This window comes from Acomys russatus, chromosome 1 (assembly GCF_903995435.1).
Source record: "Acomys russatus chromosome 1, mAcoRus1.1, whole genome shotgun sequence".
NCBI lineage: Eukaryota > Metazoa > Chordata > Mammalia > Rodentia > Muridae > Acomys > Acomys russatus.
In genome coordinates this window covers 46,334,968-46,479,146 of record NC_067137.1, presented here as the reverse complement: position 1 = coordinate 46,479,146, position 144,179 = coordinate 46,334,968, and the positions used below count along the sequence as shown (strand labels likewise).

Genomic DNA, 144,179 nt, shown 5'->3' with positions numbered 1-144,179 from the left:
CAGCCGAGAAGCTGGGGGTGGGGACAGCCACACTAGTCTGCACAGGGGGACCGGTAAGGGCTGTACAGGCAGTTGGGTGCACAGACAGTAAGAAGCCACATGAGGATCAGGCAGAAGAGGAGAAAACGCGCAGCTCTGAATCATGGCCTCACAGCTCACAGGCTGCCGACTGTTTAAGGCAGGAATGCTCAACCTTTTGACACAGTGATGTGACATTGCCACCTGCAAATGTGCTGGGCTGTATTCAGGAGTAGCCTCGATGCACTCAGACCATGGGCCACAGGTCGGACACATCTGATTTATAGACATTCCCAGTAACGCCATTTGGAGACCAGAGGGACTCTTAATCCGTTCAGACCTGATTTTTATATTCAGGGCCTGACTTTGTCACTTAGTCTTTTGTGTCAGCCACAGGAAGTGGCAGCATTCATCTGCACTCATGTCCTGTTGGGGTCCTGCCCTGCTTCTGCAGAGGATGGTGAGGAAGAACACAATGGGACATGGGAAACTCCAGAGGATGGGGTGGAGGATGGGGATGTAGCCAACGGGGCTCTTGTTCACAGGTAGGCCACACAGGGTTTTCCTTACCCGCAATGGTGCAGAGAGCCTAGCTGTCCATCTCCCCCTTGCCTCTGTAAGACCCAGGACATCCCATCTGCTTACCCCAGTGGTGCTTTCCAATGGCTTCCTTCCTTCCTCCTAGTCTGGGACATGATAAAAGGTGCCCTGCCATATACCAGGAAAATAAAAAAAGAAGAAATCCGATCCCCAGTCAGCAGGCCAATGCACCTAAAATCTCACAAAGAGGAGGGGACTGTGGGAGTGGCAACAGTGCTGAAAAAAAAAAAAAGTCACCTGCTAGAGATCTTGGGTCTCAAATGAGAGCAAGGTGGGGGAAGGGCATCATCTCTGGGGCCAGGAACAGCATCACACACACAAGCACTCGGTGTGGCCTTGCTAATGAACAGCAGAGGAAATCCAGAGTGACAGGAGCTAAAGATGGCTACCTCACCCTGTGCTCATGTGGGAGATGCACTCTGTGTCTTTCTCAGCCACTCCAGTCCAAAGAACCTTCTTTATCACTGCCCCTCAGAACCAGCAACAGCTAGGGCATGCTGTGGCTGCAGGAGGCAAAGGACTTTCACACCCACTTAGCAGGCATATCACCATCAAAAGGACACCTTGAATGTGGCAGGTATTGAAAAGCTATCTGCACTCCATCATCCAAAGGCGTATACCCTTCATGAAAATACTAACAATTCCGACAATGCCAAGAACAAACTGAACAGCAACCTAGAAGATGCTCAAAGGCAGAGGGGGGCATCATCACCGTAGATAGATGCCCCTGAGTTGCTTGGCAACCATCTTTGCTAACACCTTCTTCTAAAAAGGAACAGTTTGTATCAGCTCCTGTGCTTCCCTGGGGCAGTGCTCTGACCACACAGGCCCAAAGCTGGGGCCTTGGAATGAGAAAGGCCATTGCTGATGGGATGTCGTGGGTCTTACAGAGGCAAGGGGGATGGACAGCTAGGCTCTCTGCACCATTCTGCTGAAAGGACACAGTCCTCTGACAGGGCTGGGCTGAGTGAGGCAAGCCAGGTGCCCAGGTACAATGCTTAAGAAGGTCCTTGCCTACAGAAGCCCAGATGAGCACTCTTGAATGTGTCAAAAAAAAAAAAAAGCCTCTGCCTTGCCTCAGTTCCACACTGGTCCAAGAATGAGAGACATCATGGCACTGATTAGAGTGCAGACTGGAATCAGCCAAACTCAGAGTTTGAATCCCAGCTCCCCTGTTTCTCAGCTGAACCATTTGGGTAAATGAGTCAACCCCTCTGAGCCTTGCCGCCCCCTCCCCCAGTTTCTAAAAGTCAGCTAAGAATAGGATTTGCCTCACAGGGTGATCATGAGAACCCAATGACAATGCACACATTTGGCCCAATGTCTGGTACTCAGTCAGTGTCCTGGCCCATTCCTGAAACAATCTTGTCCCCTGGAAATGGCAGCTCAGATAAGACAAAGAAGAGGACCTGAGTATGTGGTAAAATAATAATGATGATGATGATGATGATGATAATAATAATAATAATAATACTACCATAACCACAGCTTACGTTACTGAGTACCTATAGGATGCCAGATAGTATCTCATTTATTTTTACAGCAACTCTGAGAGAACTATTATTCCGTTCTGAAAATGAGGAAATTAAATCTGAAATTAACACACAGCTGGGAAATGGTTGAGTCAAAATTTAAATAATGCTGCATGAAACTCCCAAGGCTGCCATGCCAATGAACTCTCTGTGTGTAGTGAAATATACACAGCATAGCATTAACCACTATAGCCATTTTTAAGTGCACAGTTTGGTGGCTTTAAATACATTCATACTCTCACAGAACCCTCACCACTCCATCTCTGGCCTTTTTAGCCCCTGTACCTGAAACTCTGGACCCACTAAGTGCAAACTTTCCATCTGTCTCCAGCCTCAGCTCCCCTGGTGCACTACTGTCTTCTGTCTACACAAACATTACTCCTCTAGGAGCCTCACAGAAGTGAACTCTGGCAGCACTTGCCCTTTTGAGGACAGCACATTCTCGGTTAGGGGTTGCGGAATGTCAACTGGGAACTGAAACCTAGGCCTTGAGCATATAGCAGATGCTCTGCTACTGAACTGTATCTCCAGTCTTGGTCAATATACTTTTTTAAAAAAAAGAACTGGTCATCACCTTGGTTAAGGGAATGTGTCCCATCCACCTACCTTCTACCCGTACAGTGCCTTCATCTGTCTGCCTAAGCCAGGACCCCGTGACCTCTTAGGCTAGTGGGACAGGGCCACATTGCTCCCTGTTGAGTGTGTCTTTGTACCATCAATGTCTACAAACTCATAATCCACTTTGCAGAAGTCAGGAGAATATCAGTATAGCCACTTCAATGTTCAGATGAGCCTGTCCATTACTTGCCTGTATCATCCAGTACCAGTCTGTTCTGCCTTGCCAAGTATTTAGTTTCCTTCTTTTCATTAAGCACCAGATCCCTTAAAATTGGCAGGTGGAATTGTGAAAAACACACAAACCAAGAAAAACATGAAGATAAAACATCTACGTGAAAACAAATGTTCTAGCCACAGGACCATCCAGCTTTCCTCCAAGGAACTAGGTGATCCACGCTAAGTCCTCAGATTCTTAGGATCCTAAGCCTCAGCCTAGGCCCACTTGCAGAATGGGCCTTCCCAAGTCTCACCATCATCAGTTCCAGTGTCTTAGGGTTCAAAGTGAGGCCCATTTGCCAGAAGTAACCAGTCTGAGCCCTGCCATAGGACACAATGGGGAGCCCATCATTGAAGGACACTAGACTGGGTTACAGAAGACACACACAGAAGTCCGCTCTTGCCATTCATTTCCTATAATAGTTATCAGAGGTCCAAGCCATTGGCTAATGCTCTGTTTCTACGACAGCTATGTTTGGCTGCTAAAGTCCCTGAGTGATAGCTTTCTCTGGATGTGAACACTAGACTGGTGGGGGTATGTGGGGGGGGTCTTCAGATAAAAAGGACCAGGTTTCACAGTGTTGGCTGCTGCCATTGGATGTCCACTCAGAAGAATGTCAGGGATAAAGCCAAACGCCACAAATGAAAGGCCAGCCCAGAGGATAGGAACATAATCTACAGAGACGCACGGAGAAACTGGCCTCTTGAACTTTCTCCCAACAGCTCTGCAACAGAGACAGCGGGCTCCTGGCAGCTGGTAACTGGAGGGGTCAACACGGCTCTACAGTCCTAGATGATGCTGTCAAGCACGTGACATACACATCCGAAGCCTCTGGGAGCCAGGCCTGGCCTTGCCCTCCGCGCTTCCCAATCCTCAGCATGGAGAACTTGAAGCCAGCTGCTCTGTTCTCTTATTGCTCATCCCCATTTCAGGCATACCCCATGGGTAATCAAACTGCAGAGGATGCCAGTTGTGTTTCCAGCCTGACTTTCAATAGAAACTGAAATCTGAATGCTCTGCCAGGATGCTTCTGACATCAGGGGCCACTGAATGATACGTGCCATCATTATGGGGACCCTCCTGTCCCCACAGTGCGGGAGAGGACAGAACAAGGACCCGCACCCCAGTGTTGTCACTGCTGACTACAGACTGAGCCACAGGCTGGAAGGCTTTGGAGGGGTGCCTAGAGAGACCAAGCCCTCTCCCTCAGACCCTTCCACTCAGCCACAGGCATCTGACCTGTGGGGCAGCTGATAAGGCTGACTCACATACAGACTGTAGGCCCAAGGCATAGGACGGTAGCAAAATATCTCTGAGTTTTTCTCTTACTAGTTTCCCGTGTCCTTATCTCTCCAGCGTCACTTTATCCTAGTGACTCTCTACCAGGTGACTCAGCCTCCCTGGGGGACATGTGGTGACATTCTGGTTGTCTACATTTGGAGGTGTAAAAGGCCACGACTGGAAGCCGATGGTCAGAAGGCAGTGCCACACATCTTACAATGTACACAACGGTCCCTGTCACAAAGAAGTGCCTGGCTTTAAATGTCAGCAGTATTACTGGTGGGGAAACGAACATTCCTCTCTGTTCTGCTAGCTTCACTCCAGCAATAAAAACCACCTAACTTCTAGAACATTCCATGTTCACTTGCACTTTGGGCCTTCACATATACTGTTTCCTCTGACTCCACCTTATCCAGCTCCACACAGTGAGAACTTCCATTTATCCATCAGGTTTTAGCCAAAGTCAATTCTCCAGAGAGGGCATAACCTAAATCTGACCCTCCTCCCATGCTCTCCAGCAGCACCCCAGCTTTCTCCTTCAGGACATCCTCACAATCATTATGGCTTTTCTGATGTCTGTAGTTGTTGTCCAGAAGGAAGACTTCTCACGGAAGAGACATGGTGTGTGTCACTACTGTATTGTGCTGTTGGCCCAGAGCTGGCACAGCAGGGTTCTGCATACAAAGGAAACTGAAAAGGCTCGGCACCTACACGCAGGAGACCAATGCCATACACTACACTTACACCCTTATACTAATAGACTATCGGTCGTCCAAGACAGAGAGAAAGAGCAAGATGCTAGCTGGGAGCTGTCACTCATACAGTAGATGGGCTATGAAAGTACCTATGTATTTACTTCAACGCACCCAGGATATCTTTGGAAAGATACTGGTGAGCGAGAGATTTTCCGGTAAAGTATACAATACTCTTGAATTTTGTAACTCAGGGAGTATTTTTTAAAGCAGCTTTTGATGAATTTAAGGTCTACACTTTCAGAGCTAAAGAATAAACAACAACCAAAAAGTCTATCATTCTTACAGAAGATAAAAGCCCGATCTAAGTCAAGCCTTGAAGGGAGTATGTACACAGTTTCCAAGCCTGCACATTCTAGCTTCCGGTTCTGGAAGGAAGGAAAGCCACGTTTCTGGCTCCCCACACAGGATATGGGCAAACGGAACTCCCTGTCAGTATAAAGAACCACTCATTTCCAAACGCTTCTATTTCTCAAAGTAGATGGTCCAGCCGCCCTCTCTCAGCCTCGCTGCCCTCTGCTTGTCAGCTGGGTACCACTATAAATCTTATTTTCCCAACACCTCACTTCTCCTTTTCCTCTTTACCCTGTATCACCTTAGCTGCTCTGCCTCTCCCATCTCTCCTGTCCTTCCATCCAAGTCCGAGACAACAGAGATGCCAATGAAAGGCCAACATGAAAGAATCTTGTTGCTTCCAGCAAGGGGGGCGGGGGGAAGTATAACAGAGAACGAAGCTGAAATTAACAGTGAAAATGGGGTTTATCTGCGTGATCTACAGATGGGGGTCTTCCCATCTCCTGTTAGCATAGAGAACAGAGTTGTCCGTGTAATGATAAAGAAGCTGCAGATAGTTTCCCATAAATCTCTGTGGCTTGTCTCTAGCTTCCCTGGCTTGGGTCATAAGAATATGTCATCTTCCAGGACAGCTGCCATTTTCCCCTCTAAGCTGGTCCTTTTCAGTCCAAGGAGAGCCCGCTCCCACATTTCCTGCTTAGGAGCACTCAGGCCTTTCACAGCGTCCTTTCTCTGGTCCAGCTCACTTTTGTGACTGAAGCAGTTCACACTGACCTCCACCAAACGAAATGCTGGGAACCATAGAACACAGTCGTCTGCCCAAGCCCAAAAGGCCCAGAGAACGTCCTTGGAGGACTTACTTTTCTCCATGATAAAATGAAACAGTGTTATCACTTTAAATATATTTTTGTAGACCTCCGAAGGAAGCCATGGAAAAGGGGAAAAGAAAAACAAAACAAAACTATCCATGCTCAGAAGCCATGAACTGCCTATGAATTTTTTTTTTTTTTTTTTTTTTGCTTTTGACAAAACCTACTTCTTAGCTGTAGCCTATGAAATACGCTATGCCCACAGAAATTGTTTTTAATCGTTAAGCTTTATAAAATTTTAAGACTTTGCTCTAAAATTGAAGTTCTTCATACAGTATGTCTTTTTACCACAGATGACTTAAAAATTCATAGTAATTTAAATAATTCTTAGTTTTGCCATACTAGTTTCAGTGATAAATGATGGTAATAGTCATAATAATAAAAGGGAATGAAAGCAGGCATGCCTTCAACTCTTACTATATGTTAAGCTCTCGTCTCTTATCTCAGTCGCACTTCTTAGCAGCCCTGCTAACTGTTTTATGGTTAAGGTCAGTTCTGAGGCAACCGGACCCCATTCTCTGTCTCCGAGTTGTCTGTTTTGTTTTCTTAAGTTTGGTTGCGATTCTTAGTGATGAGAACATCTTTCCAAACTGAGTGAGACTTTGGCTGGGAAAAAGTCTCCAGGCAACACCTATCAAGCTGGAGGGGAGAACAGCTTGATGTACAGGGTGAGCACAGAAATGTGGCCCACCGTGGAACTTTCTATCAATTAGCACAGTTCTCGTGAACGTTGGACCAGCAAGGTTCCTGAGACCCTCCTCTGAGGAAAGTTATGGCTTCACAGAACAAGCTGAGGCCAAAGAGCTCTTCCTAGGGAGGACACATTTGTGGTGGGGCATTCAATACAGGCCCATACTTGTGCTGGAGTCTGGACTGGACCCCTCTCCTGTGCCTCTCACTTCTGTAAGGTCTAGACTGAGGCCCTCTCCCACTTGTCTGCTCCAGTCTGGACTCAGCCCCTCTCTTCAGCTGGGGTCTAGACTCAGGTCCTGAAGGCCCCAAATCATTCACAACTGTTTCTAGTAAGCAGACTACACAGTGTTTTTATTTGTTTTGTTTTTGTCAGCACAGAGATAAACTTTTTTTAAAAAACTGTGAAAATATACTCTATTATTCTCAATATTTCTGAAGTCTTTTAAGGTGTTTTTGTTTGTTTGTTTTTAAAGTGAGGCGTTTCTGTCTTGTTTAAGTTTCTTTGGAGGAATGTTGTGCAGTGTGATTGCATTTTAAAGGCTGGGCATTCACTAGGGAAGCCTGGGTACAGAGGTCTCAGAAGGATTCTAGAGGGCAGTTAGTCCCAAGCCCCTTCCTTTAAAGCCAGAGGAGAAGCTTAGAGGAGTGAAACTTGCCCTCCCCGGGGCCTAATGGGAAGCTGGCTCCCAGCTCTCCCTGGCTGTGTTGCAGTGAAGCTGGTGGAAGGCAACCTTCGCAAGCCCAGGCCAAACAGGAACTAGCGAGTTTCCAACGCAAATGTCTTTGCTGAATTCTCTGTAACTGTGATTTAAGAGGGAATAAGAGACGCTTCTTTATGGAGACTTCAGAGCATCCAGCTAACAGTTCCTAGTCCACGTAGGTGACAAAGCAAAGCAAAGGAAAGTGAGCGGGGCAGGAGATGCATAGCTACCAGGTTACTCAAAAAGTCTGCTAAGGGCCTGAAGTATCTGCCAAAGCAGTGGGTAGAGAGCCCAGAAGGCAAAATGATTCTTATTTCATATTTCCAGCCTAACTTCTCTCTGTGTGTTCAGCCTAAAACTGACTGCATCACGCTAATGTTCAAAGAAGCATTATTCACAACAGTCAAAAGGTGGAAACGACCCACATAGCCAACGGATGAATAGTACCCAGAGAATGGAACGTGACACCACTTTGAAAAGAAATGTAGCGATATTATCACATGACATGGATGAATCCTGAAAACACTGTGCTAAGAGAAACGAGCTAATCACAAAGGGACAGAGATCGTGTGATTCAATTTACATGAGGAATCTAGAACAGGAACCTTTGTGGAGACAGGAAGAGAATGGAAGTTTGCAGGACTAAGGGGAAAGGGACATGGGAAACCACTGGGACACTGTATATATGAGTTCCTGGCGGAGATGGTGAAAAGGATGGGAAATGAAGAGTGGTGATGGCTGTCAGACTCTGTAAATATGGTCAATACCACTGGGCTATATGCTCGTAAGACCTTAAAGTGACAACTTTTGTTATGCACTTGGTACCACAACAGTATATATATAGCCTGCCATTTCTCGATCTAATCCTAAATTTTTATTCTTTTATTATCAGATTTCTTCTCAAGACCTGCTTCTAGCCAACAGCAGCATGGCCAGGCATGTATGTATTCACAAACAGATGCAGAGTCCCACAAGGGCCACCTTATGTCTTGCACTGACCCCCCCCAACACACACACAAAGAACCTGCACATCCTAAGGCCTCCCACCTGATCACTCCAACAAGGCGGCCCAACGTGACCAACACTCTGACACAGTCTCAGCCCAACCCTTACGCTCTTGTCACAGAATGTGTATCGTTAGACATACTTTTCTCTGTAAGAAATGCTGTGTTCCTATACTAGGGAGACCTCAGGAACGTCGCGTTTTTCACTTGTCACCCAAGGCCACTCCACCAGGCCCACACAAAGAGATTAAGTGTATGTGTGGCTATGTAAACCAACTGCACGGTGCCCTGAACACTGGGCATCCCCCACACAAATCCATTCAATTAGAAGCAAAATCTCTGTACTTTTATAGGACAGAGGGTATAATAAGCAAAAGTCAACATGTGGGGCTTCCGAGGAGAGGAGAGCTTCTCCTTTTCCCTTAAAAGAAGCCATTTCTCATGCCGCAAAGAGAATGTGAGAACAAGAGTGTTCCGACATAGGCACGGGTCAGGAGAATCTGAGTTGTGTAGGTTACGGTGCCAATCCATCACCCAGGCCTTCCAGGTGTCAACCATGGGCATGGCACAGCCTTCAGGCAACTTTAACATGCAGGCTCTTGACCTTCCTCATGGCAGCGATGCTGGTGGCCCCGAGGGCTTAGCTCTCTAAGTGCTTCAAGGCCTCAAGAGAAGCTCTGAAGAGACGCGACCACTGGGGATCCCTTTCCATTGCCAACACACATGGACATTTAGCACAAATAAGCCGCCACTTGTAAGAAGCCCACTTGACACCACTCCCTCGTGCATCCTAAACACACACACCAAGATCACGCTAAGATTCTTAGAGGCAAACATCTTTAGAATAACGTTTTGTTCCCAACGTACTTAATTAGCAGAAAACAGTGTTGGAGAAATGCCTTTGAGTACACATGCATTTTCACCTCCGTGTTACTCTTTCCTGAAGCACAAGTGTTCCTCTAACTGGACAGTCAGGAAGTGATGTGGCACGGAAACCAACAACCTTAGACGTCAATCCGCAAGGCGAGTCCCACCTTTCCAATCAGGTTCCCACCACCTTTGCAGGAAACACCCCCTTTCCCCAGTGGATTACGCCGTAGAGTCAAATGGCTTTTTCTCCACTCACTGTGGACGAGCAAATGCTCCTACAGCAAAGTTATGTCTGAACTTTTTGGACACCTCCCATCAATCCCTTCTGCCCCTCTGCATCCCACCATCAATTCCAGCCAGTTCTGCATACAAGACTCCAGTTAAGGCATCACAATCCAAATGAACCCAATTTTTCTTTAAGCGGAAAGTGGTCTCCAGTGTGGCTCCATTTGGAGCCAGAGGCCAGAGTGACAAATGGTAGGCTTGCAAACAGCAAGGACGTCTGACTGACAATAACTACAAGTATGGTGATACCCAGGACTGGCATTATGGCTTCCCTTGCATGCCTAGATCTGGGATCATCTGTCTATTCAGTGTGATACCCCTTTCAGGTATCATATTTTCATGCTGGGAGGCACAGATTGGGGGGAGGGTGCAGGCTAGGGATCTGCACATTATCAATGCCCCTAGCCCAGGTCACTGCCTACAATCTGTGACCGGACCCAAAATGTCACTGGCAGCCAAGGCTTGCCATGTGCAATGGTTTTTTAGTGAGAGTGGAGACGTAGCTGCTGGAATGACCGACCATGTGGGGCTCATTAAAACTTGCAAATTTAAACACAAGGGAGGCTGGAATGCTTGTGAAGGGAGCCCCGTGCCTCACTCAGGAATTTCAAACCCCACCATCACCATTGGCCAATGGTGCTCCAAGGAGAATGGCAGATACCATCAGGAAGGTTCAGCGCTGGAGTCCACTAAACTTCTGCCTTGAACAGCCTTCTCCCAGCCTGCACACCCCCCCCCCCAGTTGTATTTATACTTCGAAGGAAGTTAACAGTGAACAGTAGTCACCTGGGCGTGCTCAATTTTTGACAAGCCTTAGTCACTCTGTACCCAGCAGAACAATTCACATTATATTCCAAAGCCTGTGAAGACTCTGCCACACAAGCTAACACTAACATGCCAAGAGCTCCACTTACCTTCTTTATTAAGCCTCATAACCTCCCTGCTTTTGCCACCCTCTTTTCCAGCCTCTTCTAAATCTACATCTGCAGATGAAAAAGAAAAGGAAAAAAGAAAATGAGGGAAAAAAAGGGGGAAGACGCCAAAGTCAAGGGGGGAGGGAGAGTGTTTATTGGCAAACAGATCGATATAAATACTGTATCTGAAAATCTTGCAAAAATTGACAATGCAACATTTTCTCCCGAGTCCGGGTTTCCATCTACCTGGCCCAGATAGGTACCAAAAAAAACTATGCAAGCAGCAACAGAGTCGCCTTTTAAACAGACACCACCGTGGGGCTGCGAAAGCCCACCCCGCGGGCTGCCTGCCCCGGAAAGCCAGGCGCAGACAGACAGACAGCCTTGCTGGCAGCCGGGCCTCTCTGTGCTCTGATGGTCTGTGTCTGTGTGTATTTATTTAGAGAGAGAGGGAGAAGCATGGAGGACGCCGGGGGCCACTCTCTCACACACACACTTTTTCCCAGTGGCTCTAGGTGAATGGAAAGGTTACAGGATAATAAAAGGAGGAACAGGCGGTGGGGTTCTTACTGTCGGAGCAGTGTATTTTGGCGGCGTCGATCCAGGAGGACCAGGGTTTGCCCAGAAACGCCTCCGGACTGGGCACTTTGCGGTGCAGTGTCGCCATTGCTGTTCCTTCTTGTTGCTTTTTCCCTGTTCCTTCGGCAGCAGCAGCCGAGAGACACGGGATTCGAGAACGCTCCGACGTCATCTTCGGAACGTTCCGACATTGAGTGTTCTGCGAGGGGGAGGAGGGCGGCGGAGGAGGCGGGAGGCGGGGCGCGCTCGGCCCTGCCCGGCCCCGCTGTGCTGCGCGCGACCACTGGGGGCGCCAGAGAGGAGCCGAGTGCGCGAGGCCGGGAAGAGCGCGGAGCCGGGCTAGCTGAGCGCAGAGCGGAGCCGAAGCTGAGAGCGGCCGGTTCAACCCGGGAGGGTCGCCTCGCGCCAGGACGCTGCGCCCCGCCGCCCAGTCCGGGCAGCAACCCCACAGCTGACGCGAACCCGGGCAGAAGCAAAGGTTCTTTACCTCAGTCACTGCTGGAGGATCTAAAGTTTTGCTCGCTACGCGACCCTTCCTCCCAGAGTCCCAGTCACCCGAGGGATCCCAGGGGCTCAGTGGGGACAAAGTCCGCTGTTTTGCACGACATCATCCCCACCCCCCAAGGCAGAGCGGAGGACTCTGGTGAGTGCACATCCCAGTTACCATCCACTTATCTCTGGAAGCCCTGGAACCCGGTCTCTGGGCAGATGCCTTCAGGAGCTAGAAGCAAAGGGAGAAAAGACATAACTCCGAGAAGCAGGTGAGTCGGGGCTAGGGGAGTAGTAATCCCATTCCCGGATGCGGGGCAGGCAACATTCCAGATTCAGTTTGGCTCTGGTGACCCGGGTGCGTCTGTGCGGTGGTGCGTGTCTCTGCTGGCAGAGCCACCGCAGAGACTTTGCTCCGCTTATTACGGAGCCAGAGCGAGCTCCACGCTCTAGGAAGATGATGCTAAGCCCCTCCCTCAGCGTTTCCTACTGAGCGTGCAGGGCGGCCTGAAGACTTGGCATCCCACCGGAACCTGACTGCCTGGAGTGTGGACACATGGTATTTTGAGACTTCCCTTCTGGCCTTTGGGGCAGGTAACTGAGACCTTATAACACTTTCTGTTAGCTCTTTAAAATTGTTTGCTTGCTAGGAATTCCCTTAACTGTAAAGACACCCTAATCCAACAATCAATAACTTTTCTATTTGCCCATCATCCTTCCATCCTTATCAGTGCTGTCCCCGGGAACTCTTCTACCTCTCTACCTCGAACCTCGCACCGAAGCGTTGCATGATGCTGTATTCTGATGGGGCTGGAACATCCTAGCACCCAGCACCATGTACCTCAAAACGAGCATCAGGATGGGGTGATGAAAGAGCTTCTACAGACTTGTTTTTTCAGCTGTGATGTGTGTGCAAATGAGCCTGTTTATATCAGACACGGTTAAATCTCAGATTTATGGGCTGTTACCTAACTAAGGTGCTATTGGGTAAAAAATTTCTACATTAAATATTTGCTGTTTGAGAAATATTTATCAGACGTCGACATTTTAGACGAGCCAGGCACTATGCTTGTCATTTTTCCATCCAACATTGTTTCTCTTAGACAGGTTGCCCACAGTCAGGGAGACAAGGAGAGCTGTCCTGGCCTTCACAGAGCTGCAGTTGGAGAAGGATGGTGCTTAGCTATACAGGGAAGCTTGTCACATGCACAGTGATACCAGTGTGAAAGTGGTGCACACTTTCATGGCTGGGCCAGTTCCTTGGAGGAAGTGGAAATAAGCTAGGAGTGAGCAGAAATGGAATCTGCTTTGCATATTGGAAATTGGGAAGGCCTTATTGTAAGCCGAGGTCTGGTCTTGCCAGGGAAAGGGGACCGTGCAAAGGCTCTGGCTGAGCGTAAGCATGTGTGGGTGCTGGACGTGGCTTAGCTGTGTAACCAAGCGCCTGTGTCCTACTAGGACCATTGTTGGGAGATGGCTGAAAGCAGCTAGGAGAAAAACAAAGTGTCCCCAAAATCGTTTGTTTTTTGGCTCAAATGAACCCATCTATCTCATCTGTCACTCTTCTTGCTAAATTTCCCCGAGCATCATAATCTGGAGGGGACTTTGCCACATCATTCATTTTTCTCATTCGTTCTCAGCATCTGGAAGGCAAGTGTACCACCCACCTTGCTGGTTCCTGCCCCACTGCCTGGTGATGGATTAAAAAGAAAAGCCCCACCCCCAGCCCCTACCCCCTCCCCCACCCCCACCAGCCATCGGAGGAAGAAAGGAGTTTCAGGCCTTTGCTGACTGATAATCACTAGAGCCTCAGCCATGATCTGGGCATGATGAACACAGGCTCTGTGTTCCTGAATCCCCCTGCTCCTGCCAGAGCCAATGGGCTCCAGTCTCAGGCTCCTGACCACTGTGATGTGCAGAAGACTTCTGTACTCCCTGTGGCTCAAACTCTGTGGATCCCACCCTGTTCCTAAGCACTGTCACTTGCCAGGCCACAGGAGCAGTGGTAGCTCTTCCTTAACCCTTAGCTCACATGGGAAGAAATTGAACATTGATGTGCCTGTACACATTGAAGCCAAGCCAGCCCTCATTATTTAATGTGCTTGGGGGCCTGAGATGAGTGGCATCCCTGGCAGGGTGGGCATGTGACTGAGACCCTGAATCCAGCTGGACCTCGGCTTCTTCATCTGTTGCATGGCCATCAAAGGTGCTGCTCTCTTGGGCTTATTGTATCAGGTGGAAGTCGGGGTGCAGAGCCCTATGCATAAGGCCTGATACATAGTGAGTCATCAGACATGTTTACTGTGATTCAGGCCCCCCCTCTCCTTCCCTCCCTCCCTCCCTCCTCTCTTTTTCTCTCTACTTCTCCCTCCCTGTCTCCCCCTCTCCCTCCCCTTCCCCGTCTCACTGTCTCTCTTGCTCTCTGTTACACTGGTTTTGGTTCTGTGTGTTTTTGTTTTAGTTTGGTTTGGTTTTGAGACGGGGTATCACACTACAGCCCAGGATGGCCTCAAAACTTACTGTGACCTCACGGCAACCTTCCTGCCTCAGCCTTCCACGCAGGCCACCTGTTTCTTTAGTCAGGATACATGAGATGCTGTGAATAGCAACTGGCAGTTGGAAAGAAGCCAGTTCTCTGATGTTCTGATGTGATTGCTTCCAAAAGACACTCTGGAACTTCTATCCCAAACATTACTGTCTGGCAGCACAGGATAGACCTTCCAGCACAGGGTAGACCCCCTGCAGGAGCTCTTCTACTTGGAACAAAGCTGCCTTCACCTCACAGTGACAAGCTCTCCTAATAGAGAGCATAATGGGATCTCTATACATTGCTTTTGTCTTCATGTTTCTTGTCTTTTACAAAAGAAATTTACTGTTGAATCCTTTGGTAGTGAAATGATGGATCGCAGAGATGCCCACTCCATAGCCCCTTGGGCGTTGTCCCTCTGTATTGGTTTTCTTCTCTCTATGACAAAACGCTGACAGCACAACTTAAGGATGGAAGGGGTTGGTGGTGGCTTGAACTCTTGGTCCCCAGTTGGTGGAACTCTGTGGGCAGAATTAGGATATGTGCCCGTGTTTGAGGAGCTGTTTCACTTTGGGGTGGGGGGTCTTTGATGTTTCAGAAGCCCAGCCATTCCCAGTTATAGCTCTCTCTGTCTTGCATTTATATCTCAAGATGTAAGCTCTCAGCTGTTACTTCAATGCCATGCCTGCTGCCAGGCTCCCCACCATGATGGTCATGGACTCACCCTCTAAAACTGTGAGCCCCAAATAAACTCTTTTAGAAGTTGCCTTGGTCTTGATGTCTTATCACAACAATAAAACTGTAACTAAGGCAGGTTTATTGTGGCTCACAGTCTAAGGGAGTACCAGCCTGTCAGGGCAGGAAAGCTGTGGCAACAGAAAAATGAGGCAGCTGGTCACATTAGATGCAAACTCAGGAAGCAGAACCAAGCCAACACTGGTGCTCAGCCGGCTTTGTATTTTTTATGACTGCAGGACTCCATCCAGTCCACGGTGCTGCCCACATTCAGACTGCTTCCTTCCACCTCAGTTAAGCCTAGAGGCTTGTCTCCCTAGATGATCGAGAGTAAAATCAAGTTGGCAATCAAGATGTGCCATCTGCATCTGACCCTCTGTCCCCAGACCTGAGGTCATTTGTCATACCCTTTTCCATACATTTACGGACATGTCTATTATTATAGGTGTAAATGATACTGCTGTCTATGTTTAAAATGTGAATCACTTCATTTTGTGGTCATTTTTTCCTGCGTATTTTTTTTCTTTTCTGTGTATCTGTCTGGGGGTATGCACACGTGCATGTGTGTGAAGGCCAGAGGCCCAAACTACATGTTGTTTCTCAGGAGTTGTCCACATTGTTTTCTAAAGCAGGGTCTCTCGTTGACACGTGGGGCTCACTGATTGGGCTAGGCTCGATGGCCAGTAACCACCCAGGGAATCTGCTCATCTCTGTTATCCCAGTACTGAGACACAAGCACATGCTGCCATACTCAGCTGTTTTAGATGGATTCTAGGACGCTAACTCAGATCCTCACAGACCATTATCAACTGAATCACTTCCCCATACCCACTTATTTCATATATACTGTTACATGATGTTAAATATGGAATGCCTCATCCCTTTTGATGGCTGCATAGTATTCCATATAATGGCCCAGAGTTCCCTTAGCTATTGCCTCACTGATAGACATGTTAGGGTCCTGGTTTTATGAAAGACAGGGTGATTGACACTTTTATTTTTATACATGCTTTGTGGCCACAGGAGAGAGCTTTTCTACCCAGAATTAGAATTGCCAGGTACATGCACTTTCCATTTTAATATCCTTGCCAAGTCATCTTTTAAAGCAGCTGACTAGTCCAGACTCCCTGTAGCGTGTAGCTGTGCCCTTCTCTTTACACCCTTATTAATGCTCAACATTTTCAAAACACTAGCTCCTGGCAATACAAGGGGGAGCGCGTCTTATTTGCTTGCATTTCGCTCATTCTGGGTGTTTTTGAGCATTTTTAATGTGCATTTTATTCTCACTCTTTGAACTGCTGCGTCTGCTGATTTGTTGTTGGCGTTTTGAGGCCCTTGTATTGATTTGAAGGAATTTTCTATGCCTCCCAGACATACAGTACTCCTGCATGCTTGGAAATGGTGCCACTTTTCAGCTTGTCACTTTTCTCCTTTTAATTGTCTTTTCCAAAGTACTTAGATGTTTGGGGCTTCTCCTTGGAGCCTTCTGCTTTGCGTCTTACTTAAACTGCCCATCCTTAAGGCCATGAGTCTCTTTTTATAGTTTCTCTTTGTGCTTGGCAGGCTTTTATTTCGGCTTTAGATACCCAAGTTCTTTTGATGAGAATATAAGACAAAAAGTTTATTTCACCTGGGCCCTTAGGGGGCTGAGGCATCAGGATCGTGGGTTCCAGGCCAGCCTGGGCTACATAATAAACTTGTGTCTCACAAACAAAATTTAAAAGGTTAATTTTTGGCCTCATTGCAGTTCCCTTCAGCACCACATGCTGCAGAGATCCATCACACAGTCACTCATAATTGTGGGATCTGAGCTCTCCTTTCTGTCCCATCTCTTGAGTGACTGTTCCATGCACTGGTCGATGGTGTCCTCACTGCTCCTGGTTGTGCCAGTGGCTTGCCTTCGGAGCATGGACTCAGGGTTTCCTCTATGTATGACAGTGTAGTGGGTGATCTGTGACAGCAGTCATTGTGAAGATGGGCCTTATCAAGGATCTTCTTAGGAAATGCACCTACCCCCCTGTGAATGTGTCCTATGAACACAGTGCAGGGCCACAGTCAACATGAATCTCCTCAAGGATTGTCTCAAGGTGAGTTTCCAAACTAAATATCTATGACCCGGGGGAGATGTGTTATCTTCTAATATCTAAAGGGCCAACTACTGGCTGAGGGGGTGAGCAGAATAAGAGGGTGGGCTGTGGACATGCCTATCAGCCAGAAGGAAGAAGCTGGGGCTAGGGCTGAAGGAGAGAAAGAAGTAGGCCTCAGGCAGTGCTGGGTGTTTGGGCTCTAAGAGGGAACATGAGTAGAGAGACGTAAGTGGGCCTGTGGCTTTGAGTCAGGCCTTCAGCAGCCAGGAGAGAGCCTAATGGGGTAGCTCTGGTGTACAGGGATTTTAACCCAACAATATGGCTACTCTGGCTGGAATTCAGACAAACCCTTAGTATACACCCTTAATCCCAAACAATGAAGGTAAAGTTAGTTTGTAGAAGGAAAAAAATGGTGTTTGAAAGTGATGTCTAATTGAGAGGCAGACAAAGTAACAAGTCTGAGAAACATTTGACAGAATAGGATATGCCCAGGTCTCACAAGAAGAGAGGGGATAAAAGGTCTGAGGAGAGAACCAAAGAGGAAGAAAGGCAATTTTACCAGGACAGTGTACAGAGATGGGTTGGAGAGAGAGAACAAACTAGACGCAAGTGAAAACAGGATGAGCCAGAGAATAAGAAGGTGCCAGAAGATTAGAACATATTGCCAAAGTAAAGATGAGACTAAGCAGAGCAATTTGGTGAGAAGCAGAGAGAAGCTAGTTTGACTCAATCAGCTTGGAGAGGAGTTTTGAGCCAGACAGCTGAGTTGAACCAGCCAGCCAGAGTTCAGAAAAAGATAGAAAGGGTGAGCTTTTTCAGAAGTCTCAGAGGTTGAAAGCATTCTACACCTAGACCAGAGGCTAGAAGCTTCCAGGACTAGGCCTAGGTTAGCAGATGGAGGCAGTAAGCCTCCAAGATGACCATTATATCAGGCAAATAAAAGTTATTTTTGGGTGATTCGCTGTACCCAGTGCCCAGTTAAAAGGCTTTCTGTACTACCATTTCATTTCCTAATTCAAGCTTTTCATGAAAAGTCCTGGCTACAACTATGCCATGGGGCATTAGGAAGGGAGGGAGCACCTAGCAGTCTCTCGCACCAGCCCTGTGCTAAGACAGCACCATCACTGGTGAGAAGAGGCTATGCTGGGATGCCTGAGGCAGCTGCTACCCACTGGGCAGCACCTCCCGACACCTTCCCCTCATGCCTTGCTCCACAGTCTCTCAAGGTGCAGGCCCTGAGCACCAGCAGCAGGATCTTGGGTCTTAGTCACATGACAGGGAAAAGAAGCCTGAAGACTTTACAACCACAAAGCAGAGGGTCAAGTGCAGGTCTCCTGTGGGCAGTGTGTGTCTTGTTCATTCCCTGGATAATGCTAGTGTCAGACATGTTAACCCTCATGTGGGCCATGATTTTTTATTCATGGTCCATCTAGCTGTCTTCTTCCTGGAAGCGCTTGCTACCATATCGAGAGAGTGTTGGGGTGCAGTAACGGGGGGGGGCACATCTTATATTTACACCTAGTAGAAACTAGTGTAAACTGGATAAACAACTTTCTCTGACCTCAAGGCAGTCTCCACAGGCCAAAATGATGGAAGTGATGTGGAGAGCCTAGCGTTGGCGAGTTACTAGCATCGGAGGTGTAAAGAGCCTGGTGTTGGCAAGTTACTAGCATTGGAGGTATGGAGAGCCTGGTGTTGGCTACTTAACTAGTGTCAGGCTTTCTCTGCAATTTCACATAGTGAATGCCTAATCTCAGCAGCAGCTTTGCCGCTGTGAGATACTTTGATCACACCACTACAACTAGGGAGACCTAAACCATTTGCACTGACAGCATTTGAAGATCCAGATGGTGCTGTGTGTTGGAAGGTGCTTGTGGAATTAAAGGGAACATAGCCGTGTCAGCATGGCATCATTTTCTTGCTGTCTAGTTACTTGTAGACTGTCGCTTTCCTACTCCAAATGGAGGGCTGTTCGGTGTTTGCACAATGCTACAGGCAGCTTTTAGCTCCAACTCATGGATGTTGAAGTTGAGTCTACAAGCAAAGTGCCTTCTCATTGTTTTCCTCAACCACCTGCTGTCAAACGCCTGGCCAGTGCTGCTGCAATGCACTGTGCAACTGTGGCTCCTCTTTCCACTAGTTACTCCACGGGCATTGTAGATTTCTCATGACAACCTGCCTGGCATAAGGCAGTGAGGCGGCCTCAGGAAAGTGCAGGCTGTCTACGGCTCACAGTGGACTAGATGGACTAGCAGAAGGAATGGTGTCATTGATGACTGTGCATGAGTCACCAGCTCCATTGGGAGTTTTACACTTTGTGAGAACAGGAGTCACCCTCTCTGTGAGCACAAGTATAGTACAGAGCAGTACCCAGGAAACTGTTTAAGTTGGCGATTTCCCAAGAGCTCTCTTGTGTGCACGAGAGATACAATGCCTTAGGTCATGGAATAATAAGATGGCCTCGGTTTTGATGCTCCTTGATTTGCCCTACACTGGGCTAAGAGGAGACACCGACATACATCAGCTTAATAAATCTGGCAATGAGGAGGGGCAGCATGTGTGGTTTCAATTACAGATTGACCCAGCATTGATCGAACAGTCTGCATTGCCCTGGCAGGGATGGAGCCCAAGGATTGGCAGGGGCTAGACTCTCCTGAGAGGTGGATATTAGACAGTCAATCAGTTGATGAGCTCAGTGTCCTTTTGTGTCCTGGGAGAATCAAATTATGAGTAAAATGTCATTATGAGGTGGGAGTGATGACACCAAGAGGGTTAGCACAGCCTGTCCCAGCTTTTGTTCCTTGTACTTGCACAGCCCTTTCTACACAAACTGTCTCCCACTGTTCTGTTCTCACCTTGTTCTCGCTATCTTCAGCGTGACTCACCTCATGGCATCTTAGGGGAGAAAGACCATAGTGGTTGCTTCCATTAAGAGGGCCTTACTGCACCCTGGTCTACAAAGTGAGTCTAGTATAGCCAAGGCTACACAGAGAAACCCTGTCTTGAAAAACGAAGAAGAGGAAGAAGAAGAAGAAGAAGAAGAAGAAGAAGAAGAAGAAGAAGAAGAAGAAGAAGAAGAAGAAGAAGAAGAAGGCGGCATTATTGACCAACATGGTGAGGCTTGCATGAAATTTCAGCATGCAGGAGTCTGCGACAGAAGGATCACAAGTTCAAGGCCACCCTGGCCTATGGAGCAAGACCTTGTTTTAAATAAAGGAAAACAAAAACAAAAAACAAGAAGACAGCAGTCCATATTTCCTATGTAAGTACTCTGGCATTCAGATACTGATCTTCTAAAGAAATTGTCTCATTGAGTGTCATGACATGTGACCACACCAGTTAGATTGGCCCAGGGTATTTCAGGGATGTAACCACCCCAGTTAGATTGGTCTGGGGGTATCTCAGGGAATAACAACCTCATTTTATAGAACCAGAAAAGTAGGCTGGCTCACCTTGCCTGGTATGTAGAAGTAAGTGACACAGGGGCCTGGTTGGGACAGTGGCTACCCTGGACAGCCAAGGCTTGGGACAGGAGAAATTTGATCTGAACAGGACATGCTGGCTGACATAAATAGTGACATGGTGGCTCAGCACTTCAGATGGGGCAGTGACTACCTTAGCAAAGAGCCTCAGACACAGAAATGGTAGTTACCCAAAAGTGACAGCCCTTAGTGGATAGTAGGCAAGTCCTGGGGGTCATCCACATGGGGTGGGAGAGTTCTATGGGGTCTCAGGACTACAGTCCCACAGTGAAGTCTTGTAACGTAGTCATGTGATGTGGGTAGGAATACAGGGGTTTTAGTCAGACCACCTTCAAGGAGCCAGAGATGAGGCTACACTTGAGTCCTTCTCCTACAAGCAAAAGGACATGGGTTAGAGTTCCAACATCACATGGACCAGATGTGGTGGCACCTGAAGGTCAAGGTGATCCTCAACTACACAGGAGTTTAAGGTCAGCCTGGGATGTATGAGACCCTGTCTCCAAACAAGTATCACTTCTTTTTTTTTTTTTTTTTTTCTTCAGTTTTCTACTTATTCATTTCTTGCATTTGAAGTACTCCTCGATGACATCCTTGGCCTGGCATTCTTTGCCATAGTCTTTTTTGTTTGTTTGTTTGTTTGTTTTTTGAGACAAGGTTTCTTTGTGTAGCCCTGGCTGTCCTGGGCTCCCTTTGTAGACCAGGCTGGCCTAGATCTCCGTGATCCACCTTCCTCTGCCTTCTGAGTGCTGGGATTAAAGGCATGCGCCACCACACCTGGCCAAGTAACACTTCTTTCAAGAAGAAATCATAAACTTAGGGCTATGCTGACCCAGGTAAGAAAAATGGGGTTTTCAAGACTCTCTAACACTCAGTTACAACTGCATGAGAGAGAAACGGAAGCCGGTCATCTTCCACCCACCCCCACCCCTCACCCCCACCACCTCCCATGAAAGCTCCAGCCTTGGGGCATTCCTAGACAGAGAGGAGAAAACAGTCACACAGAGTAAGTGAACAAGTGTCTCAGTTGCCAGAGGCCCACACTGGTCAAACCAACAGCAAAATAACAGCTTCTCCTCGCACAGCCAGAAATATCCCAGGTTAAGTGGTACATTCTAAGGCAGCTCCAGTTCTGAATGGTGTCCTTCAGCTGTTTCATTCATTCTGTGAAAAGGAATGTCCTGGGTGACAAATAGTTGCCAGAATCACATCCCACCTTTTTGAAGTAGTTAGATTTTCCTAAGGAAAAAAATGACCATCAACCAATAAATAAATGTTAGAATTTTGATGTGTTGGTAATGTATTGGTATCCACACGGTATCTCTCTGCGATCTACCTTTCAACTGTGTTTATAGACTTTTAGATCCCCACTGGGCAAAACAAGACGCTTTACTTATTGGGAAATCCATACCCACATATATGGACATGAACATAAACATACCATATAATTGTGTATATTTATATCTATATGCCATCACAGTTAATATAGGTCAATATAATTGCTTTTTCAACAGTCACAGCACAGCATTCCAGTGGCTGATGTACTGTTAAACTATAACATCTTTAATGCCCAATTAAGAGCATTTAGGTTTGAGTTGTCAAATGTGTTAGTTACAGTTTTGCCAGGCAGTGGTGGTGCAGACCTTTAATCCCAACACTTGGGAGACAGAGTCAGGTGGATCTCATGAGTTCAAGGCAAATTTCAGAAAAGCCAGCACTACACAGAGAAACCTTGTCTTGAAAAACAAGCAAATAAACAAACAAAGGTTTTGTGTAGCTAATCTTTTTTAAATATCCCTGATTACTCAATTTGTTTACTTTCCTTTTGAGACAGCCTTAATCTGTAGCCCAAGGTGGCCTGGAATTCACTACATGACCCCAGGCTGGCCTTGAACGTGTGGCAGTCCTCTTGTTGGGATTACAGGCATGAGCCACTATGCTGGGCCCTTTCTGCTTGGTTTTTGGTTTTGTTGTTTTTGCTTTTCCTGTAGAGTTTGTTTGTTTGTTTGTTTGCTGTTGTTTTGAGATAGGGTTTCTCTGTGTAGCCCTGATTGTCTTGGAACTCAATCTGTAGACCAGGCTAACCTTGAGCTCACAGTGGTCCCCTGCTGCCTGTAACTCCCAGAGTGCTGGGATTTAAGGTGCTGTTGGACCCTGGCCCAAAATGTTGGACCATGGGAGTCGAATTCGGGAAGGGGGTCGCCGCGAGAAACCACTCAAGTCACACCAGCTGAGAGGTATAGGTATAGGTAAAATTTATTACTGACACACCAAAGGTCCCAATTGTTGATGTGTCAGGGTCCCTCAGCACTCGGGAGGCAAAGGACCCCGAGTAGCTGTTACAGGCTAGTTTTAAAGACAAAAACCACAAAGCAGGTGGGGTTGCTAATCACTGGAATCCATATTGGATATTAGGACATCTGACCTGGGGGAACTTCTTGTGAGGACATCTGATATCTGTAAATTTGTATGTAACTATTCTGGGAATTAGGGTGGAACTCCTGAGGTTAGCAGTTCTGAGAACTGGGAAAAGCCTCTGGGGTCAGAAGTTTAGGTTTTACAGTTTCTCAGTGCTCTGGTTGTTTCCTAAAGAGACTTTTCTGCAAATGAAATTACCAAATCAAGGGAATATGCATTTAAAAATTTTTAATTGCTAACTTTTGCTGAAGTGTGGCAGAATTCCCATTATCTGGGCTGTATCAATCTTTCTTTTTTGTTGTTGTTGTTGTTGTTGTTTTTGTTTTTGTTTTTGCTTTGTAGTGCTGAGGATTGAACCCAGGGGCCCTACACATTCCAGACAAATGCTCTGCTACTAAGCTGCAACGCCAGCTTTTTCTCTGTGCTTACAGGGTCTCACTTAGTTGCCCAGGATGACCTTCCTCTTATGCAGCCCAAGCAGGACCTAAAACTGTAATTCTCCTGCCTCAGCCTCTCAAACGCTAGGATTACAGGTGTGCATTACTAAGCCTGGCTAGTCATATATTTTGGGAAGTCAAGACAGGGTTTCTCTGTGGAGTCCTCGCTGTCCTGGAACTCAATCCATTGACCAAGCTGGTCTCAAACTCAAGAGATGTAACAAGAATTAATTTAAAAAAAAAAAAAAAAAAAAAAAAATCTATTTAACAAAAATAAAAAAATAAAAAAAAAAAGAGATCCACCTGCCTCTGTCACCGAGTGCTGGATGGAATTGAAGGTGTGCACCACCACCGTGTGGCCCAGTTATACACTTTTTTAAAAGACCACATTTTTAAACAAAAGTAACCTGTGGAATTGTGGGAGTCTTGCCACATCAGTCAAATCCTGGAGCTCCATTTTCCAATGTTACAGCCTGGGCACCATGGCTGGGGGTGGCTTAGTGTTTATCCCCATTTCTGTCAGTCAGTAGATCTCTCTGAAGACGAGCACGCAGAGAAGTCGCATCGTATACATGCTTTTCCTTCACTGAGAGGAAGCCAGCATGGAAGCTAAAGGGGACTAGCTTGTGTAGGTTTTATACAGAATGAATCGTGTTGTCCCATTGACCAGCTTCATAGAGGCTTTGATGTACTCTCAGAACAAAACCTCCAATTCACAAATAGCCTCTGCTCCCCAGTCCAGTGGCATGGCGTCTTTGGGTCTTGTAGCAATGTCTGCACAATGGAGGAGGCTAGGTGGGGCAAATGCTTGCCCAGTTCTAGTACTATGTAGACAGTGCTTTGCCTGCATGTACACCTGCAGGCCAGAAGAGGGCATTAGATCACATTATAAATGGTTGTGAGGCACTATGTGGTTGCTGGGAATTGAACTCAGGACCTTTGGAAGGGCAGGAGGCACTCTTAACCACTGAGCCATCTCTCCAGCCCCGCATGCCCAGTTCTAGCCAGAACCGTTAGAGTCAAACTTGTTTCTGGACTCTGGTGAGCCACCTGTGGGCCTCTAAGACCTCTTCTTTGCTCTCAGAGTTAGACATGGTCATCCTGCTTGCTCCTTGGGCCTCCTTGTCTACACTAGTCCCAGGGAGAGAAGAGAGTCCTCCCCACCTGCAGATCCTTGATAGTATATCCCATTCTATCAGCCCCTGTATTCTGGCATGGGGAGGGAGTAGAGACCTCAACTACCAAGCAGAGCAGGTGTGAAACCCAGGTGTATCAGAGCTGGCCAAACCGCCTCTGTCCTCAGCTTTCAGAGTGTTCCCAGCTGTTAAGGGACAGAGGCTCCAGGACTGGGGTGCAAAATAACCCCTACTAACTTCAGGGAACTCCGGGACTAGGACCAGAGACCAAGATACTCTGTGTGTGGCTGGATGAGGGTTTATGGGGGGCAAGGAAGGCGGATAAGAAGATGCACATGTTCCTGCTAGCAAGGAGCCAGGCTGGGGAGCAAGTGTGGAGACAGGCGGGGCAGAAGGACTCCTGTGCACTGGCCCTCTCTTCTGAAAGATTCTGTTAGAGAGAAACAGACTAATTTCCCTCTCTTTCTCTCCCCCCACCCGCCCCCCTTTCCTATTGGAGTCATGAAAGAGGAAGGAGCAGCTGAGTCTGCTCCAACTCTCAGACAGCAAGAGTGGACTGCGTGTGTGTGCTCTGCACCAGGAGGATGGCCCTGCAAGGTGACCCTGGAAGGTGCTGGCAGCACGCACAGTGGCAACCTCTAATGAGGAGCTTCCTGTGGTTTCTGAGGGGTGAGAGAAATGAAAGCCTGTTACATGGAGGGAACTGGAGCCCTGCAATTTTTTTCTCTCTCTCTTTGAGGTTGGAGCTGGGAGGGAAGGCAGACAGCAGCACCTCCCTGCACACTCAGTCACGAAGTATTTGCCGAGCTCTTCTTTGATGCTGGCCCTGCCAGAGGGGCAAGCAGAATTTCAAAACACATGTCTTCATCCTGCAAAGGGATTTCCAGAGCTGCAAGACATCTCTGGTGGTCTGAAGACATAAGGTGCGATCCGTTAGCCCTACGAACATTGACTGTTGTATCACACAACAAAGTCTTTGCAGAGGTGGTCAAGTCAGGGTGTTACCCTGTGTACCCAGTACAAGGGAGAGGCTGAGGGAGATTTTATAATGGCACATGCATAAGATGTTCCTGGTGATGGGAGCATCTGGCCACCGGCAGAAGCTGCAGAGGCAAGGACCAGCTTCAAACTCTACAAACTGTAGTGAGAGTGTGGCCTTGAATTTGGCCCAATAAAAAAAACAGCTGGACTGCTGACTTCCCAGAACTCCTAGAGAATAAGTTAGTGTTGCTTTGTGCCTCCAGATGCATGGTAGTTTGTTACAATAGCCCCAGGGCCGGCCTCGCAGATGAAGTGGAAGCCTGAGTCTGAAGACAGTTCAGGTAAGTAGAGTCACATTTGTTCCCTTAGGAAATATATATTGAGTGACCATAATGGTCCAGGTACAGAAGCTGTGAACAAGGAAGGTGGTATCCCTGATAACACTGGGATGGGATCAGGGAGCAGGTAGTATATAGAAAGTGTCTTAGTCACTGTTCTATTGTGTGAAGAGACACCATGACCAAGGAAACTCTTATAACAGAAAGCATTTAATTAGGGCTGGCTTACAGTTTAAGATGTTCCAGTCTCATAATCATGGAACATGCGTGGCCCACATGGCACTGAGAGCTGTATCCTGAGTCACAAGTTAGGGGAGAGAGGAGAGAAAGAAAGAGAGGGGTGGAGGGAGGGAGGGAGAGGGAGAGAATGAGCACAAGCCTGGACTTCTGAAACTTCAGAGCCCACTCCCCACCCCCATCCCCTTATGCTCCCCACTCTCCATCCCCTACCCCTACCCCCACCCCCACCCCCTAACCCCAGTGATACGCTTCCTCCAACAGGGCCACGCCTTCTAATCCTAGTTCTTTCAGAAGTCCCACCACCTGGTCCCTAAGCATAAAATATATGAGCCTATGGTGGCCATACCACCACAGAAAATATTACCATGTGACCTTTGTTATAACAAGGCTTTCAATAGAACCTGTAAGGGTGAGGTGGAGCTGAGGGGAAAGAGGACTAGGGAGGGGTGTGGCCTTCTAGGTGGGCTACCCCGAGATCCAAACCCTAAATGTCAAGACAGCCTTACCACCTGGAGAAAGGAAGGAGCAAAGGCCCCGTGGTGGAGTGAACAAGCTGGAGCACACCCCTCTGAGGGAGTGTGGAGAGCCTCTGTCAGGGGGAGGCTGCCGCCACCTGACTTTGTCTGCCTTGGAGCTAACCTGGAAGTAAGCATGGAAGGGTCTCTATCAAGTATGTGCAAGAGAGAAAGTATGTGCAAGGAAGACTATTCGGAATTGAGGTGGGGCCATGATTTGGGCTTTATACTGGGCCAGCAACTTTGGACAAAACACCAATGATGAAATTGACCAGGAACACGGTTATCTTCCTAAGTCAGCAGAGGGAATTCACATTGAGTGTGTTGTTTGTGCGAAGGCCCCCAGAGCTCAACATCGGCAAAAAGTGTGATATGACAAAGCTGTCTGCAAAGGTGAAATGCACCTGTAGCTTCTATCAGGAACAGGGTACACCTCAAAGAGGATGACCAGTACACTGCTTCCAGAGCTGAGACTAGGTAGCAGAGTTTATGGGGGTCATAGAAACAGATAGTTTATTCACTTATTCATTCAATTAATAAATGTTTAATAAGCACCTATTAAGTTCCCAACACCAACTAGGCTTTAGGGAAATACCAGTGAATAGGCTGTAGCAGTCGCTGACTTCACAGGTTTAATATAGTGCTTTCTAATATATTAAAGTTTTTAGATGATGAAATTATTGTTAGTAGCTGGGCGTGGTGGTATACACCTTTGATCCCAGCACTTGGGAGGCAGAGGCAGGCAGATCACTGTGAGTTCAAGGCCAGCCTGGTCTACAAAGCGAGTCCAGGACAGCCAAAGCTAAAACAGAGAAATCTTGTCTTGAAAAAAAAATATTGTTAATAAAAACAGCAAAAATGTCATTATAGAAGTATATAGCTGCTGGGTGGTGGTGGCAAATGCCTTTAATACTAGCACTCAGGAGTCAGAGGCAGGAGTATCTCTCAGTTCAAGGCCAGCCTGGTCGATGGAGCAAGTTCCAGGACAGCCATAGCTACACAAAGAAACCCTGTCTTGAAAAACAAAAACACATTCATTTCTTTTTAAGGACCAAATAATATTCCATGCTATGAATGCAGCATAGTGTAACTGTGGTCTCCTTGGTAGATCTTGTCTGTGCTGTAAACAACCCGCAAAGAAAATAACTCTGCATGTCTTTATATAACCTATTGGTACATTTTTAAAGAAAAATTCATAGAAGTGAAATGTGGGTCAAAGAGGGCTGAGTCTTTTAATAAATATGGTGCCTGAGAGCGGGCATTCCTACAGCCTCAGCAGCACAGGTGTCAGTGGTGGCCATCTGGGCCTGTCTGGTGTCAATGACAACTTGTTATTTAAATGAAACATTTTGACACTAAGCAGCTTCCTGTGACCTAGTCCAGGGTGTTATAAAGTGTGTGCTGTGACCTCATATAGGGTCATTCAGCTAAATTTGAAGTCCTCAAAGACTTCGGCCACAGTAAAAGGTCACTGAATGTACAACAACCAGAAAGTAACTCTAAACCACAGAGCACGGTGCTTCTGGCACTGCCACCAGCTGTTTCACCACTCCCCCTCATGCAGCCTTCATTCTGAACACATGACAGCCGTGCATGACATCACACCATGCTGATGGGCACGGCTAGAAAAAGCTCAGCTCAGATTTGAGCTCTGGTTGCTGTAAATCATACTGTTCACTGTACATGCCAAGTTTTCTGCTCGTATAGACCCATCAGGGTTGAGTTGTAAAAAACAAAGAATATTTTCCTACTGTCATCCCTCAGCACATGGATACGACACTGGCGTTCTTTGACTGTTTTTGTGTTAGAAAGTTTGATTTTAAGAATTGTTGTTTGAGTTGCTGGTTTGACTTTCATAGAAATCATCCAGTGAATTCTGGTGTGGGATTAGGACAGACTCTCTAATTGTTCTGAGGTGGCCCCAGTCATACTCCTGACATTTTGTACTATGCATTTGTGAGAGGCAGCATTCTCAGTATTGACAGTTATAAAATCAAAATATTGACCAACTCTGAAAGACTTTGGAGATGCTGTAGGCTCTGCCATATCAAGTATTCAGCCAATATTTGATTCATTTATGTAAAAATAAGCAAGCACAGTGTGGAATTAATATGCAAATTTGCTTTCATCATTAATAAATAGAAAAATTACATGTATACTAAAGATTTGTCTTAAATAAATGTCTTTATGATTTATTATCCACAAATGTTTCATTTGTATACAGATTTGATAGACCTATATGCTCTGAGTTGTGCTCAGATTTCCTAGGCAAACAGGAATTGTGAGTGTGGAAAACTGAAAAAACTTGGTGCTAATTTGAGGCTGGAACAGCTGAGCTCTGGTGAGGGTGGCCAGGGCATTCCAGGCAATGCAGATAATATGTGCAAAGGCCCTGTGGGAAAGAGAGCCCCACACTGCTGTGGGATCGAGCAGAGAGCAAGGCAGGCATGAGAGGAAAGAGGGCAACGGCTCCCAGCACTTCAGAATTTTATTTCTAGAAAAAGGAGAAGACGGAGAAGGTTACACACAGTCTGACCCAGCAGGCTGGCCTTTCTAACAGACCCTCTGGGGGCTAGGAAGAGGGAAAGATGGATTCAGAGTCAGGGATCTTGGGCAGTCTGGGAAAGAGATGGCAATGGCTGGACCAGAGTCAAGTCTGTCATGGGGAGAGTGGCAAGACTGTGGTTATTAGGCTGCCTGCATGCTTGAGTGGGCAGAAAGCTAGGCAGAGAGGAGCCATCACCCAGACAATGAGGAGGCCCCAGAAGAGTCCGGAGGCTCTGGCCAAGGGCAGAGCTCTGGGAGGGGACTGCTTTGAGACCAGAACTCAGCCCTTGTGCCTATAGCCCCATCTAAAGGGCTCTGGCCAAGGAACTACAACCCCAGCTGCAGCTAGTCACACAGAACAGCAGGTGAGCCATGGCCTTGATGTGGTGTAGTCTGGAAGCCTGTTTGTAAAGCGGACAGCGCCTCACAGAACTGCTTTGTGGATGCTGCTCCAGAGGGGAGGCAGGAAATGAAGTTTAAAGCCAAAGATATGGGAAGGAGGAAGGGGGAAAGAGGGGTTTCCTGGGGCGCTCCTGTGGGGCTGCAGGCCTGGGAGCACTGGGAAGGGCTGACCTGAGTGAATTGGAGTGGAAAGAGCTCAGCTCTCGGTCGACAGAGCCCAGGCGGCTGGTGTTTCCCAGCCCTGGTGCGGGTTAGAGGTGAGCTGGCCCCTCTATGGTTATTCTCTCAGAGGTGCTGCCGTGTTTGTAATATTTACTTCTTGGAACCATTGTGAGAATTAGGGAGTTGCATGAAAATGGAAGAAAATTATCTGCAGCACAAAACCACCCGAGAACAGATGTCCAGAATGAAAGCCGAGAAGAGCCTCTTACCAGGCAGCAAGTAAGAGGCCAAAACACAAAAGGAACAGGCAGAAAACCTGACCTTTTGACAGAAGAGGCATGAACGCAGCAAAGCGTGCGCGCACGTGTGTGTGTGTGTGTGTGTGTGTGTGTGTGTGTGTGTGTGTGTGTGTGTGTGTGTGTGTAGCCTCATTAATGCAGAAAAATACTGAGCAGCTCACCTGTTGCTGCCTGGGCAATGCCCAGCAAAAGAGGCAAAAATAGAGATGAACACATGAACTACAGCTCATCGATGACTTACTAATAACTAACTTATGTATTTCTACGTTAGTTCAATATCCAAAAATTGAAGTGACAGGTAAATAGGATCCATGTTCGTCAGCTTTGTAAAATCTGATGATGTCAATTGGAAGGTGGGCTGTGAGGAGCTAAGTGCTGCTGATGGATAGAGATCTTGAGACTACTGGGCAACACGTCTTCATATCATCTAACAACAGGGGAAAGTGCACATGCTGTGGTGTTAGGACTGGGTGTCTGAGAGGAACATCTCACATACGACAGAATAATCAGTCCTCCCTTTATGGTGGTGGTGGCCTCAAGCTGAAGATAAGGTAGACATCCACTAACTATAGAATGAATAAAGAAGCAGTGATATAGTGTACACCGCATGGAATAGCTACACAGCACTGTGAGAAGGAAGCTATGTAGTTCACTAGTAGACTGCTTGCCTGGAATGTGCTAAGGTTCTGGGTTCAACCCCCAGCAACTCCCAAGAAGACATAGTATCTGAAAGCAAAACTAAGCTATGAAGAATGTAGCTTGTATTTTCCATTGCCTGTTGGGAAAAGCCCAAAGGCAAGAAGGGACTAATGTGAAATCACAGCAGGGCTTCTCAGAGAGGAGAGGGTGGGGACCCACAGTTGCCCTCCCCTAGCAAGATTCCCCAATGCTTGGGATGTTCTGTCTTGACCCTGGAGGTAATTACACACGTTTGCCCTGTGATTGTTCCTTATACCGTGCATTTGTTTTGAACACTTTAATCCAGGAGTATTTTATTTCACAATTTAAACAGGTTTAAAAAGGAGATAGCTAACACTTGTAAAATGCTTGGCACGGTGCCTAGCCCATATTAAGAACTCAACAGATGGCAATTTTATTTACTGTTCTAACTCGGTTGTTAGAGCCGCCTTGTCTCCTAAGCAACCTTCCAGCATCTCCTGGGTGAACGTTGTCTCCATGAAGCCTGGCTTTGAAGCTAGAATCCAGACTCTTGTTTCCCAGGGCGACCCCATGTGCAACCTGCTACTGAAGGTGGGGCTTTCCCGGCGGAAGGTGCGGTGTGTTTTACTGCCTCACACACCCCTCACACACCCCTCACATGTCCCATTAGGGTTTGGCACTGAGCAAAACAAAAACAAAAAAAACAAAACCAAACTGAAATCCTTTCTGTGGTTACGCAATTCCCCAACACTAGATGAACACCATGCATTCTGGGGACAGAGCCAGAGTCCTGCCTGGTGGAGTGTAGAGGTCAAGGTTGAACTCAGTGGCAAGCTGGCGCTAAAGAAAAGGGAGCACTGAGTTGGCTGGGTATGGTGGCACACACGTGCAATCCCAACCCTCAGGAAGTGGAGGCAGGAGGATCAGAAATTTAAGGGGATTCTCAGCTCCCCTCACTTAGCAGCTAGCTTGGGCTACATGAGACCCTGTCTCCAACAAAACAGAACATACAGAAGACAAGCAAGAAAAGACGGAGGCAGGGAGGGAGGGAGGGAGGGAAAAAGAAAGGAAATAAAGGGCACCTGTGAGTCTGAAAGACACACTCAAAAAGCAAGTGAGGTAATAGGCCAGATGAACCCTGGGCTAGCTATGCTTGTCATGTATGTAACCCTGTCTTCAGTCCCACAGACAGGCTAACAGTCACTGACTTTGGGGTGTCCAGAAAGGCCTCTCTTCCTTCCCAGTGCAGTACAAAACCCTTCTCCGTAGCTACTGAACAGCTATCTGATTAGCAGTGCTGTTCGTCACAAGCAGGGCAGCGTGCTGGACAGAGAAGGCTACTGCCATCATTTCGTGTGCCTGCTGGCAGCCACGCTGAGCCACAGAGGCATCGAGGGATGTGCTGCAGCTAACATCACCCTCAAGCGCCAGACCAAGAAGAGAGGGGGTTGGGCCTGGGTAGGGGTAGGTTTTGCTAACAATTTAGGAGTCTCTTAACAATCTGACCCAGGGTGGAATAGGGTGGGGCTGGGGGGTGGGGGTTAGGGAACAGCAAATGAGAGGAAATGCCTTTCAAGATCCTAAAAGAAATCAAAATGGACCATCCATGTCTCTGATCAGGGCTGGCTTTTTTTTTTTTTTTTTTTTTTTTAACTCAAACCTCCAGAATACCAGTCCATACTGATGCACTTGCGCTGTGCAGTTTTCTCTTTTCACATCACCTGTGGGTGCATTGCTAGAGTTCTAGAGCAGGACAGACTCACCCTGTAGGGCTGTTTGCACATAGATGAAAGTTGCCCAGAGCCTCTGATTGGCAACTTAAAAAAGCAAAAAGCAAACACCCTCTGAGCCTCAGAGAGAGAGAGAGAGAGAGAATTTGCATAGGGCTCCCCATCACATTTCTTTAACCTCACTGTACTGACTGATCTTTTCGTGGCAACTTTCCTGCCATGCCTCCGGTGAACAGCTTGTGTGCCGTGTGCAGTGTGTGCAGCACTGGCAATGGCAGTTGGCTGCATTTGGGCACTTTACAGTCTGTCCTCTGTGCTTTGTTTCCAGGGTCTCATAAGCCACTTTGGTCTATCTGTGACTGTCCGGTAGAGATACCTTGCTTCCTTGGTTCAGAGACTCTGTGTGGCCTGCCCCTGGGAATGATGGACATGCTAACTTGGAACAGGCTTCATCCATTAAAGCTTTGCTATGGCTTGGCAAAACTGACTTGGCTGTGGCTCATCGCCTGACCCAGGATGGAAACAGACCATGGCATTTCTCTATGGGAAGAATAACAGCTGGGCTGTATGTTGTGGCTTTGCTGTCTGTCTCTGTCTCTGTCTCTGTCTCTGTCTCTGTCTCTGTCTGTCTGTCTGTCTGTCTGTGTCTCTCTCTCTCTCTCTCTCTCTCTCTCTCTCTGTGTGTGTGTGTGTGTGTGTGTGTGTGTGTGTGTGTTTGTCTTTCTCTCTCCCTTTCTCCCTCCCTTTCTCCTTCTCTCCCTCTCTCCCTCTCATTCTCTCTTGGATTTTTGATCCAGGGTTTCTCTCTATAGCAGTCTTGGCTGTCCTGGGATTTACTTTGTAGACCAGGCTGGGCTCAAACTCACACAGATCTGCCTGCTTCTGCCTCCCAAGAACTCAGACTAAAGGTGTGTGCCACCATGCCCGCCCTCTTACAATCTCTTAATACTTTTAGCTAAATGTGTAGAGGTTATAAATTGTCCCATGTCCAGTGTAATTCAGCATCACATGTACAGGCAGTACTTTGTTTTTGGTTTTTGTGTTTTGTTTTTTTGAGACAAGGTCTCTCTATGTCGCTCTGGCTAGTATGAAAATCAGGCTGGCCTTGAACATATAGAGATTTGCCTGCCTCCACCTCCTAAGTGCTTAGATTAAAGATGTGGGCCAGCACACCTGATCCACATCTGCTTTTGAATAGACTTTTTTGGAGTAGTTTTTGATTCACAGGAAGTACAGTTTGCATATACCCTCTGTTTCTCCAACACATGTAACTTCCCCTGCTATCAATATTCCCCATCAAAGTGGCACGTGTGTCACAAATGAGTGGCTGACACTGACATCACTACCACCCATGTCTATCTATTATTGTAGTAGTTTCACTGCTCTAAGAAGGTTTATTCCTAACTTATTTATCTCTGCTCTCCGCTAACCCCTGAAAAGCCACAGCCTTGGCTTAGCCATTCCAGTGCTTTCCAGCGGTTTCCCTTTTCCCGGAACAACATAAAACTGAAGTCATACACTATGTGTTCTTTTCAAATCTGCTGTTTTTCTCACTTTACTGTGCACTTAAGATTCTTCCATATCATCCTATGGCCTGGCAGCTCATTTTTTCAGTGCTGAGTAATACTCCATTCATCTGGATGTACCACAGTGTTTCTTCTCTTCTCCTGATGAAGGACATCTTGGCTGCTTCCTAGTTTTAGCAAGTCTGAATAAAGCTGCAATAAACATCCACACGCAGGGTTTGTATGGACATAACTTTCCAATCTTTTGGGTAAATACCCAAGGAACATGATTACCGGATCATATGCTAAGAATATATTTAGTTTTGTGAGTCTGCCAAACTGTCTTCCAATGTGGCAGGACCACTTTGCAGTTCCACCAACAGTACAGGAAAGTCCCTGCTTCCTCCTCTTGGCAGCGTTTGGTGCTGCCAGTGTTTCTAGATGTTAGCCACGCTAATGGTTATATGATGGCATCTCCCTGATGCTCTCATTTTCACTCCCAAATGCTGGATGCTCCCTTCATATCTATATCTTCTTTGATGAGGCATCTGTTCATATATTTTGCCCACTTTAAGACTATGTTGCTCATATTCCTATTGGGTTTTAAGAGGGCCTTGTATAGCTTGGATAGCAGTCCCTCATCGGTATGTTTTTTGCCAGCGTAGTCTCCCAGGCTTTGGCTTGTCCCATTTTCCTAAACACACGACAGTGTTCTCTTATATGTGGCAGAGGTTATAAATATATTTAGGAGAGGTGCTTCCTTTTAGGTTACTTTTATTCTCTTGGGAAAATCCTGGTTCCTGGGTGCAGAGGACCTCTAGTGCTTTTTTTATCTGCCATGCACGAAGCTGTTAGGGAGATCATGGGGTTGGCAAACAGTCCAGAGATCTGCCCTACTGGAAGCTGTCTTACTCAGGAAGGGCTTCCAAACAAGCCAGGTTTTCCTGGCCTGTGTGTTGAGACTCTGTCTGCACTGGGAAGACAGGATGCCACTGATGTTCTGAGACTCTCAATGACCGCCACTTACATAATCTCTCAGGATCCATGTTCACTGGTGTCACCTCCATGGCTAAGTGAAGCAACAAATGACTAACCCAAATAAGGTGGACTGTGGAACCAATCATCTCTATTTCACTTGTCTGGCTTGAGTATTTCTAATAGCATGGATGCCTAGGCTGTACAGTTCATGTAGCTTCATGTAAAGTAGCCTTCACTCATGCTGAGTCACATATGGGTGAATGGGCCTGCCACACTGACCTTCCAGAGACGCAGGCAGGGCTATTTCAATGTGTGGGTGAAACAGCAAGCTAGAACCTAGCACAAGCTCAGTCAGACATCTGCAGCTGGGCACACCCAATCCACTGAACCAACAGGTGAGGAGTCTCTGCAAAATGTGATGCCCAGCCTTATGTCTGAGCCGAGCAGCGGAGAAGCAAACATTTCTTAAGACAGGCTCAGCTTTAGCTGACATCCAGACCCTGTGCTCTCAACACCATGCTCAATCTCGTAAGTCATCAAGGTGCCCAGAAGATGCCATTCCTCTGACAGCCAAGAAGTTCTTAGAGACACAGAGTAGGATGAGCGAGGCCATGTCTCCAGCCAGGAAGAATTGCTGGACCACCTGATGGCATTCACTCTTCTTGGTGAGATTTGCCACAAAGGGTCTCCAGAAATGCACTTTCCAGACTTGGCTTCTACCCTGGTGACGCAGGAGTAATGTCTTCTGCCACTTAGTACTGTTGCAAGAGGACTCACATATGTCTGGCACATATTAGGACTCACAGACCGCTGTCTGGCACATATTAGGACTCACAGACCGCTGTCTAGCACATATTAGGACTCACAGACCGCTGTCTGGCACATATTAGGACTCACAGACCACTGTCTAGCACATATTAGGACTCACATACCACTGTCTGGCACATATTAGGACTCATAGACCACTGTCTGGCACATATTAGGACTCAACAAATGCTAGGAACTCAAAACCGCTCATTTTTATCACTCTGGCCATTGGCAGGAGAGCCCAGGTATGCTCTAAATACACTGCTGCCTGCATGGCTTCTACTGGAACTGGGATTCTGTGTTTCCCAGGCCAAACAGCCAGTGGAAGCTAGCTTTAAAGACTGACAGCAAATGTATCAGTTCAAGTCACTGGAAAGTTTTTTACCTATCCCAGCCTTTGCTAGACTCAGCAGCCCCAGGATGTGTTAAAAGACCTGGCTGCTTCTCCACGCCTCTGTTCCCCTGTCTTCCTGCCCCTTCCTTACTGGTCTTTCCCTCCTCCTCCTCAACATCCTCCTTTCTTCCCTTCTTTTACTCTTCTTCCTCCCCTCCCTTTTTGCTCCTCCATCTTTCTCCAGTTGCTGGTTGTATCACCCAACGAGACTGGTTCTGAACTCCTAGACTCAAGCACGCTTCCTGCTTCGGCCTCTCTGGAGCTGAGGCCACAGACAGCATGATGCTCGCTTCAGACCTGTTCTCTTTGCTTCTAAGGTGTGAGCTTTTCCCCAAATCTGGTTTTCCTTATCTGTACAAGATGGTTGTTAACAGAAGTCTTCATCCATCTGTTCCATCTTTTACTATGTGACAGGAAACTCCCTGTGATAACAACCACCACAACATAGAAGTCTGTTTCATCCTCACAAAAGAAAAGCATCAATAGAGAGACGGTCTGGGCCTGGTTCAGTGATGTCACCACTCAGATGTCAAGCTTGATGCTCCATATCTTGGATCATGGCTCTTTTTAAAGGTCACCTCAAGTCCAAATGGCTTCTGGAGCTCCAGTCATTACATCTACATTCTAGACTGGAGGAAGGGTCAGGAGAAAGGCTTGCTGGCTTCTTTCTTCATTTTTAGGGTGACTCACTGTTAGAATCATAGAACATTAGGGGTTTTTTCCTACATCTCATTGACAGGTCCTTAGTCACATAAAATCTTTACAAGAGAGCCTGGGAAAGACTGCATTTTGTGAGACTTACTGTATACATTTAGAAATTCAGGTTTTTAAAAAAATTAACAATTATTCTTATTGCTAAGGAGACAAGGAGAACTAATAATTTCCTGCTGCTCAGAACCACATGCTGCCATTTTCGGGATCAGGGGACAGTGGCAGTCTTTATAGAAATGAAGAAATGTCGCTCCAGAAAAAATGCCCTCTACCTCCTTGGCTAAAACCAAGTTTTTTGTTTTGTTTTGTTTTGTTTTGTTTTTTTGAGTCAGGGTTTCTCTGTGTAGCCTTAGCTGTCTTGGACTCACTTTGTAGACCAGGCTAGCCTTGAACTCACCAAGATCTGGCTGCCTCTGCCTCCCAAGTGCTGGGATTAAAGATGTGCACCACCATGCCTGGCCCTCAAACCAGGTTTTTGTACTGCACCCCTGGACCAATCACTGTAGGCGATGTTGATTGGATGAACACATTAGAGCCTGCATCTGTTTGAATAGTGAAATGGACTCTACTAACTGGTGCCTAGAATATTCAGAGAGTTGGCAGATGATAAAAGGGGACATAGAGTCCCCCTGCCACTGCAGGACCATTTTCCATAAACTAAACAATCCCAGGTTGTTAAACTTTTCATATAAGTCAATTCTAGGTACAGAGTGATAAGCCAGCACGAACTCCAAACCCCTCCAAGCTTTAGTTTCAGGTTTATTGTAGCTACCTATACTTGTACGACGATTAAGACAAGATGTCCGCATGGCTGGCCCTGTGAGTGTTGAGTAGGGGTAAGTAATCAACCCAATACTTCCCCATTCTTGACTCCTGTCTCTGGTCTTCTTTTTCTGTTAGGTTTGCTTCTTTTCCTTGGCCTTAGAATTGACTTCTTGCTCTGTCAACTTCAATTTCTGTCTTTCCCCCTTCTTTTAGAAGTTCCGTTTAGTAAATGCCTCTGAGTCAATTTCTGACTTGCCTCTCTCTTCTGCCAAGGTTTTTTTTTTTTTTTCCCCCAGTGCCCAGTGGCATGAAAATAAGAGAAAAAGACTGGGGAGGGTGTGTAATGGAAGAGAAAATGCAAAAGGCAGGTGGAAGGAAGGCAGGGGCATCCTCTTAGGGGTTCAAGCCTCCAGCCTCCCAGTGCACAAATGAGCTTTTCTGTTGCTCACATGACCGGACAAGAGGAAAATCTACTTTGGCTCAGCCAGTATACAACAGAACTAGTTCATCTGTGTGAAGGTTAGAGTTGAGCTTCAACACATTTGAGTTGGAAAACTCAAGGCTGTAGCTCTCAGCCTAGAGACTAAAGATGCCTCCTGAGCAACATCTAGGGAGGCTTGTGTCCACTGTCAGCCTCCTGGCACACCCTGCCTCAGCAAGGATGAAGGGGCTGGCAGAGTCTGCATTCAGTCTCTCATGCAAAGAGCTACTCATGAAATCCCTCCCGGAAATCAAGGTTCCCCAGGGTGCCCACTTGTCCTGGTAATGGGGTGAGGATAATAGCTCACTTCAGTTGCCAGTCACTCTAAGGACCTTGCATGTATAATAACAATAACACATAGCACTCAATATGGTGATTACTCGGTTTCAGGCGTAGTCAAATTTAGTTTAAACCTAAGAATTTATTTTATTCTCTTGTATGCCTCTGAGCACCAACTATCATCAACAACTATCACTGATCGCTCTAATGCTACAGATGAAAGTCTGGGTTAGAGCTGTTTAAATAACTCGTGGCTGGCAATGTGAGCCTGGTTTCAAGTCAGCTGTTCTCTCTCTCTCTCTCTCTCTCTCTCTCTCTCTCTCTCTCTCTCTCTCTCTCTCTCTCTCCCCCCTCTTTCTCTCAAATGTGTGTATGCTACATGTGTGTGTGTGTGTGCATGTTCCTGTGTGACCCAGTTTTGTTTCCTGTTGCTGTGATAAAAATTCTCTGACAGAACAACCTAGGAGACGGGTTTCGAGAAAAATCCAAGCCTGCAGGGTTTATTTTTAGCTCATGATTCTAGATTGCAGTCTATCATAGTGGGGAGTCACATGAGCCATCAGAGAAAGTGGACAGACAGACATACTCACATGAGTGTCTGGCAACCTTTGTCCTTTTCAGGTAGTGGAGGTCCTAGCCCTGAAGTGGTGCCACCCAGGTTCAGTATGGGCCTTCCCACCTCAATTAACCCACTAAAAAAAAGAAAAAAATCTCTTACAGGCATGCCCACAGTTCAACCCTGTCTAGACAAGTTTTCATTGGGACTCCATTTCTGGATGATTCCATGTTGTATAAAATGGACAGTTACAACTGAGCATCATGAGATGGGACACATACATCCCTTCCAAGGCCAGAAGACAGCCTTGGGGGTCTGTCTTCTGCTTCCACCGTGTTTGGGACAAATTCACGTATTATTTACAGGCTAGCTGGTTCACAAGCTTCCAGCATTCTCCTGTCTCTACCTCCCGTCTCGCCATAGGCCTGCTGGGATGACAGTTGCTGTGTTATGTAGGATCCAAAGACCACATGTTTATGTGGTAAGGGCTTTATCCACTGATCATCTCCTATGTTCTTCACCAGCACACGATGCTCTAGACCAGCTGTTCTCAGCCAGTGGGTTGTGACCCCTTTGGGGATCAAATGACCATTTCACAGGGGTCGCATATCCATATCAGATATCCTACATACCAGACATTGGCATCACAATTCATAACAGTAGCAAAATTACAGTTATGAAGTAGCAACAAAAAACGATCTTATGGTTGGGCATTGCCCCAACATGAGGAACCATGTTAAAGGGCCGCAGTGTTAGGAATGTTAAGCACCACCGCTGTATAGTAAGCTTTAGTGTTGGCAACACACTGCTTTACAAAGAAAGAGACCGAGGCCTGGAGCAGAAAGAGGTGTTATCGTGAGCTCAGGGCCAGACAGGGGAGCTCCAAAGTCTTTGTTTTGCTATGCCATGCTACCTCTGCCAGGGTTACTTCCTCCTCCGGCAAGTCCCCTAAGGACCACACTGGGTGACATAACTAGCCTGTAACAACTCATGGCTTGGCTCAAGAGGGTTCTCCACCTAATCAATCTTGGAGCTGGCTGCTTCTGGGACTTCAGGGTGGGGAGGAGTGGGATTTGTGAGGATGGAGGGGGCAGCTGGTCTCTGCCCCAGCAACAGAAGCCACTTGGAGTTCACTGCCCCCTAGTTTCTTCTTGGTTTTGTCATAAGGCCATTGGTGAAGGTTGACTAGGACCGACTGGCATTGTTGGTTTGAGTATGTATATGTGCATGATGGGCCTAGTGTGTGTGTGTGTGCACATGTCCATGTCTTTAATTGCTCAGGGGCTTCAAGTCTATGTCTGGATTCAAGTCTCCTAGAACTTGTCCAAATACAGGGTACTGTGCTTCACGTCCCCCCCAAATTTCTGATTTAGTAGGTCTTGGGAGAGGCCTGAGAGTGCAACTAGCACGTTCCCAGTTGTGTGGACAGAGATGTTCCAGACCACATGTGGAGGACAGCCTCTGTACTCCAGGGTGCCATTGTTAACTCAAAAAAACACTTTCTCCTCCTTAAGTTTTTTCTTTCTGAAAAGGATCTTCAGGTTTGAGCAAAAAGTGCACAGAAAGAAAAAAAAAAAAAGCCCACGTGCCAACAACCAATAAATAATAGGCAAAGTATAATGTAACTGTGAAATGGAAAAGAGATCTGCAGTGTGGACAATCCTTGAACACTGCTAAAGAGAGCAGTCACGGAAGGCACCTGTTCTGTGGGTCTAATTCTGTGTTTCAAACAGGCCAATTTGCAGAGGCAGGAAGCTGGTGAATGACTGCCCAGGACTGGGAACAAGGAGGAATGGGGGATGCCTGCTTACTGGGTTTCCTTTTGGGGTGATAAAAAATGTCCTAGGACTAGAGATATTTGTGATGGTTGCACACCATTGTAATCGTATTTTATATTGCCTAATCAAATACCTTGAGTATTTTACCACAATAAAATATTAAAAGTGTGAATGAAGTTTTGTTCCAACTCAACTTAGGTAAGCCAGTTGAAATGTTTGCAGACTAATGGCTGAGGACACAAGGGGCCTCCAAAGATTCTCATGTGCAGCCAGGACAGGGGACATTGGCCATAGCAGCTCATCGACATTCGCCACCAACCTTTGTCACAGGCTTGTCATCTTCTCTCAGACTTGCTTGGGGGCAGAGTGATGAGTTGAAGGAGGAGGCACTTGGAAGCAAGGCATCTCAGGCCTTAGAGATCCACTTTGCTACCTTGGACAAATCTGAACATGCAAAGAACAGCATTTCTTGGAGCTTTTACGGGATACCCAGGGAGGGACTTATGGTGAAGACGCTGCAGTATGGGACTGCCCCATACACAAAGCGCTGAGCTTTCCTTTCAGTCTGGAAGATAAGAGCAATGGCACAGAATGGACGCTGTCCTGTCCCTCCCTGTGTTGAGGTAGAGTTCGTAGCAACAGGCCAAGGCCCATAGAAATTTGTTCTGCCTCAAATTTTCTGTTGTCTGTCAAAACCAAAGTAAAGATAAAAATTAACTCATAATTTCTAATAAAAATATTGTTTGGGCTGGGCATGGTGGCACATGCCTTTAATCCCAGCACTCAGGAGGCAGAGGCAGGCAGATCACTGTGAGTGCAAGGCCAGCCTGGTCTACGAAGTTCAGAGGCTACACACACACACACACACACACATACAACTATACACACACAGTTTGAATTCCTCATGAATTAGTTCAGTCCTTATTCATAGGTAATGTTGGGTAGACACAAATTTAAACTCTGTTTTTTCTCTTGGCTCTGTGTCTTCAGCACTTGTCAGGTTTAAGTAGTTCATTACTGACATTTTGTTCTTGTTGTTTTTGAGACAAGGTCTCACTATTTAGTTCACTATTTAGGTCCTGGAATTCACTATGTAGGCTAGGTTAGCCTTGAACTTATAGAGATCCACCTGCATCTGCCTCCAGAGTGCTGGGATTAAAGGCAGGCACCACCACACCTGGCCATTACCAGCATTTTAACCATGACATCTTTTTTTTTTTTTTTTTTTTTTTTTTTTTTTTTTTTTTGAGACAGGGTTTCTCTGTGTAACAGTCCTGGCTGTCCTGGACTTGCTTTTGTAGACCAGGCTGGCCTCGAACCCTCAGTGACCCACCTGCCTTTGCCTCCTGTGTGCTGGGATTAAAGGCGTGCATCATCACACCCGGCTGGGGCATGATATTTCATGATGGCTTTGCTACAGTTTCTGTTGATAATCTATTGTTAAACCTTAACCTGCTCCCACGTTTTCCATATTAGAAATCACACTCAGCAGACACATTTCATCATTACTTTTAATTTTCTTTGACTTGTTGCCTCAAGGTAAATTCCCCTAAGTTCCTGGGTCAAGCATGTTAAGTTTTCTGGCTTTTGACTGCCCCGTTAGTAGCTTCACTTCCACTTTCACTCATGGTTGGATTGCTGCCGGCCCATGTGGGCATTGTTTTCAATGCTTACTGATGCTGAATTCCAGAGTTTGAAAAATCCTTACAACCCGTATACATTCTACTTTGATGTAGATCAGTCAGTGACTCTGTGCAGCTTTGGGACACAAACACTACCCCTTTGCCCATTCCTCTGTTCCAGGCCCTTGGGACTCACCCCTCATTTTCAACATTGGCTGATTTCAAGCAGGTTTCCTGCCTGCTCACCTCTTACCACTGACAGCAACAAACAATTAACGGCATTGCTTAAATGTCTCGCTGCCTGAAATAACGTCTTCCTCCAATTAAAAAGTAACCAAAGTTGCAACTCTCCTCGGCCCTCTTCACTGGCTGCAACATCTTGACATCGCCTCTGTCTCCAGCTCTGCCTAAGATGGAGTGTGTCTCAAATGCAGTAAGTTGTATGTCTGTTAGGGACATATTGTTCCTGGTTTCAGTATTCAAGGACACTTTAGAGTGGTGTTTTGCAGACACTGACATTCTCAAAGGTTCCATTGTTCAGAGTTTACACAGTCCTTGTACCCTGGCTGTGTGTACATTGCTCTACAACAGGGTCACCCATTATGCACACTCTTACCATACCCTTGCTTCCTACCAAATCACTCTAGTTCTATTAACCTGGCTTTGCTTTCTGTTTTGTTTTTGTTTTTTGAGACAGGGTTCCTCTGTGTAGCCCTGGCTGTCCTGGAATTCACTCTGTAGACCAGGCTGGCCTTGAACTCAGAGGTCTCCCTGACTCTGCTTCCCAAGTGCTGGGATTAAAGTTATGCACCACCACTGCCTGCTCCATCTTTGCTTTTTTAATTCAAATTAGCATATGTTCATAGGTGCATAAGATAAGGGAACAGAGAGCTCACGGAAAGCCCGACCTTCCAACAGAATTTTTTTGGAGAATTGTATAACGTGGATGATTTTGTTAAAGTTCATCAGGACTTTATGTGACCATGAAATCGTAGTGTGTGTGTGTGTTCATGTGCACATGCATGTGGGTTTACATGCATATTAAAAAAACAAACAAACAAAGCAACAACAACAAGAACAACAAAACAACCAAGGTCTTATTAATTAGCCCAACACAGCTTCAAAGTTACTATCCACCAGCCTCTACCTCCAGAGTACTGGGATTACAGATGTGACACACCCCACCCCACGTGAAACCTGCTCTTTATAGCGCTCTTCTGCATTTCATATAGTCAGTGCAGTTTCTGAGGCAAAAGCAAGCCGAGCTCCTTGCTTGTCATCTCGGACAGGCAGTTGTGAGACCGCCCTCCTGTGGCTTCTACCACAACAGTGTCCACTTACTGCTCTCAGTTACGTGTTTAAGAGCAAAGTTATTCTTTTCCCCATGTCTTTTGAAACATTCAGAGACACTGACTGTTCCTTCCTGAGATTTCTCTCTAGTTACAAGATCCTCCATCAGATTGTCTTTCTCTGAACGTGAGTAGAGTGGATTCTCATTTTGATAATGTCTTTTGATGTGCAAGACTCTTAAGTGATCATAAAAGTTATTACTCACAGTTTGCCTTTCCCAAAATGCCATATGCTGGGTTTGTAATAACAGCACTCAGAGGCAGAGATAGGGGAACTGTTGTTCGGGACCAACCTGGGCTGTATACCTGGGCCCTGTCCAGCGGCTTGGGGTGTTCGTGCTAACTAAATGTGAGGGCCTGAGTTCAATGCCGAGCACCACACGCACGCATGCACGCACGCATGCACGCACGCACACAGAGCAAGGCTGAGCAGAAAGTTGAGAGTTGCTCTATAGTTCCCACCCACACATGACCTCTCCCATTGCTGACATCCCACACTAAACCAGCGCATTTGCTACTCTTGTCCCCCAGAGCCCCACTGACACTGGGATTCCATCTTGATGTCTAAGTCCCATAGGGTTTAACAACACGTAACACTCATGTGCATTGTTCTGGTAACAGACACACAGCTTCACGCTGTAGATGCCCGTGTTCTGCCTATCATCTCGTTTCACCCTCCCAGCAACCTCTGAGCTTTTGTTGCTCCCATTCGCCTGTTTCCGGACGGCCTCTGATGGGCCTTAGGACCGCCTCTACAGGAATCCCGCTGGCTGGAGCCTTCTAGTGGGCTGCCTTCTGGTAGCAGCGCTCAAGCTTGCTGTGATCTGGCAGCTCACTCCTTTTTTAGCCTCAAATAATACTCCATTGTCGGGGTATATCACATATATTCCCCCATTTGCCAGCTCTTATCTTTCAGTCCAGAGCTTTTGAGATTGGGGTTTTGGACTGGGCTGAGCTGAGTGTGAATTCCTGAGGACTCAAGGGTTTTAGAATTTTGCCTGGGGAGACAGCTTGGTGGGTGAAGAGTCTGCTATGCAAGACTGAGGACTGGAGTTTAGCCATCTGGAAGCATGTAAGAACCACGGTGGCACAGGCCGGGAATCCCAGGTGCTGAAGAAGCGGAGATAGATGGGTGCGTGGAGTTCACTGACGTCAGCTGAGCCACGGAGCCCCAGGTTCCACAGAGAGACCCTGCCTCAAAAACTAAGGCTCAGAGGCCTACAAAATGGCTAACCAGTAAGGTGCTTACTGCTAAACCTGATAACCTGCGTTCAATTCCTAGAACCCAAACGCTAGAAAGAGAGAACATATTCCATCCGGTTGTCTTCCGACCTCTACACAGGTTCTGTGGCACACACACATGTTCAAATACATACATATGTGCATATCATGTACATACACACAGAGACGCAAAATAAATACATAAATAATAAAAAATAAGTTGGGAAGTGATTGGAGAAGACATTCAACCTTTGATCTCCACAGGCGTATCACACATACACAGAGTTTAATTATTTTAAAAGGAGTTTCAGAATTAAGAAACATTCTAGCATATTCTAGGTGCTCAATAAATGTGTCGATTAGTAACAGAATTATGCTAATGAAAGAGAGGCTAACCGTCAGGTAAAGCTGGCTTGGCTGACACCTGTGCCCATTGAATTATCTCAGACAGGGCAATCTTGTCCACTGGCTCTGCCAGCCAAGCTGCCTTCATGGAGAACAGACCGATACTTCCTAGTAGCTGCCTGGGCCAGGTGCTGCCCCCACTGCTGTGACCTGACACTCTGACAGCTGTGCTTTGAGCTTGGACCATTGTGTTATCTTGGCTTTCTAGAGCTTCTCCCTTGCTCTGTAGTTTTCAGAGGTTTGCATGGTCCCTCAGTTGCCTCTGTGAGGTCTTCCCGGTTCCCTAGGCTGCGACTCATAGGGCCTGGGGACTCACACTCATTTAGAGCTGCATGGGTCTCCTTAGGGTCTGCTGAATCCGCTTGAGTGTCTTCTCTGCATGTATTCTGCTGTGTCGCTGTGGGAGACTTCTCTCCCAGGTGGCCAGGGGAGGGGCAAATGTCAGCCAGGCAGCGCCATCACCCACGGCCCACCGCAGGCCACTGCCTTTATTTGGTCATTGGGTCTTGATCTGAGCAGGCCTTTCCGTGTGTTCTTCTCAAGCTGGTCCTGACGTGCCCTTCTCTACGCCTATGAGTAGACGTGGTCTCTGAGGAAACAGTAGGTTGTAAGTATTCTGGTGTGTTCATCAAGATTGCACCTTTCTATATTGTCAGACATTCATATTCTTGAGTCCTCTAGTTTTGGAGACTAATTTCCTGAAACCCTGGTGTGTGGGTTTTCAATCTTGGCTATACATCAGGATGATTAAGGTTGTCACATCTGTTGGGAAGGGTTCCATAGGGAGCAATAAAGAAAGGAGCAGCGCTGGGTGTGGTGGCACACGCCTTTAATCTCAAGACTTTGGAGGCAGAGGCAAGCAGATCGCTGTGAGTTCGAGGCCAGCCTGGTCTACAAAGTGAGTCCAGGACAGCCAAGGCTACCCAGAGAGAGCCTGTCTCGAAAAACAAAAAACAAACAAACAAAAACCAGAAACAAAAAACAAAAAACAAACAAAATAAAAAAAAGAGGTAACAAATGGGCACATAGTTAAAGAGGGCATAATAGAAAGCTTCTCCTCCCTTTCCCCCTCTCTCCCTCCCTTTCTCTTGTCCTTATACAGTCTCCTGTTTTTCTCCTCCTTCTTCCTGGAGGATCAAAGCTAGGTCATGTGCATGGTTGAGTCTGTGCTCTATACTTGAAACACCTGAAGCCAAAAAGCCACTTTCAGGAAGCTTTGGCTCCATCTGTATCAGACAGAGGACTCCTAGCCAGTATATCTTAGCAATTCGTAAGACTCAGTAATGAAAGGACGATTAGCCTAATTAACATATTGGCCACAGAACTTGGCTAGTCACTACACAAGGTAAATAATGGCCAATAAATACATGAAAAGTTTAAAAAAAAAACATAATAATATTCAGAAAGGAAACTGAAGTTGAAACCTGGGAAAGTTGGTACCTGGGAAAGCGGGCTGAGTTAAGATGGGCAGTGCTGACAGTGGCTGGGATGCAGGTGGGACTCGGGATGCTGACAGGGGCAGGGAATGGTACTGACCACTTCAGAAGCCGACCTGAGAGTTACTCATGAAGCAAAACACATAACTACCAATGACTGAAATGCCAGTTCTAGGTTTTCACCCAAGAGAAATGAAAATAGACACCAGCTAGAAGGTATAAGAGCTGTAATAATAATCCAAAGTAGAAGCAATTCAGATGTCCCCCAGTTAGAAAATGGACGCTCAGGTCACATGGTAGCCACACCCTAAGAACTATTCACAACAGAAGAAGAGTGAACTATATCATATGATAACTTGAATGACCCTTGGAAATATGATGCCGTGCTAAAGAGACCGTGTGCAAAAAGTACCTACTGTTTGCTTCATTCACCCAAAGTTATAGATGGGCAAACTAAAACATGGAAAAGGGAATCAGACAACAAAGTGCTTCTATGGTAGCAACTTTGAGTAATTGGCAAGCTCAGGAGAAAACTTTCTAGAACCATGGGCATGTCCTCTCTTTATATGGTGTGGATTATAATGCATACATGCTCATCAGAGATCGTTTATAAAGCAGGGCAGTAAAGACTGTAGATTTAAGCTCCAGCATTCAATGTATTTGAACTATAAAGCACCAAGGAAGGCTGAGTCAGGAAGAGTTCTGCTACTGATGTTGCTGAACATGAAGGGCCATCTTTATCTTGAAGTTTGGAACACTTCGCCCCTGCCACCTGCTGCCACGCAGGCCCTATCTGTCAGCATTCTGCCATCTGATTGCTTGTTATCAGAGCTCCAGTTACCTGAGTTACCTCTCATTCTCAGGTGAGCTACCAAAGCTCTGTGCTGCACAACAAAGCTGAAAGCGCTGGGGCTCCTTTCCCACCAAGGAGAGCCACCTGCTTTTCTGGTGGGAGAGTGAGGCTAGCAGCACTATGTCGGGGGCCAGCCTCATCCCCTTTTCTGTATGTCGGGTTGATGCTTCTGTAGGAAACATCTCCTATCCACTTCATCATTTGCTTCTCGATTTACTGGGTTAGATGTGGCCAAGTATGTTCTTTTTTAAATTAAGTTCTGGCTGGGCGTGGTGGCGCCACGCCTTTAATCCCAGCACTTGGGAGGCAGAGGCAGAGGCAGAGGCAGAGGCAGAGGCAGAGGCAGATGTATCTCTGTGAGTTCCAGGCCAGCCTGGTCTACGAAAGAGGAGTCCAGGACAGCGAAGACTACACAGAAAAACCTTGTCTTCAAAAACCAAATAAAATAAAGTAAAAATAAATAATAAAATAAAGTGAAGTTCTGTGTTTCTTTTCATTAGACATGATTTTTTAAAAACCAAAAAGCTAAGACATGATTTTGAAAGTTACTATTTAGGTGGGAGTGGTTGCTTGTTGCTGTGATCCCATACTTTGGAAGGCTGAGCCAGGAAATCACTGAGAGTTCAAGGCCAATCTGAGTTACACATTGAGTTCCAGCACAATCTGGGCCACTAAGACAAAAACAAAAACAAAAAAGCCCCAAAGAAATAAATGGATAAATAAGAGAGTAAATAAGCAAATAGATGAATAAATAAACACTATTTTTCCATTCTAAATTCTCTCTCTCTAAGACTCAGAGAGCTATTGAGTAGAGCGCTTAGCCATGAGGTGTCTGCCTTTCCAGGCTGTTTTGCGCCCACCTCCTATGCTTCCCTTCACTTTTATAGACCACAGGAGATGCTAAGATCTGATTTTGCTTCTGTTCTGAAGAATGCAAGTCAAACACCCACGAGCAACATGGAGGTAATATAGCTCTTGCTCTGCAGCCTTACCTGTCTAGACCCAGCTAATGACTAGAAAGTAAGCCACAAGGGCACTCAGAAAACACAAAACAAGATCTAATCCCTGCCCAACCCCCAGAGCTCTCACTCATAGCCAATATGCTCTCACCTGGACACAGGTATAGCATTTTCATAGCCTGGTTAGGGGCACTTAGACAGAATACAGAACTCAAGTGGGTCTTGCAGTCAGAAGACATATTAAGAGCTATAAAAAATGTGTGCATACAGGAGAGAAAAGAGGTTTCCTGCTATCTTAGCATTATTCTATAAGCTGACAAAGATATAGAAAAATCTGGTCCCCACACGCTTTATGAGTTCGCATGTCAAGCATGCTCATGTCGCAGAGGGGTGTTCGCTTTGGGGGCCAATGTAAAGCTGTTATTGCTGGCAGTGCCTTCAGACTGTGTGTCACTGTCCCCGTGAAAAGTGGAGCGTATGTGCAATAGGGCTTAGAAGGTTTGTATCAAGTGGGCAGAAAGGAAAAGTTTAACGGTCTAAGCAAGTAAGCTACAATGTTCAAAGGCTGACTGTGTGGTGTTCTTGGGGACAGCTATATGGGAGAAGGAAATGCTTCCCAGGTGGCAATCCTAAGAACAGGAGCAGCCCCTCCCCTGTCCTGTCCATGAGTAGGGGATTGATGTAGGTATTGATGTGTGGGCTGGTCCTCCAGTCTGAGCTCTGTTTACCCAGTCCTGGCTCAGTTCTTTCTCAAAGCTTCTTTCTGCCCATGGCCACCGTGCCCCCCCCCCCACTCCTGTCTCTCTCTCTCTCTGAATCTATATCTGTTTATTTCTTCATGGGTCCTTCGTTCTACAGAACAGTTGCAGGTTTGACAGGATTCTTCACAGGTAAAGGGATGGTCTTGATTTCTGTCCTGACTCCACAGGACAGCCCTTGATGCCTTAGTGTTGAAACTTCAAACCCACAATCTGTTTAGTCAGTATTCTCTAGCAAAACCAGAGAAAACATAAACACTGCAGTTCCTCAGACCGAGGCCACTGCCAAGGCCTGTGATGGTCAGCAATCTTTTGCCTGTCTTTCCCCATCCTTGCTGGATTATTTCAAAACAAATTCCAAGTGTCATTACCATGTCATATGTACATCCCTATTTGCATTGCTTTAACATGTTTCAGATTCATGGGGTTGACTTATGGCTGCTTTATTTACTTTTATTATTATTTTATTTTTTAAAAAATGATTTATGGGCCAGGCATGGTGGTGGATGCCTTTAGTCCCAGCCCTTGGGAGACAGAGGCAGGTGGATCGCTGTGAATTCGAGGCCAGCCTGGTCTACAAAGTGAGTCCAGGACAGTGAGAAGCCCTGACTCAAAAAACCAAAAAAAAAAAAAAATTATGTATTTTTATTTTACATGCATTGGTGTTTGGCATATATGTATACATGAGGGGGTTGGATCCTTTGGAACTGGAGTTACAGGCAGTTGTGAGCTGCCATGTGGGTGCTGGGAATTGAACCAGGATCCTCTGCAAGTATAGTCAGTGCTTTTAACCACTGAGCCATCTCTCCAGCCCCCTCTTATTCTTATTTTCATGGGATACTGGCAACTGTAGATTTATCACTTAAAATAGTATCCTCAGACATTTTACCAAGAAATAAAATATCTGTGACCTTTCTTTTTTCAGGATAACCTGCAACCCTGACTGGCCTAGAATTCTCTATATAGACCAGGCTGGTCTCCAAGTCACAGAGATTTGCCTGCCTTTGCCTCCTGAGTTCTGGGATGGAATGTTTATGCCATCACACCTGGCTTTCGTGAACGTATGTTTTTCCCAAAGAATCTCACACACTATTTGCCTCCCACTGCCCAGGGTTTGTCATGGTTCAGATTCATGAGAGTGGGTTTGAAGTTTCAACACTAAGGCATCAAGGCCGTCCTGTGGGATCAGGACAGAAATCAAGACCATCATCCTTTACCTGTGAAGAATCCTGGCCCCAGGCCACAGGTCCTGCCTATAGTTCAACTCTCTAGTCAGAATGTCAGAGAAGAGAGAGACAGAGGCTGGGCCCACACAAATTCTGCCCATGTGCAGACAGGATTCAACAGGAATTGGGCTCTCTCTGATGAGAACTTACATCTGGTCTCTTCTATTGGCTCAACCCTTCTCCCCTTTGCTCCTCCCTCCCTCCCTGCTCCTCTTCTTCCTTTTCTTCTTTAAACTTCCACTATTACATGGTAAAAACCTGTAAGAAGCTGAGACAAGAACCTCAGGGAATTACAAAGAATAAGATCCAAGGGTGGGAGAAATATACATATTAATTAGAATAGGTTTTATCAAAATTAAAACAAAGTTTTATTACAGACAATTTTAAACACAGATCTATCTGACCAGTATAAAGGACCCTCGTCCTAGCTGCTAGACTTAGACAGGTGTTCACACACGCTCAGCTTCTCTCTGCCCTCCCCCGTTTCCACTGTAAAACAAGATAAACAGTTGCAATCTTTCTTTTATAAACAACCCAGTAGCAATAACTCTCTCCCTCTCCCTCTCCCTCTCCCTCTCCCCTTCCCTCCCTCCCTATTTCCTTTTAAAATTATGCTAGGTATCAAACCTGTGGACTTATGAAGATGAAGCAAGCTTTTCTGCACTGAGTTACTTTCCCAGCCCAACTTAATAGTACCTTTAGGAGAAAAGATTGTTCGTTTGTCCCTCCTTCCTTCTTTCCTTCCTTCCTTCTTTCTTTTAGAGTAACTCCTAGCCAGTTGTGGTGGCAAACACCTGTCACCTCAGCATTTGGCAGGCTAAGGCAGGAAGATCATGAATTCAAGACCAAACGTGGCTACAAAGGAAGTTCAAGAATAGCCTGGGCTACGTAAGACCTTGTTTCAAAAAACAAAGCAAACAACAAACACCTGAAAAAAAAAAGAAGGAAGAAACATGGGGGGATGGAGAATGAGCAAAATCACTCCCTTTCCGCTTCTATTTCCTTCCTTCTTTCTCTGGCCTGTCTTTTGCGGTGAGGTGATAGACGGGACTCAGTCCTGTGTGTACTCACTCTAGCATGGAGCTACAGCACTGGACCAAGGGCTGGCTGTCTTTTTCTTTTTAGACATGATCATTAGAGCTTCATCATATAAAAATATATACCTTTTCAGTCTGTGCTCACATTTCTTATTAATCCCACTATTTCTTTGTTCTGTTGATTTCTCCAAACCAACATCCAAGAAGCATCAGCACACCGTGGTTGTTGGGACTGAGTCTTGCTTGCTCTGTGTCATCTCTACACTTCCTTGCTTTTAATTTTCTTGCCATTTATTTGCCAAAAAAAAAAGAAAGAAAGAAAGAAAGAAAGAAAAAAGAAAAAAAAAAAACCCTGGGCTTATTGTATCACAAACCTGGAAATACTGGAGTGTGTCCTTTCGTGCCTGGAGTTCTGCTTGGCTGATAGCTTCTGCGTAGGGTTACTGTCCTGAGGACACTTCTTCCCAGACTGACAGCTTCCACGTCTGACATCTGATCATAATGAGGAAGACTCGGCCCTAAACTGTTCTGAGGCAAGTAACAAAGAAAAGATTAACAACCCTCGTCTAGTCCAGTCTGTTCACTTAAAACAAACCAAACAGCAAACTGCCTGCCGCTCTTAGCCGCACAGCGACCATGAGCTTGAAAATGCTAGGCCTCCTTTGTGTCTGTGGGGCTAATGGGAAAGAGCTTGGCTTAGGAGCCAGATGCCTTCCTGTTTGGATGCCAGCCTTGATTCTATTAAGCACACACCTTTCCTCAGAATCCATGCCTGATTTCTTATAGAACAGGCCAATCTCTCTTTCACCAGGGTGCTGAGGTGCACCTGCCATGTAGCAAGAGTTCAATAATTGTTCCTTTCTTTTTTGCCTTAGGTTAAAAATGGTAATGGGGGGGGGGGGGAGAGAAGAAAACCTCTTAAATCCACAGCTTGTTTAGATCCAAACACCAATATGACATTTCGCAGCTTCATAGACAACAGCGAGGGGTTTTAAACACACTCAGGAAAGCATGCTGAGGAAAGGGAAGGGAGCCGGGAGCCAGAAATACCATGCTCTTTCCCACCTTTTTATTAGAAAGTTCAGAACGTTCGTCCCAAAGCTGGCACCATCCATTTCAGCCCGAGATCAAGCCGTGCCCTGGACTCTGCTGACTCGGGGACGCACATCTCCTAGCAGAACACGAGTTCCCTGTAAATGACGCGGAAACATATGGAGGAAATTTCCCTGAAGCCACTCCAGGGATTAAGGATTAGGAAAAGAGTGCTTGGCAAAATGCATCTGGGGTTTTGCCAGGCCAAAACCAACTGAGAAATAGTTAGGACACGGGGCAGATCTCCAGGGCTGCCAAGTCTACTCCTCTTTGCAGCACAAGGATTTATAATTAGGCTTCCTTTGAAAAGCACTGCCTCATAAGTGGCAGAAGACAAAAAAGCCTTTGTTCTCAACAAGGTTGCTAGTGCCCAGATGGACTGTTACACCCTCTCAGCCGTCACAGCCCTCAAAGCCACAGCATTGGCCATCTATTTCAAGTGCCTCTCGCGTCCTCTGGGGCCTCTTGTTTCTGCTGAGGAGTCTCTCTGAATTCCCAGAAGCGAGGAGCAAATTGTGATGGGTGTTCTTGAATTACGGTTACAGAACAGCTGTGGGATGACGTGACTCGGTGACTTCCTTCTCCGATGTAAACTTCCTCCTCCCCGTTTATCTTTGCTGTCTCCCACAACACACTGCCTTCTATGCATTTCTTTCTCTGTTGAAATCAGCCTAGTGGAAAGTGGGTATGTGTGAGAGCACAGTGAGAGAGAAACACTTTAAAATGTTGCAGGGTGCCAGCACAAGATTTCAAGGGAACCAGGCCCGTAAGGGCTTGAGCCTTCTCAAAACCTTGAGTCTAGCTGAAGGAAGTCTCACAGCACCTGAGGTGGCAGCTGGGCTTTGGTCTTCTTGCCCACTTACTAAACCAAGTTCCCCAAAGGTGTATGCCAGTTTCTCTCTGACAATCATCAGCGGGTTCCTGGCGCCAGGACCTCTGCTCAGCTCCTAGCATACAGCAGAGGACAAAATAGATGGAATCCTTGCCTGCATGGTGGAAGACCGGCATGGATATCTAAATCCAAATTGTGATATAAACACCACAGAAGGCAGGATTAGGTTGAAGGTTGGCTGGGCTGACCATCTCCTTTCCAAGCTGGCTAAGCCCAGTGCCCTCTAAGGAACTAAGTCACTGGAGCTCCCCTCCCCCTTTATCATCACCCCTTTACCTGGAACACTGATGGGTTTATCTTGCTGTTTCCCCGGAAAGCACAGGGTGGCTGGAGAGATGGGCTCTACTGACTACACGCACGAGTGTGGGGAAGTTTACAGCATGGTGGGCTGAGGAGTAATGCCAGGAAGACCACCTGTCATGGTGTGAAAGGTCCCAGAAGAGCAAGTAAAGGCCAGTTGCTTTTAATTCCTTTTCCCTATCTTGCCCAGTTTAATATGCACTAGCATAATAAATGTTATTAAATAGCACAGTAAATGTTAACTCCTAGCTAAATCTTCATCCTATGACTACTGGGTCTTTCCCTTTCTATCCATTTCAGAGAGAGGAAAAGAATGAACCAAACAACCCATGAGGAAGTTTCCACGGTGTGATGCTGGCCTAGGTAGAGTGTGCTGGGCTTCTGACCTGGGCTAGAGGGAGGAGAGGGGCAGTGGGAGGCTGGCTGCCTTATCTACTTAGGGAGTTAAAACTCCTGTGGGGCACTAGATGGCAACATTTCCCTAAATCTAAACACAGCAGAGGCAAGGCCCCTTGGGCAGGTCAACCCTGCAGGGCTCCCAGCCCCAGCATAAACATAATATGACATCCAAAGCTGTGGAGGGGAGCTGTGGAGGGGAAACAGAGCCGACTAGTTCATCACTGGAGCCCTGTTCAGTGTCGGCTATTAACACTATCACACCACCCCGACTACACTGACACCATCAGTACCAACGCCATCACTGCTATCACCATCACCACCACAATCACAACTATTCCTATCACCGTTGCTATGACTGCCACTAGCACTACCACCACGCCATCTGCCACATTCCTCCCATCACCACCACCACACTGTTATTATTACCACCACCTTCCCACTGCTATCTTAACAGCGTCGCCAGCATCATCACTATCACCATTGTTACAGTTATCGTCATGATCAGCATCATCACCACTATCACTACCAACTCTGCCTCTACCCCCACCACCATAATTACCATCGTTACTATTTTTATCACACCATCATATCATTACTATCACTACTACTAAGTCTTGCGTGCCCTATTGATTTTTTGTTTGTTTGTTTGTTTGTTTGTTTTTAATACTTAAGTGGAAGAGCTCAGTGGTTAAGCGCACATACTGTTCTTTCAAAGGACCCAAATTCGATTCTCAGCACCCACATCAGGCAGCTCACAACTGCCTGTAACTTCACCTACAGATGATCTGATACCACTTTGACTTCCTCCTTCTCCACACACACACATAAAAGTACACATGCCTGCACATGCACACACACACATACACATAACAATTAGGCAAAAAATAAAATGTTTATTAAAAACAAAGAAAATTTCATTTAGATTGGAAAGAGATCTGGTTAGAAATAAACATATATATATGTATGTATGTATATATATATATATATATATATATATATATATATATATATATATACACACACATAATATAATCTGCAATTAGATTGATAGGCTGCTGTCTGGTATAGAAACTTTGGGGAACTGTTTTAATAGTAAGAATGGTTTCTAGTTGCACCTTCCGATAGATACTCAGTTGCTGCTTAAGCAATTGTCCTTGTCAGGGTCACTATTGCTATGATGAAACACCATGACCAAGATCAAGTAGAGGAGGAAGGGGTTTATTTGGCTTATACTTCTACACTGTAGTTTACCATTGAAGGGAGTCAGGACAGGAACTCAGCACGGCAGGAACCTGGAGCAGAGGCAGAGGCCATGGAAGGTGCTGCTTACTGGCTTGCTCCCAATGGCTCACTTGGCCTGTTTTCTTATAGAACCCAGGCCCACCAGGCCAGCAATGGGCACTCCCACATCAATCACTAGCTAATAAAATGTTCTACAGGATTGCCTATGGCCATATCTTATGGAGGCATTTACTCAGCGGAGCTACCCCCATCTCGGATAAGGACTATAGTCTGTGTAAAGGTTACACAAAAGTAGCCAGCATAGGAATATTTGAAAACAGCGTTCTGTGTGGACCAAAAGGCCCCTCTGGAATTGTGTTTAAAATATCAATGTATTTAGCACACTCTCTGCTTAGCAACCACCCCCCCACACACACTTCCTAGTCCCTGTCCCTTCAATTAGTCACCTGTCACTGTGCGTTCCTGAGGAGGTACACCAGCTGACCCACAGAGAGGAGAGTCGAAGCGTGGCACTTGACACAAACAAATATTTGCTAAACTTCCATTTAACTGAGCTGATCAAGTGAAGTGTTTCTTGTGGACCAGAAGTCAAGCTAAGTGAAAGAATAGCAATCAGAGTGTTGGTAGTGGTGACAGTGGCAGGGAGGAAGGTGCCAAGGGAGAACCATCGGTGCAGAAGTTGTTTGCTGGCTTAGACTACCCTTTTGTACTTTAAAGCTGTGTGCCCCACAGCTGCCACTTGACAGAAGTAGATTTCCCAGCCATACTTCTATTCATGCGTCCAACCCATCAAGCTGATTCCTAAGATTTCTCAGCATGGTCTCGGTCTCTAGGGAAACAGCAGGCAGCATCTGTCCTAACGATGCTCACACACTGGTGAAGAAGAGAAGTGGACGGAGGATTACCAAGTATAATTCAGGCCTGATGAGAGCCAGTATGGAAGTGAGGCAGGATTCAGACACAGTGAGCATTAATACTGAGTGTATGTTTGGTGTGTGTGTGTGTGTGTGTGTGTGTGTGTGTGTGTGTGTGTGTGTGTGTTTCCTTTCAAATTCACCAACAGAGGCTACTTGAAAGAGAGTTGAACACAGAGAGGCCGTGAGGGGTGTGTGTCCCTGAGTTAAAACTAAAGCTCATATTATCATCACTGTGAACTGAAGAGTCCGATGAACAAAACCCAGGATTCCGGAAGCTAAGCACCCACTACATTACTGAGCTACCCGCCCTGCTCTGATTAGTTTCTGTTTAGTTGGCCATAGTTAGACAAAGAAGATAGAGATGACAGTGTGCTGTGATTTGAATGGATGTGCCCTTCCCAAATTCCGGGCTTGAAATTGAACCTCCAGGTAGCATTAAGATGTGGGACCTCTGCAGAAGTGCTGAACTTTTATGGTCTCTGCCATCGTGATCAGAATTAATGCCCTGATAAAGCAGGCTTCCAAAAGCTGTTTGTGCCTTCCTTTTGGCCTTCCTGTGAGGCTACAGAGATGCCACACCCTCAAAAACAGAGTGCAGAGTGACCCTCATTAGATTCTGAGTTGGCTAAGGCCTTGTCGTGGAGTGCCCGGCCAGCTAAGTTCTCTGAAAGCAGGTGCTGATGCAGAATTTCCAGGGTTTTTTGTTTTGTTTTGTTTTGTTTTTGTTTTTGTAGTTTGTTTGTTTTTATTTTTCGAGACAGGGTTTCTCTTGGCTGTCCTGGACTACTCACTTTGTAGAGCCGGCTGGCCTCGAATTCACAGTGATCTGCTTGCCACTGCCTCCCTAGTGCAGTAATTAAAGGCAATGCGCCTCCATGTCCAGCTCTTCAATTTCCCAGTTTTTTGTTTAAGTTTATCAAACCCTGTGATTGGAAGGAGAAGGAAACATTATCAGAAACAAGTGTTAATGGCACCAAAGCAGTTAATATGCATGGCCAGCTGGTTCTACTAAAAACTAGCTAAAAATAATTGCTACCCCATAGAGATGATCAGCAGGCCTCTCTTGTGTGCACTATATGTGTCTTCTCCTGCTAGTGCACCCAGAGCATTATGCAGCTAGTAACTTATTTTCTTATTAACAGAGCTTTAAAATCTATGAAGTGAAGGCTATTATAATGGTAAATAATTGCTAAATTTGAATCTGTTTTCGCTAGAAGTATTTAAATTCAATGAAATGTAAGGCAAACTTAAGGGAAAGGGAAGGCACTGAGAGTGGGCTGAGGAAAGAGTGGATAATACCACACACCTGACAAAAGTCTCAACCAAGGCAACGCCGAGTGAGCTTTGCCCTTCAGGCTGGTTTGCATAGAGTGAATATGGGTGGATCTTCACCTATTTCAGTCACTGGATAAAGGCTGGAAGCAGCGGCAGCCTGGTCCCTTAAAAGCTGCAGATGGAGAAGCTCTGAACAGAGTCACGCCCTCCTCTGCTTACTGACAGTACAGAATCTTCTAGGAAACTACTCTGAGTGTGTACATATGCATACATGTACACACAGGCACAAAGATATATGTCACATGTAGGTGATTAAGCCAATCCATGAGCTATTGATGAAGCTATATAGTTACAATGTGATATTCAAATGATAACAGAACCTTCCTTCCCTGAGTCAGCTCATAAAGAAATGCCTTCTTGGCTGGAGTCTGTTTGCCTTGCAAGCACGAGGACCTGCATTCACTCTACAGAGCCCATATGAAAGAAGCAAGATGTGGCTTGTAATCCCAGGGCTGGGCAGCTGCAGAGAGTTGGATCCCTAGGTTACTGGTCAATCAGCCTAGCCTACCTGCCAAGCTTCAGGCTAGAGAGAGAGAGACGCTGTCAAAAAAAAAAAAAGAAAAGAAAAGAAAAGAGAGCCGGGCGTGGTGGCGCATGCCTTTAATCCCAGCACTCGGGAGGCAGAGGCAGGCGGATTGCTGTGAGTTTGAGGCCAGCCTGGTCTACAGAGTGAGTCCAGGACAGCCAAGGCTACACAGAGAAACCCTGTCTCAAAAACTAAAAAAAAAAAAAAAAAAAAGAAGAAGAAGAAAAGAAAAGAAAGGAAGAAGGAAGGAAAGAAAGAAAGAATGAAAAAGAAAGAAGAAAAGGAAAGGAAAACCCACTGTCAACAGCAGCAGCAACAACAAACTGGATAAATAAAACCAGGGTGGCACCTTCACCAATGTGGACACCACCTAGCAGCTCAGAGGCCCAGCATCTCCCTCACAGACCTCATATTGTGGAAGGGATCCAGACAGCTCATGATTGAACATACTGCACTGTGACCCTTCCAATGCAACCCTCTGTCCCAGCTGACAGCCATCGGGATCTGAGCCATGACAGCAAGGCTGTCCTCCAGGGCAAGGACACAGAGGCCTGAATCTGTTCTCAGTGTTCCTTTCACACTTGTTTGCACACTTGGGGTTCCCTGGAGACATGGGTTTGTCCACAGCTCTCTCGGCAGCACATTCTCAAGCAGGTGCGACATTGAATTCAACAGTCTTTGCTAGGGCTGCCAACTACGGCCCAAGGAAGAGACAGGGCAGCTTTGCCCCAGCCTGGCAAGGGGTTCTGAGGTTCCAGAGTCTTTCCTTCTACCTGCTTTTCACAGGGCAGAACCTTTCTCCCCAGTCAGGAAAAAAAAAATTGCTGAAAGTGAACCCACCGCAGGCAGAGGACATAACCAGACGGACAACCTCAGAGGTGCACACAGAAAAAGGACCACTGCTCTTCCTCAAGGTCCCATGTCAGCAGTAGGAAAGGGTGGGAAGATCAGAGTCAAAGGCTAGGCTTCTCCACTTCCCCACTTCTCCTCACTCCTCCCCCGTCAGGTTCATGGGCTTAGAGAACTTGCGGGCTCCAGTGACTAATGACAACATGTGAGCTTGGATACCCTCCCGAGAGCCTGCCAGGGAAGTGTCTAGAGCTGAGGCACGGAATACAAATGTCCTTGTTTGAGTTTGCCTCCCTCTAACCACCTGGCGAGAATTCTTCAGGCCAACAGTCCCTTCCTGGCCATGTGCTGGCCCTGAGTCCAGACACCAGCACTGCTTCCAGCCTCCACCTTGCTAGGCACCCTCTTTCATTGGTTGCCTGGACGCCCAGCCGGTCATCTGTCATTTTCAGCTACCTTATGATCCAAAGGCACTGGGCTCTTAGCTCTGCTCCCTCCTTTTCATCCCCTTCACTCTCCTGTCCTGCCTGGCACCTTTCAGTGCTCACCCAACACAGGACTTCACCAGGAGCCCCTCACTCCCACACGCCCTAAGGGTGGATCAGGGAGTACAGACTTAACCTGTGGGGGTCCTGAAGCACGGGAAAGCAAGTTGGAATGGGGACCTCTTACTCGGGCCCAGTGATGAAGAGGGATTGATTTTTCAAGCAGTGTGTAGCCTGAGCTACTGGACCCAAGCTCCTCCAGGTCAGCTGGGTCAGGAAAACGGCCCATGGCTGTGCTTATTTCTCAAAGGAGGCTGGCCTGGACCCCACACTCTTTATAGGGACATTGGTAGCTGTGTTCAGCTGGGGAATGCACACAGCAGGGTGACATACAGCTTCTTGCTTGACTTTTCTACTGACCAAAGGCAAAAGAGCCAGAAAATGGCCAGTGTACCAACGGTGAATAGTTCAGTGAGATTTGAGGTCATAATGTCACTAGAACTGGCTTGAGCCAGCCCCTCCGAGGCTGAAGGGGCATCCACACTCCTGCTGCTCCCCAGAAGCTTTCATTCAGGGATCCTAGGATGCCATAGTGTAGCAAAAGGGGCTCACAAAGAGGAAGCCCAGGCCACTGCTTCCGGTACCTCCAGGTGTCTTCGTGTGGAGTGATTCCAGCCTCCAACCTCATATAAGCAAGGGTGCCCAGCTCTAACCAGCCATCTCTCTCTAGATTTATCTCAGGAAGGCTGTGCCAGCACCCACCTCTGCCATCCTGTCCTCTCCTGAGGGCTCACCAGGCACCGAGGCTCCTTTCTGTCTCTAAACAAACCGTTTGTTCATTCTGCCCCTTTCATGTCAGGTTGGGTGACTCACTAGCAAATGCTGAACGGCTTCTTATGGGGGCTGTCCTTGAACTTAAAACACCATCAACCCTTTATTCTCAGATCCAAGAGTACCTGGACCTCGAAACACCCCTTGACTTCTTCCTGAGGACTGACCCTCTTCTACCACTGGAGCTGTGACTGACACCAGAACAAAGCAAAATACCAACAAAACCAACACAGGGCCAGTCCAGAGTTGCCCTTTAGGCTTTAGTTCTTTCACTTCATCCCACCCCATCATGAACTGAGCAGGATTTGCAGCTACGAGAGCACAGAGTCCCTGGCATGGCGACACTGAGAAGCTAGACCTACTTGCATCTGAGTCTCTGGCACTGCCAGTTCCCAGATTAATCATGCTGGGCAAGTTATTCCACAACTTTGTGCCTCAGTTTCCCCATCTGTAAAATGGAGACTAACAGATAAAGCTGCTGCAATTGTCTTAAAACAGTCAGTCCATATTAAGTGTCTGGCATCTGGAAAACATGGAATAGATGCCTCGTTTTATTCGACATAGTTGAGGCACTATTGCTATCAATGTGCGCTTGGTTTTCATAGCATGGGAGAATATGTAAGGCATTAGTCTGATTTATAGTTTATGTATAATAAATCTTCAGCTACTTCCAAAGAAGATTTAAAGTGAATGAATAAAGACAGGAACTGGGAAAACTATCAGTTAGCCTTGTTTGTAGTTCTTTTGAAATGATAACAATTTTTAATGCAAAGGGAAAACTGCCTTTTTTTCTCATGTTTGTTCCCACTAACAGCCAGTGGAAAGGCCTAAGTTTTAAACAGGGAGATCTTGGCTGTTCTGGGCTCAGCGACCCTATGTGGAATGCAATAGCTGTTCGAGAAACATCTGCCACACAGAGGACTTACACAAAGGATTGCCTTTGGTCCCCCTAATCAGTTCTTCAATGGACACACACTGTTTTCCCGATTTTGTTCAGATGTGGAACTGTTAAGCATTTGCCCAGAGTCACAAAGCAAGGAGTAGGGTTGAGGGTGGCCCCAAAGCCAAAGCACGAGCTTCCAGCTCTGCCTGAGCCACCCTTGGGACCATCTTCTCCTGCTCTCCCAGCCCGTGCTGCAGCTGCCAAGAACATTGAGAATGACTGGAACCGTCGGGCTCTTCACATCTGGACAGGAGGCCTGGCTCTCTGCTGGGCTACTTAGTCTCAAACCCACTTCTCACGCTATTTAAGCATGTGGCCTTTGTATCAGTTTTTAACAGGCAGTAGAGTCTGTAAACAATGAGGCTGAGCTTATTCAAACCCTAAGTGATGATGTTTGACAAAGGAATGTAAATACTGCACTGATTCATGGCTTGTGATTGGTGGCTCATTTGTTAATGTCTTCCCTGCCTTGGGGTCCATCTGGGCCCGGCTGGGTGGCTGCACAGCTCAGGGACAGCATTCCTCCACTGACTCTTTCACTCACTTAAGAAGTTAACACTGCTGACACTTACACAGGGCTTCACACACAAGCAAGACATATGTGAACCGGGCTGTCATGGTGTTCAGTTGGGGGACTGAAAACTGAGTGCCTCATAAAGAAAAAAAAAAAAAATATGGTAAGACGAGAGAGCTGGGGAGGGGGTGGGGGTGGGGGCTCCGAGGTTAAGAGCACTGACTGTTCTTCTAGAGGTCCTGAGTTCAGTTCCCAGAAACCACATGGTGGCTCACAATCATCTATATAGTGAGATAGGATGCCCTCTTCTGGCGTGTAGGTGCACATGCAGGCAGAAAACTGTATGCATAGTAAATACATAAATCTTGAAAGAAAGAAAGAAAGAAAGAAAGAAAGAAAGAAAGAAAGAAAGAAAGAAAGAAAGAAGTGAGAGTGAAGGAAAGAAGCATGTTGTACATGAGAGCGCGCAGGAGTGGAAAGTCAAGGAAGGCCTGTCTGAAGATGAAAAGGAATCACAAGGAAGTGTGTGTGCTGGGGGTGGGGTGGAGGATGGAGGAGACTGCCCAGACAAAGGGAGAGGAAGTCCAAGGCCCTGAATTAGGAGCAGCTTGGAATTCTTGAAGAGATAAAAGTCAAAGGGACAAGAGAGAGCTCCCTCTGTGTCTGGGGGAGTTGTAAAACGCAGGCAAAGGGAGGATTCTAGTTATTATTATTATTATTATTATTATTATTATTATTATTATTATTATTATTATATTTTAAAGTTCGTCCTTTGGCAGTTTTGCACATGTATATAATGCATTCTGATTGCTCTCTGCTTCCACCCTTTCTTATCTCCCTCCCACCCCTGTCAATATGCTTTCCTTCCTACCTGACCCTTTCAAAGATTTATGACTTTTGGTGTTATTTTGTGACTCTTTTAGTTTAATGAGTGTGACCACTGAATTGAGACTTCTTTATTGGAGGCTGGTGGGGTCATCAATAGCTACAGTATATAATTGAAGACAATGACCCCTTTACTTCCCCTGGCTCTCTCCATAGAAAATAGTTCAGCAGTGAGGGATGGAGTCCCTGTGTCCCTTCCCCCATTCTTTTCTACCTGCGGATGGGCCCATTCTTGGCAGGCATTTGTAGTTACTGAGCTTTGCAAGGTCTGTGTATTGCCCACAAGATGGCATTCCTCAGCCTTCCCCCTGTGTTCTGCCCCCTCTTCTGTCATGTCTCCTGAGCATTGCAGGGTTCAGGAAACACTTATTTTCAGTATCTTGCACACCTGTAAATCTGTAAGATTGCCTCCATCAAAGCTTACTGAAAAGAAAGGCTTTTTTGATTAAGGCTAAGAGTAGAAATCCTCTATGGATGTTGTCTTGGTCAATTTCCTATTACTATAAAAGGCACCATGACCACAGCAACTCTAGTAATTAATTTATGTATATATTTGTTTATTTCAGGCTGTTTATTTACAGCCTGATTCCAGTCCCTCCCCACCCAGTCCTGCCCTCATGCCCTTTCCCGCCATTCTCCTCTCTACTTCTTCTCATAGAAGGAGAGTGCCCTAAGGGGTACGAAGCCACCCTGGCACCTCAAGTCACAGCAGTACTAAGCACATCCTCTCCCACTGAGGCCAGACAAGGCAGCCCAGCTAGGGGAAAGGGGTCCAAAGGCAGGCACAGAGTAAGACATAGCCTCTACTTCCATTATTAGGGGACCAACATGATGGCCGTGCTCCATCTGATAGGTCTGTGTAGGGGAATCTAGGTCCGGCCCATGCAAGCTCTGTGGTTGGTCGTTCAGTCTCTGTGATCCCTCATGGGCCCAGGTTAGTTTACTCTGTAGGTCTTCTTGTGATGTCATTGATACCTCTGACTCCCTCTATCCTTCCTCCTGAAGGAGACATAAACCTGTTTTTTAGGTTCCTAAGTGTGGGATCAGAATGGTCTTGTGAGAGAACAGGTGAGGTTAATCCACTAGAAGACCAAGCATTTCATGCAGAAGCTTGATTGTTGTCAGCTGAAAAGATCTCATGAACAGATTCTGGGAGGAGATATATAAGTGAGCCAAACTGGAGACGGGGCTCGTTGGAGACTTGAGATAGTTTAGGCTGTTCATCACTGCACTTTGAGATGCTCCTAGAGAGAACTGCTCGAGTGAAGGCTTCAGGGCTCTGGCTCCTGCTGAGGTTCAGGGTTTTGGTTACTCCAGGTTCCAGCAGAAGAAATCCTGCTTATTATGCCAGGAGAATCACTCCTCAGAACTGATATCCTTACGGTTTTTGTTATTGTGTTAATCTCTTTTCCTGTTGGTTTGGTTAGTTGGGTTATAAGTGATATACGCTCAATTAATAAGTTGTAATAAAAAATATTGGTTAAGAAACTTGAGCCTACATCTTCCCACTCTTCCCCAAGACTCCTCAAGCTCAGCCTATTGTGTGGATGTGGCTCTGTGCATCTGTTTTCATCAGCTACGGGATAAAGCCTATTAGAAGATAGTTATGTTAGGCTTCTGTCTGCAAGCATTGCAGAGTGCCATTAATAGTGTCAGGTGAGTCTCAAGTTGGGACAGTTATTGGCTGGCCATTCCCTCAATCTCTGCTCCATCTTTATCCCTACATTTCCTGTGGGCAGGCCCAAGTTTGGATGGAAGGTTTTATGGGTGGGTTGATGTCCCTCTCCCTCCACTGGAAGTCCTGCCTGGCTACAAGAGGTGGTGACTTCAGGCTCCATATACCCCACTGCTAGGAGTCTCAGCTAGGGTCACCCTCATAGGCTCAGGAGCCTCCCCTGTCCCAGAGATGCTCCCCCACCTATTTCCATCTCTCTTCCAGTCTTCCCCTCCCTTCCCCACTTCCCAACTCTCCCTGCATCTGATCCCAACCCCCTCTCCCATACAGTTCCCTCCCTCCATCTACTTCAGATGTCTATTTAATTTCCTCCTTTGAAGGAGATTTGGGGATCTCCTTTGGGCCCTCCTTGGCTTCTTTAGATTTGTGGATTGTAACATAGTTAACCTGTACATTATGACTAATGTCCACTTATAAGTGAGTACATACCATACTTGTCCTCCTGATGACCACAGCAACTCTTACAAAGGAATGTGTTGTTCAGCATCTGGCGGGGTGGTGGGGTGGGGGAGGCAGCCTTGGTCCCACCACCTGTGGGTTGGTCCAGGCTCTGCTTGCTTTCAGATAAGATAAGACAGACCTTGAGATCAAAGGTCCCAAGATCTTGTTTCTTGCTCAGGGGCAACAAAGTGTTCAGGGTGAGGCCCAAGGCTGGGCTGGGGTGCTAGGCCAGGTTCCTATCCTCTCTTGGGGGCAGGGATGGGGGTGGGGTGGGGGTGAACAAGGAGTTTTTACCAGAGTATTATAGATTTTCTCTTTCAGAATGAGACTGCAGTTCTCAGATGCAGTGGAGACTCAGGAGCCCCACGAGCCCATGATGATACCAAAGTGTTAATGCTCCTTGTTTGAGCTGCTGTGCTAAGCACAGCAGAAGAAGCAGGCAGATGTCTGAAAGCAGCAGACACATCTAGTGAGATGCAGGGATGGTGCTTCACCAGGGTTCAGCACTAACCAAGCAGCAGTGGTGGAGCAGGCCCCAGGGGCTACAAAGGTAGTTCTGCCGTTGCTGCCTGACTACCTATTTATAAACCTTAGGCAGTGGGGAGGGTTTTGAGAGTGAATGTGTCTGATTCACTAGGTATAAGGGTACCAGGATACTTAGTCTACATGCAGCAGCACAGTGCCTCATTTACAGCCTCATTTACAGGCTGTATCACAAGAAGAAAACAGTACTTAATTATCCTATGGCTGAGGGGACAACTTTTAGGTACTATTAAAGATCATTTGCTGGAGGTTAGGATCTCTTCAGTATGGGGCGTGGCACTTCTGGGAATTCCTGTGGTTGAACAAGTTCCTTATCAGGAAAGGGTGGAGTCTGTAATCTTCCTTGAGGGCTATGTGACACTCCTTACAAAATCTGGGATTACCAGGTCATTTGGAGTGGAAACCCCCGCTGAGAAAAGAGAGTCCACCTTCATTTACTGAGCACAAAATGGATATCCAGAGAAGTCAGACCTCAACCTTACTCAGCAGAATCCCACAGGGAAAAAAAAAACATTTAATTGGGGATTGCTTAGAGTTCAGAGGTTTAGTCCATTATCATCATGGCAGGAAGCAAGGCAGACATGGTGCTAGAGAAGCAGATTGAGAGTTCTACATCCAGCTCCACAGGCATCAGGAAGATGAGAGTGACACTGGGCCTGGGTTGGGCCCTGGAATCCTCAAAGCCCACCACTACGGGCATACTTCCCCTAATAAGGCCATACTTACCAGATCAAGGACACACCCTTTAATATCGCCACTCTTTGGTAATCAAGCATTCAAATCCATGAGACTGTGGAGAAACATTCTTATTTAAATCACCACAGGCATAAACATGATTCAGTGCTATTTCAATGTAGCTAAGCTGCAGAATTAAGTTTCCCTCTGCTTATAATGATCTCCCTTGACACAGGCTGTTGAGTCTCTTTAAAGTACCATGTATGGATTCTCTACTGGAGAGCAGACCTCAAATTCAACCATAGGGCATTTGGCCACGCCCATAACAGCCACTGTTGCATAAGTAAGCGCATCTTGCCTGGCAGGTTGGTATTGTCATTCATAGAGTTCCCAGCTAGGTACTACTGTGAATAGATATTCTCCTCCAGATCCTTTTTTTTTTTTTTTTTTTTTTTTTTTTATGTTTGGAAATAAATGTATTTATGATTTCTGATTAGCTCTTAATTTGTGCATCTGTTTTACAAGCTGGGAAAAGGGATTTTTAAAAAAAATTTTTTATTAATTTATTCTTGTCACATCTCAATGGTTATCCCATCCCTTGTGTCCTCCCATTCCCTTATATAGCACCCTCCAGCACTATGAAAGCCAGCTAGCAGTGATAAGACACCATGACCAAAGGCAGCTTTATTTGACTTACATGTCCAGATAATGATCACAGTCCATCATGAAGGAAGCCAGGGCAGGGACTCAAGCAGGGCAGGAACCTGAAGGTAGGGACTGAAGCAGAGGCCATGGAGGAATGCTCCTTACTGGCTTGCTCAGCCTGCTTCATTAAATAACGCAGCACCACTTGCACAGGGATGGCACCACCCACAGTGGGCTAGGCCCTCCCACATCAACTATTAATAAAGAAAGCACCCCCATAGACTAGCCTAGAGGCAATCTGAGGGAGGCACTTTATCAATTGAGGTTCCCTCTTCCCAGATGGCCCAAGCTGGTATCAAGTTCCAAGCTTCCATTTCTATAAAACTAATGACTATATAAATGAGCATGTGTATATGCTTGGGCTGTCCCTAGGAGCGTCACAAATCTCTAACAATGGCTGTCTCCATAGGAGACAAAGGTATAGACTAGAAGGCTTTCTTTTCATTGATTACTGAATACTGAGTACTTGGAATTTTATATTGTGTGCATATAGCTAGTAAAAATTTATTTATTTCTTAAAATTTACAGTCCCTGGAAACAAGTGGATTGGCAGAGACTCACAAGGCCTCTCTGCTGTCTCTTTTCTACCTTCAGTGGCCTTTACCTTGCATTTTTCCTGCTCACTTCTGCATCTGGAAGCACTTTCTGACAGTCTTAATTTTAACCTGAATTTTATCCTCTTGCCCCCACTCAGCCATGTTCTTACAGCAACAGGCATCCTTGAACACAGTACTTGGCCCACTTGACTGTAATTGTAGGCTTAGGGTGGGTTTGAGGACCTTGGTGGGACACTTGTGTCACAACAGACTTAGGTCTAAATGTTCTTTCCGGGCTCATGTTGTTAACACTCAGTCTCCAGCTAGTGGTGCTATTTTGCAGGCTGTGGAGTCTTTCAGAAGCGAAGCCTGGCAGGAGGAACTAGGTTCCAGGGGCTTTGAAAGCCATCGCAGCCGCTCGTTCTTTCCACTTTTCTTGTTTCCTGGTCTGAGCCATTGAAAATTTTTCTCCTGCATGCTCCGGCTGATAGAATCTGAGTTCCTGCACCATGTCTTCCTTGTTATAAAAGACTAAAATCACAATAAGGAGTAACTAAAATAAACCATTGGTTTTTTTTTTTCCACATGTTTTTCCAGGTTTTTTTGGTCACAGTGATTTGAAAGTAACTAAGAGCCCTGGTGTCCAGCTCAGTTGCTTGTACGTGGTGTGCTATATAGGAGTAATGGCAGGCTGACTGTATGGATGCGTTCCTGCATGGGTGGATGGATGGATGATGGGTAGGTGGATGGATAGATAAGTGGGTGGGTGGATGATGGATGGATAGATGGTGGACGGATGATGAGTGGATGGGTGGATAATGGATGGATGGATAGATTAGAAGAGAGTTGTTCATTGGGCTAGCCAAGAAATCCTTGGTTTGTTTATTTGTTTGTTTCTGCTCTAATTTACTCATGCATAGATGAGAATAATCAACTTTTGGTGAATGAACAAATGAACATCATAAAGAAGATAAAGGGAGACGTGATTAACTAATATAAAGATACTTGAAAAAGATAACAGATTGCTAATGTGGAAACCCACAGCTTAGAACAGGGACACCACAAAGGACACTGGGCAGGGAGCTGGCTCCAAAGCAAGTTAGAAATTTCTGCACAAGAATAATCCCTTACTTGCCATATGACCTGACATTTATGCTCATGATATTTCCCCAACAGAAATGAAAATACCTTTTCCTGTAAAAAACTCGTGTGTCAATGTTCATGGCAGCTTTCAAGAAGTAGAAATAAGCCAGATGCCTATCTGTGGTTGAGTGAACGAACTCAAAGTGGCTGAACAAACTAAACTGTGGCTCATCCACACAGCTGAATAATATTTTTGGCAATAAAAAATAAGGAGTGAAGTACTAGGCAGGCTGTAAACTGGAAGGCCCCTGAGGATATTGTGCTAAGTGAGAGAAGACAGTCACAGAACCTTACCAGCTATATGATTCCATATGAAATGTCCCAAATAAAAAAGATTGATAGCAACCAGAATAGATTGGTGGTTGCAAGATTTTGGGGAGGAAGAAGCTGAAGAAAATGAGTATCTTCTAAGGGGTGAAGGGTTTGTTTTTAGGGCAATGGAAATGTTTTAAAATTGATTGTGATGATAGCCGCACAGCTTGTGAATAAAATAAAAACCAGAGAGTTTTACACTTTAACTGGGTGCAGTTTATTGTCTGTGAAATATATCTTCATAAAAGTGTTCTAAAAAACAAATATGAATAACCCGGTCTTCCTGGAGGTGTGACCCAAGAGGCACTGAGTTCTAGAACCAGTTAGATTGCCAGTGGGCAGGTGGTACCAAGATTCAGGGAGGCCAGTCTCCTCACTCACCACCCTGCGGCCCTGCCAGGACATTGGCTTCATAGAAGACCCTCCTGAAGTCCTCAGGGCTGGTATGGAAGGCAGCTGTTCCTGGGCTTTAGAAGGGAGAAACATTGCAGACTTTCTTTACTTCTAACTCCACAAAACCTCTCACAGAACGTCACTTGGCATATGTTTGGAGTGAGACAGAAAGAGAGAAAGGTAAATAGCAACAAACTACAAAGTGAGTTATTAATTCCACAATTGTTTGAGCACTAACTATGCATCTGGAACCATGTTAGGTGGGAAGAATTTGGGGTGCAAAGAAATGCCAAGTTCAATGTGGGTGCTGGGGATTGAACGATGGTCCTCTGGAAGAGCAACCAGTGATCTTAACTGCTGAGCCATGTCTCTAGTTCCAGGGCTTCTGATACCCTTTCGTAGTCATACATGTAGGCAAAACACCAATGGACATAAAATAAAAATAAATTATATATATGTACATATATATATATGTACATACACACACACACACATATATATTACAATTTAAAAATAAAAGAAGAGAGAAATGTCAAGTTCCTTTCGCCTAGAACTTTGGGAGGCAGGTGTGTAAGTGCTGCTAATGCTGTGTGGATGCTGGAACACTGGGTGATGTTTCACTCCTGCCTGAAGCATGTGCCATTTGCATGCTGGTCCCATTGTGAGTGTGGCCCTAGGGGGAGGACCTTGTAGCCTCTGTGACTTGTGAGAGGGTGTCTCCTCCATCTGAACCTTGTGCTTTTAGAAGCAGCAGCAGGCACTGTGGACAGTATTGACTCTGGGCCTGGGAACTGGAGCTGTTTGCAAGAGAAAATAAGCATACAGTACCTTTCAAATGCAGGCCCCATGCTCCGGGGAAGCTGGGCTGACATGAACCTCCGTGGAAGCAGTGCAACATTAAAACACTGTGTAGTCAGGCTGAAAATTAAACAGATGTGAGTTTCTTTAATTCAAAGCCTTAAATTATTCTGACGTTTTCCATAACTTAATCTGAGCCATCACTTCAGCCTTAATTATGTGTAATAAAATGGATTATTTACAGTAACTAATATGACAGGAAAAAACTGAGGAGTGAAAGTTGGTAACTTGGCAACTGTTGTGTATTCCTCATTTTACCCAGCCAGGGAGTACCAAACACTTAACGAGGTCTCCCTGGTCCACCTCGCAGATGTCCCTCTGGGGTGAACAGGACTGTCAGAAGATGTGCACAAGCTGTCGCCTTCCCTTCCTTGTCTCACTCACTGCTCTAGTAATGCTGGCTGGCAGGTCTTTCCTGATTAACCCATAGGCATAAGTAGAACTGAGATCGGAAAGGTTAGGTAATTTGCCTAAGGTCACACAGCGAAGCCCTATGATTTTTACCATTTAGCTGCTTCAAACAGAAGTCTCTAGACTAGCATTCCCGATCTCCCTGCTTTACTCAGGAAAAGTGAACTACAGGTCAAAGTGCTTTGTCATCTGAGCCGCAAAGCAAAGGATCAGAATCACGTCTGTGAAATGAGCCTAGAAGTTTCCTGTAGGGTTCACGGGACCATGGAGATAGGCCATGTCAGAAGCGAGGGCCTCAAGCCAGCATAGTGACCCAGGCACCTTGGAGAAGTGAGAGGAGCCAGCCTTGCTGTCCTGGGTTTCTGAAAAGAGGACTGACTGACAGTGTATGTGAGGAGGTCACCTGTGTCTGAGCCTTGGTTTTCCCAGCCCAGCAGGGACTTCACTGAGCAGCCCCAACTCAATTTGCTTGAAGTGCGTGTGTTCAGTTTCCCTCTCCTGGCTGTTTTCAACAGACTTCTGCTAAATTGTCCTTCTTTCCTTCTTTTCTCTTTTCCTCCTCCACCCTCCTCCCTCTCTTCTGGTTTCGGAGCAGTATCTTCCTCTGTAGCTCATACTAGTCCCAAACTCACTATGTAGCCCAGGCTGGCAGTCTTCCCGCCTCAGTCTCCTGAGGGCCAGGAATACAAATGTGTGGCTGGCCTCTCACTAGCTTGTCTCCTAGCACCTTGCTTTCTGTCACCTGCCATTCTCCACAGCCAGCACCATTCAAGCTCCTAGAAATATGAATCTGACTAAGTCTTTTCTCCTTCTGTTCTTCTACTTCCAGACTAGCATAGCTTAGCTAGCACTGGGACTCTGAGAACACTGCATGGCTCCACCACTTTCTCTCTACCATACAGGGTCTGGGAAAGAGGTGGGGGTCAGGGGACCAGCCCGTCTCTCTGATCGCTTGGTCACAGCTTGTCTCTTATTGTGACTCTCTCAGGCCCACCCAGTCTGAATGCAGGATTGCCTGTGGGGGGCAGTTGAGGTTCTTCCCAGCACCTGGGCTTCTCTCTACCATTTCCATCCTGACAGAGGGTTTGGCCCCACCCCTCCACATCTGGGGATGCACATCTGAAGATGTTGGGCTATCCCATTCCTACAGCAGGCAGATACCCATTGTGGGGGAGTGGGTGGGGAAGATGGTGCTTCCACTGACCCGATTACTCTTCTCACTGCTCCTCAGCCGTCTTCCCTAAGGCTGCCAGTACCCATTTTTCTCTGAGAAGGTGGAGCCAAACTGTGTGTACCTCTCTTGGTACCCTGGCACAGTGCTGCCAGAGTCCTGAAAATGATGTAAAGGACCACATCACTCCCTAGTGGGCAGGCACCTGACTCCAGTACTCTTCTGCCGACCTCTGGGCTCTGGAGGGCCCATGGTGTTGGATGCATCTGAGAGAATTAATATTGTTGACAGTATCGCCTAGGACACTCACCTCTGGGCATGCTTATGAGGTAGTTTCTAAGTTGGTTCATTGAGGTGGGACAGTCTACCCTAAATATGGGTGGCACCACTACACAGAGATCACAGACTAAATAAAAAGGAGCAAGGCAGCTGAGAACCACCGTTCATCCCTCTGCTGCCCGACTGCAGATGCAGCGTGACAGCTGCCTGCTATTCCTGCTGTGATGACTCTGCCCTCAAACTGTGAGATAAAATAAACCTTTTCTTCCTTGAGTTGCGTCTGTCAGGTATCTTATTACAGCAACAGGCAAAGTAACTGACACAACACCAAAGACCACATTTATAGGTGTCTGCTTTACGGGAACATTTGGCCCCAGCTCTTAACTATTGTTTTGAGAAGGACTTTCGGTGGGTTCCAAGTCTGCGCCCTAGCCTTCAGTTCAAGACAGTAGAGAGCCTCTCACTTGCAGCCCTTGCTTGGGCAAATGACAACAGGCCTGGTTACAAGGCCATGGAGACTACCGTGTTCATGACATGGATGTACAGCTTTTGCTGCCATTTCAGTGTGTCATTATTTTTTTTCCTTTTCTGACTTCTCATGAGTTCTCTGTGGGGACATATGGATGAGGACTTTGGGGACAGACCTTGGGTTAACTAGGATGGGCTAGCTGGCCTGTTGGGTAGCAGGTTATCACACAAGTAGGTCATCCAGAAACAAACAGACCACAATGTTTAGAGTCTCCCTTAGTTACCACCAAAGCCTCTGTTTGGTTTCCTGCCTGGCAACACAGTCAGGATGGGAAGGAAGATTGTGGCGTCTAGAATGAATGTGGGCTAGAACCCTGGATGGGTATCTTGGCTAGCCACACACACAGGGAGCCATCCAGGATGCAGGGAGCAGTTACTGTCCTTGTTCTCCTAGGGGTCACCTCAGGTAGGAGCTCCATGACTTGTTAAGCCTCCCTCGCTAGGCCTGCTTGCTTTGCAGGAGAAGGCATGGCTGTTACAAGGCTGTACTCCTGTGAGGGCTTCTGTGATAAGTGAGAGGCAGCCGCGTTGGGGAGGCTGTACCCTGGGGTCACGGGTCCTGGAACAGACGTGCTTAGAGGACTACAGCAGGGCCTAGGCGTGCACAGACCTCACCTTGCTGTGACTGGCCTGTGTGAGGAGTCTCTCTGAGAACTAAGCCTGGGAAAGGGTTTCTTAGACCCTAGCTGTGTGTGGATACCAAGTCAGTCTTTGCTACAATTGTCCTTCTCTGAGGCACTGAACTTTGCAAGCCATCCTTCAGGGACACAAATATGGAGGGGCAACTGTCTCCCTATGGAGCAAAGGCCAGTCCTTCTGATAAAAGGGCCAAGATCCACCTGACACTTCCTATTCCTTCTCTCCCCTATTCAAGAGCTTCCAGAACCTTCTATGAGTTTTGAAGAACACCTTTAGTTTGGATTAGTGAAATTAAGCTTTTTAAATGAAATTTTATGTTTTGAATAGGTAATATATTCACTCATGTTAATTTGCAGGTTAATTTAGGGGTAATTTACCTCTTTGATGAATTATATAGTGAAATACTTAGAGAAGGGCCTGGAACATAGTAAATTCTCGGTAAAAAATAGTACTGATGATTTATGCTGCTCACTCCCCTAATCATAGTTTTAGACATTTGCTCAAATATTCCTTTCTTTCCCTCAAGGGCAGTCTAGTCTCCTTTATGTGGGTATTTACATCCAGATCCCATTATTTGTATGTAGTTATTTTCTTTCTTTACTTTTGTAAATAAAACATTTTCCTTTTCATCTTTTAGCTTACCTTCATACAATATATGGATGCCTGATAATCTATAACTAATAATAGCTGCCTTGCTATTTCTAGCAGTTTCTCCTTTAATTCACACGAACTTCCCAGGATTGAAGAGCATGGACACTGGTAGTCCTCTGCTCTGCTTGCCCTATGTGCCATTTCTTTCTCTTATCTAACTGCCAGGCCTGTCCTTCCTGACAGCTTTTAACGAATGAGAAAAGTGTACATTCCTGCTTCTGTACCCCAAGGCAGGATGCTAGCTTTTGGTGTAAGGTGGAAATGTTTTCTACACTTAGGAGATGGCTTTATCTGGATGATTAGTTCTAAATCAAAATGGATTTTTAAATCAAAATGCTTTTTCAAGATCCATAAAAATGAACATTTGATTTTCTTCTTTGATCTGTTAATAAAAATAAATAATAACGGGGCTTCCTCATATTGAGCCTTTCTGTGCCTGAGGCTGTAGCCTGTGGAGAGCAGAAAGCCTACAGAGTTAAAGCAGGCAATGAGAAGTCCAGGCTCTCACTTGAGATAAACATTTGAAGGTTCCCCAGAAATCTGAGCCTTTGCGCTATAACTATTTGAGTTATGAGGTGACACTTACTGTCACTGAGGGAAGGGTGAGGTTATGGATGCTCTCAGCACCTTTCGCTCAAACACTACCACTTGGAATGTCGTCATCAGGTGTGTAGAAGAAACAACTTGCACAGGTTTTCAAGTACTTGGATCCTTGGGATTTCCTGTAGAAAAGTGCACCCTGCTCTACTCTGTCCTAACAGACTACATACTTAATCATACATTTTTCCACCACTGTCAAGCCCTAGCTTTTTGATGGGCTTCTATGATTTCTCTTATCTTTTGTGAGATCGCTTGATTGTAGTGATCTCTCTAGATCTGTAGAGGTTTGGGGGAATCTGGATGTGAGGGCAGACAACGTGTGCCTGCCTTCAGCATAGATGGACAACAGCCTCAAAGTAAGCAAGACAGCCTCCTCTTTTCTTTCCTTAGGACTTAAGTTTCTTCGAGGCCCACATCAGGAGCACCATCCCCTAGGTCCTTCCCACTTGCTCAGGTTCATCGTAAACCCTCTTCCCACTGCACCTTGGACTGGACCTTGCTTCCATGCGTTTTCTATGCCACCATCTCAGTACAATACCCAACTGCTCAACAAGCTGGCATAACTTTGTAACTCACTTCTAATGTATCTGTCCTGTCTGTTCAACTACAATGTCAGGGCTCTATGAGCCCTCGCTGTCATGATGGCATTCCAGTATCCATTTGGTTGTGTTGATTTTCATCTTTTTCGAGTCTGGTGTATGTGTGGATGCATGCGTGCATGCACACTTGCGTGTGTGTATCTTTCACATTCACTGGTGAACATTCACCAAATGTAGATACTCAAATCTTCTACCTATTTCACATCTGTGTTTGACTCCCCATTTCCTACCAAGATGAGAAAAAAGATAAAAGTTTCTGTATGGGAAGGGATCATGTGTCATTCTGATAATGACTTACAAAGGAAATACCCAGAGAACAGAAATGAGACAAACTCTTAGCTGTATCCATGGGAAAGAGTTGAGACTAATGTCTTTGCACTCCATAAGCACCAAAGGACCACATGTCAGAACATGAAGGGCCCAGCAGAGGACCTCAGTGTATTTAAACTTGAAGTGTATGGAAGATCTCTACGTTTTCAGAAAGCCTCCAGGGCACCAGATTGTATGCTACCCCATGGAAATTAAGCACATCGCAACACATACTGGACCACTTTGTGGAGTCAGGTCTCTCTGTCCACCTTCACGTGAGCCCTAGAGCTCAGGCCACCAGGCTTCTGCAGCAAAGCCTTACCTGCTAGGCTCTCTCCAGCCCCTGTGACTGTTTCCTATCTCTCACCCTTGAGGTTTGAAAACTCAGGAAGACAGTCGCTTTCCAAAAAGTCTTTCTGTAGTATACATAAACATTCAAAGAGATTGCAGAAGGCTTCTCTTCTTTTTAAAGCTGCCCTCAGAAGAGCTTTTCTCTCAGCTCTCTTTTCCCCATAGTCTCCCTCTGTGGGGTTAGGAAAAGTCTAAAAGAAGCCAGTCTTCTCAGGGCAACAGCACTGAGACTCCCAGACCAACACATCCTTTTATGACAACTACAAGCTAATGTGATGGTAGAACCAACACTGAGGTCCACTTCTTTTCTTCTGGGTCCTATTGGAGAATTTCCATGAATTTGAGGCCAGTTTAATCTACTTAGTGCAGCTTGCACTGCAAAATGAGATCCCATCTCAAACGAACAGCAAGTTGGGCCTTTTCCTCATTTCTAGAGGTCATATTATGGAGCAACCAGAAGGGCCTCAATTAGGACTTCCCAGCGTGCATAATATAAGCCAAATAAACTCATACTGTCTATAAATTTCCCAGTTGGTGGTATTCTATTATGTACCACAAAATGGTCCAAGGCAGTATTTGTGCACGCGTCAGTGGTTTGTAATCCAAGAAAGTGCATTACACTAAAGCCCTTAGAGAAAAAGCGACAAGAGGGCCCTACTTGGTTCTGGCGCTCTGGATCTCTTGTTAAGAGGTAGCCTTCCGCTATGATGAGTCCCCTTAATATTTTTGCTCCATAGTATATTTTTTTTCTCCTGGAACAAACTATAGATTTGCAGACTTTGTCATTAGGCTCCAGTGGGTGTTCCTTAGCAACAGAACCGTGCTAAGAAGCTGTGCCACAAGAGAGTTGACACTGGTGCCCCACAGATCAGCGTCCAGCCCAGTCATGTGGCTAAGCAGCAGTGACATTGAAGGGTTCCTATTTCAAATCTCTGCCTCAAAACAGCAGCTTCTTCCACACTCCTTGACAAGGGAGAAAATGAAGGATCGATTGGGTATTTATTTATTACTAGTGTGTATATGATGGGGGGCAGGCCACAGCATACACATGGACATTAGAGAGCCAACTCCACAAAGGTGTCCTTTCCTTCCACCCTCATCTGTGTTCCAGGGATTGAGGGCAGGTTCACTAGGCCTGCATGGCAAGTGTCTTCTCCCATGGATCCATCTTACTGGAGAAACATTTACGGAGACAATCTCAGGTGATGGTTTGTTTTTTCTGTGGTTGTTTTTTGGTAATGCAGGTGGTGCGTTATCACTTAGCGTTGGGGGCCGGGAGGGTCAGCTTTCACCAGAAGCTGAGGAGGCATCAACTGACTCAACACCTGCTTTCAGGAGGAGGCCCCAGAGACCCATTCCCAGAAAGGCTGTGATTCAGGGGAAACAAGTGTTCTGTGCATCAAGATATCACAGCCGGCTCTGTGACTGCTAATCCATCTTCACGTGCCTTTTCTTTTTCCATGTGTTGGATGCCAGCAATTCTAATTTGAGTCTTAATTAAGACGCACGTGTGAGTCAAATTCCATTAAAGCCTCCTGCCTGGGCACCAGACTCCAAAAGAACTTTCTAGAAGACTAGCCTTAAGATGAAAATGAGGGATCTTAGGAAGGAGAGTTGGCCTCGAACCTCTGACCTTCTCTCTGCTACCACTTGGCTGGCTACCTCTAAAGACATCACTTTCAGCTGGGTGCCTTGGGGCATCCCTCAGTCTTACCTGTGGAGTGAATGGGTTGATCCTCTGAGTACTGCATCTCACTAATACGCCATGTTAGCATGCTGACACTTGGTTATTTGCCTTGCTATTACTGGTCCCCACCTCTTCATTGGCAGGGCACGTGGAGAATGGGGCACGGAGATTCCATAGTGGTTCTTGTTATTGCCAGTATCTCCAGTGAATGCTTCCTAAATATTTTTTTACTTCATTTGCATGATCCTGGCACATGACCCTAGCCTGAGAAGCGGTCACCAGAAGGCTAGGACATCTCTTACATGAATTTCAGCAGAAAGTGCATACCTAAGGAAAGCCTCCCTCTGCCCATAAACAGAACGAGCAGCTCCCAATAACAGCTTGAGGTTACTGGATCTATTGACTTCTCCCAGCATATCTCCTTTGCTGTCATTCAAAGTATGAGATTTAAGACAGAGTGAGGGGGTTGACCTTGGAATCGGGTGCCTTGGTTGGAATTAATCCCCTGCTTGGGTCTTCTCAAAGATAGAATCAATGCAACAAAGTCAAAGGGTCCATGCCAGCAAAACCAGGGCCTATCGGTGGGCAGTGTTTGGGGAATGTAGCTTCTCTAGCCTCTTCAGAAAAGCTGCACCCACGTTGGAGGCCCCAGCAGTCTTTGCACTGGGCCGTGAGGCTGTGGAAACCCCGAGTGACGCTTCTCAAGAGTCCCATACTGAAGCTCTTACCAGGTTTATATCCTGTGTCTTCCTAAGTATGTGGCACTAGGGACTGAACCCAGGGCCCCAGTGTGTGGTAGAAGAGCTCTTGTCTAGTGAGCTACATCTTCAGCTTTCTTTTTATTTTTGAGACCAGGTTGCCCAGGTTGGCTTGAATTCACTCTGTACATACATGTATCTTAGATTCCTCAGCTTCCTTCTAAGTAGCTGGGATTCCAGGCCTGTATCACTGCATCCCACTTCCGGTCCAACTCCATGCTTTTGCTGCTGTGGATGCCCATTTATTGATGGTCATGTTGGCATCTTTCCCATCTCTTCCTCCTCCTCTGTCCCATACCTTTCTTTTTAAAATTTTATTTGTTCACTTGGCATCCTGATCATAGCCCCTCCCTCTTCTCCTCTGGCTCCAACTCTCCTTCACTCTTCCCTCTCCCCATCCCCTTCTCCTCAGAAAAGGGGAACACCTTGCCACTAACCCACCCCAGCACTACTTTGTATGTTTACCTGTGTCCTGACTGCTTATAGGGACACAGGCCACTGGACTCAGAGGCTAGCCTAACTGACTGTGACCACCTGCCAAGGTTCTATTTCCATACAGGGTCTAATCAGAACTTCTGGGGTGCAGGAATCTTTGGAGGGCACTATTCAGCCCAAGCCCATTTGAGTCAATAAGATTATAAAAACACAACAGAATATGGCCTTTGCAGTGGCCAGATCTGGCACAGTACCATGGGGACCTTGGAACAGCCCCCAGTCTTTCCTGGGAGAAACACATGCTTCCTTAAATGGTACAATTCCGTATCTCTAGAGCAGCCTATGGAAATACGTGTGCCCTGTGCCCTTCTTCCTTTGCGAAATGAAGGCTGTATCTCATTGATTAACTACCCTAGAGTACTGACTGATTCTCTACAGGATGCCCCAAAACAGCCTCCAACAACAGCCATGCCTTGCCATTGACAGTGCTAATGGCTGAGGAAAAATCTCTCCTCAGCTCTGGAGTTCTCCAGTCATGCACACTCAATTCTCAGATGATCTCACTGAGATGAAGCCAATCCTGCCTCAAGAAGGAAAATAAACTTCCAGAATCTTCTGGGTCCCTCCAAGAGAGAGGATGTCATTAGCACGCTAGGGGCCTTTAAGTGGCTCTTCTTCTGACTCTTAACAAGGCTGGGAGGGAGGAGGAGGGCATCAAGGAGTGGGTGAGAAGGAGAAGCTTCTTTTCCCAGAGGCAGCACATTTCATGGCTGTTTCCTTGGCTCCCAGAAGACCCCACATTTTCACTTCCAGTGCTTAGTGAAAGCATTCAGCCTTGGAGAATGACCAGCCCTCTTTGTTACCACAGAATGAAGTCACAGACCAAGCAAGGAAGTCTGTTTCCTGTCAATGGCTTTGTGCTTACATCACCTTGCCTCTTTAATTCTACAGGAGGAGAAGCATTCCACCTGATCCACTTGCCTGCCACGAGCAACGTGGCAGAAAATGCTCCACCTGCCACTTTGGTGCACGAGTTTTCTGTGAATTTATCAGTATCACTGTCGCCGGTGATCACAGGATTTCCCATGGTAATCAACCCAAGACCCTTCACGGAAGCCTTCAGGGTGAACCGACTGTCAGCAACCAACTTTGAGGTAAGCTGCCTCTCACTTATGCCCCACCCCCAGTGTCTGCAAAGATGTGCACAGGGTTCCAGGAATCCACCCCTGGGTCCCCGCTTTAAGTTCCACTCCGCCAAGGGACCCTAGAAGTCCCTTGCTAGATGCCCCTCCAGCCTTTGCACTTTCCCTCTCTACTTCTGCAGTCCCCTTGAGCATTCTGAGCACCCCTGACACTGGGAGTTAGTGTGCACTGGATGACTCTGTTCTTTGGAGTGAGAGGGTGAATCTGACAACTCGGGTCTTGGTGACCTTGGACCTAGGGAGTGTATTCTGCTGTGGCTTTGCAATGGGGGAGGACTGAAGGAGCAAGCGTATTCAATATGCATGATGTACCCACATCTATAAGCAGAAAGCTCAATGTCTAGACCCCCAATGTGCGTGTTTCCTCTCAGATGGCTCAGACGCCCAGATTGACATACCTGTGTCATGCCAAAGTTGCTCAGCTCTCTAGTTTGTCATTTGAGTCTTTCCCAAAGTTATCATTTCCCCCTAGGGAGGGCCAACCTGAGGACATCTTTAGGATCCCGGGTCTGGACTTGCTGGCCTTCAGTATTCTCCTCTTCAATCCCCTTGCTCAACAGGTCTGCAGCCCCCTGAAAGTAGAACCAGCCTCTGCCATAGGTCTCTGAGGTCCTGTGGGACACACTGGGCTCAGGCCTGGTCAAGACTTGGTTGCTTCCATGAGGTCCATACTGGTGTTCTTAAATCCAGCTGATCCTCCACATCACTAGGGGAGACTGAAAGAAGCAGGAAGACCAGGGCCCTCCAGCTGCCCTGTGAGGCCAGAGCCCAGTGTACCTCCACTCAGGCACAGCTTCAGCCACCCTTCACCTCACCATCCCATGGAAGTCCCCAGGACCCAGATGCTGGTTCGGGGACTCAGCTGCTCAGCCTACTTCTTCTTGACATCTGGCTTGCTTTTAGCAGCTGCTGTCAGTCAGTTCCCCTAAGGCCTGCCAGCTGCTCACACTTACAGAGCGCATCCTATGTGCTGGACACCACTGGAAATGATTCTCACACCCTGCTCTTGGGATCCTTAAGGAACAATGGATGTCATTTTAACATTACCTCCTATCCACAGAGGAGGAAAATGAAGCACAGAGAGACTGCGTCATCTGTCCTACCTTGCAGTTAATATGTAGCAGTCTGTGACTAGAGACCAGGGCATCTAGCCCTGGAGCTCTCATTATTATTATTTTTTTTTTTTAAAGCCTTTTCATTGAGCAGTTAGTTCACAAGTATATGCCCCTACTGACAAGCATAGTCTCCTCAACCCAATAGCCACAGGCCAGGCAGGGGCTTTCTCCTGGAGTAGCATCTGTATAGAAAGCTGTGAGCGACCCAGGCAGGGGAGGGACAGCAGGTGGGGCCAGGCAGCAGCTGAGGAACTCTCCAAGGTCCTGTAAAGACCAGCGCCTTCCTCTCTTTCTTCCTTCCATGGCTTAGTCTGACTCCTCTTTTTTCTAGCTAACTGTTCTGAGCACTGTGGGCCCACAAATTTGCTCATCTTTGCTCAGGATGATGTTAAAGTCCGAATACATGAAGCCAGACTTACTGTTTCCCCAGAATTCTATAGCCAGAGTGCCTGCAGCCAAATCGAAGCTCTCCACTCCGTTCTGGTGCATCAGGAGAGCCCCTTCCCTCCCTTTCCTGACTTAGTCTCCCCATATATGAAGTGGAGAGACATTCACCAACCTACGAGAGGCAGACCCATAGACACATGATAAACACTGGTGAGAACAGACAGTTTTTTCCGTTCGTGTTGGTAGCCCCACAATTCCTTTGGTTGTAAGATGTAAAATGTGGACACATGTGAGAATTCTACTTGCTTCCTGTAGGGTGTTCCAGCTAGTTCCCAAGGGTGATGTGGAGGGAAAGGATCCCTAACTAGGGATGCGGAGCTGAGTAGGAGCTGGTGTATAAACGACAAGGCACTGGGCTGTCTCTAAAGGAGCCTGATCAGGTGGATGCATTTCCACTAGCTGGTTGAAATCAGCCTTTGCAGAGAGTGCTTAGTGCCTGAGCATAGCCCTGAGTCAGCTCACTCAAGCCTCACAACAGTCACATGAAGCAGGTGCTATTTTTACCCCATTACAGATGGAGAAACTGAGGCATGGGACAGCTACATAACAGGAAATCAAGCTTTGAAATCAGTCAGTTTGGGTCAGAGTCTGCTTATGATGTGCTCTTCTGCCTCACTTTCCACAGACAGAATAGATAGCCCAGCTCTGGACAAGTGGTTGTTAGGCTTTATACACAGACAGGCTCCCTGCAGACACTAGACCACCTTGTTCATCTCTCTACCCTCGTCCATCCTGTCTCCAGCCTCATTCATCTGTGTCTATCATCTCTTCTTGTAACCAGCCTAGATCTTGCAAGGTCAAACCCGATACCCACCACCTCTTCCACGCAGCCCTCTCTAGAGACAGCTCACAGCAAACTCTTCTCCCTCGTGACCCTCACCTCTGCTATAAAGTGTCAGCTGCTCACGCCGCACAGGGATGGCTTCCTGAGTTATAATCATGTGGGAACAAGAGCAGAAGGGAAAGGACCTCACATGGGGCCACACAGAAGTTCATTAGAGTAATAGGACCAGAGCCAAGGCTTTTACCACACAATGGTGAGTGCCCCGGGCTTGGAGGAGAAGAAACCCAGTCCTCCAGCTAGGGTTACAGTGCAGTGGTAGAGCACTTGTCTACTATGTATAAGGCTCTGGGTTCAATCCCCATTGATGGAGAGAGAGAGAGAGAGAGAGAGAGAGAGAGAGAGAGAGAGAGAGAGAGAGAGAGAGAGAGAAAATATGGGGGTGGGGCAGACAAAAAGAGAGCAGAGGAGACAAGAAAAGAGAAGAAGGAGACTTGGTCGTACATGTCTGCCCCAGTCTGACTTCTCCTACTATAAAAACATGCCATAGACTGGGTAATTTATGAAGAAAGTGTTTTTTCCTGTTTCTGGAGGCTGGGAAATCCAATGTCAAGGTGCTAGTAACTGGGCAGGGTCTTCTAGCTGCAGAAGGGCATAGTCAAAACAACACTACGGTGAAGGGACGCGGAAGAGAGTACGATGGTCCAACAAGGCCTGGCTCTGTAACAGCCCGCTCTGGAGATAAAGCGTTGATTCACTCGGAAGAATGGCTCACTCCACACCCAGCAACCCCTCTTACTGGTTAGCTCACACAAGCCAGTACTGTAACACTGGTCATTCCCAACACAAGCAGTTTAGGGGATAATTACCCTAGGCTTGTAGGAATTGTGTCCAGGACAGCTGAGGGGCCTGTCTGGCCCTTAGGATGGTAGGCTTTAAAGTTCTGTGTCTTTCTGTCTCCAGCTAATCACAGCAGAACATCTCCACAATAGTTCTCTTTCCTATGAAAAGCAGCCTTGTTCTGGGAGGGGCTTATGTTGGAAGGACTAAGGCAGAAAAGGAGTCACTGCCGCTGGCAGTGAGTGGGGATTGGTCACCAGGAGGCCGGTTTCTTCCTAGTAAGAGCCCCTTATGAAATGCTTGCGTGTACCACAGGCCTTTGTACGGATGCTGAGAGGTTCATGTTTTGTTTCAGGTTGTCACCACTGGTAAGGAACAACTAGATTTTGAAACAGGACCAAGAACATTTGATTTGCAGATTTATGTGAAGGATGATGTTGGTGTCACAGACTTGCAGGTCCTGACTGTTCAGGTGACAGATGTGAACGAGCCGCCACAGTTTCAAGGCAACTTGGCACAAGGTGAGGCATACCCAGACAGTGGCATCAGGGAGGACCCTGCGGGACAGAGCTGAACAGAAAAAGTAAACGAACAAGCAGCTGCTTCCTCAGAAAAGGCAGCTGCCTAACGAGCAGGGAAAAATGAAATGTCTTCCTCTCAGCATGCCCAGCAGTGACACCCAGCAGCTTTTAGAGCCTCACATCTGTGCTTCTCTCTGTCCTTTTCAGTCTTGAGAAGGATGCTGAACGCAGGGGCCTCAAATTGGAGTGTTTCAGAGGAACCTGGGCTCAGCCCACTATAGGCTTGTCACCATTTTCTGTACCCATTGACCAGCTGTCCTGTTCTCCCCCATGGACTGTATGGGCTCTGTGAGCCCTGGACCTGCCTTGGAGACAGTAGGCACCATCTAAGGACATGGAAAGCTGGGGATGTAGCTTGATGGTGGAATGCTTGCATCCCACACACGTGGCCATGGGTTCAATCCCCAACATCACAAAAACGTAAACATAAGGGTTAGGAGTGGCTCAGCAGGTAAAACCTGTCACTATTCGAGCCTGGCAACCTGAGTTCAATACCCAGCCTCTGCATTCAAGTGGAAGGAGAGAGCTGACCCACAGGGTTGTTCTCTGGTCTTCACACACATGCTATGGCATGCACATCCCGCACACATCATGCACACATGTGTGCATGTGCATTCACACACAGAGAGACATTAATAATAAATAAACGTAAAACAATAAAGATGAAGAAGATGGAACCTTGGGACACTTCGCATCAGATCTGCCATGCTCCAGGCTGTGTGTACTCTCTGTACAACCAGAACCTCAGGTGCACTGCTCTTGGGCTCTCCCTGAACTCACCATTCAGCCATCCATCCATTTCACCTAATGTCTCCTGGGTGTCTAAAGGGCCTCTCAAGCTTAGCAAGCCTCTCAAACCAAACTCTTCATTCCCATCTCACTCTATCCACACCCCCAACCTTCTCTAGCGTCTTTCCTATTTTAGTTGATAGCACTTCCAAGTTCAAGGTCAGCTCTGCGCCCTGAGGCTGGATCTGAATTCTGACCCTATCAATTACTAGATGAGAGAACTCTGGCCTTCTGATAACAGTTTCTCCTCAGCTGCCGAGTCCTCATTACACTATCAGAACAATTGAAAGTTATTTTGAGGACCAAGGAGGGGGTGCATGTGGCATCTTCAGCACAGTACCCACAAGGAATATCCTTAGCCACTTCTCAGAAAGCAGTGTGGGCCAGAGCCTAGAGTGGGTTCCTGCTGTCCTCATAACCAGGAGCAGTGTAGCAGATGGAATTAGCTTTTGGTCCCTTCCCCGTGCTTCTGGGACTTCCTTAGGTTCTTCCATCTCTTTCCTGACTCTATGGCTGTTTGTCACAGACACTCTCTTCTGCTGGGACTTCAAGTATGTCTTACAGAGACACTTGAATATAATAAGATGGGTCTGATGGAAGCACTAGGGGACTTCCCAACTTCCCTCTCATCCTGGTCCTCTTTCCCAGCTAACAACAGTCTGAGTCACCTCCCAGTGGAGTAGGTAAGTGAAGACTTGACACCCAGTGTTGTAGAGATCTCCATAAACAACTTGGTTCAAGTGATCATTCCCTGGATCTTACCATTTCTTCTTCTTCTTCTTCTTCTTCTTCTTCTTCTTCTTCTTCTTCTTCTTCTTCTTCTTCTTCTTCTTCTTCTTCTTCTCTCTTCTTCTTCTCTTCTTCTTCTTCTCTTTCTCTTCTCTCTTTCTTCTCTCTTCTCTTCTCTTCTCTCTCCTCTCTCTCTCTCTCTCTCTCTCTCTCTCTCTCTCTCTCTCTCTCTCTCTCTCTCTCTCACTCCCATGATGCCAGCATGCCTAGTTGGTTCCCTTTAACTGCAGCATCTAGATGGCCCAGTGTTGGAGGTCCCTATCTGATGAGACATTTTTATCCCCCCTTTGACTTGGAACAGGTTTAAACCTCTATGTAGTAGAAAGATCAAACCCTGGATTCATTTACCAAGTGGAGGCCTTTGACCCTGAAGACACAAGGCGGAACACAGCCCTCAGGGCAAGTATCCTAGGATGCTGTTGTCCACACATACTTTGGGGCAGAAAGCAGATGGTCAAGTCTGGCAGGTGGGCAGCAGGTGGGTAGCAGGTGGGCAGCAGGTGGGTAGCAGGTGGATAGCAGGTGGGTAGCAGGTCCATCTGGTACTCTAGGTGCATAGTGCCTTGTGTCTTCGACAAACTTAACTTTGCTGAATTCCTGTGCCTGAGTGACAGCAAAAGTATTAGAGTACCTGACATAGTCAGGCCTTGCTCACATGATAGGCTGCATGCCAAGGTCGAGCTGGCAGCCTTTGCTTTTAAACTGATACAAAGCTAACTATGTTATTTTAAACATAAACATTAAAGCACACCCCAAACCAGGTACTAACAACCTTGCTAAGAGACAGAATCAAGCTTGTAGCCAAGATGTTTTTCTTTCTCTTTAATTATGTGTATGTCTGTGTTTCCATGTGTGGGTATGTGCCTGTGAGTGCTGTTGTCAGTGAAGGTCAGAAGAGGACACTGGAGTCTCTGGGCTAGAGTGACAGTGCTTGTGAGCCACTTGACTTGGGTTCTGGGATCTGAACTCCTCTGCAGGAGCAGTACTTTCTCTTCATCTCTGAGCCATCTCTCCAGCCCCAGATGTTTTAAGTCTCAAGGGTTTTTGGTGCAGAGCAGGGACTGGGTCCCAGAGAGTTGTCTCCCTATTCAGTCTGAGACAACTGCACCCTCCTCTCTGCCATTGAAATCAGATTCCTTCTTGAAGCTGGTGCTTTTAGACCCAGGAACCCCAAGCAAAGCCTCTTAGCTGTTCCTGGGAACAGTGCCTTTCTCTGCCTTGCTTTGCTGTGCCTGATGAACTTATGCTGAAGCTGCCTGGACCAGCCTAGAGAGGATCACAATGCTAACTCCACTCACTCAGCAAAGGAGCAGGGTGCCCACCAGCTCTACCATTGATAGAAGAGTATTCTGAAATGAGACAGTCGGCCATCAGTAACCGCAGAGGCATGCTTCTCCCATTTGCTGTGAATTTGCAGCTTCAACAAGACCAATTTTTCTAATAGGAAAGAGTGATCCATGAGAATAATCTCCAGGACCAATGTAAGTGGACACAGGGTCTGTAATGGCTGCTGGAAGGTCAGGGCAAGCATGTCCACAATAACAGGTAGCTGTCTCCCTTAGAAGCTGTCCTTCTGTTCAAAAGGTTCAAAATTAATCTGAGTCAGCCTCTGCATAAAGAAGAGAAGATGGAATGGGTGGCTGTCCACTCTACTAAAAGTGACAATGCTGTGTGACAAAACTTCTGGGGAGATACTATACATACCTCTATTTGCCCCATGACAGATCAAATCATGACACCACCAAAGTCCAACTTGGTGAACCATTGAGTTTGACTGGGCTGATGTACAGAAATAACAGGGGTTACTTAGAGTACCAGCAGTGACTCAAAGACAGCTGCATCACCCAAATCCCGCCCCCAGAATGGATGACAGCTCACAGCCAGGGAACCTGGGGCACACTGCATAGACTGTAGGCAGCTCAACAAGTTGAGAAATGTCCTTTCCAGGTACCTCAGTTGGTCTCAACCTCTTTTAACTTCTGGTCTGCTCTCAGTCTTCTTTGCAGCTTTACAGTTTACTTTGGCAGAGAATCTAATCAGTTTCAGGGACTTCCTGACACTAATTTGAGTTCTTTACCTTCCTGCTTAAGTAGCTTCCCTACAGGGCAGAATATTCCAATCTCCCAGCAAACTGTACCGAACAAACAGTAAGTGCTTTAAAGGAGTATTTACTAAGAGCATGCTTATAGTTATGGAGGGCAAATAAAACAGAAAATATAACCAGTGGAGATGATAAGAGATGAATTTGTGTGTGTGTGTGTGTGTGTATGTGTGTGTGTGTGTGTGTGTGTGTGTATGCAGGCACACATGCATGCACAAGTGCTCAAGGAAGCCAGAGGAAGATCCTCTCTCAGTCCTTGGCTTTATTCTCTTCAGTCAGGGTCTCTTACTGAATCTTATTAGGCAGAGGCTAGCAAGCCGCAGTGATGCTGCTGTGTCTGATCCCCACAGTGTTAGGATTACAGACACTTTCAACCTCATCTGGTTTTTATACATGAGTGTCAGAATCTGAACCCAGGTCCTTATGTTTGTATGCCAACATACAAACTCTATCTACTGTCTACAAGTGCTCTATCTACTGAGTCATCTCTCCAGGCCTAGACTGTGTGTTTTTATGCTCAGGTACCATGCAAAAATAGACACTGTGAAAAAGCATACTTTGAAAAAAAAAAACAAACTAGGGGACCTTAGTGAGGCCTGTTTACTCAGATTCCTCTAAGGCGCAGTGTATAAAGCACGAGGTCCCTGAGAGCGTCTTATGATGCACAACTATAGGGAAGGAAGGAGGGACAAGGTTAGGGGAACCTTCTAGTTTCTTTGTTTTTCTCAATTGCCGAGGTGCTATGCTTGGGTTATTGTTTTCTGAACATGACGTGTGCAAACATCAAATGATGAATCTCTGTAGGATAGTGACTGCCAAATTTGCATAATTTATACTGAGGTCTGTATTGGTTTCTTTTTAGTCACTGTGATAAAATACTGTGAACAGCTGGGTGGCGGTGGTGCACACCTTTAGTCCCAGCATTTGAGAGGCAAAGGCAGGCAGATCTCTGAGTTTGAGGCCAGTCTGGTCTACAGAGCGAATTCCAAGACAGCCAAGGCTACACAGAGAAACAGTCTCTTGAGCCACTCCTCCCAAAATAAACCCAAACCAGAAAACAAAACCAAAAATAAATAAATAAATAAATAAATAAATAAATGGAAAAGAAAATATTGTGATCACAGAAACTTAAGTAAGAGTTTGTTTTGGCCTCTAGTTCCGGAAGAATAATAACAGTCCATTGTGGCTGGGAGGCATGGTGGCCAGCTGCAACCCTGGGGCACACATCATAAGCTGCAAGCACAAAGTGCAGAGCAAACTGCAAGTAGATGAGGCTTTTTACCCTCAAAGTCCACCCCGCCAGTGATGTGTACCACCTGAACCTCCTCAAAGATCACCACTAATTCTTCACATTCCTGAGACTATGGGGGACACTTCTCAATTTCTCATTCAAACTACCACAGGGGCCAGGTGAAGAAATTTCAGCTTTGAAAGCACCATTTAGTTTTGAGTGTGTGTGTGTGTGTGTGTGTGTGTGGCCTGGAAGTCACCATGGAAAGCAGGCTGGCCTCAAACTCACAGAAATCCACCCAACTCTACCTTCCAAGTGCTGGGATTAAAGGCATGTGCCACTACCCCTGGCTATTTCTGTATTTTTGGTGTTTTCATGTTTTCAGGCAGGGTCTCATAGCCCAGGCTGGCCTCAAACTTGCAATCCCTCTGCCTCAGGCTCCCAAGTGCTAGGATTACAGGTATGTTCTACTGTACCTAGCTGGATTTCTATTTTAAATCTCCGTTTTAATACATCTCCGAGTTACACACCTGGCATAAGGTCCTATCCCTTAGACACCCATTTCAGATGTAGCTGTCACCTGGAAGGGAGGCAGCACAAGTGAAACCAGCATGACAGGGTAGCTCCCTTTACACTATGCAGCTATGTCAGAGTGGTTTGGAGGGAATTGTGTAAACTCAGCACATGGACAGACTGTGAGACTGTTTGGTGCTTCTGGCTTGTCAGAGAAAGCATTAACAGGTTTAACTCATGTTGGGACTGAATACCTGCATGAACAGCTAACACTGTCTAGAAGGATCGAAGAACTAGAAAAACAATAAACAATTGTTTGGTCAGTAACGTGTTCACCCTGGCCTTCGTACTTAGGTGCTTGATTCTGGGCTCTGGGCGTACCCAGAGGCATGGTTTGCTACAGGAAGCAGAAAGGATGCAGTTGGCTTCTCATTGACCAAGTCTCTCTTGGTCACCTTTGGCTTAAAACTGGAGCCTCAGCAGAACTTTAAACACGCACAGATGTCCTGATACTCAAGTTCTCTGGAGTTTGTGGTTGTGAGGACCTAGATGTAGTAGGGAATCTGCCCAGGTGTTTGATCAGAAAGGCTGGGACAGGGATTTCTGGGGGCTTCTCCTGTTTGGCATCTGCTGAGAACAGATGAGACTGTACAAAGAATGCGGATCCCTGTGACTCAGCAGGCGAATGCTGAATTAGCATGCGAACTTCAGATTGCTTTGTAGTACTATGCTCAGAACTGCTGAGCTGAGCGAGAACAGAGTTGAGGAAGCACTTAAACGGGGACCGAGAGCCACCTGGGCTTCGTCTGTGCCTGTTCCCTTAGCTGATGGGCACCAGCAGGCCCCTGTCCCCAAATGAAGGGGAGGTTTGAGAAAGATCTAGCACACACACATGGAAGCTCTGACTCTGCAAACTGAAACACACCCCAGGCCTTATCTCATTGCTGTACCTATGCCTATGTTGTTTTGAATGTTTTAGTAGCCACATTAAGAGTACAAGAAACCAGATGGCATTACAGACACTGTGGCTGCTTCACTCTCCATCCCAGAAATCAGGCCACACAATCCTGCAGTCTGTCCCTTAGGACAAAGAACTGACAGGTGCCTGCAGTGACTCAGCCCAGCCCCTTCCACTCTCTCTCCTGTGCAGTCTGAACTCATACCTGTCTCCTGGGATGCAGGCTAAGCCACAAGCTGTGGAACATTCCACTATTCCCTAATAACCTAAGAGTCAGAAAGGCCCCATTGTTCTAGGGATTTGAAGGTTCTTTCCTTCAGGACCTCTGTCATGCTAAACATGACAGGTGTCTCTCCTAAGGAAGCTACTCTTTGGAACCTAAAGGGAAGAATTCCTCTCCTTCAAGGTTCTCACCCCCCCCCCCATGCACACACACATGGGCACATGCACACATGGAGCACTTTATTCCTAGGCTCATCTCCATTAGACCAGCCACATTTCAGGTGCTCAGTGGTGACATGCGCATGGGCTGACAACTGGGTGTGGGTGCTTGGGCTTGTATCGTGGCATAGTTATGTCCCCCGGGATTCCTTCTGTGTTCTGATGAGAAGACAGGTGGAGCTGGGATCCAGAGGCTGCACACAAAGGCAAAAACACTCTCCTTGTGGATGCTCAGACTTCTAGCTTTCTTCTGGTTCCCACCCAATATTTTTCCACCTGCTGAAGGAGGTTTGCACTCCCACCCTCCCTCCATCCCTCTCATTGCCCCTTGGCTGCTGCAGAGGCTCCCTGGGGACTCTGGGGATACTAATAGGTTTTGCAGCTGGAGGCAAAGTGATCTAGTGCACAGCCCCTCCATTAAAGGGCTTTCTCAGACCCTTCATTAAGGAAGGCCTTTTGCATGAAATGAAGTGTGCTTTGTCTTCACCACGGCAGACAAAGGATTAAATTAAAAGAGCAATAACCCCATTGCTAGTAAAGTAACAGAACATTCTCAGTTACATCTTCTTTCTCGTGGCTCTGAGGGGAGCCCAGCCATTCTTTCTTCCCAGGAGTCCTCTATGCTGAACGGACCAATAAAAGTCATGAGTAGATGGCATATTTATTCATTTATTTATTATTGGTCTGTGAGGAGTATGTGAAGGGCATAGAACAACGTTGAGGAACTGGTTCTTTTCTTCTGGCCTTGAGAACCAAACCCACAACACCAGGCTTCTTTGCCATGCTCTGTGGCAAGTACTGTTACCTGCTGAGTGCTGAGCCTTTTTGCTGGCCCCCAAAGTTTTCTCCCTTTGCCAGCCCCTGCCCCACCCCTGCCCTGGCTTGGTAACTGGACTGAGGCCTTCATACATGCCAGGCAAGTGTTCTATCACTGAGCCACAGCCACAGCCCTTTACCGACACGGTCTTATTGTACATCCCAGGCAGGTCTCCTAAATCCTAGTTCTGCCTCAATCTTCTGAATGCCAGGTTGCAAACTGTTGTGTAATAGTGTCCTCAGGGATTGAAATGTTCCATCCTGCAGGAAGTTCTTTAAGCAGGAAGGTAAACAACTCAAAAATAACTTCAGGAAGTCCCTGAAACCGACCAGATTCTTGAGATCCCTCCCTGCCACAGCTTTGTCAGCTGTCATCCATGCTGGGGTTGGCTTTGGTGATGGAGCTGTCTTTGAGTCATCTCAGCTCCTGTAGTAACTCCTCATCCATATTCCTGTAAGTAACCCCAATAGAAGTCAGTGGTTCTTCAAGTTGTACTCTGGTGGTATCTGTACTTTGGTCTGTAATGAGTTCCCTATCCAGGGTAGGCTACACTGGAGCAGCTTTATGCTGGCATTTTTTTCCTCAGCCAAGGTCTCCGCCCCCCATGTCCCTATTCCCCCTACCCTCCGAGCTGGAATGAGAGTAACATAGGAGAAAAAGGAGTAATTGATGGCCTTTTGTTTGTTTTGTTTGTTTCAATATTCAGCTTAAACTGAGACATCTAACTGACATGATACTGTATTTCTAACCTACCCAGGCTGATTGGAAGATCCTGTTCCGTGTGCTGTTCCTCTGGGTGAGGTGTATGTCTGTGTGTGTGTGTGTGTGTGTGTGTGTGTGTGTGTGTGTGTGTGTGTGTGTGTAAGGGTCAGGGTATTGGCTCAGGACCCCCAAGACCAAGTTCTCAGCACAGAGGAGATGTATTTGCCCCAGAGAGACAGAGAGCCGGGAATAAGAGACAAAGACAGGAACCAGAGAATGAAGGGAAAGAGGAAGGGAAGAGTGGAGAGGAGGAAGGGGGATAGGTCTCAGAGGGGAACAGGATGAGGACTGCCTCTGGAGAGAGGAGAGAGACATTGCCCATAGGCAAAGGGCGACTGGTAAAGGGAAAAGGGAAAACCTGGTGTCAGGATGAGGCATGTTAATTAGGTGAGCCAAAGGGGGCATTTGATTGCTGGACTTCAATACTAACTGGACCTCAAGAGGAGGAAGTGGCCAATTGAAGGACTAGACCCTGGTGGCTAGCTTTAGGAATGTAAGCAGCAGTTGGCTAGGCAGAGGGAATGGGGAGAAGGGGAAGGCCTGCCAGAGCCACCTGCTTGAGTGGATTGTCCCTTCAGGGGGGTCCTGAGTTCAAAGTGTGTCCCCGCACTTGGGAGAACAAGGGTTCTTGCTTCCCTATGGAAAGTGGCTTAGTGTGGCACGGATGCCCTGTTCCTAGGAAACAAGGTTGAATTCATGTTGATTTTTTTGTACGGAAGGTCTGATAGCCAGGGATGGCTGGGAAAGACACCAGGTTTATATTGCCAGCTGCTGCCACATTGTAGCAAGGAGCTGAGGGGAGGGGTTGCTGGCCCCCAGGGAGATGACATTTCTCAAAGCTGGTGCACTTCACCTTCTTTGTGGCTATACCAAAAGCACTCTGCATTATGAATAGGGCAGGAAGTATGGGCCCTGAGTCTTCCAAAAAGAAGCTTTTGTGAGGAAGGGCAACCAGGAGCCTACAAACAGAACTGCGGGAGGCAGGAAGGCGCAGTCCTAGAGGAAAGCAGAGAGCTTGTCTAAAGAGCATTTGTTGCTGAACTGATCTGATTACTTGGGACTTTTCTCAGCCAGGACTGGGGCAGAGAGGGTCTGCAGCTGCTTTTCATTCTATTTAATTTCTGTTTTCCAAGAATGAATATCAAGGGAGAGCTTTGATTAAACAAGCCTTTAAAAAGGAGGCAAGAATGCCAGGTTTTACAGAAAGCCTTACCGAGTCGCTGGCAAGGGGCCACATGACACAATATTTCTAGTCTACAGAAATTATCTCCTTTCTGAGCACAAAGCTGTGTGCCTGTGAGCAACGCGTGGAGACTGAAGGAAAAGAGAGTTAGCCTAGCACTAATTATACATACATACATACATACATACATACATACATACATACATATATACATACATACATGTAAAGATTATCAAGAATAGAAATTAAGAAAAATCTCATGCCCCCAGTTTTTGTTCACCAATGCCAGTTCTAGCTGTTGCTATTTCTTTCACTCTTTTTCTTTCCCACAGCAGTTGTTGAGACTGTAGGCTGAACTCATGATCTCACAGCTAAATATAGCATTACTACTTAAACAGAATGGTTGACAAGATATTTTTGTTGTTTTTTTAAAGACTTTTTGATTCTGCTGTGGTTGGCTTTTGAGAAGGGATCTCACTTTGAAATGCAGGCTGACCTGCACTCTGTGGTGATGCTCCCAGCTCTGCCTTGCAAGTGCTGGGATTACAGGCAGACAAGACCACACTCTACCTGTTTTAACATTTTTCATAGGTGGGAATGCTGGGCTCTCATCAGTGAGGTTAGAAGGAAGAAAACTGCTCCATGGAATAATTAGCAAAGACCCACTGAGCACCTGTGTGGGGCAGCTTCTGTTACACACTGGGAACATGGAAACAAAAAGGACAACATTCCCTTCAAGACCTTCTGTCTTTTTTTAAACTTCTGGCGAACCAGGGATTAAACTCAGGCCTTGTACATGTGAGGAGAAAGCTTTACCCCTCAGCTACGCTCTCATAACGGAATCTTACATTTTAGCTGAACAGTAGAAGCTTCCATCCAATGCAGACCTAGCCGGTTCCAAGCACTGTCATAGCACTGTAGTGGTTTGAATTAGAATGGTCCCCATAGGCTCATATATTTGAATGTTTAGTCACCAGGGAGTGGAAATGTTTGAACGGATGAGAAGGATTAGAAGGTGTGGCCTTGTTGGAGTAGGTGTGGCAATGTTGGTCGAAGTGTGTTACTAGGGGTGAGCTTTAAGGTTTCAAAAGCCCATACTATGCTCACCCCCTACCCTCTCTCTAAGATGTATCTCAGCTACTGCTCCAAAGCCATGCCTACCTCCTGCTACTGGCTTCTCTGCCACAGCGATAATGGACTAAGCCTCTGAAACCGTAAGCTATCCCCAATGAATGTTTTTTTTTGAAAATATGAGTTGCCTGGGTCATAGTGTCTCTCCACAGCAACAGAACAGTGAATAAGACAAGCACGCTGTAGGTTCCTCCATGGGGAGGCTCTGTCAATTATCCTATACAAACTCACAGAGCTAGAAATGGTGGGACCAGGAGTCAAATCCCGGAGGTCTTTCTCAAGAGTCACACTCATAATTTACTGTCCCAGTTTGTGACGTTTACATCCCAAATGTGTCTAGGAGTTTTGTTTTTTTTTTTTTTAATTAATATCGTTGCCTGTATTGGCCCTTCTTGCAGTCCCTTACCTGTATAACTCGGTTCTTGGTTTTCCATAAGCTTTCAGAGGCAGAACCTATTTGCCATCTCTGGATCCTAAGTTTCCCACGGCTTAGAACCAAATAAATAGATTTGTCTCCCAGAGTTTTATAAAACACACAGAAAGATTCTGATTCCGATGCCTGTTGTAAATGTCGTCACGAGTCAGTAGACTCATGTACTTCCTTCCATCACACCCAGCGTGGGCCTCTGATTACTGATATGTGAGAATTTCCTACAGGGACGACTCAGCCCAAAGACACAGGGCTGTTCTTCATGTTGGCAGCTTATGGCCAACTTATTGCTACTCAAGTAAAAAACTGGAGAGGTAGTGGGGGGCTTGCAAAGGTGTGTTTACAAGGGCGGAGGGATGCGGGGGGAGGGGAGTGTGGTCCTGAGAGAAGGTCACAGAAGACTGCTTCCTGGCATTGCCCAGCTGCCTCCTCTTAAAACTGGGCGGGAGACCCCTAAATGAACACCAAGCGGATGTTGTCAAATAAACCCCATGTTTGGAAGGCTGTGCTTTCATTAGTTAACTAGGCTGGACAGATAGTCAGGGTTAAGAAGTGATCCTCCGGGCATCACATCCCGATCACACTTGGTCTTTTCTGACCTCAGAAGCTAAGCAGGGTTGATGGGATATTCAAGGCTCAAAACAGAAATAAAAAGAACACTATATTGCCGTTCGATTAGCCCATCATCTTGAGATCTTGGAAGGTGTGTGTTTGCACAGAAAGAACAGGGAGTAATCCATCAAAATGATGAGATTTCCCACATGAATTTCAGTTTGTGGCTTTTTAATATTTCTCAGTCTCCAATTTTCGTGTAAAAGTGTGATCATTACAACTAGAAAGATAGCAAACAGAAAGTAAATACTTTTCAAACAGGGTTTAAAGACTCTATACTGACTCCAGAGGAGACCTTTAATCTATTTTCTGGCCACTCTTTTTTGGTCCCAGGAACTCCACCATGGTCACATACAGCATATCGAAGATTGGAGACCTTGCCTGTGTGTCTATGGTTTTAGACTTTGGGGCCTATAGTTCTGGTTTCAACTCCTCCATTCATTATTGGATTCACCAATCGAAGGCCTCGAGGATAGATCACCTCTCAGCTGTGAATATGAAACCTTCCAACCTCAGAGCCCTTTACAGTCAAGGGACTTAAACTGGCTTCTCACTGCTTTCCTATTTAGCAGCGTATATTTTCAGCCAGTTTTCCCAGCAGAAAAGAGTGGAGCCATTGGTATTGCCCCTAAGTGACAGGCAAAGGAAGAACCAGAACACGTACCCAGCCCTTCTGATGCAAGCCCTTCCCTGCCGTACAGGCTCCCCTGTATCAGGACCAGTGGGTCCTTAGAGGGGAAGGGTGTGTGTGTGTGTGTGTCTGTGTGTGTGATCATAATGAGAAGAGACTTTCAGGAGACAGGCTTCATTGAGACAGCTCATTTAATTGGGGGACGCAAAGGTTACTTAAGCCTTTCTGAGTTAGGTAAAGGCTTTCAGGGTGAGTGTGTATTATTGGCTATGGCCAGGATGCTAGGGATACCTCATTTGCATAAAGAGGAATTCCAGGTGCTGTTGGACATGGCCATATAAGGAGAAGGGAAGTTTAACCTAGCTACCAGGCTACATGACCTCCTCCTGGGGAGCAAGGTAGGGGCACAAGGCTACATGCACTGAGACATGCAGGCCTGAGGTTGGAGGGGCAATTGTACCCCTGCTGCTCTCAGGAGGAGATTGCTGGGGTTCTGGCATGTCTTAACTCCACTCCTACCCCTCCTACAGCTCCCTGAGCTCCTTTTCCTACTTCCTTGCCTCTATAATCCAGGCAAAGAAGCCATCTTGACGAGTACTTATGAAGGAGAACAGACATGGTCCTCCTGTGGTCTGGGCCTTAGTGGGTTCTATGTATGAGCCTGTGTGTTTCTATCAGGTGTCATGGGTGTGACAGACAACTGTCAAGAGAGTAGCACTGGGCACTGGTTATCAAGGACAACAAAACCCTCAACTACCCAAAGATGTGGGAAGACTCTTATCAGGATAAAATTTAAGAACAGTGTGTCTCCAACTCTTAAGTCTCATTGTCTCCCACATTCTCAAGTCCCATTGCCTCTTCCTTTTCCTTCCTCTTGTTGCAATGGATGATGTTTAGGTAAAGGTTTGAACTTTGTAACTGTCAACTTTTTCAAGGATAAACATAAGATCTCACGTCTGCTGGCATGGTCCTAATAGCTAATGCAGGAGAGGTGTGGTTAAGCAGTGTTGAGTAAAGTCAAGTCATGGTGTTAGAGCCAGGGTAAGCGGAAGTCAGGGGGAGAGCAGAGCTTGCAGCAGAGCTTTCCCAGGCAGGGACCCTTTGGAAAAGTCTCAGTTGGAACAGCTCTTTAGCGAGTACTCGCCGTTCAGACCAATCTCATCTAAAGGCCTTTCTCCTTGGCAGCCACAAAGTCTCAAGACTGCTTATCTGGGCATCTTAAATCATTCACAATGTTGTACATACCAAGAGTGCCAGACAGGACAGGAGCACAGGCACCTGAGGGTGTGCCGACCTAATTCTACCTTGTCTTTGTTTTATAGTATTTCCTCATTTCTCCCTCAACAAACTTCAGAATGTCTGCTAATGGCACCCTCTTCTCCACCACGGAACTGGATTTTGAAGCAGGGCACAAGAGGTAATCTTGCCAATGACCTTCCCTGAAGTATGGCTGTCTTAAACTCAAGAAAAGTGAGGGACTATCCAGATGCAAACAGGGTGCTTGGTCCCTGAGAAACCTGAGATATGGCTAGGAGTTTGGCTTCAGCTGACAGGACCAGGTGAAGTAATGGAGCTTGGGGAGGGGAGGGCAATGCCCAGAGCTGGGGGCCGGGAGCAGGAGGGTAGCACCTAGAGGCATTCAAAGGCAGCAAGTGTGACAAGAAATCCTCTCAAGAGAGGCTAGCTTTTGAGATGGAAGCCATAGGCCTTGGGAAAGCCAGGTGAGGCTCCTGGCTCTATACTAGTCAAGAGAGCTGGGGTAGTTAGTGAGGACAGAGTATAGGTCAGTGGCAGAGTGCTTACCTAGTATATGGGAGGCCTTGGCTTCCATATCCAGCCCCTCAGATGAATGAATGAATAAAATACAGCCACATTTCCTAGAAAGTGGAAGAAGCCCATTTGCAGGGACATTGTAAAGACAGAGATTGATTTGGCTGGCTTGAGTGGATATCTGTCCAAGTAGTTGTATCCGTGTAGCCTCATTTCTCCAGACTGAGAAATGACGGAGTAAGCTTCATGGCCGAAGAGGCAAGGTGGCCACATCTGTCTGACCTCTGAAGGTCCATAAGAAGCAGGTGGCTAGAAAGGAGGCTGTGCCCTGTCTACTGTGCTCTTTCCCACTCCTCTTTGTGGTGGTGTCAGCAAAGCTTGTTTCTCTCACTTGGAATTTCTCCCTGACAGCTTCCACCTCCTTGTGGGAGTAAGAGACAGTGGGGACCTCGAAGCCTCCACAGCACTCCAGGTGACCATTGTGAACATCAATGATGAGATCCCATGCTTTACCAGGTAGGCCTGAGAGCGCACACGATAGGGCCCAAAGAGTCTGTTGCTATAGCTTTCTTAGATACTCTCATGACAAAACAGAGATATTCTTTGCTCTGGCCTAGACAAGATATGAGAAGAAGAAATCTCCGGTGTCCTTTATGCCTCACAAGCCCATATGTCCCTTTGCTCCCCATACCTCCTGACCCCCCAGCACACATTCACATATACCATGGGACTGTGGACATGTTAAAGAGGGGTGGGGCCTGAGCACAATGCTCCCTGTGAGGTACTGTACACATGTAGAAGATGAATGCAAGGCAGACACTTGTTCAATGGAGTGCCCCATGTTAATAACAGAATCTCAGAGCCTGTACTGTTGTCACCATAATAGGCTGCTGGCATACCAAAGTTTCTTCTTGGCTTGGTGGAGCCAGAAAGGCACAGGACTGTGCCTTCTGCTTCCACATACAGCAGAGATGAGGGGAAAGAATGTATGCATGTTGAGGAAGAGGGTGGACCTGACCTCCTCCGAGGCCCAAAGGAAGATCCTGGCCTGCTGCACACAGGGATTCGAAAGATAGGATGGGATCTAGGACCAGCAGGTGGCCTTCGACACAGCCTGTCTTTCTGCTGCCATGAGAGGGTTCAGGCCCCAGCCATGGAAACAGCACCATCTTGTGCTTGGGGTAGGGGATGGGTGGGGGGGGGGTAGGTCAGCAGCATTAATGGCTGTGAACAATACAACACAAGCTGCTCTACCAAACCCAAAGGCATGAATTGTGAATTAAAAAGTAAACTAGGGCTGGAAAGATGGCACAGCAATTAAGAGAACTTGTTGAAGGACTAGAGTTCAGTTCTTCAGTTCCCAGCATCCTCATTGGGCAGCTCACAATAGCTTATAACTTCAGTGCCAGGAGATCCAGCACACTCTTCCAGCCTTCTCAGGCACCTGCACCCATGTGTTCACACACACACACACACACACACACACACACACACGGGGGTGGGGGGGAAGGAGGGAGAGAAATAAAGACTTTAAAAATATTAAAAATAAACGAAGTATTTGAAAAAGCCACAAGCAGAAGAGCTAGGTAGGATATTTGCAAAGATATTTTAAGAGGGCTGGAGCGTAGGCTCAGTAGGTACAGCTCTTGTTATGTTTGGTCCCCAGAGCCCATGCAAAAGAGCTGTGTGTGATTGCACACTTACAAATCCCAGCGCTGGGGAGATAGAGACAGGCAAATCTAGGGGTTCACTGGCCAGGCAGCCAAGCCTACTTGGTGAAAAGCCCTGTTTCAAAAAAAAGAAAATGGGCAGACAGCTCTGAGGAATGGCACCCAAGGCTTTTCTGTGGCCTCCATATGCCGTTGTACCTGCACACATAAGAACATGCAAGCATGTGCAAAAACAAGTGTGTTTTAAGCCTGGGAGGTATTAAGTCCACCCTACGCCCAGGTTAAGCTTGCAACACTTTGCAAACATGAGACAGTTGCAAAGTTTCTGGTCATTTACATGAGCCCCAGACCAGCTGTGTATGTATGTGTACGGCGATTGCAAAAACAAGTCATCTTCCCCTGTGATTGTCTCCATCAGTGCCCAGTGCTGGGCGGGGTACCAGAGAGCCCGGGGACATCTCTACAGATGCTATGGCCTAGAAACACACACCAGAAGGTTGACAAATGGTTGCCATATACCAGTTCAGACTCAGGCTGAGGCACCGGGCCCCACACAGCTCTCTAGATTCACCTAAAAAGTCTACGAAGGTGACAGCTGGGAAGTTGGCAAGCAAACTGCCTGAAATACTCCTCACAGCACAGATAGAAAAGCAAATTGATAGGATGGCAAAGAGAAAAAAAGAAGTCCTCCTCTGGGCACTGATCTGCTTTGTACCCCATCTTCTAAAGTGCCCCAGTTTGGCAGGGAAGGGGCAATGGCCACCCAGAGGGCAACTTCATGCTCCTTGGTTCTCACTAGTGATTTTAAAGACGGAGCTTTTAGGCTCTGACTCAGCCAGCTTTGCTTCGGTGTGTCTGCATCGCGGTGTGTCTGCAGGAGCCTGCGCTCTACAAAGGCCAAGGCACTGCCTCATTTGCCCTCAGCCTGTTCAGTTACAAGTGCCCCCATCCCTCAGCAACAATGAGTCAAAGGGATGCAGTTAGTTGGGGTGACATTGGATGCTGGCCGAATCGAGAGCTTGCCTGCTCCCTTGGATTTACTATTTTCTTTTCCCTCAAACGTCTGCTAGAGCTAGCCATTAATTATTTCATTGTCGATTACAAGATTAAATCTTCAACCTGACCCAGGCATAGCAAGTCTGAGTGTGTGGCAGCTGCTGCAGGTGTGGACACAGCTCTTCATCTCTGGGTCTACTTAAGGCCACCACAGCAAGTGCTGCTTCTGTTATTGAGACTGTCTTCCCATTTATTTCATCCCATGGGTGGAAACAGATGTCTGTCTGCTTTGTGGTGTGTGGAGTGTATGTTGGGAGTCTGTGGCTCCCAGAGGTTGAAAACCAGGGCACATTTACTGTGTGCAGTGCTGACGGCAGAACACTTTATTCAGATGTCCTGGAATAGCTCTTTCTCCCTGGGCCTGTTTCCTTTGTAGCCACTGGGAGTCCTCTGGTAAGGGTGCCTGGCTGGGCCTTTTCACATATTCATTCTCGGGGAAGAAGGCTCCCTGTCCCCCATTGTCACACAGAGGATGTGAGGATGCCATCACTGGCCCCACCTGTAGCCATGTGTAGTGCGGCAGTGAGTGGGGGATCTGAATGATAATCCTATTTATTCTGTTTTGGAGTACCTGAAATTAGACCTTGCTCTGGAATCTTGGATCCCCAAATCACACACTAACTCTTTATCTTCCACCACATTTGGCTATCAGTGCAACCACAGAAAGACTGTTTGGCTTGAGAGCCTGAGGCACTGTCCCTAACTGTCCCCTGTGCCTTTCATGGGGACCTGGCACACCCAGCACTCACTCTAGGCCTCTGAGCAGGGCTTAAGCTGCACACTTGACTTGAACCCGATGCTTCTCTGACAGGCTCATTCCATGTGAAGGAGTGTTGGTTAGCGGCCTCTCCCTCAATGTAAAAAGAGCAGCTCCCTCTCCAAGTTGTGACAACCAAGAAATGTGTCTAGATAGAATCACCCCACAGCCTGGAACCACCACCTAGAAGGAATCAAAGATGGGAGTAAGGACATACTCCTCCTGTGGTGTCTTCCTTCTGCCTGAGGTGGCCCTGGACTAATGGTCACCTCCGCACTAAAGTGCTTATCCTGGCTTTCTCAGTGGACATCTGGGTCCCCCTTCAGTGCTCTGCAGTCTGCATTTCCACTGAGCTCACTGGTGATGGTCCTGGGAATTACTGGTCCTGGGAGTAATGCCAAAAAGCCAGGATCAATCTGTGTTGGCATTGAAGCATCTGCACTTTTTCTTTTCTATAGCTTTCATAAAACACACAGACAAGGCAAGTTACACAAAGAAGGCCTTACTTGGAGCCTACTGTCCCAAAGGTTAAGAGTCCATCACCATCATAGCTGGGAGACATGACAGCAGGCAGACATGGTAGCTAGAGCAACAGTCGAGAGCTCACATCTTTAAGCTCAAAGGGGAGCAGAGATCAAACTGGGAAGGTAGAATCTTTGGAAACATCAAAACCTGACTCCAGTGACATTCCTCCTCCAGCAAGGCCATGCCCTCTAAGCCTCCCCTAAAAGCACCAACCGCAGAGCAAATAATCAAATGCCAGAAACGTGGGGGTGGGTGGGTGGGGAGATTTTATTATTCAAACCACCAAGCATCCTTGTGACCTTGGCGAGGAAGTGACTAGACCCAATCTAGTGGATGGAAGAAAAAGCATCCTGCATTAGAAACAGGGTTCTGCTGGTTGCAGAAGACAAGGCTGCCTCTTTCCTCTGCCTGTGCCTCTGGTCCTTGCTGCCCCTGGCTCCTCTTGTCCAGCCCACCATTGCCACAGACTCTGAAAAGGGATATGGCAAGTGAGAAACAGGACATGAAGGCTTGCTCGGTGGGACACTAGGCAGGGAGCTGCGGGCACTGGAGTGACCTCTTGGACAAAACAAGCTTACTCTTCCCCAACAATGGGGTACAAGAGAACCCCCCCCCCTTATGGGTGATGTTTGGTCCAGAATTCAGAGCAGGGCCAATGGGGGTAGGCTAGCATGAGGGCCTGGCTACAGACTGTCTCTGCTTCTTTAATGTCTGCTTCCTCTGGCTCTCCCTGTGTGATAGCAGTGGTGAGCCAGGGTGTGGGGTTGTGGGGGTGTGGGGAGGAAGCCCGCAGCATGAAGACAGCCATTTGGAGCTGAGATGAACACTGCCTCCCTTTAAGGAGGAACTGAACGGGAAAATGGCACCTTAGGAAGCAGGGAAGTTAAAGGTGATTCTGCCAGTCTGAAATGATCTCGCTACTGGCCTTTTACAAAAGCATGGAGGTCTGAGACAGGTGGGTAAGCTGGGCACTTGGAGTCAAGCAGGCAGGCAGGCAGCGGCTGTGCCCCTCTACACTGCTGCAGTAACAACAGCCTGGCCTTCTTTGAATCCATGGGGATGTGGTCTTTGGAAATTCAGACGCCAGTCATCCCCTCCTTTCAGCTGCTGTAGTCTCTCTGTGTGTTGATGCAACTCAAGCAATGCAGTGCTATATTTAGCACACACCAAAATACCTACCGCCCAGTCTGCACCCTCCCCTGCCTCTGCAAATTAGCCACGTCTGCAGTATTTTCGTTGCAGTCCGAGGAGAGTGTACTCCATCCCAGAGGAAGTGCGTCCGGGAACCATGGTGGCGAACATCACAGCAGTGGATCCCGATGATGAGAGCTTTCCTGGTCGCCTCCTCTACAGCATCACTACCATCAGCAGCTTTTTTGTGATAGATCAGTGTGAGTCAGCTGCAGTCAGCTGCAGCACCCTATCCGCATCCTGAACCCAGCCGTTGAGTGATTTTACAATGCTTTCTGTTCTCTTCTGGCTCTTGGCCTGCCCTTCTGTCTGTGTTCATCCTTAGCTGTCAGGGAAAGGATGTATTAAAAGCATCAGACACCAACTAAGGTTGGTGTGAGTGTGAGCAGCTGGATCACTTTTCACCTTTATGAGGAACTAGGCTGATCTTTCTTTCTTTCTTTCTTTTTTTGTTTTTGTTTTTTGTTTTCGAGACAAGGTCTCAGTGTGTAGCCTTGGCTGTCTTAGACTTGCTTTGTAGACCAGGCTGGCCTTGAACTCACAGCGATTCACCTGGCTCTGCCTCCTGAGTGCTGGGATTACAAGTTTGCGCCACCATGCCTGGCTGCTTTTTTTTCTTTTCCCTCAAGTGCCATTAAGATTAAGGTGGAAACCTCTATAAATAGAACCCGCATATTTCCATCTGTGTGGAAATAAAGACTCAAGGACATAGAGGAAATTATATTTTATGGATTTTTTTTTTTGGTGGTATTTTTGTTTTGTTTTTGTTTTTGTTCAGTTTCATTTGTTTTGTTTGTTTGTTTGTTTTTAGTTTTTTGAGACTGGGTTTTACTGTGTAGCTCTGGCTGTCCTGGAACCTGCTCTGTAGACCAGGCTGGTCTCGAACTTGGAGATCTGCCTGAATGTTGGGGTTAATGGCATGTACAACCATTGCCTAGAGAGAGAGCTATATCTATCTCTGTATCTTTATCTATATCTATCTCTATATATCTGCACCTGCACCTGCACCTGCACGTGCACCTGCACATACAGTTTTTGAGATAAGGTCTTGCTTATCTCATGGCAATCCCCCTGCTTCAGCCTCTTGAGTACTGGAGACAGACACTTAAACTACACATGCCTGGAAAATTGCATTTTCTAATACTAACTTTGATGAGAAAGTGAAGGGATGATTCCAGTTGGATGACAAAGTGTCTGAAACTGGAGTAAATTGTGCGAGGCCAGGTGTTCAGGTGCCTCTCTCCTCCTGGAGGAGGATGATTATCATCTCTGGGCAAACCTCTCAAGCGAAGGCCTAATGGCCACTGCAGGGCTGGACAGAATAAGGGCGGAGAGGTTCTCCTGCTTCTGCTGTTATCTCAGACGTCAGTGTGCCTTGTTGTAGGGTAGCATTCCCCAGCCCCATCGCTCCCAGGAAGGGGGGCCTGTGAAGACGCATGAGCTGCCTGCCCCATCTGCACACTCCTAAGGATTTAGAAGAGAGGAGTGATACCAACACTGAAGTAGAATGTAGGCAGATGGGTAATTCCAGTATCTTTAATAGTCTCACTTAAAAAAATCAAATTGAGCTGGGCAGTGGTAGTATACACCTTTAATTCCAGCACTTCAAAAGCAGAGGCAGGAGGATTTCTGTGAGTTTGGGGCCAGCCTGGTCATCTACAGACTGAGTTCTAGAACAGCTAGGGTTACACAGAGAAACATTGTCTTTAAAAAATGAGAAGTGATATTTAAAAGTAACTGAGATAGTTGTGTTATTTTGTTTGGAAGCTTGTTGTGTATTTTATACTTACAGCAGATCTCAGTTCAGAGTGGCCCCATTTCAGGGCCTAAATAGCTACATGTGGCCAATGGTGATGCATTGGACAATGTCTCTTTCCATCACCTTGTTAGACTGTTGCCAGCTATGTTCTCATATAAGGAGCCCAGTGTAGAGAATGAGTTTCCTGTCCTCTGAAACAGCCACCTTCCTGGAGACTTCACACTTGCCAGTCATTGTACAGCGAGGCCACATGCGTTCCATCTCCGGTACTTGCACACCCAAATGAGCTAACATCATCCAGAGTTTACAAAGAAAAGCCAAGGCCTAGAGAGACACCTAGATAGGTTCAGTGTTTTCCCAGGAGCCCCACTGCATAGGGGCATCGTGATGTCCAAGCCAGATGATTATAGAGTTTGTCCTACTAGCAACTAAACTGTCCCATCTTCATAAATCCAGGCCACATCAGCCCGGTGGACTTCACTTTACATAGTGCTTTTGTGGAAGCCCGCATTGGACAATCCCAGGCCATAAGCTTTTGAGCAAACTATACCTATTCTGGGACTGAGGCAATGATGGATATGCAAAGCCAGTAACTGGGATCTATCTCTGGAAACTTCTAACGGTTCTGACATTGACGACTTCACACAGCCAAGAGTGTAGGCATCGATGATCTTGGTTGAGAATTCTATTCACTCTGGTGCTGCAAAATTGAACTTTTAAGAAGTACACCCATGCGCATGTATTCACACTTGCAAAGGCACATGTACATACACACACCCCACAGTAGTGCTGAGGATTGAACCCAGGGCCCTGTCTATGCTAGGCAAACATTCTGCCTCTGAACTATATTTCATATTCCCACACCGTTGTTGTTGTTGAGTTTTTAAACTAAGACTCCGGTTCCAAATAATAAAAATGAAAGCAAATCTAGCTAAGCACAAGACAAGGGACATGAAGAGAAGACAGGAGAGGAGGAGAGAGGAGGGCAGGGGAAGGGAGGGGAGGGGAGAGGATGGCAGGGGAGGAGAGAGGAGAGACGAGAGAGGAGAGAGGAGAGGAGGCCTACCTCATTGGAAAGTCAGGGCAGAAGAGGGGTATGAGCCAGCCTAGCTCCAAAGATCTCAGCAGCTCAAGTCCTGGCCTTTTACCTGCAGCTCCAGTTGTAGCCTCACTCACTCTCCAAATGTATGTCTCTTAGCAACAGATTCTGCAAGAGAATCCAGCGGGTCAAACTGAAGTGAGCTATCTACCAGTTCTGCCAGCTGTGACAGTGCTGTGCCCAGGGCCCAACCCTGGAGTGTAAGCTCCGGCTTTAGAGAAGGATCAGATCAGGTGCTACAATGAATGTCAAGCCCAGAACCACACATGATTTTACAGGACGTATGTGTGTGTGTGTGTGTGTGTGTGTGTGTGTGTGTGTGTGTGTGTGTGTGTGTGTGTAGGGGCTGTTCCCAGTGTACACTGCAGTCATCATTCTGCAAGTCTTTTCCTGTCTTCTCCACGTTCCCTGTGCCTTCATTCATCCTTTGTCTTCTAACCTTTGCCTTCTCAGTGACAGGGACGATCCAAGTGGCCCGAAGGTTAGATCGAGATGCAGGAGAGCTGAGACAGAACCCCATTGTTTCCCTGGAAGTTCTGGTGAGGGACAGACCCTCTGGGGGCCAGGAGAACCGCATCCAGATAACCATCATCGTGGAAGACATCAATGACAACCCCGCAACATGCAGAAAGTTCACCTTCAGGTAGTCATGTGGGGGAATGCCTTCCTCTTGGGTGGGCCCCGGCCTCTGGCTGCTCTGATACAGCATGGCATTAGGAAGTGGCTCTCTACACGCAGATGTGCAGTGTCCTGTCTTGTTCAAAGATCTTTCCCTTTTACCCTGTCACTGTGGTCCCTCTTCGTTATTGCTTTTTTCACTTTCTACCTGCATTTCCAGTTATTTTTTTATTTCATTCCATTTGCACCACGGGCCCTCTCTGGAACGTGTCTTGTCTTTACTGATTGCCACCAGGGGTGAGACAGTGTTGTTAGCAGTTGTAGACGCTGGAGTTCAGGACTAGTGACCAGGAGCTCCCAAAGAAACCCCAGCAAATAATATAAACAAACAAAGCCAAGTAGGTGGTAAAACAAAACATCTTAGCACACCTCACACAACTCAATTGCATGTAAGTAAAAGGAAAATACAGATGCACGTGGGACAATTCTGTATGTTTTCACTTGTTCTTTGATTTATAATTATTTCACGGTAATTTAAAAGTAAAATCCTTCAATGATTATTTATTTTTATTTTATGTGTATTAGTGTTTTGCCTCCATATATATCCATGCACTGCAAGCATGCCTGGTTCCCTGCAGAGGTCAGAAGAAGTCACCAGATCCCTTCGATATTGGAGTTATGGGCAATTATTTTGAGCCTCCACATAGATGTTAGGAACTGCACCCAGTCCTCTGGATCAGCAGCAAATGTTCATAAACACTGAGCCTTCACTCCAGCTCCATAAAGTCCTTTTTGACTCTGGGTTACTATGTCTTTTAAAAACAAACAAACAAACAAACGAACGAACAAACAACCACAAAAAACTATGGCTTGTCTTCCTGCTATTTTGTCAAAAAGCCACACAATTGGGGATTCTTCCACAACAGTGTCAACCCTGTGGTTTCCATGCTAGCCAGTCTCTGGAAGTCTGGGGGCGGGCAGTTCAGGGGTGGGTGCATCTCAGCAGTGACAGCTGTGTGCAGGGTGCTCTGCATCTGAAGTGAGGCTGCCGAAGAGCAGAACAGGCCTCTCTTTTGATGACCCTATAGGCAAAGTCTCTTGGGGTATATTTGATGCTCCAAGTGACTTTAGACAGACTGAATACACAGCCTGACCACACAAAGAATCCTAGACAAAGACTGTCTGGGGTAAGCAATAGTTACTAGGTTCATTTGTTATATTTATGACCAGCTCCCCATTTCACAACTTTCACGCTTTCCTCAGGACTAGAGGATCGGTGTGGTGGCTTGCAGTCCGTTCTGCACATGCCTTAGATGCACCATGCCCACTCCCTTCCTTGCATCCCACCTTCTCCTGACCAGTATGGAGCTCTCAAAATAACGGGGGGGGGGGGGGGGTGGTGGTGGTAATGTGAAGCTGGGTTGGGGGAGGGAGTCAACTTCCTCCCTTTCTGGGCTGCCCCCTCCACATTCTGAAGGGCTCAGTTCCTGTAAGGCAGCTCTTTGCACACAATCCTCCTTGTCCCTGGGGATCCAGTTTCAGGGACTTCTCCCTCCACTGGTATTTCCCAGACTCTGGGTAGTAAGGATGCTCCACTCTTAATTAGACCTGAGAGATGCACCAGCCCTTCAGATTTCTGCACATACCCAAACACTCCTTTGTAATCATCCCTTTACTAAATCTTCTAGAATTATCCTCATTTACCATCTACTTCCTGCTGAGACCCTGGTTGATCAAATCACAAGCTAAACCATGGTATAGGTTGCTCTCCCAATTTGAGCATTCCAGATGCTCAGTCTCTGAGATGGGCAGGAGTGGGGCCATAGAGAGCGACACACACACCATCACATGCATAGTCTAAACCCATACTCTGCTTAAGGAAGTCTGGACCCTAGAGATGGAATAGAGCTTTGCAGACTCCCTCACACATCCCTTGAAAATCTACATTGTCAATGGTTCCAGCGCATGCTAGAAAATTCTTCTAGATCTATCCTAAGCCCTCCAGCTCTTCCTTCCTCCTCTGCACTGAGTGGTATCTACGCCTGCAGCAGACTGTGCTGTCTCAAGCCCCTTTGCTGGTGTTCTCTTTTCTCATCTCTGCTCATTGAATCTTCTGGCTTCTTGTGGCCCAGAGTCCCCTGAGGTAGTAGGACAGTTTGCAGGCTGCCTTCCATATTACCCGGTAACATCACAGTGTGAACGTTGTGTGTCCTCCAGGCAAGCCCACAGACTGTCCTGTTCTTGATCTTCTCTCCAGATTAGCCCTGAAATCCATCACACTAAGTCAGCCACAGCGCTGATTAGACTCATTACCGAAGATAATTCTGAACAATGCAGTCATCACCTCCAGGCTTTTCCGATGAGGGTAACTCCCAGCTGAGCTGGCGGAGGCTTAGAAGTGAACTGGGTCCAGGAAAGAGCTAGTTTCTTTCTTTGTTCTGGAAGGTGGAAATCTTCACTTCACGAGCTCAGCCTGCAATGTCCCCCAGTTATAGCAGGGCACTGTGACTTTCGGAAGTTTCTTCCGAGAGGCAGGGGAGTGGGTGGGCTGGGTGCCAGCACTCATTAACAGCAGTGGGGGAGGGGGTAGCTGGACTACCAGAGGCTGCAGGTGGGAGGGGCAGGACAGTGTGGAGGAGGGTCCTCATGTTTCCCACGTCTTCACACTGAGGGCCTGTGGCTATCCCAGGTTGATGATGAATGAGCCCAGGGCTCCAGTGGAGGCTTGTGAGGGGCTTGTAAATTGCCCAGCACTTGGCTGAAAGTGCTTTGCAAGCTGTTCATGAATAGGAGGCGGATTTGGAAAGCTGCTGGGCATAGTCACCTTTGCATGGGGAGGGCCCAGTGGTCTGTGTGCTGCTGCACTGCTTCCCTTAGAGTCAGGGGTTGATATATGAGGGGGAGTGGCTTTCCAAGAAAAATCTTTGTGGGAAAAATGCCAAGTGTGGAGAAAAATGAAAGAACATGTCAAAACTGCTGATGTAGCTTTAAGTGTTTGCCTAGGATGCAACAGGCTGAAGGCGGGGGGGGGGGGGGGGGGGAGGGAGGAAGGGAGGAAGGGGGAGAGAAAGAGAGAGAGAGAGAGAGAGAGAGAGAGAGAGAGAGAGAGAGAGAGAGAGAGAGAGAGAGAGAGAGAATAAAATGAGAATGAATGAATATGAGAGAATGAGAATGACTGAGTCTGGCACCAGGAGCCTGACTTCTTTATAAGATGGATCCCCCCGCCCCCCGCGGCTCTGCAGTTGTAATTGAAGCTTAGATCCACAAACACCCATCACCTAGATATAACCGATGGAGTTATGGGGAGCTCACCAGAGATAACTGCTTAGCCAAAGTGTATAGCCAATTAAAATTCTTTACTCATGCTAGTTGGGACCACACCCAAGTGTTTGGGGTCCTGGGTGTAACCCCAAGTATCCAGAACACAATGCTTGGAAAAGCAGAAACTCTGTCCTGCATCTTGCTGGGCAGCTGCAGGGGGGTTTCACAGAAGTAAGCAGTTTGAAGCAAGTGGTTTAACAGAAGCTAAGCTACTGGATCACACAAACAAGTTGTTTAACGGAAGCTGAGATAAGTCAGCTAGGAAATCCTGATCTTTGCTTCCCAGAGTAGAGTCAGGTACTTTTCCATGGTCTTCTCCATCAAGGAGATCAAATTCTGGTTAAACCCGAAATGGCCTCAGCGAGAGTCCAAGGTGGAGGAACCTCTGCACTGTCTTGCCCCATCACACTGGAGCTCAGGGTTTACAGTGATGATAACACAGGCAATGAAGAATCATGTCCGGAGGCTGCAGCTTTCTGAGATAAACTTTGAAACCCTCCTATGGACAAAAGTACAAACCTCTTGGGGATGCTGGGATTAGGGATACTTTCCAGAGCACACAGTAAGTATTTAATAAGTGGTCCCCAGTGAAAGGATTGATGACTAAAACCAGGCATTGCCCAGTGAAGACAGAAACAAAATGGCAGATGTGCTTTCTGCCAGTGTGGAGACCCAGGAACACCTGTCCTCTCTTCTAGAAAGCAGATGCTGTTAATTGGCCACGGCCTAACACGATCCTTGCTCCACAGTTGCCAGGCCATCACAAGAAGAGGCTGTAGCATACAGAAGGAGTCTACTTTGGTTGGTAGAGAGATACTGAGAATCAGAGGACTTGACACATTGTCATAGTCTGGGCGCTTTGAGAACCAGATGTCAATCCTTTCCTATCTTTGTCCTGTGAACAGGGCCACCCCAGACCTCCATTCCCAATCCAGCTTCTGGAGATCAGTCACTTCCAACAGGATCATGGTGGAGTGGAGGAGCTTTTCAGGTCTTGGGAGCAGACTGCCACGATCAGGCACTTAACAGGATGCTAATACTAACAGTCAGGATGCTAACACTTAACAATCAGAAAGGACTCAAGGGCAGGAATGGTGAGGCCAGAGAGGAGGGCACTGTGATAGGCAAGGACTTGCCGAATTGAAAATAAGTATAAGGATCCAGCCTCCTCCTGGGTTAGAAGGCCTACTCAGTCACCATTTGTTAGGGGAAAATATTGAATTATGTCTTTTTGCCAGCATTATGTTGCCTGAAAGAGCAGCCAACGGGACGTTGCTTTTGGACCTGAGCAAGTTCTGCTTTGATGATGACAGCGAAGCTCCAAACAACAAATTCAACTTCACCACGCCATCTGGAGTGGGGAGCAGCCACAGATTTTCACAGCATCCAGCTGGCTCTGGGAGAATTGTGGTCAGTTTATGGTCATTGCATCACTGAAAGGGCACTGGGGAAGCTGGCCCAACAGGCACGGTGCTTTTTGCCACCCTGCAGAGAGAAATTTGCAAGGCAGTCTCCTCTCAGAGCTTCGGTAACTGACAGAATTATTAGTGGCCGTGCATTCTTTATTTTACCCAGGCTTCAGCACCATTCATTACACAGAGCTGTGCTGGGGTACCTGGGACTTTGTGTGGCTTGCATTTGTGTTCTGTTTAGTGAGCCACTGTGGGCATGGCAGCGCCCCCATATACACTAGCTCTTCTGTTCTTTGAGGGCTTTCTCCTCAAATGAGGTACAAGGGAGAGAAGGCAGGGCCTGAGGCATCTGGCTAGATTCTGTATCAGAGAAGCACCAGCGAAACACAGAGGAGCGGGTAGAAAGTACAATCCAGGGCAAAGGCAGACGGAATGGCAAGGCGTGTGGAAGGTGGGCTCAGCAAGCATGTGAGGCCTCTACTCAACAGGGCTCATGCTGTAGGGTGTGGGGGACAAGAACAACGAGGAGGGACATGCCAAGTGGGTGGGTCCTGAGAGGTGTTTCCAGTGGACCTTGGGGATGAGAGCTAGCTGCCCACCACCTTTCTCTTCAGCATGCCTCCTTCTCTACCTCCCATCTCAAGCCATCTTCACACCCTGCCCCAGAGAGTAATGGTATCCTAAAAAACTTCTACTTGGGGGGTAGAATTCATATTTTTGTAGGTTATTAGTCCATATCTACCACTTAAAGTGTAGGAACAACTAAAAAGCATCACAGGATAAAAGTGAACACTGTCAACATTTTGATGTATTTTTCTTGTTTCTTTTCTGTGTGGTTTTATCTGTCTGTCTGTCTGTTCGTCCATCCATCCATCTATCTGTATAAGTATGTTAAATAGTGGAACTGTTCTTGTATAAATTCTGCATTTCTTCCACTGACCTGAAGATGGGACCTTGTTTGTTAGATAGTGGCGCCAGCTGTGTGGACATCTTTGGACATAGATGTTTCTCTGCTGGTAAATCCTGAGTAAGTTCTCTAGCTGGCCGCTGTCTCAGAGCTCCTCTGGAGACCTGGCAAATGCTTTCCCAAAGGATGCTGACAATTTACACAGCCACTAACTGTATGAACATAGATCTGTCAGTTCAATAATAGACCTGTTTATCCATCGTGATCTATTATCTGTTTTGGCCTAGTTGATTGGTGATCTAGATTATGAAAATCCAAGCAACCTTGCATCTGGCAACAAGTACAGTGTGATGATCCAGGTGCAGGATGCCGCCCCTCCATACTATAAAAGCAAGTACCCTTTTGTCTTATTTCATATGGGGTCTTCCTCGGGCATCAGTGATTAAACTGTGCTGGGTATTTCTAGGTTACACCAATCAGGCCCCAACAGCTACTTCCCCTTAGCACTTGGGTATTCTAAGGGTCTCTTGGCCTTCTGTCTTGTTCTTTTCCCACACAGAATCACCATTTCTGTCAGTGATTTTTTTTTATAAACGGAAATGCCAATATACAGCACCTGTCAAGCTCGTGTTTAAACTCTTGGGTTTGGCACAAGTACTTCCACGACCTGGCCTAACTCTATAGCTCCAACCCCTCCCCTCCAACTTCCCTTTTCTTCAGCTGTGCCAAGCACTTGCACCTGCCCTCCCTCCCCGAGAATCAAGGAGGTTTATATGGTAGTGGTGTTGCAGTGGCTAGAACTCTTCCTCCCATCCCATAGTATTCCTCCTTTCCGTAGTATCCCCATTTCACAATATCATATTCCACACTTTTCCTCTTTTCATAGTATCCCCATACCTCACTGTCCACCATTAGACACTATCCCCCACTGCTCACTATCCCCGTCACACACCACCCCTACTCCACACCACCCCACTACACACCACCCCTGTTCCACACTGCCTCCATTTTCATACTGGCTCGTTTGGCTCTCTCAGTCTTTGTCAGGCTCATCCTATCCTTCCTCCTCCAGGCTCCATAGCAGCCTGTATTTGTGTCAGGGAGCCTTCAGCTAAGAGTCTCAAAATGTGAGCTTCAAAATGCTCACTCAACAAATGAGTACAGGTTCTGATTTCAGTTTGTCTCGTTTTCCGTTTTTAGATAACATCTACATTTCTATTCTAACAAGCCCAGAAAACGAATTTCCTCTCCTCTTTGATAGACCTTCCTACATGTTTGATGTGGCAGAAACAAGACCAGGTAGGTAGGGGTCAAGTCCCAGGTCATAGACTCTTGCCAGGCCGCACCTGTCTTCAGGCTCTGTAGAGGCATGGCTCCTGTCAGGAGTTCAGGGTTGTTTTATTACCCCTCTTCTCCACCCCACCCCCACCCCATTGCTCTCGCCACTGCCGAGTGCAACATGGATTTGAAAACATAATTAAACGGCATTGCTCCGAATGCCATGATTGCTTCCTTGTCTGTCTGTGCATTCCATTAACCCGACAATCTTTAGTGTGGTAGACTAAGCTTCTCTTGGTCTCCTCTATGATTTCTAACCAGCTTACTCAGAGTTGGGATTTTCAGCCAGGGAAAAATCTTCCGACTTCTCTAGTTTCTTTAAAGGCAAAATGAGAGCACTTTCTCCCCCTGTTCTTAGTTCACTGGCAGTCTCATTTTCTGCCTTTATATGTTACTCTGATTATTTTTTTAAAAAATTTTTATTAATTTATTCTTGTTACATCTCAATGGTTATCATTACCCTGATTCTTATGGGCTATTCTCCCATCCAGAAAAGATTCTCATGAGTGACATGGTGGCACATGCCTGTAATCCTAGCCCTTGGGAGGTGAAGGCAAGAGGAAGAAGAGGTCAGGGCCATCTGCTCTTACATAGCAAGTTCAAAATCAATGTGGACTACTTGTGACCCTATGGGAACATGAGCATACACACACACACACACACACACACACACACACACACACACACACACACACACCCTCCACACACATGGGAGAGGGAGAGGGAGGAGACACATACACACACACACACTCCACATACATGGGAGAGGGAGAGGGAGGAGAGAGAGAGAGAGACAGAGAGACAGACAGAGACAGAGACAGACAGAGGAGGGGGAGTGCCCGAGCCTCTGCTTCCCAGCTTGAGTTTCTCTTCCTCTCCCCTGACTTGAAGGTAATATTATGTTTCTGTTATCTAGCATGTTCTGTCAAATCCTCCCCAGCCTTGTACCTTGAGATCATGGATATTTCTTCTATAATGAAAAACCGAACCAAATCAAAAACAGGGCACCCCTCAAAATTATTTTGTTCATTTTATTCTCCAGATGACAGTCTCTATTTTCTGACATGGCTTCAAAACAAAACACAACGAGATGGTCCAGGGAACACATTTAGCTCCTTATACCTTGCCCAGTGCGTTCTATATGTTCAATAGGACCAACTATTTCATAAATCCACTGATCTCACTACTCTGGTCATCTTCTCTGGGTCACACACGTGATGCTACCCTGCAGAGTTGACTGCCAGGTCTCTGGCCCATAGGAGTGTATTTAATGATAACTTTCACAAAGGAAGCAGCTCAGAACTTCAGCAGCCTAGCAACACTAGTAAAATAAGCAGGAAGAACAGACTTTAAACATCTATAGTCTGTATTCATCAACTGCTACATTCTTTTTTTAAAGATTTATTTATTGGTATTTTATGTGTTTGAATGTTTTGCCTGCATGTATGATAGTGCTTTGTTTGAATGTCTGGTGCTTGCAGAAACAGAAAGAGGGTGTCAGCTCTCCCCAAACTGGAGTTACAGATTGTTGCAAGCCACCACGCAGGTGCTGGAAATCAAATCTGTGTCCTCTGAAAGAGCAACTGGTGTTCCTAACCACCATCTCTTCAGCCCCAAGAACTCATTATGAAATATTTGAAAAATGCAAGAGACTTTTAGAAATGATTACTGTTAAAAGCTGGGTGTGGGGATGGCATGCTCATTTGCATTATTTAAATTTAATATTTAAATGTAATATATAAAACATACAGACTTCTGACAACTAGAAAGTTTACAAAAGTCTGCCAATGGCAGTGAGGATAGCTCTACCCTCCCTCCTTCCCCTCTTCTCCCCCTTACCAAGTCAGTATTAATTGTTGTACTCTCTGTTCCTGCAGGCAGAACCCGGGTTGGGCAGGTGAGAGCCACTGACGCAGATTTTCCCCAGAGGCAAGTGGTGTATTCCATATCCAGAGGAGGGGCCAGCCTCCAGTACCCAAACATATTTTGGATTAATCCCAAGACTGGAGAACTTCAACTAGTAACCAAAGCAGACCATGAAACCACTCCTGTCTACGTTCTCACAGTCGAGGGCCACCAACGGCGAGGACTGGAACGCAGTCACTGTGAGTGTGGCTGTTGGGTCTCTTGACACACACCCAGCTGGTTGACTCAGGGTCTGCCTCATACCCTCACCATGTGGCTACAGCAGATGGGTACATAAAGAGAAGAGTAGATAGCAGTTCCCAGGATGTAAAAAGCATCCACAGTTTTATTTGCGGCTCATGTTTGTGAGTGACTAAGAAAAATGCTAAGACTTGGGGGCTGGAGAGATGGCTCAGAGGTTAAGAGTGCTGACTGCTCTTCCAGAGGTCCTGAGTTCAATTCCCAGCAACCACATGGTGGCTCACAACCATCTATAATGAGATCTGATGCCCTCTTCTGACATGTACATGGGCATGCAGATAGAACACTCATACATGACAATAAATAAATAAATCTTTTTTAAAAAGTGCTAAGACTTATGGCAAGACATTGGTCTTGCTGAACCCACAAAAGCCACTTTGTGGAACAAAGTTCCTCCTAGGGCCCTTTAAATCTTGCTTTCCTTCGATGGGCTGGCGGTGAGTGGCAAGCAGCCAGAGTGCTTGGTTTTGTAGTTCATCTCTTCCTGAAACAGCCTTGCCTGTTTCTGCCCCCACCGCCATGCACACCAGATGGGACAGATATTATAATGCTGCTGTCACTCAACCATGTACCTGGATGATAAAATCACTGACAGTGGCCTCTGGTGAAGAGAGGTACCCTTTTGCTTCTGGTTCTGAAAATTCAAGCCCATCTGATTGGTCCTTTGGGTGAGGGTGGCATGTGGTAGGAATATGTATTTTAGATAATGTTCATGCTTCAAGAGCCAGGAAGCATGTATTTGCATACTCTACATGTACACACACACACACACAGGCACATACACACGCATGTGCACACACACCCCAGAGAAGCTAACAACAAAGGATTTGGAGCAACACAAAACTACACTCAGCCTCTCACTATTTGAGAGACTTTATGTCAATCATTTGCCATCTCTCAGCTACCTTTTTCTCATCTGTAGGTAGGAGCTATCGTGTTCTCTCTCACACAGGAGGTTAAGTCAGTGAATTCATGTAAATTGCACACTCCACACAGTAAGCACTCAGTACAGTTTAGCTCTTGAGGCTTGGGCTGATGAAATGGCTTAGCATGTAAATGCAGGTGCTGCCAGACCTGGAAACTTGAGTCCGATCATTGGGATCCAGGTGGGGAAAGGAAGGAACTTCCAGCCACAAGTTGCCCTCTGACTTCTGCCCGCACAGCACATACACACACATACACACACACGCGCGCGCGCACACATACACACACGCACATGCACACACCACACGCACACATACACACACGTGAACAAACACACGCACACATATACACACATGAACACACACACACACCACACACACACACACACCACACATACACACTGAATAAAATGTAATGATAACTTAAACCGCCCTCCTGTCGTTCTAGGTCACTGTGAACGTCATTGCCGAGAATGATGAAAAGCCAGTATGTACCCCAAATTTTCACTTCATGGTCATCCCAGTGGATCTAAAAGTTGGCACAAACATTCAGAATTTCAAGCTGACGTGCACTGACCTTGATTCTAGCCCTGGCTCTTTCCGCTACTCCATTGGCTCAGGTACTGTACTTGCTAGCAACAGTTCTGGGCCGTTCAGGGAGGAAAAGGACAGTGGGTCTCTGCTCATGCACTGGCATGGGCACAGTGTGGGGATGGGAGGGGAGGCAGGGCTAAGGGATCCGAGGGCCCCTAGGCCTCCCAGGACCCCGTCAGCTGCTCTGTCTCATCTGGTTCTCCCAGAACCTCCCATTATCAGACACCCCTCACATGCCTGATGCAAGGCCCCAGGAAGCATGCATCCTTTTAGTGGAATATTCTCCCCAAATTCCCAGAATGAAAAAAATTTTTTTCTTTTCTACCTCTCTATCTCAACTACCTCTTTTCCTTAAAAAAAAAAAAAAAAAAAAAAAAAAGCCATGGGGGAAGGGACTCCCAGACTTCCCTCAGGATAAGACTAGATTAAATAAATTAAACGCATTTTGAAACACGTCCTCAGCAATACTCTTATGCTCCATTCATTTTTCTCTCTTTAAAAATATGCCATTGTGGGAAGAAAGGGGGAAAAAGAGCACCCCCTCAATGGAAATGAGACCAAAATAGCTCTTCTAATGAAGTGCTGGGGCCAGAGATTTAAACCCAAACAAGCAGAACAATTCCACAAGAAAGACTGAAAATCCATCTCTGCTGCCTGCTGAGCCTTGCAGAGCAGTGGGAGGCTTCTGAGCACTGTGCCACAAAGCCCAGGGGCAGACGCTGCCTGGAGACCGCGGCCCGTGCTGAGGACGGAAATAATCCATACTGAGAGTCCTGAGCACTTCACGGAGCACTTTGCTGCTGAGGGAGTAAAAATTGCATCACCTGCTCCATTTACTGGTTGTCAGTCAGTAATGAGTCTGAAGACACCGGAGGATGAGCAAGAACCTTGCTTGGGCTGGCATTCTTATTCTTCTTGCCCCAGGCATCTTCAAGTTGTGGGTACCAACAGAGCGGTGTGCACGTGCGTCCTGCGTGCGTGCGTGCGTGCGTGCGTGCGTGCGTGTATAGGCAGCAGGTTGGGTGAATTTACAAGGACGTGGGCATAAAAGTCCTTGCAGTATTAGGACGTGGCTTCCTTTAGAGAACTCCACGACCCCCTGTCACCAGCATGTCCAGACAGGCTCCACAAAAGGCAAAGGGTGAACTTGGCCCATGCTTAGGAGTATGACTTACTCCAAAGTCTTGTTGCCCACTCATTGGCTTCAGTAGGCGTTACATATGTTGCCCTTAAATAAGTGCTAACAGGAGCTGCAGCAGGCCGATTAACTCTCTTCCTGGTGACCCTGAAAGAGATGTTCTTTATCCACTCCATCCTTAATTGCAGGATATCACAGACTCAACCCTGTTACATAAAAAAATAAAAGTGTGGACATTCGAGGGAATAATAAAAAAAATGCATTTTCCCTCTAAATCTTTATTTTATCCTCTTTTTTGTTTTTTATCAACATTCCTGGGTCAAATCTCATTTAGGCAACATCAACAGTCATTTCACCTTCTCTCCCAATGCTGGCTCCAACGTATCACGCCTGCTGCTTGCATCTCACTTTGACTATAGCAGCCTTGATGAGATCAGGGACTACCAGCTGCTCGTCTACATTACTGATGACAACTTGCTGTCTGGCAGAACAAAAGCTGAGGCTCATGTTGAAACAGGGACAGTGACACTGAGTGTTAAAGTCATTCCTCACCCAACCACGATCATCACCACAACTCCCAGGGTAAGGATCTGGGGACCTGTCATCTCTAGCCGTAAGTTCTTAGGATTTATGACGTTGGAACTCTTTGGCCCAGAAGTGTGAGGCAGACAGATAAGTGGATGGAAACCTGTGTGAGAGCTTGGACGCACAGCTACTGACGTCTCAGAGTAAAGAAAAATGTGTCTGTGTGGGGACATGTGGTAGACCAAGCATTGACCGCTGTGGTAAAGACCGATGTGGGAAAAAGCCTGAGGCAAGCAACTTAAATTAGAAAACATTATTTTGGCTCATAGTTTTTGAAATTTCAGAGCATGGGCTGTGGGCCTGTGGTGAGGGACAGTATCAAGGCAGAGAGGGTGAGGGAGGGCATCAGTGCTGAGAGGGTGTGCTTTCCTACACCCCCCCACTCCTCCTCTTCCTCCCCTCCCCCTCCCTTCAAATCCCCCTCCTCTTAGAAAACTGCCCATGAATGAGGCTATCATCTGCTTCTTGGAGTCCTGCCAATAGCTGGTAATGTTCACCTCTCCTCTATTGTAGTAAGTAAATCCCAATGAGCAGAGTGGTGATGGCACACATCTTTAATCCTAGCAGGCAGAGGCAGGTGGATCTCTTGAGTTTGAGGCTTGGTCTACAGAGTGAGTTCCAAGACATTCAGGACTACACAGAGAACCCCTGTCTCAGGAAACAAAACAAACAAAAGGAAAGAGAGGGGGAGGGGAGGAGACAGGAGGGAGGGAGGGAGGAAGCAAGGGAGGAAGAGATAGAAAGGAAAGAAAGTATTTAGCTCACAATTTTAGAGGGCTTGTAACCAAGGTTTCTTTGCCTTGTACACTTGGGCAAAATATTGCAGCATCAGGAGTGTGTGATGGAGGAGGCCCATCAGCTCTTGACTTAACAAGAAGCAGAGAGCTGGAAGGGGCCAGAAAGCAGGTATGGGCTTTGTAGGCACATTCTCAGTCACCCAGTACCTATAGATTTTTAGGCTTTCCCTCCTAAAACTTCCAGGTCCTCATGAAGTAGTGCTACCAGCTTGAGGAGCAAGCAGTCCCAACACTTGTAGGGACTCCTTTTTTAATTTATTCAATCACATGTCTGCGTGGTCACCACATACATGCAGAAGCCCACAGAGGCCAGAAGAGGGCGTTGGGTTCTATAGAAACTTGAGTCACAGGTGGCTGAGTCAGCTGATGTGAGTGCTGAGAACCAAACCTGGGTCCTCCTCAAAGCAGTAAATGCTCTTAACTGCTTAACTATGCCTACAGCTTCTCCACTGAGATTTTTATGGCTATTTATTTGATGTGAGAGTGTGTATGTGTGTGTGTGTATGTGTGTGTCCCACACATGTGTGTCACAGCTTACATGTAGAAATAAGAGGATAACTTGTAAGAGTCATTGCTCCCTTCATGCTTGGCAGGTTCTAGGGATCAAAGCCAGGTCATCAGGTTTGGCAGCAAACACCATTACCCACTGAGCCTGTGGGGTTTCACACTCCAACCACAACAAACACTGAGGTCCTTCACTGTGGGAAAAGCTGGCAGGCTCTCCTTGGGAAGAAATTGCCAAGTCTCTTAGGTTCACAGCGTAACCCACCGTGACATTTCCAATTCTGAAATCTCTATGACTTGTTTGTTATCTGTCTCCCACTCTAGGAAGCAGATTCTGAACTTGAAGTTTCACTGTGATCACAGCCCACTCATCTGGCAGTGGCAGCTGTATCGAGTGAACACTGAAAAGCCTACAAGGTGTTAAAATTAAAAAAAACAAAAAACAAAAAACAGCTTTCATGGCTCCTGCCTTCCCAGTGAGAGACAACGGCTAAATTAGTCCCTGGATTATGCTGCGTTGCACCAGAGAAATTGCTAGTGGACCTTTGAGCTCTGAGGGAGGGGAAGAGAGACAGACAGTGTACTTAAGTCAGGAACTGATGTGCAGTTTCCTAATTTTTCTGGGTTTTGACATAATGCATAGAAGATAAATAGGCCAGGGCTGGAAGTAGCAGGATCTACAAGCTCACTGGTCCCAGATTTGCAGAACAGGGAGTGGCCTAGACACTGCACACATGGGAATGCCGAATGTCAAAGATGCTTCCACTCCACTCACTCTCCCGTTCTTTGTCCTTCAAGCCCAGGATCACCTACCACATCCTCAGGGAAAACATATACTCGCCATCAGCCTGGTATGTGCCGTTCACCGTCACTCTGGGCTCCATGGTGTTTGTGGGTCTTCTGGGGTTCCTGATGGTCCAGCTGGTCAAAGCCATCTATAGACATTGCTCCTCCACTACCAGGAAGGACAAGAAACCTCAGTAAGTGCTGGTGGGCTGGGACTTCCCGTGTGTGTGTGTGTGTGTGTGTGTGTGTGTGTGTGTGTGTGTGTATGTGTGTGTGTATGTGTGTGTGTATGTGTGTGTATGTGTATGTGTGTGTGTATGTGTGTGTATATGTGTGTGTGTATGTGTGTGTGTATGTGTGTGTGTGTGTATGTGTGTGTGTATGTGTATGTGTGTGTATGTGTATGTGTGTGTGTATGTGTGTGTATATGTGTGTGTGTATGTGTGTGTGTGTATGTGTGTGTGTATGTGTGTGTATGTGTATGTGTGTGTATGTGTGTGTGTATGTGTGTGTATGTGTGTGTGTATGTGTGTGTATGTGTGTGTGTGTATGTGTGTGTATGTGTGTGCATGTGTATGTGTGTGTGTATGTGTGCGTGTGTGTGTGTGTGTGTGTGTGTGTGTGTTTGGGTTTTGTTTGTATGGGGCAGGGTACCTGGCTTGAAGGAAAAGAATAGGAGATGAAGGGAAGGAATTCCAGCTGCCCCTGGGCCTGGGGCACCACTTTGTCACCTGTGACAAAGCTGGAACACTTGTCCTTTGGCTTTCTCTGGCAACTTACCTTGGTCATGATGGGATCTAGAGAAAGTGGGCTGCCAGCCTTCCAGTGACCTTGCACTGACTAAGTGCATCAGAAAAGCTCTAGTGTGAGTATCAGTAGACTACAATGTGCTCTTCTCTGCAGAGTGTTTATAGGAAGGAATGGAATTAAAGGAAGCAAAAACAAAACAACAAAAACAGATTAGGAAATGAAACTCTGGGTGCCAGTGACTCGCTTAGGCCTTTGTGTCACTAGGCCATCTTTGTTCTCTTGTGTGTGACACCGCCCCTCCCCCCATCCCACCCTCTTGGAAACACAGTAACTGCTTGCCAGGTTTCTCTACTCTCTACCCTCACCTGCTCAGGAACGGGATTCCTAAGAGAACCTTTGTGTGTCACAGACTTCTCCTAGGGCCAGATTATTCTCAGTAACTTTGACAGCCAGAGCACTATGGCTGTGAGCCAGGTTTTTTTGGAGTTGGTCAAGTTCCAGGTTCAAATCTGAGCTCTCTCATTTTCTGGGCACCTGACTTGGGGCACGTGAGACTCTCTAGGCATTGGTTTCCTTCCCTGTAAAGCCAGCCAACTAAGCAAGTAAATGAGACGAGAGCACCGGGTAGTGTTCCTGACAACAAGCAAATGCGTCCATCACCAGGGCAATGTTCTTGAAGTTGGTGCAGTTTTAACGTCATAGCCACAACCAAGACCCAGTGAACTCAGGATCCTAGATCCTAAATTTAACCATAGGCCCAAATGTCCTGGGAGGCGGATGCCCTGACATGCAGGTCTTCTTACTGGCAAAAAGTAATGAATTATAAGACTCAAATTCAGTATTTGAAGATTAACTATAACTGTCAAGTAATTTTAAGTGTCTGGATGCAAGACAGTATAAAAGCTTAAAGGTGAGTATAACGTTTTACTGTATTTATTGAGGGAAGTTCATGCATTGGCAACTTTGACGTCAGGCTCCTATTTACATTGTAAATACAGTTTTCAGCATGGCCCAACCTGAAAGAGAAAAAATAGGGAGGAATTCAGACTCAGATTTGTTCTCTCTGAAAGTTAGTAGTAGCAGGTGGCACACAGCACTTGTCAAATAGTGAGGAACAAAATTAGAATTATTGAATCCAAGGTTGTTATGAGAAGGGCATTGGGAACCTAGGCCTGCTCTTTCAGGCTATAGGACACTAAAGTTACTTGTTGGCCCTCTAGCCTCCCTGCTGTGAGCCAACTTCTCTGCTCTGATGGCTACTAGGGAGGAAAAAATGCAAAGAAGGAAGGACTGGTGGTCCCACTGGGCTGGTTGTGCCTTCTCCAAAGTCATTGTATTTCCTGGAGTTGTATGAAGCAATAGTTTCAAACTTAGATCCTCTGTAGTTCCAGGCTATCAATTGCCGAACTGCTTGGTTTAGAACAGGGCTAGTAACCAAAGCTTTTTGAGCCCTATCTCTGGCCCATTATCAGACTAGTCCCCAAATTCCAAGAAGCCACTTGCCTTGAGGTCCTGTGTTCGCTATCATCTATGTGTATCTGTGTGGAATACTGTCCAGCCAATTAATGTTCTTCCTTTCCCCTGTAGGACAAAGAAAGGAGGTACGTACAATGCATTTTCTCAGTTTGTTTGCTGTTTTTGTTTTGTTTTGTTTTGTTTGTTTTGCTTACTCTGTTATACTATGTTAAAAGGCCCAATTTGGGGTTCAATCGGGGAATATCCATGTCTTGAATGGGGAAGCAAAGGGCATCTCTTGCTGGAGCAAGGAAGGGCCAGGGGCGGGGTGCCTGGTGCCTTTGGCGTACTTGGCCCACTCACTGTGGCCTTGCATGCTTTCTACACATGTTCATCTCTGGACAGCTCAGCTTAATCATCTAAGTCTGTCTCCCGTGGAACCATGTTCAGACATCATAAGGGCCTCTGCATGTGTTACACACAGCCAGCATTTCCTGGCTGCTGCCCACTGAGGGGGCGACCACTCCCAAGGACAGTGGATGCTGTCTTGAACAAGTACCTCTTTTGAAAGAAGAGTGACAGTTTCTTCTCCAATTGTAATGGATTTGATCGTTTTTATGAAATTTTAAATTCATTTGCTTAGACTATTAATTGGTAAATTGAGCAAGATATACTGAAGCCCCAGGACCAAAGAGATACCTCATCCTAACCCTAGCCAAGAGTTGTCACCTCAAGGCGACTCCAAGCTATGGGAAGAGACAGAAGATAGAATTGTTAAATAACAATAATAATTTAGTAATAATAATTTTTTTAAAAAGTTTGCTTAAGTCATTCCACTCATGGGGGTGTTGATAAGCACAAAGTACATAAGAGCAAGGTTCAAAATTTGATTATAATGGTTATTGATCACATGGAGAGAGAGTGTCTTAATAACGGAAATGTCATAGACTGCCTTCAAACCTAGGTTTTGTTTGTTTGTTTGTTTTAGGTAGATTTATTCATTTCACTCTGTGTGAGGGTTGGCCTGCGTGTGAATATGTGCACATATGTATGCTTGATGCCCTCAGAGGTAAGAAGAGGGCACTAGAGCCGCTGGAAAGGAGTAATGGATGATTGTGAACCACCATGTGGGTGCTGGGAATTGAACCTGCGTCCTCTGCAAGAAGAGTAAAAGTGCTCTTTGTCATGGAGTCATCTCTCCAGCCCCAAACTTAGTTATTTTTAACCAGGATGTAGAAAGTGTATGTCAAAAAATCCTTTGTTATGAACATACAGTGTTTCTTTCTTATTTCTAAATCCATTTGAGAGTTAATTTCCTAGGACCAGTATTAATAATCTGGGGGGAGGAAAAAGGTTTTAAAATTAAATCATGTGCTGTGCATAAACATGTACGTTTTCTGAGGAAACTGAAAGCTGTCAACTAACAGGTCTGCATCAAAGAAACAAACAAACAAACAAACAAACAAAAAACTTTGTCTTGTCTCTAAGACCGAAGTCAAATCCTGTTCAGGGAAATCCACTGTGGGTGTGGAACTTTAAGGTCAGTTTAGCATCTGAGGAGCTTCAATGGCAGCCTGTTCTTTTCCCTGCAGACATGAAGAATGTGAAGAGGACTGTGGTGGTGAGTGTGGTCAGCCACAGGAACCTTGCCCAGGAGCTGGGGAGTGGCACCCTGTCTCTGTCTACACACACACAGAGAGAAACCAGGCCTTGGAGGAGTATTTATGCATTCTGGGAAGCTCTTGTGCGTTTGGCCACTGACACGGCTTGCTGCATGGCGAATTCCTGATAGGATTCCTTCCCTCACTGAACGTGTCTACTGATATGTTTGCTCTGGGTTTCATAAATATTGAGTAGTGGTGTTTATTATCCATACCAGCTCTCCTCCACCAGAGTGTGTGGGAGAAGGAGAGCTCACAGAGCAGAACTAGAGCGCCAGCATTCCACAGCATTTAATAGCGTCGGAGTCTTCCACAACCTTGCAAGAAAGTGACAGAGAAAGTGTGCAGCTTGGTTCCACCTACCCTTTAGCTGCAGGACCCTGAAAACCCTCAAACCTCTGGAAGCTTCAGATTCCTCACTAGGAAATGCGAGGGAAGACACCCACACTGAGGCAATAGCTGGGGACATCTCATGAAAAGTGCCAGCTGTCTCACTATGTGAAGCCAGCAGGCTGGCCAGAGTCACACCCTCACTGTCGGGGATTTCTGTGGGGCTCCCAGTTCCAGAGGACTGCATCCATGACCATCATGGTGGGGTACATAGCAGCAGGCAAGCAGGCACGGCACCGGAGCGGTAGTTGAGAGCTTACATCTTAAGACACAGCCATGAGGGAGAGAGGGAATGGGGTGGAAATGGCACGGGCTTTTAAAATCTGAAAGACCACCCTCAGTGATACATCTTCTTCAGTAAGACCACGCCTCCTAATCCTGTTCAGATGGTTCTACCAACAAGTAATCAAACATATGAGCCTATGGGGGGCCATTCTCACTCAAACCAGCGCAGTCATCCTACTCTCTTTTGCGTTCCCTTACTGAGCCTGACGTGCTCGTTGGGAAGAGAGAAAGCTTGCTAACTTCCCTTATCTCTTCTTCGCCTCCCCCATGATAAACGTTGCTATGATCTAAGACACATACTTTTGGTGACTATGTATCATGAGGGGGTCAGTGCAGCTAAAGGGAGATCTTTGCTTTACTCAACATCTTAGTGCTTCTATTTCCAGCTTCATCTATTAGTGGGAGGAGGGAACAGCCTGGGCCTCCAAGGTCTTACCATCTAAAAGAAGCTCCCTAGGGTACCTGGGTAATACCACTCACAGATGACTTAAAATCATGCCACATCGATCTATTAAACAAGTAACCCCTTATGACATAAAACGTGGGGCTTCATAGATGATCTAGTAGGCAAAACACATACAATTCTCCTTCAGCATCCAAGAGCTATGGAGAAGTGAGGGAGGGTGGTTCCTGTAAGGAAAAAGCTATATTGAAAGACTACTGCTCTCCTAATAGCTTCTTGCTAGCATACGGAAGACCTTAATTTTTTTGGAGTATCATATAGTGAAAAGCTGTCCCTTGGGTTGGGGTCAGGCACTTTTAGGCAGAGCTCAGATCAGGGTGATGTCATGAAATACCAATCATGGAGGGTGGGGCTTAGGGAAGGCCTTGCTGCAGCACTGTTGGCTTTTGTGAGGGCAAGCAGCAGGGCAAGGTAGGTAGCTAAAGGTAAGAGTACCTGGCTGGGATGCCAAGGCCCAAGGGAAGTGCTCCTGTGAGCTCTCTTCCAACTCTGCCTGACAGTGATGCACTGGGATGGTGCGAGTCTTGGTCCAAGGCACTTGATGTTGGCTCTTGATTTTACATAGATTACATAACATTTTCTCAGAACTCTTAACCCACACAGACCTGGATTCATTGCTTGCCACCTGTGTCCCACAGCAGCTGACACCTCTCCTGTCACAGCCATGTGTCTTCATTTTAACCCCTGTTTATCAGTGGCAAGTTATGTAGACAGACATGCCTGCCTGGCTCACTGTGGTGTCCCTAACATATGGCTCAGTGCCTGTTGGATAAATCGGTCTCTCAAAGCTTTGAGCAAGGAAAGCCAGGCATGATGGTAAACGCCTGTAATTCCATTACTTAGGAGGTAGAACCAGGAAGGGCAGGCTTGGCTACATATCAAGTTCAAGGGTAGTCTGGGCTTAGCCTTGTCTTTAAAAAAAATAGTAATAAATAAGTAAAAATAAAATAAGCTTTGAGTGAGGAGCCCAGGCTGTGAGGATGGGTGGCCTTGCCTGAGGAGAACCAATGGAATTGTGCTTGAAGCAGTATCTTTCCCTTAGGAATCTATCCAGATGGACACTCTCTTTGATGGAGAAGCCGTAGACCCAGGTAACCATATGGCATTACTACCTATGGGGATGCTTTGTGTGTTCCTGGCTAGAAGAGTCAGGAAGAATGTCTAGCATTCTTCTTTTAACTACTGTTCAACACCCTGGACAGTCATCCATAGTGGGAGGCTGACCCTTTGAGACTATAGCATGGCTGAGGTGGGTGCTGAGTGGAGCTGGAGCAGACTTGTGGGCTCAGCCCTTCCCACCTGCAGGTCTGTTCTCCGGGATGTGATTTCTTCCCCCACTTCCTATTTACAAACCAACTTAGCAAACCAGTGAGTTCAAGAAGTCATATATTTTCCCCCTACTCACTGATGCCGTCGCACCTACCCAGTCCTTCCTGCATGCTTGAAGTAAGCACCGTTTTATTTAGTAGCAGAAGAAGTGGCAAGTTTGGCTCCCCCACCCCCAGATCAGGGCCAAGAACTTGGTTGAGATGATGAGCATAAGGTAAAACCCGGCCTCCAGAGTTCTCATTGCCCCCTGAAATCAGCTCCAAATTTAGCTGCTTTACACACGTCCCTCCGCTGACAAAGGCTCAATTATAGACGTGAATAAAGGGAAGGAAACCAAATTCAGGAGGCAAGTGCGCTGGCTCCCTGCCACCCTCATCTGCAAACGGCTCCAGTCCTCAGAAGGAGGATGGCTCCTCTCCAGTGAGAAGCTGCTGCTATTGGAATTAAATTTCCCTCTATTATTAGGTACTTGTTACCATAATGTGCCCACATTAGCATAAGTGCTGGTGGGATCCTGAGCCGAGAGAGGCCACTTGTGTTGTGTTGCTGTGGCAGGCAGGAGCCGGCCTGGCCTCAAACCCAAGCTTACAAAGAAAAAGCCAGGGAGGACTTTCACAGTTCTTGTGTGCCAGAGAGAAGAAAAGGGGACGGAAGGTGCCAACTGGCCTAATGTGAGCAAACACATCAATTAGTGTCTGTCGGCTCTAACGAGGTACAAGTGGCTGTCCTTCCTCATCACCAGGTCAGTTTGTCTGTGCCTACCCTCTCTGCCAGCCAGATGTAAATAGGAATCACAAGGATCCCAGTGGGTAAGCCCAATAGAAATTGGACCCAGTTTATTTGATGGCCATGAGGAAGTGGGGATTTACATGTCCCCCCCCACCCCATCTTGGACATGAGATGGTGATGGAGCCCACAGACCTTCCTATCCAGAGAAGCACCCTGTATCTGAGCTGCACAGCTTGGGGGAAAGGTGGGCCTGGGATGGGCTCCTCACAAACTGCTCTCTATCTCAGGGGGTCCCCAACACTTCTGCAATCATCAGAACAGAACAGAGGAGAAATGGGTGCCGATAGAATTGTTTAATTTTTTTATGTCTTATATGATTGCTTTATTATCTGCCCTTTAGTGACTGGAGAAATATATGAATTCAACTCAAAAACTGGTGCCAGAAAGTGGAAAGGCCCAATAACCCAGCTGCCCAATTGGCCGGAGCTCAGTCCCCAGCACAGAGGCACAGGTGGAGATGGGACTGTCCCTAAACACACAGGAAAATAACAGGTGTGTTATTTGCCAGCCCCCTCATGAGGGGCAGGGCAAGCCCGTGTGTGTGCCGGAGGTGGGGGAGGTACCTCCTTAAATTCCACAGGGACAGTGGCCGTGTTTGGTACAAGTGCACAATGCGGGCTAAGGGGATTCAGACAACCAGGTTCCCAAGTAGGGATCTGCCAACATATTTAAAAATATTTCTGAAATGGAATTTGATTACACATTGGCCTTTTCCTGCAATGGCACAGGAGGTTTTCTCTCTCTAGGTTCACAACTATCTGTGCTCATCATCCGGAGAAGTGACATTGAATGCCAAGTTGCCCTCCCACCTTGTGTCTTCGCAATGGTGGCCAGGAAGTCCTTTCAGCTCAGCCTCACACCTTGTTTTCTCTGAATACACCTGTCCTTGTGTTCACCTATAAATACAGCTCAACACTGTACACCTTTGTGGGTGAGTCATAAGTCATTTTTGGAAGACATAGACGGTACACAGTACATTTGGGAAGAAGAAATATGCTATTATTTTATACACTTTAGTTTTATTTGGATGCGTCTTGCATTTGGCAAACCATGTTCACCCTGTTAATATGCAGGTTTCTCTCGGAGACAACCACTATTCTCTTTATCATCATAGATTAGTTCTGTCTTTTAAAAACTCATGAAAATGGGAGACTATCACGCTGAACTCCCAGCAGGAGTCTAGTTCCCCTCTAATGCCCTCTATGACTTTGCCCCAGTTGGAGGAGGAGAGCCGTGGTTGGACACTGCCGCAGCGCTCTAAGGTGGTGGCTCCAGTGTGTGTTCCAGGAGCAAAGACTTGAGGTCCAGTTGCTCTGCCTCCTTACCAACTCTTGGGATTGTCAGCCCTTCTCTTTTCAGCCACTCCAATGTGACCCATGAAGTGAAATACATTTTCTCAAAGCTGAAATAACAACTCCTGCCTGCCTCTTCCCACCTCCTGCCATCAGGTCTAAGTGTATGTACACTGGGAAGCTCTACCCAGGGGTAGACATCAGACTGACTCCCCATTGGCCCGAGCGCTGAGCTAGCAGCGTCCTGACGCACGTAACTTTACAGCAGAGGCCTAGAAGAGCTGTACAGGTCTCCATTGCTCTCTTTGTCTTGCTCCCCAGCTGCTGAAGCCTTAGTGCAGAAATGACCTGAAAGGAAGGGTCAGTGAGGATCCATCCACACAGCACCCCGTTTTCTGTTGGAGAGACTCCACACCAGAATCCCCACAGAAAGTGAAACCCGCAGACAGCATGGTGGCAGGTTTTCTGTGTGCTTGAGTCAACACAGCCTGTCAGGGAAGGCCGGCGTTTATAAAACCGACCTAGCTGGAGACATGGTTTATTAATAACACTGTGCTGCCAGGGAACTCCCTTGAACGGGTATAAATCTTGCAAAAGAAGGCTGAGCCTTTCCCTTGTGGGGTTAAAGTGGGTGAAGTGGCTGATTACCCATTTTAGATTTTTTTTTTAAAGTCTGCGGAGCCCTGACTAAAATGCCTTCTTTAGAGGCTCTCAGCACACATGGCAAGGAAAGCAAACTTCTGTGAAGGCATGCAGGCCACTGGGGCTTCATAGCAGCTCACAAGACCACTAAGAATGTGGAAGGTGGGAAGTGGGGGAGCTCGCCTTCCTTCTCTGTGATGGCAGGAGACTGGGCTTCAAGAGGGCCCCTGCTTTGTGTGAAGAGAGCTGATTGTCTCCAGGTGAGCCCAGAGGAGCCGAAGGGATGGGGTGAGGGCAGCTGGAGGCTTCAGAAGAGAGAGCATAGCCCTCCCCACTTCCTTTTGCACACTTGACCTTGTGAGTTTGAGGTCCAGGGAACTGCCCTTTGTCTGCCATGACGGACTGCAGGCTGCTAATGAGCTGACCCATTTCGATTTTTAAAAAATTGATTTCCTTGAGTCCCTATCTGGAAAGTATATTGACCCGCATGGAATCTCCTTTGTAGAGGAATAGGTAACCTAGAGTGTATGTGTGTGTGTGTGTGTGTGTGTGTGTGTGTGTGTGTGTGTGTGTGTGTGTGTGTGTGTACTTACTGAGGAGCCTTTGTCAAAAAGTACTGGAGATGCTCAAGTGGAGGACTAGCCTTAGACACCTGGGCCATCATAACGTAATGACTACAGCCCCCCCACGTGGCTCTTCTGTGTATAAGGTGGACACATCCTCCTCTGGTCAATGGGCTTTTTAATCTGGATCCCAAGAAAAAGTCAAGTGGGGAGGGGAGAGGAGGGAAGATCATCCAGATCTTGCTATGTGTCACCTGTATGGGGGGGGGGGAAGCTGTAACAATTGTTCTACCGTAATAAACCCAACTCAGAAGGTGAGCAGCTCACAGGGGAGATCAGGGAGCTTGGTGCAGTGGTGAGCGCCCGTGTCACGTCCCAATCCATCTCCCGCCCTTTTCTAACCCCTTCCAACAGCCCCTTCTGTTCTCCTTTTTTTTTTTTAATTAATTTACTCATATTACACTGCAATGGTTATCCCCTCCCTTGTATTCTCTCATTCCTCCTTCCTTCCCATTTTCCCCTTACTCCCCTCCCCTATGGCTGTGATTGAGGGGGACTTCCTCCCCCTGTATATGCTCATAGGGTCTTACCACATGTGTATTTTTGGGAACTAAATGAGGGCTTGAGGAAGTAGATGTGGGCCAGAGCAGTATCTGAAAGTTAAGACCTTGAACCTGAAGGGGTGTTAAAGGTGGGAAGAAATGAAAGTTGGGAGAAGATTTGGGCATACATCAAAGCACTGAGACTGCCCTTCAGTACGTTTCCAGGCTTGTGCTGTGCAGCCTGGAGTGGCCACCATAGTATGTAACAAGCACTCAGCAAACATTTATAGGACTAGGCTGAATCAGGCAGAGTTGAGGTTCATCTTCTACCCATATATGGTAGCCACAGCATTTCTATCTAGTTCTAGATAAACAGACTCATAGCCAACTAGCTGCTCCCAAGTGTCTACAAAGAACAAGGCACTATTCTCTGAGCTATGTCACTGTGAGGACATAGCTCAGATACAGCAGTGAACAAAACGGTGTCCTTTGTGTTTATATTCTAGTAAAGGGTGAGAGGCTGAACACGTCAGCAAATAATGGCGAGGCCATATATAAAAATAGAAATGGCAGGCCGGGCGTGGTGGCACACACCTTTAATCCCAGCACTCAGGAGGCAGAGGCAGGTGGATCGCTGTGAGTTCGAGGCCAGCCTGGTCTACAAAGTGAGTCCAGGATGGCCAAGGCTACACAGAGAAACCCTGTCTCGAAAAACCAAAATAAAAATAAAAATAAAAATAAAAATGGCCCCAACCTTCTCAGGAAAGTACCTTGGTTACCCACAGTGCTCAGCCTGCAGCCCAGGGAGCTGCTTGCTCAGTGTGAGTGGGGACAAGATCACTGTAGCCCCGACAGTCTAGGCTGCTAAACGGGCAGGCCTCGGTTCTAACATAGGACCAATCGGAGGAAAGCAAAGACACACCAATGGCAGATGTCTTTCTGCTTTGCGCTACCCTACCTACAGCTTGGCCAGACCAGCAGCCTTGCACTTCTTTTTTCCTTTTAAGCCCGCATGAGAACATGGTTACTCCTTCAACGGTCTTTGCTTTCCCTTGAGACTTGATCTCTGTTTACTTCTATGAGAGAAGGAAATGTTTGATGTGTCAGATGAGACGGTAATGATAGTAAACCTTTGAGAAAAACAAGCAGGTGTCCAAGTGGGCCAGGAAGACTACTCTGAAGCGAAGCTCAGGGAAGGCCCACACTGAGGGGAGAATCCGGCAGTGGAAGTGTGTGGGGTGAGGGATCATTCAAATATCTGAGAACCACCTTCCAGACAGAGAGGAGGAAACAGGACAAGGGCATGGGAAGGGGTACACAAGGAGACAGGCATGGCTGTCCCTATGGGGTGTTGGGGACATGATGTCATAGGTATGGGAAGAGGAGTGCCCATAGCCTGAGGGCCTTCTGGATTATTACCACGGCTTTAGCTTTGACTTCATATCCAGTGGGGAGCCATTGCAGCTTCTGAAGGGCAGAAAGCATCACTGATGGCTGGTGTGAGATTAGATTTAAGGAAAACAGACACGGAGAAGGAGACGGCCAATAAAGCACTACTTGGGTTTATGTAGACAGGGGACAGTGGTGGCTTGGGCCAGGAAGCAGAGATGGGGACAATGGACAACTTGCAGCTCTGTTTTTGAAACAGGGTCTCAGGTAAGTCAGTCCTGGGTTCTCTCGGGCTCTGTTCCTGTATCAGGTAAAGGGTCCATGGTAGAGTTTGGTTATTCCCTTGGTGGAATCTCTCAGGTTACTTTAGATTACACAGTTACCCCCCCTCCCCCCGCCAAGATACCTAGCCCACCATAGCCATTGCTCTTGGAGATAGATGTATTGGCAGTGGAGAAAACCCCTCCTACCACATAACATTTCCTGACAGTATTCTAAGCAGTGCTACCAAGAAACAGACAAGCTTGGGCAGGGCTATTTGGTCAGGATTCTTCACCTGGCTGCAAGGAAGGCTACAGGCTCCTCACTCAACCCAAGTGAGCAGTGTGTTGGATCAGCTAGCTTGGTACAGAAAAGTACAGTTCCACTTACAGGCCTCTCACTAGGGACCTGAGCTACAAGGAGACGTGCTCCCTTTTCTACGTGACTTCACGTAGAACCTGGCGCTCGCTGCTTCCTTCTGTTTCCTTGGGTGCAGATCAGAATGGTCATTCCTGGTTTGGGGTTTGAAAAACCCAGAATCCTTTTCTAGAAATCTTGAGGCCATGGGAGACAAGGCATGCTCCTATGGAGCAAACACCTTGCCGGCCAAGTCCTGGACCTTAGTGCACTCACACTTGTAAGTTTCCGTGGAGCAGCCTATGGTGGTTGTGGCTTCCTTGGAGCTGGTGGAGCCGACAGTCAGCAACTCTCACACGAGCTACATGTTCACACTGCCCCATCCCATGTGTTCATTCCATCAGAGCATACTCCAGCTACCATGCTAAGGGCCTTTTGAAAAGTAACAGTCTTATTGTGAGTTAATTCTCATACCATAGTATTCCATGTGGTTTACTTTATTCACAAAGTTGTGCAGTTAGCACAAACTTAATTCCCAAATATTTTCTCATACTCAGGAACAGTCAGCTCCTGTCCTCAGCCACTGATACCTGCTAATCATCTTTCTGCCTTATAGGTTTGCCTGTTAACGTATTTCAAATAGATAGAACCCATCACTATTTCTATCCTGCATATTTCACATAGCATAATGTTTCCAAGATCCAGGAACATTTTAGGTGTGTCAATACATCATTCCTTTTTCTGGCTACATAATACACAGTTTATTACATGTGTACACCATGTATTTATTCATCCATCAGTTGGTGGATTTTTTGTTTTTTGTTTTTGTTTTTTTGTTGTTTCTATCTTTTTGATACAGTGAATATTGCTGCAGCGAACAGTATCCTACAAGCTTTCATGTGAACACAATTCCATTTATTTGGGGTATATATCTAAGAATGGAATTAACAGTTCATACGGTAACAGCTTTTATGAGATGCTTCCTCATTACATCCCCCAGTAGCTGCTCCATTTCACATTCTGCCCAGCAGCGCATGAGGGCTTCACAAGGACTTTGAACAGATAGGTGAGAATTTGTCAGTCCAGATGCAGAGTGTGGCATTTGGCCCTTCCAAGACCCATCCACTTGGCCTGAGGGGCTAGGCCTGGTCTAGAGTACCACTCATCCCACAGACATTCCCAGACTCCCAGCCACAGCAGTCTGCTGGCTGGCCTGGACAAGCCTCTGGGTTGCTGAGGGCTAACAATTGAGGCCCTCTCGCCTCTCCTCACATGATTGCTGACCCTCAGAGCTTTACAGATGAGCAAGTGAAGATTGGAGAATATGCTCAAGAGCCACAGAGCCAGGGAGCCTGCTGAGCTGCTGTATGTCCTCTGCCAGTACGGGCAAGGCTCAGCTGTGACAGCCTTTGATTTGTGTTCTGAAGGTGTCAGATGACCAGACCCTAAGTGGATCTTTTGACTGCATAGCCTCTGACAGTCCTGCCCAACTGAGCACTTTGTGTCTATAAGGGGTGGGGCAGGCTCTCCTGTTCTCACACACTCAGCACTGGCCCTCCCACACCCATATCACCAAAGCCAGCTCTACTGTGCTGCCCAGGTGAGGTGTAGCCAGTTCTCCCAAGGGCTGCAGCCCAGCCCAGGGACACCAGGCTTTTGGTGGCAACATGGGCCATGTTACCAGACATGGTAGCATGTAACAGATATCAACAGAGACCTCCACTGTTGCATAGCCACAGATCCCAGACGTAGCCCTCAGCAGCAGCATGGGCCCAGACATCACCGTGGCCTCACACGGCAGCTTAGGCTACTCACATCAGGCTGTTCATTCCTCATCACCCTTGAGTGTCTCCAGCTCCGCCTCTCTTCATAATGCACAAACCATCCTGTTTCTCTTTCTCTCTCATTTCTCCACCTCGTACTTGCACATCATAGTGGTACCCAGGGTGGGTGGACCATGTGGCAGAAGGCCTCTGGGTGTCTTCTGCCTGCCCAAGCCTCATGACAGAGGGCAGGCCAGAAAAGTCGATTCTTTTTATTCATTCATATATGTTCAGTTCAACAAAGGCAGTCTCCTCTTCTTGACCCAAGTGCCTCCCAAGGGGGAGATCCAGGAAACTGTCTCCGCCTCAGGCTGAAGGGAAGCAGTTACTTCTGTCAGCCAGCAGGGGCACTGTCCTTCTTTTGCCCCTTTGCTTCCACTGTCCGATCCAGACCTGCCTGTGGGGAAATCCTTGCGGCTTGGCCACTCTCCACTTTGAGGCAGGAGGTTCCAGGGCCTGTGGTCTCAACACCTGCAGAGAGCAGCTTCAGGTGCCCACGGCCAGGATCTGGCTTGTTGCCACCTCCCCCAAATTGCGGCAGCAATGCGGTTGTTGGAAACCAGGAAGTGCCACCCAAGCCTGGAGGGGAGATGGCAGCTAGCTCCACTCACAAGTGGCCTTTCCTAGGAAGGCGCCAGGACAGCTATCTTGGCTTTTTGCCAAGCAAACTATGGCTATTAAACAAGGCAGCCCCCAGCTGAGCTCTCCACCAATTACAAGAAAAGAGGGTTAGAGTAAGCCTCAGCGAGGGCGCCTCTAAGGATACTCCTCGATTCTGTTCCTTTAACACTATCTTTCCACGGACTCAGAAGAATGAAGGCTGTCCACAGCACCACGTTTATGGGAGTGTCCCTGTGTCTATGTCTGCTACACCCTGGGATACCTGGGAGACTACGTAGGCATCACCTGTTTGGTGTGCGTGTGCCCGAAAGCGTTATCTAGTGGGAAACTGACGCCCAGAAGTTGGTTCTCAACCTGTGGGCCATGACCTTTCAGAGGTCACATCAGATATTTAACTCACAATTCAGAACAGTAGCAAAATTATAGTTACGAAGTAGCAACGGGATACTTTTACGGTTGGGGGTGGTGTGGTGGTCACCACAACAGGAGGGACTGTCTTAAAGGATCACAGTGTAAGGAGGGTTGAGAAACACTAGGCTCGAGAGCTACCAAAGGCCTCACAGCTGCTAAGTGGCAGAGGATCTTGGGGTGCAGAGGTGAATTTGAGTCAGAAGAAAAGAGATGGTATCTGTTCCCTCTGCTCTGGCTGTCTCGAAAGACCTAAGGCTAAAGGAGGCTTCTGGGATTGAGCCTTTGACAGGAAGTAGGTCATAGTGTCACTGAGACCTGAGGCAGGGGCTGTTAGCCTAGAGCCTCCTGGTGGGAAACTTCTTGCCTGGTTCCGGGCTGCCAGCAGCAAGCACAACCTCTGTTCTCTCAAGCAGGGCCAACAAAGGGCAGCTGAATCACAGGATTTCTCAAGAAATAAAAATCCCTAGCACACCCTGGGGCCTCGGGGAGAAAAACCGACAACGTGTTGATTGAAAACAGACCTAGCTGATGCCCTGCTCAGTGGAAGGACTAGCTCTCACAGGTTCACAGCGACACCTAGTGGTCTCCTGGGGCACCTGCCACCTCAGAAATGGTGAAGGTGGAGCTAATGTCCTGTCAAGGTCCAGGGTCTTCACTGTCTGCCCTCCCCCTTTGTGGATCACACCACATTCCCGGGGGAGGTCCAATACTGCCCTTCCTGGCACTTATTCGTGATCTGTGTATACGTGGCACAGCTGAGATGTTTTGCAGTGGTCACCATTTCTTCTGGCCTTATTCTTTTCATTTATTAAATATAAGTAAGTGTTGCTGATAGCTTTAAGTGACAAAGTGCCTTGGCTCAGTTTCTCAGTTTCTCCAGAGCCAGGAAGAGGTAGACAGCCTGACCTGCTAGGGATAATATAGTGGGCATGGTCTTATGAATACCTGTTCAGGATCACTTTAATAGCTTTTCCAGACCTGGGAAATATGCCACTGCTATGGTTGAGGTAAGGCTTGCCCAAAGATCCATGTAGTAAAGGCATGCCCCTGCGCCAGGGTGGTACAGTGGGAGGCAGTGGAACCATTGGAAAGCGGGGACTAATGGGAGGTATTTAGGTTGTTGGAGGTTTGTCCTTGAGGGAGATTGTGGGACAGACTCTTTCTACTACCCCCGCCCTCGTGCCCTGGAGTAAATATTTTTCTCTGCCATTGCCATCTGGCACCCCCCACTAGAATCCCAAAGCAATAGATCTTCCCAATCTTGGGCTGGACGTTAAAGAACTGTAAGCCAAAGTAAGCCTTTTATCTTTGTAAGTTAATGGTTTCAGGTGTTTGAATACAGTAACAGGAAGCCGGCAGGCAGCCATGTTTTGGATGGTATCTCACTGGCTCAGATATCAGAGCTCTGGTATAAACTCCTGTGTGGCTGGGCCTCAGGCATATGGTCCAGGCTGTGCCCATCAGTGAGGCTTCCTGAGTCTGGAAGAGTAGGACACAAGGGACTGCTTCCAGGTGGGATTGTGTCTTGGCGGTGGAGGTAGGGTGTGGCAGAGGGACAGAGACGCTCACAACATCAACAAGAGCCTGTCACCGAACAGGTGGGAAGCTGAGTTCTGTTCATTGGCTCAAAGTCCAAGATTCTTTTTTACCCTGAGCCACATGGAGACTCTGTGAGCTATTAGTATGCATTCCTAAATATGACTCCTATTTAACTCAATCATACTGAAACTTACATGTCTCAATTGATAGTTCACCATGAAAGGTAAACTTCACAACTGAGATCAGCAAGGTGTGCTTATCAGGTACAGAGCTCTGGCTTTGAACCCCAGCACTGTGTGCATATGTGTGCACATACAAGCTCAAGCATACGTGCACACGTGCACACACACACACACACACACACACATTCAATACACACACACTGAATTAAAAATCATTTGGTAGGTAAAGAGGATTAGACAGTTCTAAGATATTTGTTCAACTACCTGCTTGAGGTGGAAGTTACAATTGCTACCTGCTCAACAACCAGGCAACCACCATATTCTATGTTAGCCTTTGTGTTCTCATGGGGCCACAGTATTCGCTGGATCTACAACTAAGCAGGTGGCACACAGCAGGCCTTTCAGATGGCTGCAGCTCCCAAGCTCTATGGTCCTTCACTCATGGGTACATTTCTCAAGGTAGGCCAAGGAGACTAGTGCTATAGATACAGGATGCTAATCTAGAAAGTCAGTATTGGCTACTTTGTGGGCCCGAGGGAAGGGCCTGCCAGCCAAAGAATAATTGCACCTGGAAGAGATCATAAGGGACAAAGGCTGGCTCCTGAGTGACGTTGAGTACATGTGGCCAGCATTACCAAGGCTAGTTATGGCCTTAGATCGCTTTCCTGTTGTGGAAATCACCACATTCCTTTGTCAGTTCATTGCATTGCTTTCTGTTACTTTAAAGCATAGGGTTCTGGTGATTATTATGGCCTGTGCTCAAATACTAGATTTTCTTGGCAATTCTTCAAAGAAATTGAATTACCTACTTACTGTAACATGCACTTGGTTACTCTTACAGCCTGTGACTTCATTGGAAGGTAACTGATCTGGACCTGCTCCTGACGTGAATGGCATTTGCCCCCCTCTGAAATTTATGTTGGAACTTGATTGTCACTGTGGCACACTGGGAGGTGGGCTCCCCAGATGTGTTTGGTGATAGATAGCAGAAATCTCACAAATAGATGGATGGTCTGACTGCTGAGGGAGTTGAGCCAATGCTCTCTGTCTTCTGCGTGCACCCACTTACCCCTCGACTTTCTGCCACAAAGTGAAAAAACATGAGGCCCTCAACAGAATCTAAGCAGATGCCAGCCAGTTCCTTATCTTAAATTTTCTTGCCTCTGGAACTCTGGACTGCATAATTTTCTTTCCATCACCAATGGCCTAACCTTGATATCCTGTTAGAACAGCAGCAAACGAGGAATGAGACAGGCCCCAACTGTGTTCTCGTCTGTGCTGACACCCTGGGGAACATGGCCGTGTTGGCATACAGTTGTCCCTGTAAGTCTGCCTCCTTTCTGCAATGTAAACGTTTGCCAATGTAAAAGTCTGCCATTCTCCATGGAGCGCTCCACTCAACACTGTCTGACAAACACTGTTGTAATAATATATACCTCCGTTGCAGCAACAGGTCCGTGTTTTCCCTTAAGCACAGTGTGGCGCCCACCTGTGATAGGTAGGCTGCTAGCCGCAGCACACAGGCAGTGGGTTCAAAGCTGCTGCTTGGTGCTGCGGCATCAGCATGCCTGGGTGTCTGCCTTTTCCATTTAGCTCTTCTGCATGTATCCAGGACTCCTCCCTGCGACCAGTTGACTCATTTCCTTTCTATTCTTAAAGCCAGTTTCCTGAAAAGAAAAGATTGCTTGATTCATCTATCTGTGAAGTCTCATTTAGGCAGAACTGACTGAACAGGGGCACATCAGACAATGCCAGCCAGTTTCTGCACAGGCTCACTTGGTGAGAACACAGCAAACTGGGTGAGGGACATTTAGGGCCACTTCCCTCCTTGGGGGTGATGACAATTTTCCTCAGGTTCAGGTGGGAGTGACAGTGTGGTGGCTTCCATGATCGATGAATCTGGAATTCTTCCAGAAGACTGTGATGATGATACGGGGAAGATAACTGTGACGGACTGGTGTCCCCTGCAGCATGGCTCTTCTCCACACTCATTGGCTCTCTGAATGGTCTCAGAAGGCAAAGGGCAGAATTGGTTTGTGATCCTTGGGCAACTTTTGTGCTGTGGATATTGCGAGTGACTCTTACAGACGAGGGGGTGCTAGACATTCATGGACCTCAGGACTCCTTTGAAACGCAGAACATGCATTACGGTCCGCATGGTGGGGCCAGTGGTCTCTAGATGGTCATAGCAGTGAGGGTTGAACAGTCTCCACTCCTTTTGAAGGTCCGGGGCAGGAAGTACTTGCCCTATAATCTTCCTCGGTGATTGGGAGTGGGTCTGTGGACATCCATCTGCTCCCCTCTGCCTTATTTTAAGTAAGGTGTGTAGTGATGCACTGTTGAGACCTCCAGCCTCAAGCCAAAGGCCTGTAAAATTCCCAGGAGGCTCCATTTGGAAAACCTGTATGGGCGCATCGCTCTGGAGATGTGGGAAGTGCTGCTATTAACCTAGTGTATAAGCTTTTAATGAGCCGCAAGACATGCTAATCCCTCTTTCTTGATAAGATAAAACCCTTAACCACCAGGGTTGGCAGTAGGAGGGGATCTGATAGGAGGGCTGGCTGTACCAAAAGTCCCCTCTGCATATCTGAATGTCTCCAGATGGACAGAGTATTAAGGCAGCTGGTTGCTTCATCTCCTGGGGGCATATTAATCATGGAAGTTAACTCCTGAACTTAAAGGATCTTATTCAGCCAGAGTTATTATAACCTCGCAAACCTGCAACTCATTGTACCAGAGCTGTGTCATAGTTCAGAGTTCATGATTTCCCCCATTAAATGAGTATCACAGAGGGCCAGAGAGATGGTTCAGAGGTTAAAAATACTTGTTGCACTTGAAGAGGACCAGGGTTTGGTCCTCAGCATCCACATAGCAGCTCGTGGCCACCTGTAACTTCAGTTCCTGCGGGCCTCTTTTAGCTTCCACAGGCACATATGGCATATATATGTGATGCAGACATATACATGTAGGCAACACGTTCACAAACATATACCTAAATAAATCTTTAAAGGAGTGTCACAAAAGAGTCAGTCTCTCTCTCTCTCTCTCTCTCTCTCTCTCTCTCTCTCTCTCTCTCTCTCTCTCTGTGTGTGTGTGTGTGTGTGTGCGTGCATGTGAGTGTGTATTCATATGTGACTGTGTGTGGTTGTGTGTGTACGTGTGGATGTAAATGCATGTAAACACCAGTGGATACATTTGGGGGCTGTTCCTCAGGTACCATCCACCTTGTTTTTTGAGACAGGGAGGGTCTCTAACAAGACTAGAAATTGCTGAGTAAGCTAGTTTGGCTGCCCAGCACCCCACCCCCCCACCCCCCGTTTCCACCTCCTCAGTGTACACACTACCACATCTGGCTTTTTATGCGAGTTTGGGGGATTAAACTCAGGTCCTAGTGTTTGCAAGACAAGCACTTTACTAAGTTATCTCCTCAGCCCAAAATATTGTTTTCAGTCTGGGTGAGTAACCCTAAGGTGACCTCCTCCCCTCTGGAGAAGACGTGACTGATTAATGGAGTGGACTCTGCTAGTGCCAGATACACTTGATAAAAAGTCAACTCTGCCATTATTAGGTCAGGTCTGTTTCCTCCTGGGTAAAGGCAGATAAGGATAATACTACACCTGCACAACAGCCGTGTGTGCACTCCATGCATGAGATGCTGTGTGCATGAGACACGCGAAGGAATTAGCTGCCAATTTCCTCTGGCTGGAGGGATTTCCCAGGGAAGCCTCAGACCTTCCCGGAGACCTCTGGAGCTGCCTGCACTCTGGAACCAACCCTTCCAGTGGAAGGTGACAGAAAGACCACGTCTGGGTACCCTGGATGTGTCCTCCAGCTCCACTCTTCTGCCAACAGATACACCAGGCCAAGCATCACTGGCTCCAAAGAAAACAGCCAAGGAAACAGCTGGCTCTGAGTACAACCTGGATGTGTGCCATTTATGGAGCACAAAGTGCATAAAGCATGGCTTGACAGAAGTGTCGAGCTTTTCTGTTTGATGTCACTGGGCCACTGTAAGTATGGTAACTTGATGTCAACATACATACAATTCATGGAATGGCATGGAGAGCCCCCACCCCTACCTCAGCCTGGTTACACTGCTCTGTCACCTAGCTCTGAGAAAGTGACTCATCAAGACAGGCTATACATCCAGGCTGTAGGAGAACTAATCCATTAATCAGCCAAACATTTACTCAGTGGTCTAAGAGGCTCGTGAATGTGTTAAGATCAGTGTCTGGAAAGTGACAAGTCTGACAAGCACAAGGCTTGGGGACTTCACTGTGAATGTTGAGGCAAGTGTGCTTTGCCTGCAGTGAGGCTACCCAGTGCCCACCTGATCCTGTAACTTGAGAAGAATTTAGAGAGAAAACTGCCCCAGAATGCTCAGCCTATGATGGGCTTTGAGATCATCAGCCTCACTCCTTGTTTCACAGACAAAGAAAATCAGAGAAGACCCTCCTTACCCCACTAATTAAAAGCAGTCCCAGGGCCAAGATCTGGGATCATCTATCTTAGTCAGGGTTTCTATTGCTGCAATGAAACACCATGACCAAGAGCAACTTAGAGCGGAAAGGGTTTGTTTATTTGGTTTACACTTCATATCACTGTTCACCATCAAAGGAAGTTAGGACAGGAACTCAAGCAAGGCAGAAACCTGCAACCAGGATCTGATACAGTGGCCATGGGATGCTGCTTACTGGCTTGCTCCCTATGGCTTGCTCAGCCTGCTTTCTTACAGAACTCAGGACAACCAGCCCAGGGGTAGCACCACCCACAATGGGCTGGGCACTTCCCCGTCATCACTAATTAAGAACAGCCTGATCTTATGGATCATTTTCTCAACATCTCCTTTCTGATGACTCTAGCTTGTGTCACACACAATGACAAAAAACTAGACAGCACGGGGGTGGGCTTTGTTCTCACTGCCTAACCACTTCTGAAGCAGTGAACACTTTGAATTTGCTTGGAATGTATTGCACCAAAGGCCCAGTGGACAGATTCTGCTTGCCTTAGCCGTTTGTGTGCCTTAGCTGGTGTCCCCACTACCCAGGCAACGTCAGGAATAGTGTTTAGCCTAGAAAAGGGACAAAGCCAGGCTGAATGACTCTTCTAGTTTTCACTTGCCCCAAGGAGCCTCTTGGAATCTCTGCAAGTCAAGACTCTCTGAGTTTGAGTGGGAACTCTTCAGCCCTGGCACTGAGTCAACACAGGCTCAGGTGAGTGCACCTTGGCTTGACCCGGGTGCCCCAGAGTATGCCAAAGTGCTGCCCCATGACTGGGATGGAACCTCAAAGCCTCTGGTTTTAACCTACTAGAGTGGCTGAGTGGTACATATTCCAGCATTGGAGTGCTCCTTGCAGCACGTGCGGTGCAAGGCAGCCGTCTCTCCCTTAGCCCAGTGCCTGGGCAGCATTCCTAAGAAAAGGAAGGAAATACTTTATGAAGAAGCAGGCCCTAAGGAACAGGGCTCCCTGAAAGGGTGCCTGCCTGTGCCTAGGGCTTTCTCTTAGGGGTCCTCTATGGGGTAGGGAGGGTACACAGCCAAGAGGTACTTTTGAGGAGACATTGCTCATGCATACCTATTTCTCAGAAACGCATCCGTTCAGCCGATGACAACAGCATCTAGTTGAATTAATTAGCATCAGCGAAGTCTACATTAAAATGAATAGGATGGGAGAGAGGAGGGGTCATGACACCTGAAGGGGCTAGCAAGTATGAAAAAGTATGGAAATCTGGGTACCAGGTGTTTGTCTCACATACATAAAATAAGTAAGAAAGGTGATGAGACAAAATGGTAAATTCAAAATTCTATCATCAAGAGCACAGACGGAATCTCTCATTTCTTTCTGGGCCTCCAGTTGGGAGGTCACTGCCAGCTTGGCAGGAGGGACGGGGTAACCATGGAGTTGCAGTAAGTCAGCATCGCCCAAGGCAATTAGTGTATATGCAATATAGACCTTGCACCCAGAGGGCTGCTTCCAGGGCTAGGTCAGAGGCGCAGCTGAGGGGTCGATGGCCCTCCTGGAACCGCCAAGCAGATAATGGGCATTTCAGAGCCCCTGAGAGCTGCCCACAGTGCCTGAACGGCGAGGGTTCAGTTTGCTGCTGGCAGAAAAGGCTGCTTACACCTTCGCTTTCTATAGGACTGCATGTTTTCTTCACCCAGCCACCCTTCCCCAGACATCCCAGTACCCAGAGCTTGAGTAGCTCTTCTGCTTGTTGACAGGTATCCTACCTGTCCCTTGGGGATGGGGAGAAGTGTGGCCACACTGTAAGCCCAGCTCATCCCAGTCCAGGGAATGGAGGTAGAATGGGAGGCACACAGCTTCTTTGTTCCTTATTCTCTTTTAGGCTTACTAATTGCCACACACCCCCATCCCACACCAGCAAAGCCCAATCCTTAGCCCATGTTATATAATATTATAGAATGTTTGACACCTAGGAGGAAAGTCAAAATGCCCCTACTTGAAAGACACCCCATACACCTACCCAACATGGGTAGAGGAAAAATATTTTCAATAAAATATATTATTTAAAAAATGTAATTTGTAAGTATTTTAAGACATTTGAAAGGGAAAAAAGGAGTGTGTGTGTGTTTGTGTGTGTGTGTGTGTGTGTGTGTGTGTTTCTTTTTTAGTAACAAGACATTGCCCTGAAATCTATAAAATGG

At 46.9% G+C, this 144,179-nt stretch overlaps 2 protein-coding genes across 13 annotated transcripts in view; one reads left to right on the top strand and one right to left on the bottom strand.

Moving 5' to 3' along the window:
- The window catches only part of Atxn7l1 (ataxin 7 like 1), a 228,262-nt gene extending 216,846 nt beyond the window's left edge, over nucleotides 1-11,416 (bottom strand). For 11 of the 12 annotated variants that reach the window (XR_007830525.1, XM_051144886.1, XM_051144812.1 and 8 more), the window contains exons 1-2: nucleotides 11,219-11,416; nucleotides 10,649-10,717 (exon numbers count right to left, since the gene is read on the bottom strand). Coding sequence is in view for 11 of the 12 variants with exons in the window: in XM_051144886.1 (XP_051000843.1) it covers nucleotides 10,649-10,717; nucleotides 11,219-11,399 (250 nt within the window). In the remaining variant the exon portion in view is untranslated. The remainder of the gene's footprint in view (nucleotides 1-10,648; nucleotides 10,718-11,218) is intronic. The other variant, XM_051144822.1, reaches the window with a different exon arrangement.
- An 18,914-nt stretch (nucleotides 11,417-30,330) lies between these two features.
- Cdhr3 (cadherin related family member 3) lies at nucleotides 30,331-128,627 on the top strand. Its single transcript, XM_051166152.1, is given in 22 exon segments — nucleotides 30,331-30,372; nucleotides 31,160-31,291; nucleotides 31,949-32,126; nucleotides 79,450-79,652; nucleotides 83,239-83,404; nucleotides 85,344-85,441; nucleotides 97,175-97,269; nucleotides 98,034-98,138; nucleotides 102,873-103,021; nucleotides 106,133-106,322; nucleotides 110,857-111,028; nucleotides 112,225-112,327; nucleotides 113,138-113,236; nucleotides 115,153-115,346; nucleotides 115,348-115,380; nucleotides 116,813-116,984; nucleotides 118,431-118,678; nucleotides 120,781-120,962; nucleotides 123,106-123,119; nucleotides 124,566-124,600; nucleotides 126,815-126,863; nucleotides 128,231-128,627. Coding segments are annotated over 22 exon segments (2,808 nt in total). The 3' UTR covers nucleotides 128,380-128,627.
- Nucleotides 128,628-144,179: the final 15,552 nt, after the last annotated feature.